This window comes from Arvicanthis niloticus, chromosome 30, assembly GCF_011762505.2.
Source record: "Arvicanthis niloticus isolate mArvNil1 chromosome 30, mArvNil1.pat.X, whole genome shotgun sequence".
Lineage (NCBI taxonomy): Eukaryota > Metazoa > Chordata > Mammalia > Rodentia > Muridae > Arvicanthis > Arvicanthis niloticus.
The window spans coordinates 4450049-4593285 of record NC_133438.1 but is presented as its reverse complement, the minus strand read 5'-3'; the positions used below and the strand labels follow the sequence as shown (position 1 = coordinate 4593285).

The following is a 143237-nucleotide window of genomic DNA, read 5'->3' as shown; positions in this document are numbered from 1 at the left end:
ACACCTGAAAACCAGGATGCTGACCTAAAACCCTATCTCATGAAGATAATAGAGTCCTTTAAGGAGGATATAAAAAACTCACTGAAAGAAATACAGGTAAACAGGCAAAAGCCCTTAAAGAGGAAATAAATCCCTTAAAGAAATACAGGAAAACACAATCACACAGGTGAAGGAATAGAACAAAGTGGTCTAAGACCTAAAAATGGAAGTCAAAACAATAAAGAAAACACAAATAGAGGGAACCCTGGAAATGGAAAACCTTGGAAAGATATCAGGAACTACAGATGCAAGCATATACAACAGAATACAAGAGAGAGAAGAGAGAATCTCAGGTGTAGAAGATATTGACACAACAGTCAAAGAAAATTCAAAACATAAAAAACTCCTAACCCAAAACATCCATGACATCTAGGACACAATGAGAGACCAAACCTGAGAATAATAGGAATAGAAGAGAGTGAGATTCCCAACTCAAAGGACCAGGAAATATCTTCAACAAAATTATAGAAGAAAACTTCCCTAACCTAAAGAAAGAGAAGCCTATAAACATACAAGAAGGCTACAGAACGGCAAATACACTAGACCAGAAAAAAAAATTCTCCTGTCACATAATAATCAAAAAAACCAAATGCATGGAACACAGAAAGAATATTAAAAGATGTAAAGGAAAAAAGTCAAGTAACATACAAAGGCAGACCAATCAGAGTTACACCAGACTTCTTAACAAAGACCCTAAAAACCAGAAAATCTTGGGCAGATGTGATACAGACCCTAAGAGAACAAAAATGCCAGCACAGGCTGATATACCCAGCAAAACTCTCAATTACCACAGATGGAGAAACCAAGATATTCCATGACAAAACCAAATTTAAACAATATCTACCTACCAATCCACTCCTACAGAGGATTCTAGAAAGAAAACTCCAAAACAAGGAGGGTATCTACACAAAAGAATCTCACAACAAAACCAAAAGGAGAGAATCACATGCACATAATGCCACCTACAACAACAAACATAACAGGAACTGACAATCATCTATAATATCTCTCAATATCAATGGACTCAATTTGCCAATAAAAAGACCTAAGCTTAACAGACTGGATATGCAAGGAGGATCCAGCATTTTGATGCATACAAGAAACACACCCCACCTCAGAGTAAAAGGCTGGAAAAAAAGTCTCCCATATAAATTAAATGGTCCCAAGAAACAAGCAAGACTTGCCATTCTATTATCCAATAAAATAGACTTTCAACCAAAAGTTATCAAGCAAGATGAAGGACACTTTATATTCATCAAAGGAAAAATCCAACAAGAGAAAATCTCAATTCTGGATATATATGCCCCCAATGCAAGGGCACCTACATTCAAAAAAAAAAAAAAAAAACTTTACTAAAGCCCAAAACACACATTGAATACCACACAATAACAGTAGGAGATTTCAACCCCCGACTCTCACCACTGGACAGGTCATTGAAACAAAAACTAAACAGAGGCAAAGTGAAACTAATAGAGGTTATAAACCAAATGCATTTAACATATATCTACAGAACATTTCACCCTAAAACAAAAGAATATACTTTCTTCTCAGCACCTCATGGTACCTTCTCCAAAATCAGCAATATAATCAGTCACAAAATAGGCCTCAACAGATACAAGAAGGTTGAAACAATCCCATGCATCCTGCTTTCCTCCCCCCCCCCCCCCCCACAGGGTTTCTCTGTGTAGCCCTGGCTGTCCTGGAACTCTGTAGACCAGGCTGGCCTCGAACTCAGAAATCCGCCTGCCTCTGCCTCCCAAGTGCTGGGATCAAAGGCGTGCACCACCACCGCCCGGCTAAACTTCCCCCCACCCCACCCCCCATGAGACACAGGAGGAGGCGGGCTGGATTCGAACTTGCACAGAGAGAGAGAGAGAGAGAGAGAGAGAGAGAGAGAGAGAGAGAGAGAGAGAGAGAGAGAGAGAGAGAACACACGGACCCGCGCCCTCTGCAGGCAGACGCCTTACGGGCTGCACCACCACCGGTTCCCTGTAATCTTTCTTTATATAAATGATAAATGGAGTGAGAAATAGGAAAACAACACTCTTCACAATAGTCACAAATAATATAAAATATCTTGGGGTAACTCTAACCAAACAAGTGAAAGATCTATGTGATAATAACTTCAAGTCTCTCAAGAAAGAAATCAAAGAAAACCTCAGAAAATGGAGAGATGTCCCATGCTCATGGATTGGCAGAATTAATATAGTAAAAATGGCCATCCTACCAAAAGCAATCTACAGATACAATACAATCCCCATCAAAATTCCAACACAATTCTTCAAAGACATGGAAAGAACAATTTACAATTTCATATGGAAAAAAAAAAACAGAATAGCGAAAACAATTCTTAGCAATAATAGAACTTCTGGGGGAATCATCATCCCTGACCTCAAGATGTACTACAAAGCAACTATGTTTAAAAACACATGATATTGGTACAGAGACAGACGGGTGTTTCAGTGGAATAGAATTGAAGACCCAGAAATAAACCCACACACTTACGGACACTTGATCTTTAACAAAGAAGCCAAAAATATCGGTGGTGGCGCACGCCTTTAATCCCAGCACTTGGGAGGCAGAGGCAGGCGGATTTCTGAGTTCGAGGCCAGCCTGGTCTACAGAGTGAGTTCCAGGACAGCCAGGGCTACACAGAGAAACCCTGTCTCGAAAAACCAAAAAAAAAAAAAAAAAAAAAAAAAAATATATATATATATATATATATATATATATATATATATATATATACACAATAGAAAAGAGAAAGCATCAGAATGGTGCTGGTCTAACTGGAAGTTTTTATGTAGGAAAATCCATACTTGTTACTGTGCACAAAGCTCAAATCCACATGGATCAAGGACTTCCACATAAAGCCAAATATACTGAATCTAACAGAAGAGAAAGTGGGAAAGAGCCTTGAACCCATGGACACCTGGGGGGGGGGGTGCAATTTCCTAAAAAGAACTCCAATGGCTCAAGCTCTAAGATCAAGAATTGATAAATGAGACCTCACGAAACTGAAAAGCTTCTGAAAGGCAAAGGATACTGTCAATAGGACAAATTGGCAACCTATAGTTTGGGGAAAAATCTTTACTAACCCCCCAGCCGATAGAGGGTTAATATTCATAATATATAAAGAACTCAAGAAGTTAACCTCCAAGAAAACCAAACCCAATCAAAAAATGGGATATTGAGCTAAACAGAATAATCTCAACAGAGGAATCTCAAATGGCTGAGAAGCACTTAAAGAAATGTTCAAAGTCTTTAGTGATCAGAGAAATGTAAATCAAAATAACCCTGAGATTCTACCTTACACCAATCAGAACGGCTAAGATCAAAATCTCAGGTGACAGCACATGTTGTCAAGGGTGTGGAGAAAGAGGAACATTCCTCCATTGCTGGTGGGATTGCAAACTGGTACAACCACTCTAGAAATCAATCTGGAGGTTCCTCAGAAAACTGGAAATAGATCTACCTGAAGACTCAGCTGTACCACTCTTAGGCATACCCAAAAGATGCCCTACCACACCACAGGGGCATGTGCTTCACTATGTTCATAGCAGCCTTATCTGTGATAACCAGAAGCTGGAAACAACCCAGATGTCCCACAACAGAAGAACAGATAGAGAAAATGTGGTTCATTCACACAATAGAATACTATTCAGCTATTAAGAATGAGAACATCATGAGTTTTGCAGACAAATGGATTAGAACTAGAAAACATCATCCTGAGTGAGGTAACTCAGATCCAAAAGTACATGCATGGTATGTACTCACTAGTAAGTGGATATTAGCTTAAAAAGTACAGAATACCCAGGATATAATCCACAGACCTCCAGAAGGTTAGCAAGCCAAATGGCCCAAGTGAGCAGACTTCACTCCCACTTGGGAGGGAGAAGAAAGTAACCATAGGAAGCAGAGGGAGGGAAGGACTTAGGTGGGAGAGGAGAGGGGGAGGGGAATAGAGGAACATGATCAGATATTGGAGGGGGAACAGGAGATAAGCCCTGAGAGCCTGCACAATGAATGGAAATATGCAACCTGGGTGGGGGAAGGAAGGGAGGTGGGGAGACCCTCTAGAATGCACCAGAGATCTGGAAGGTGAGAGACTCTCAGGACTCAAAAGGAGGGACCTTGGGTGAAATGTCCAACAGTGGGGAGAGGGAACTTTGTAGAGTTAGCCTCCAATAGAAAGACAGGGCATCAAGAGGGGGGAATGGGTTGCCATCCCACAGTCAAAAACTCTGACCCAGAATTGTTCCTGTCTAAAAGAACTATAGGGACAAAAATGGAGAAGAGCTTGAGGGAAAGGAGGTTTAGTGGCAGGCCCAACTTGGGATCCATCTCAAGAGGAGTCTCCAAGGCCTGACACTATTACTGATGCTATGGTGTGCTTATAGACAGAAGCTTAGCATGGCTTTCCTCTGAGAGACCCAACAAGCATCTGACTGAGACAGAGGCAGATATTTACACCCAACCAATGGACAGAAGCCAGGGACCCCTGTGGTTGAATTAAGTAAAGGCTGGAAGAAGCTGAGGAAAAGGGTGACCCCATAGGAAGACCAGCAGTCTCAACTAACACAGACCCCTGAACACAGAGGACTGACTGCCTGGCCTGGCCTCAGTGAGAGAAGGCACCTAATCCTCGAGAGACTTGAGGCCCCAGGGAATGGGAAGGCCTGGCTGGGGGGAGGGACATCCTCTTGGAGTCATGGGAGCAGAGGAATAGGATGAGAAACTGTGGGAGGTGAGTAATGATTATACTGTAAAAAAATAAAAATTATATGTGTGTGTGCGCGCTGTAAAGATGGCTCAGTGGTTAAGAGCGCTTACTGTTCTTGCAGAGGACCTGGGTTCGGTTCCCATCACCCATGTGGCAACTATCTATGGCTCCAGTTCCACAGGATTTGACACTCTTCTGGACTCCATGGGCACCATGCACACACATGGTACACAGACATACATGCAGGCAGAATACATTCATGCATATAAAATAAAAACAAATAAATTCTTTTTAAAAATAAATAAGAGCCGGGTGTGGTGGACCTTTCCTTTAGTTTCAGCACTCAGAAGGCAGAGGCAGGCTGATCTCTGAGTTCCAGGATAACCTGGTCTACAGAGTGAGTTCTAGGAAGTCAATAGAGAAGCCCTGTCTCAAAAAAACAAACAAAAACAATAAGGTGAATAACAACTAGGAAATCTCTCACACACACACACACACACACACAAATAATATTTCATCTCAGTATTCCAGTGGTGGGCAGATCTCTGAGTTCAAGACCATCCAGGTCTAAGGAGTTAGTTCCAGGACAGCCAGGGCTACACAGAGAAACCCTGTCTTAAATCCCTTCTCGCCCCCCCCCAAAAAAATTTTTTTTAATTTGCTAAATGTCAAATTCTTCCCCAAGACATTTAAAATGATATGTAGCTTAACATAAACTCTTTTTAAAAAAAAATAAATAAGAGCCGGGCATGGTGAACTCAGTGAATATATTTAATGTTGTTTTTGGAAGCCATACATATACAGAATTATGATGGGTCAGCTTGTAGTGAATTTTTTTGAAAATTAAATGCCAACTACTACTTCCTGGCTAAATTTTTAAAATGTAAGGACCCTGAATCTATACTGCACAGGAACACCAGGTGAAAGTTGTGCTAGGTCCCACTACGCTTGCAGGAAAAAGGGTCTTTGGCTAGAAAGATGACTAGAAAGATGGCTCACTGGTTATCAGCACAGAGTCTAGTAGTGGACTAAACTTGATGCTCAGCACCCATAATGGGCCGCTCACAACTGCCTGATGCAACTTCAAGGGATTCCATGCCCTTTCCTGGCATGCATGCTTGTATGCATGCATACACACACACACACACACACACACACACACACACACACGCACGCACGCACGCACGCACGCACGCACGCACGCATGCATGCATGCATACACACATAATTTTAATATTTTAATCTAAAAAACATTAATACAATCTAATTAGAGGGAGGGGCGGGAAGAGAGGATGAGCCTCCCCTGCACAGCTGCAGGACCACAAGGGGCTGGTTGCCAGTGCTGAGTGCAGTAGCTGTTCCCAGTCTACTGGGGAGGGGCTACTCAGAACTTGCAGCCAATGGGCATTAAGCATTTGCTAATCTGAGTCTTCAAAGGCTATCAGCCTGGTGTAAGGCTGAGGCAGAGTTGGCTCTCTTTTTAGTGGTTGCCAATTGCAGGAAGTAGGATCTGCACTTAGCTCCTGGGTAATTTCTTTCTTTTTAAAAAGATTTATGTATTTATTTTATGTATATAAGTCCACTGTAGCTGTCCTCAGACACAGTAGAAGAGTGCATCAGATCTCATTACAGATGGTTGTGAGCCACCATGTGGTTGCTGGGAATTGAACTCAGGACCTCTGGAAGAACAGTCAGTGCTCTTAACCGCTGAGCCATCTTCACCAGCCCCTCCTGGGTAATTTCTGTCTTATTCCCAGCTGGATCTCTTGGTTGCCTTCTCTTCACTAGCTAGGACCTCTTTTTCAGGCCAGTTAATATGCAAGACAGTGCTACCACCACCACTTTCCCTCCCCCATCCTCTCTCTCTTTAGACCAGTGCGAGCTAAGGAGCCAGAGATTCTCATGGAAAAAAAATAGTCACCCCAATTTTCTTTTTTAAAAAAGTTAATCTGGAAAGTATATGTATTTGGGGTCGTTTAGGAAGGTCCCTCGGCCTTCCCAGACTTGGATGTTAGCACTAGACAGGGAGCAGGGAACACAATGATAGAAACCTGGGAGGCACCGATGTCTCGGCCACGTTTTGTGGGAGTGCGGCTATTGCCGAGTTACGTGGGTGGCTCATAAACTACTGTGACTGTGGTCAGTGATGATGCTACAGGAGCTGCAAGATTGTGTGTTGCGGTTGCCAAGTGAAGAAAGGGAGTCGGGGGTCATTTATTTACCTACACAAGCAAGTGGCAAATTGTTTCTACCAGTTTGAAAGAGGGTTAGATTTGAAGCTCAGCGCTCATTTGTGGTTTTTTTGTTTTGTTTTTTTTTGTTTTTTTTTTCCTCTGTGTGCAGGTCCCGTTACGGCACCTTGTGAAGTTCAGGGGATGGCATACAAGCGTTGCTTCTCCCCTCCTATTATGTGGGGGCTCTGGGAATCAAACTTGAGTGCTGAGGCTTAGTGGCAGGTCTCTTTACCCACTAGGCCCTGCAGTCTTCGCTGCTTCTAATAGCGGGAGCAAAGGCTGTCTGTCTGTTGCCTGCCTTCTCTGTTTCTCCTAACTGGACAGCCTTGTCTAGCCTCAATAGAAGATGCATCTAGTCAGTCTACAACTTGCTATGCTAGGGCAGGTTGATATCCATGGGAGGTCTCCCCTTCTCTGGGGAGAAAAGGTCGGAGACACGGGGCTGGGAGGGACTGGGAGAAGAGAAGGGAGAAGAAGCTCTGAACGAGATGTAAAGTAAATACATAATGAAAAAACTCATATACTCGGGGATACTTTATCCACAGATACTTGAGAATGAATGGTGTGGGGAGGGCCAGGAATAATAGTGTAAATATAGGCGAAAGGTAAAAGTGCTGGGAGGGGTGGGGGTTGTTCTTTGCTTTTTTTTTTTTTTTTTTTTAGACACTGCTTCTCAGAAAACAGTCCTCAGCTGTTAGCAGTCATTCACACTTCCCCAACCCTCTCCCACCCCCAGATTTACTAAGTAGCTCTCAGCTGAGTCTGCTCCCTCCTGACTCTTGGCTTTGGGAAGCTGATGCTTCCACTCCAATATATTAAAGAATCGAGAATGTTCTAAAGTGCTTTAGCCCAAAACATACAGTTTTGGGGCCTGAATGAAGGACCAAATTCTATTAAGTGCTTATGTGAGATTAAATGGGATGCTGTAAACACCTCCCCCCCCCAAAAAAAAAAACAAACCATCAAACAGTCTCTTCTCTGGGACACTTTGTTGGTCATTTCATTCTTTAAAAGGGGGGGAAAAAACTTGCCTTCCACAGTGCTAATGTATTTACCCAAGGGCTTTGTCTCTTGGATCTCCAGTTTCTTCAGCCCTTCAGAGAATATGTCTAACTCAAGTCCTGTGAATATAGCGACATTTAGACTTCACAGTCAGAATTTAGTCCTTTCACCCAGTGATTGGGAGATTTGTTTTCCTGTTTAGCTTTTTTGACCCCCATATTTTAAAATTTCTAGAAAATTCTAACCCTTTAAATTGCTATCATCTTTTTTTTTCCCTTTGCTTTCTGTTGGTTTGGTTTTTATTGGTGTTTTGAGGCAGAGGTCTCTAGCCCCAATGGCTTCTGCCTCCCAGGTGGTGAAATTAAAGGCTTGCACCACCATACCCAGCTAGATATTTTTTTTTTTCTTATCACCTTATGGTTAAATTCTTTCTACAGAGAGATGGATAGAAAAAGCTTACTTCTTAGCCTTCCCAGGGAATCGTTAGGTTTCCCCTTTGTCTGGTTCTTGTTTGGTCTCATCTGTTTTTGCTTTTATAGACAAGATATTGTGTGACACTCAGAACTCACCCTAACCCTCTCCCTGGGTAAGGGGCTTACAGGTGAGAGCTATTACCCTCAGCTGACATTAAGTTCTAATTAGCCAATGTCAGTGTTGGATGGTCAAGCCTATCAGTGCTTTGGAATTGCTCCTTCATATAGAAGCATGGCTAAATCGACTTGGTGAAATGCGTAGCATTTACTAAAATAGTTACGATTACCTTTTGGTGTACATCCTACGGTTGGCCCATCTATTTGTCCCCCCAGCCCCCCACTATCAGGTGTTTATCCTGGCCCAGGGGTGCTCCGCTCACCTGCACATAGTTGTGTAGCTTCTGACACCAGAGGCTCCTCTTTCTGTTAATTGCTGTGTGGTGCAGGTTGCAGAGCCTCTTCAGGGTTGAATGAGCTCAGGTGTCACTAATCAGGTCCTAAATAGTGTTTGCTGTTCAGCAAGGCTGTGTGTCATATTTGCATTTACAAGACTTCAATATTCCCCAGCCCCCCTAAGGGAGTGATACTGTTTCCCTTTCCAGGAAGTAGCAGCTCTTCTTCACAGGGGCCACAACTGCCTTGTCTAATGCAGCATCAAAAACACCCTCAGTGTTTTTGATAGGTCAAAAAAGGATCCTTAATAATGATTTCAGTTCAGTTGGAAGCCACAGAGAGTCATTTAAGTGGCTCAATCCTCTGCTTGTTTTAAGAAGCTGAACTGTTGGTCATTTTTATGGATTAGTTTAAAAGTGTGAACATATGCTTCATCCTATGTCTCAAATTGACTAGCTCCAATTCATTGTTTTAAAAAGTTTGGTTTGGCGGTGGTGACGCACGCCTTTAATCCCAGCACTTGGGAGGCAGAGGCAGGCGGATTTCTGAGTTCGAGGCCAGCCTGGTCTACAGAATGAGTTCCAGGACAGCCAGGGCTACACAGAGAAACCCTGTCTCGAAAAACCAAAAACAAACAAACAAACAAAAGTTTGGTTTGGTGTGGAGGGGTGTATTAGGGAGGACGTGAAACATGAGGTGGGGGGCTATGGGGAGTTAAGGGGGTCGGGGTGGGAGGGTGGGGGAGTATGGGGGTGTGGTGTGGGGGTGGTGTGTGTAGACATCTGAGTGACATTGTCCATATGGAGGTCAGAGGACAGCTTTTCCCTCTCCTTCCACCATGTGGGTCATCTGACTTGGTGGCAAGCACAGTTACCTGCTGAGCCACTTGCTGGATTAACATTCCTCAAGCCTCAGGGAAAAGAGGGTAGGGTGGGGAAGGCCCAAAGCAGGAAGACACATTCCTGACTACAAAGAAAGATGCAAGTCATCTGGGTGGTCCCAGGAACTGGCTGACCACAAGATGAATGGTTGGGCGAGGTTACATTCTTACAAAAGATAAGTGTACTTTCTACTGTTTTTATGTTATGTCTCCTTGGTTACCCCTCCCCCCACCCCCCACTTGAGGTCTTCCCTGTGTTCCAGAAAGCTGTAATTTAAGTCTAACTAGATGCTCTGCTAACCTAAATAAGCTTCTGCCTACAGGAACTGCCCCCCACCCCCACTGACTGGTACAGCCTGCTGATGTTCAAAAATTGTAAAGCAACCAATCATGTGTAACCACTCGAAAATTCCTCCCTTTCCCCACCCCATGCTATAAAAAGCCACCCCCCCCCCCCCAGCTTGCTGGTCTTTTCGTCAAATTCTGCTCCTGCGTGGACAAGCAGTTTGACTGTTGGCTATCCAGCTCTCCCTAGTAAACCTCTGCTGATTGCATCCAGGTATGGTGTCTTGTGATTTTGGGGCGGGCGTGATTTCCCAAGACTTGAGTAAAGCTTGGGGGTCTTCACTTTAAAGTTCAGTGACCTTTAATTACTTTATATTTTTAGTATGAAGGAAGTGAATTGGATTCATGTTAGTTGTCTTGTTAGATTGTACTGTTAGATAGAGATGTTTGGCTGGCGATACAGTTCAGAGAGTTTGTCTCCAGCCCGTAGGTAGCTTGTAATCCCAGCATTCAGCAGGAGGATCAGAAGTTCAAATGTAATCTTAGCTCCGTACCAACTTCAAGCCCAGCTTTCAATACATGAGGTCCCGTCTAAAGCAAAAGATTCTGATGTTGTATTTCATCGGAGTTATTTTGGATTTAGATATAGAGGAATTTGTGCATACAAACATTTTAAACTCTGGTGCAGCAGCTCTCAACCTGTGGGCCTGTGGATTGTGACCCCTTTGGAGGTCAGCCCTTCCAAAGGGTCGCCTAAGAAAACACATTGATTTGGAACACATTGGAAAACACATTGATTTGCATTAGGATTCAGAACAGTAGCAAGATTACAGTTGTGAAGTAGCAACAAAAGTTTTCTGGCTGGGGGCCACTACAACATGAGGAGCTGTATTAAAGGGTCTCAGCATTAGGAAGGTTGAAGACCACTGCTTTATTTCATCTGTTGACTTCAACTGGAAAAACCAGCAACTTTTTCTTAGTGATTTTCTTCTTTGAACATTTTACGTATGTCTGCTGTGTGCTTTGGTCGGATTTACCCTCATGACCTCTCTCTGTGTTCCCTCGAGGATCTGCAATCTCTCTCCCTTCCAACCTGATATCCTCTCCTTTGAATAACTAGTTTTTTGATTTTTAAGATAGAGCTGTGTGTCTCTGGTTGTTCTGAAACTAGCTGTGTAGTCCAGCTGGCTTCAAACTCTCAGAGATCCACCTGCCTCTGCCTTCTAAGTGCTGGGATTAAAAGGCGTGCACTACCACACCTGGCCTGTAAGACCCTTGACTCCTGCTACTCAAAAGTGACCCCTGCCCCTCATCTGACCTTGTTTCCCACGCTCTGCTCTTCCTAGACACTGGTGACCCTAGCTGTCTATGTGCAGCATGCACAGGCTCTGATTTAAGTCTCTGGTAGTGTGTGCAGTGTGAGGCTTAGCTTCTGGCTGGAGTGTTTGCTTAGCATGCTCGAGGCCCTGGCTTCTATCTCTAGGGGTTGTGTGTGCACACAACCTGTGTGAGGCCCTGACCTCCATCTCTAGGGATTGTGTGTGCTTAGCTCTGCGTTCAACTCTGTAATGGCATGTTCATGAGGCCCTGGCTTCAATAGCACAATTTTTTTTTTCTTGATGAAGTCATAATCCTTTAAAAAAAAATTGACTCTGTTGGTCTTAAAATATCTCCTGTGTCTTCATTTCAGACACTGAGTAGTTCTAAGGCCCCGAGACTTGTTCTTCATACTCACAAACCTAAGTGCATCATCAGTTGGTTTTTTTTTTTTTTTTTTTCCGAGACAGGGTTTGTCTGTGCAGCCCTGGCTGTCCTGGAACTCACTCTGTATACCAGGTTGGCCTCGAACTCAGAAATCTGCCTGCCTCTGCCTCCCAAGTGCTGGGATTAAAGGCGTGCACCACCACCGCCTTGCCCAGTTTTTATTTTTGAGGCAAGGGGCAAGTATCATTTTTTGAATAGCAGGAGTCCTTCAAGAGTCTCCTGATGAGCCAGTACACACCCTTGGATTGAGAGGCAGAGACAGGCAGCTCTCTTGAGTTTGAGGCCAGCCTGATCTACATGACAAGTCCTAGAGCAACTAAGATTATATATATATAGTGAGACCCTGTCTCAAAATAAATAGTCTGTGCTGACTCTCAGAAGCCCCCTTGTTGGCCACTTATTCACTTAGTGCTTGTGATGGCCTCAGAGAGGTGGGGCTCTGATTTCCAATTCAGAAGAGAAGATGCAGCCTCGGTTACCTGCCCTGTAGAGTTAAGAGTAATGTCCAATGTTGGCAACGCCTTGCCTTACACTTTGTCTTATGACTGCTAAATTGTTCTGCCATCAAGAACATTGAGAAGTCATGAGAGGACATGTAAGACTGTATACGCATAAAGCATACAGAGCTAGAGCTTGGTGATGAACCGAATCTATCCTATGGAGCTGGCGATGCAAACTGGGATTCGCGCATGTTTGTAGCCTGCTTGGGAGGAATTTCCACTCATACACTTAACCTGTTTTAAAGTATCTATCTCTTTGGAGTTTTTAAATTTTTTTCTGAGTATGTGTACATGCCATATTGCATGTATAGAGGTCATAGCAACTTGTGTAGAGTAGATTTCTGTTCTTCACCCCTTACATGGGTTGCAGGGATTAAACTCACGGTCACCAGGCTTCTATGACAAGTGCCTTTACCCTCTGAGCCATCTTGCTGGTCCTATTAGAGTTTTCTTATCAATGTTTAGGTCATTTACTGAATCCATATTTCAGTTTTTTATTTTACGTATTGCATGCTTATGGAGATGAGAGGACAACTTTCAGGAAGCAGTTCTCCTTCTACCATGTAAGTCCCATAGATCAAACATGGGTTGTCAGGTCTGGCAGCAAGCATCATTACCCATGGAACCATCTTGCCAACCTCCAATATTCCTTTTTCTCTCTCCTTCCATCTCTCCCTGCCCTTTCTTTCTCTGTCTGTCTGTCTGTCTGTCTCTCTCTCTCTCTCTCTCTCTCTCTCTCTCTCTCTCTCTCTGTTTGTGTGTGTTTGTGTGTGTGTCACACACACACAACATTACATTCCAACTCCTCTCTGTCCCTTCTCCTTACCCCACAACCTTCTCCATTTCCCTTCAGAAAAGGACAGGCCTCCCAGGGATATCAACCAAACACAGCATATCAAGTTGCAATAACACTAGGCAACTTCTCTCTTATTAAGGATGAGTGGGGTGACTAGTGGGAGGAACAGGGTCCCCAAAGCAGCAAAAGAGTCAATGACAGCCCCCCACTCCATTGTTAGGGGTTCCACAGACACCCCAAGCTGAACAACCACAGCATGTATGCAGAGAACCTAGTGCAGACCCGCAGACCCACGCAGACTCCATGGTTGCTGCTTCAGTTTTTGTAAACCATGCTTAGTTGGTCCTGTGGGTTATGTTCTCCTGGTGTCCTTGATTCCTCCGGCTCCTACAATCCTTTCTCCCCTACTTCTGCAGGATTCCCCACGCTCTGCCTACTGTTTGGCCACGAATCTCTTCATCTGTTCCTATCAGCCACTGGACGGAACCTGACTGATAACAATTAGGGTTCTGTTTACAAGTACAGCAGATTATAAAAACCATTGACTCTTGACTTTTTTTTTTTTTTTTTTTGCTTGTCATGTTCTAGGTCTCAGGCCAGCCCTCCAGGCAGTGTCAGGTATGGTCTCCCTCTGGTAGCATAGGTCTCAAGCTGGATCAGTCAGATCAGTCATTAGTCATTGGGCTGGCCACTGCCCCAATGTCTTCATACCTTTACCACAGTACATCTTGTAGGCAGGACAAATTGTAGGTTGAAGGTTTTGAGGCTGGGTTGGCGTCCCAATATCTCCTCTGGAAGTCTTGACCTGGTTACAGGAGATGGCAGTTCAGGCTCTGTATCCCCCGTTGCTAGGAGTCTTAGCTAATGTCAACCATGTGGATTTCCTAGGAGTTTCCACTGTATTAAGTTCCTACCCTATCCCCATATGCCCCCATAACTCTCCCAGTATTCTCTCCTCCTCACCCCACCCATTCTATTTCCCTTCCCAGGGAGATTCATGAGTTCCCTCTTGAGCCATCCTTGTTACTTAGCTTCTCTGGGTCTGTGGATTGTAGCATGGCTATCCTTACTTTACAGCTAATGTCCACTGATCAGTGAGTACACGCCATGTTTGTCTTTCTGAGTCTAGATTACTGCACTCAGGAAAAAAGTCATTTTTTTCTAGTTCCATCCATTTGCCTACAAATTTCATAATTTTTTAACAGCTGAATAATAACTCACTATAAATCTCTGGCTGGCGGGGAGTTATCTATGTAGACTGGGCTGGACTTGAGTTTCCAGAGATCTGTCTGCCTCTGGTAGGATTAACGTTGTGCACCACCATGCCTGGGATTGACTTACTTTCAATGCCAAAACTTTATTAACTTTCCATAACTGGCACCAAGCAAAACAGATCTACAAACTGTATACTGTGTTGTTAGTGACCACTAGGAACCTTTTCCCTACTTTTTTTTTTTTAGTATAGTGATCCAACCACCAGTGTTCAGAAGGCAACACATTGAATCAGAGCCTGTGCTGGGGGTTGTTTGGGGAAGTGACATCTTTCTGGCTCAAACCTGCAACTGTCTCAGAAGACAGAACATAGTAACCATTTATACACTTATGGTTAGGTAAACAGTTATTCATAGATGCTTGCTAGACTATTGTGACAAAGCATTATTATTACACTGTTATTGAAATATACATATGAATAAGTATTTTGTGCACACACACTGTATGTATATATGACCACACACAGTAACACACTGACTTTATATCAGTGGTTCTTAACCTTCCCAATGCTGGGACTCTAAAAATAATTCCTCATATTACAGTGACTCCCCCAACCATAAAATCATTTTTGTTGCTACTTCATAGCTGTAATTTTGCTACTGTTCTGAATTGTAAATTATCTGATATGAAGGATGTCTGATATATGACCCCTGTGAAAAGGTCGTTTAACCCCAAAAAGGTTGCAACCCACAGGTTGAGAATTACAGCTTTATATAAAGAGAGAAAATGTAATTTTTTTTAAACCGTGCATTAGATTTTTTTTTGAGACTATGTTTAATGAATGAAAAAGGTTATTGTAAATTAAAGTGCAAAAGTGAAGGCTCATTCACAGCATGCTCACCTATCCCCAGCTGGATTCAACCTGCAACCCTATATAAACTGGGTAGGGCATGCACCTCTAATCCTCGAACTTAGGACAGAAGCAGGAGCATCAGTAGTTTGAAAGTAATCCTTGGCTTCACTCAGGCAAGTCCCAGGATTAGGAGAGACCTTGTCTGGTGACAAAAAGCTAGGTGGTGTCTTGTTACTTTTCTATTGCTGTAAAGAGATGCTATGAATAGGGCAACTTATAACAGCATTTAGCTGGGGATTTACTGTAAGCAAATGATCATGATCAAGCCGTGATGATCATGGCAGGAAGCATCACGCTGGACCAGTACCCGACAGCCATCAAATCCAGCCGCACACTACAGAGACCAGGTGTGTGTGGGCTTTTGAAAGCTCCTCCAACAAGGCCTCTGGCCTTCAAAGACACCTATGTGCACAATACACATGTTAAAAAAAAAAATGTATTTTTTTCAAAAACCAGAGAGGTGCCTACAAAGGAAAGAAACCATGGTTGACACCTGTGCACACACACAAACACAAAGAGTTGAAGACAACTCTAACTACACAAGAATCAAGTGAATAACTGCTTATACAGGTCTGAAATTTTGAAGGCATTGAGGTGGACTAATGAAAATGAACCCTTAATGCCTGTGGCCCAACACCTCATTGTGACAGCCACCCTAAGCCACTCAGAAGAACTGGTGTAGAATGCACGTGTTTGGGTCCAAATGGAACATCTTTGCCTGTCTGCTGCTTTCCTGTACTTCTGAAGCAAAGGCCCTGACATCATAGACTACATGGGACACACAAACTGAGCAGAGGCTTGACTTTGTCCTCTATGTAGTATGGACATGAGTGTTCTCATTCCCCAGCTGGGACAATTAGACTGACTTAATATCTCTTCCTCTCTGTTGCAGAAAGCACAATGAGTCCTCCGGAAAAAACGATTCCGAAAGACAAAGGAGAAGAGCAGGAACTGACACCACCAGGTTTGCAGGCGGGATGCGGTTGTAAAGATGGGTACACTCAAAGTCACATGCTGTATAGGTTATCTGAAGAATTAGATCCCTGAATTATGTGTGTGCATGCAAGCTTGGAGTTTGGTTACCAACACCCACGTTAGGTGGCTCAGAGCTACATGTAACTCCAGCTTCAAGAAATCCAACACCTCTGTCCTGTGCTGGCTCATACATACCCACACATAGACATGTAATTAAAAGTTAAAAATAAGTCTATTTTAAAGGTGGATGTTTCTTGAGGAAGGAAATCTAAGATTGACCTCTGGCTCACACAGTAACATGCACACACATACTTGATGTTTATTACATACAACACACATGTATACAAACAACTCTTCTAAATTGGTGAGTAAGAGGTTTGGGAGGGTAATTTTGGTGCCTCAGCCCAAGTTGACAAGTCTCTGTGTCTGCCATTATACTGCTGTCACCATTGGCTTAAATTAAATGCATTGTTTCTTTCAGGGTATATAAGTCTATATTTATCTACAAGACTTGGGGGGAGGGGCATTCTTAGTTCCATTGGTTGTATCATGAATTTTAAAATCACCTTGAAAGTATCTTGGAAATGGTCGGCTAGGCTCCTAATATGGACTGCATTAAATCACATCCCTGTTTGGGTATATAGCTGTTATCAATAAGGTTGAATCTCGAGGCTTGCCTTGCTCTGTAAAGAAATTCTTCCTGCACTAAACCAGAGTTCAATTCCCAGAACCTGTCTAAATATGCCGGGTGGGAGGGGTATGTGACTGTAATACCACCACCAAGGAGGCAGAGGCAGGAAGATTCCTGGTACTTGCTGGCCAGGCTTGTCTACCATGGTGAGATGCAGGGTTAGTGAGACTCTCCAAAACTAAGATTGGAGACCAGAGAGATGACTCAGCAGGTAAGATCACTTAGCCACCCTTCTGGAGAATGCAGGTTCAGTTTTCAGCACCCACATGCCAGCTCTTATCTTTTTGTCTAGTTCCAGGTAATCCAGCCCTCTTGTGGTCTCAGCAGGCCCAGCCTACACAGAGTACAGGGACATGCATACTGGCAAAGCATTTTTAAATAAAGATAAATACATCTTTAAAATTGGGAGACACTGAGAGAGTCATGAAAAGTCAACCTGTGGTCCATACATGTGCACACAAGTGTGCACATGGACCTGCCCCAGTGCATGCACCTACAGAAAGCCCTGACAACCAAGCAGAGGACCATGTTCCTACAGAAAAGAGACTCTAAATGCTGATACTTCCTCAGGAGCCTCTGCCAAATCTATGATGCAATTATAAGTGTCTTGATCTTGCACATGTGGCTGCACCCTCAAGACTTCATGAGCACAACATAAATGTCCAGAAGACAGCAGTTCACAGCTCTCCTTCCCGTATTCTGTTCCTCAAGGGTGGGGTGAGTTCATACACATGGTATCTCTGCTTTGAACAAAAAGCAAAATCATGTTTGGGTTTTTTTTTTCTCCCTTTTCTAGAAGACTTACTAGCTGAGGAACAAGATGCAGTGACAAAGGCAGTTAAACAGGGTGACTGAATTCTTATTTGTGGGCAATCTTATTTGTGTCAGACTAAACAAAAGCAACATAGGAGTGTGGGGTCCTGGTTTCAATAGTGTCTTTGCCTGAAGCTTCCCTGTGAGTCATGGGATGTACATCAGAGACAGAGCCATGTGGCTCAGTGCAATTTCTGTTGGGTCAGTTTATGAAGATTTCAAATAACCCATAAATCCAGCAAACTGGGATCACAAGCCCAAGGTTATTTGATTAGTTCTAAACACAGCTGAGTGTAGTTAACCACACCATTCAAATTTAGAGATGTTATTAGGTTTCAAATTAGCATACCATGTGAATTCCAGTCTTTTTCTTTAGTGGTTGTATTATCATAGATAACAAACAACTTAGTTTCCCTCTAATATTTCCGTACAACTATCTTCACCTCTACTGTGACGTATGGTCAGCCAATGTGTTTGATCCAGGTTGCTTACACGAGCCTGGGAGAAAGCTTATTTACAGAAGCATGGGCACCTTACTAGTGGATACACCACTGAAGAAAGTCTCATTTCCCCAGCAACCATTAACTGCTGATAGGTCCTCAGACAGGGGCAGGTCCTAATGTATTCCAGGCTGGCCTCAAACTCTTTATGTAGTTGAGGATGGTCTTGAACACTTGAATCCTCCTGAGTGATAGAATTGCAGGTGTGTGTGTGTGTGTGTGTGTGTGTGTGTGTGTGTGTGTGTGTGTGTGTAAACAAATCCTGTTTATATGGTGCTAAGGGTTTAACGCCAAGGCAAGTGACTCTATCCACTGATCCACTTCCCCAGACCTACTGTGTCATTGTTCATGTAGTTTCTTCTACTCTGTCATCCTCTCCTACGTCCAGCCTCTGCCCTCCGCCCACCTTCTGCTCTCATGGCACATGTATTGTCACCCCCTTTCCTTCTCTCCTCCTCCAGTATTTAAGATCTCTCTTCCCCTTCCCCAAGGTCTACTTTTAGTGTGTGTGTGTGTAAGTAAACAAAATCTAGGAGAGAACATGCAGTATTTGTCTGAGTCTGGCATATCTTACCTAACAGCAATTTCCCGTTCTGTGTTTTTCGACTGAATAAATAGAATTCCATTAGTAAAGGCAGATGGTAGTGACTCATGCCTTCAATCCTAGCACTCAGGAGGCAGAGGCAGGTTGATCTCTGAGTCTGAGCCCAGCCTGGTCTACAGAGCAACTTCCAGGACAGCCAAAGCTGCACAGAGGAGAAACACCATCTCAGGAAAAAAAATCCTTTGTAAATACCACTATTTTTTTTCATTCCTTGTGTTGCCTTGTAATATTCCATTGGTTTTTTTCCCCCAAAACACTTTATCAGTATTTTATCATGTATTTTATACATGTATACATATATACATACATATATGAACAATAATTAAATAAGATGTATTTAACAGTATTGGGGGTTGGAAAGAGTAGGAGGAAGGAGAGAAAGAAAAAATTATGTAAATACAATGCTCATATATGAAATTCTCAAAAAGGAATCCATTTTTTAAAAAATGTTCAACAGATTAACTTGCATTTTACAATATGAAAATAAATATGACCTATAATTATGTTGAAGGACATTTTAACTCACTACAAACTTTGAAATTTAAAATGAAATCAATAAAAAATTATTTTACCCAACATACTAACAAAAACCACAATAACATTTTATAATTCAAAGTATTTCTGAGAACAAGAAAATGGATTGTCAGAAACTAAGTCAGCAGAGCCAGGGGGACACTGTGTGTTATTTATTTTCTTTTTCTTTTTTTTCTTTTTTGTCTTTTTTTTTATTATCAAATCATAATTTTTACTTTTTAACACAGGGGTTATAAACACAAAAATGCAGGATGTGAGGAAGGGGATGACACAGTGTTTTTCCATAGAGACCCAAGACCTTGTGTTAGCAGGCATGTATGTCAGGCCTATTGCTGATTTTAGGCTTATGGCTGATTTTAGGCCTTCAGTGTATAAGCAGGGCTGCCCCTGACATCTCCTCCCTTCTCCAATTATAGAAGGGCTGTGATGATTCTAATCTTGCCAAGGCAGGGATAGAGGCCTGACCTCCAGTAATTAAAGGGGACCTTGTAATGGCTCCAGTCCTCCTGTAGTGGTCCAGTGAGGCATGAGGCCATACCCGTCCCAATGTCTTTTTCCTGGAGAGGGGATACTTTTGACATCAACCCCTATGCAGTCAGGCTTGTCCCGCAGGAAACCCAGGAACATATTTTTAACTTTTACTTATATTCCCTTGCAGTGCTTAGCCTCGCAGCCTAAGCAAGAATTCAGATCGCTAGACAGAGGGGGTTCTGGGTGGCCCCTCTCTGCTTGGTCTAGGAGCAGAAGTCCCCTCTTTTAGGTTGGGTGGAGATGGGACTTGGGAGCACCCTGGATAGAGTAACATCCTCATCTAGAGTCTTGTGGTCCTCCATAGCTAACTTATGATAATGTATCTGAATAGATTTTGCTATCAGATTATCTATCTGTTGTTTCACAAAGTTAGTCAGCCTATTTGAGGCCCAGGGAACAAAGGAAATAAGCAAAAATAACCCAATTAATGGTCCCAAGATGGAAGGAAGTAGGGTTAACAATCATGGAGAGGTTGAAGACCAATTCTTGTACAAGCTCTCATTTTTCTTTCTCTGTCTTTTCTCAAGACCTTCTCTGTCTGGCCTTTTTCATGCTCTCTCTCTTTTTTTTTTTTTTTTTTTTTTTTGGTTTTTCGAGACAGGGTTTCTCTGTGTAGCCCTGGCTGTCCTGGAACTCACTCTGTAGACCAGGCTGGCCTCGAACTCAGAAATCCGCCTGCCTCTGCCTCCCAAGTGCTGGGATTAAAGGCATGTGCCACCACCGCCCGGCTTTCATGCTCTCTTTAACCATCCCTGTTTTGTCTATGTAAAAGCAGCATTCTTCTTTAAGGGCTGTACACAGTCTTTTCTATTGTAAAAGAGAACATCAAGTCCAATAAAGTCCTTTGCAATTTGGGGGGATTGCATCAGACAGCAAAACGAGGGATTTCTTCAGATTAGTGATGTCAGTCTATAGCTGTTTGACCTCCTTGTCAAAGGCCCATTGGAGGTCTGAGTAGTATAAGTCCAGAAGCCAGCGTCAGGATTAGAACTCCTAACAGCAGACATCACCAGTGATTAATTTTTTATCTGGAAAGGAAAAAAGAAGGGAATTCTCAGGGAAATTTCTCTTCCCTGGATGTCAATTGTTATTCATCTTATTTATAATTGGGACTGGTTTTGTCAGGGTATCTATTTAGTTCATTAATCTTTTGGTGGCTATTTAGCTGTGCCTTCTGTGGTATCAAACATGCATATCAATCCTCGGCCCCATGTAGGAACTGGGTCCTGGCCATTCCATTTAAGAGTAAAAGGGTCCTTCTACATAGTTGTGGTTTAGTTTTTATTGGTCTCAGCGATGCCAGAGGCAATCAGCAGCAGATTTGCCATGAGCTTTCAGTTTTAGAAAGTTAAGAATAAACAAGGCATGCTCTTTCCACCCTCAGATCAAAGGACTATTATAAAACAGCCAACAATTAATCAATCTATATAATATATAAATTAATGAGAGCTTTTTCTACTTTTTGTAAAATTACTCTTGTCAATTAATTGTTGAGAAATTAGGATTTGCATCTCTCTTGAGAATATTAAACAGACATAAATTCTTTTGTGAAGAGCTTAAAATAAGATATTAGCCAATAAGCATTTCCTGGAAACCTTTGAAAATTGTTTGAAATAAGTAAACTATCTTTTTTTTTCCAGACCCATTATCTGGGTTTTTTTTTTTTTTTTTTTTTTTTTTTTTTGGATATTTTACATATTTACCTCTCACTGTTATCTCCACTTCCTTTTTCCCCCCCAAACCCCTTATCCCATACCTCCTCTTCCAATTTTTATGAGGGTGTGCTCCCACCATTCTCCCAATCCCACCTCCCTGCTCTCGAATTCCCCAACACTATGGATCCAATCTTTCGGGGAACATGGCCCTCTGCTTCCACTGTTGCCTAACGAGGCCACTCTCAGTTACCTATACAAGTGGAGTCATGAGTCCCTCCCTTTCTGTTCTCAGACCCTGGGAGCTCTGGTTGAGTATTTTGCCACTCCTTAAAAAAAAAAGCACCCACACTTTAGTCTTCCTTCCTCCTCTTGGGTTTCATGTGGTCTATGCATTGTGTCTTAGGTATTGTGAGCTTTGGGCTAATATCCACTTAATCAGTGATTGTATGCTATGTATGTTCTTTTATGATTGGGTTACCTCACTCAGGATGATATTCTCAAGCTCCATCCATTTGCCTAAGAATTTCATGAACTCATTGTTTTTAATAGCTGAGTAGTGCTCCATCCATTGTGTAAATATACTATATTTTCTGTATCCATTCCTCCAACTTCTGGCTATTATAAATAAGGCTGCTATAAACATAGTGGGGCATGTGTCCCTGTTGTATTTTGAAACATCTTTTAGGTATATGCCCAGGAGTGGTATAGCTGGGTCCTCAGATACTATGTTCCATTTTCTAAGGTACCACCAGACTGCTTTCCATAGGGGTTGTACCAGCTGACAATCCCACCAACAATGGAGGAGTGTTCCTCTTTGTCCACATCTGCTGTCACCTGTGTTTTCGATCTTAGCCATTCTGACTGGTGTGAGGTGGAATCTCAATGTTGTTTCCATTTGCATTTCTCTGATGACTAGGAATGTTTAACACTTCTTTTGGTGCTTCTCAACCACTCGAGATTCCTCAAATGAGAATTTGTTTATATAGTGAATTACATTGATGGACTTCATATATTAAACCAACCCTGCATTCCTGCCTACTTGATCATGATGGATAATTGTTCTGATATGTTCTTAGATTTGGTTTTCGAGAATTTTTTTAGTATTTTTGCATCAATATTCATTTGGGAAATTGGTCTGAAGTTCTCTTTCTTTGTTGAGTCTTTGTGTGGTTTAGGTATGAGCATGATTGTGGCTTCATAGAATGAATTGGGCAGTGTTCCTTGTATTTCTACTTTGTGGAACAGTTTGAAATGAATTGGTATTAGGTCTTACTTGAAGATCTGATAGAATTCTGCACTGAAACCATCTGGTCCCCGACTTTTTTTTGGTGACTAGATTTTTAATGACTGCTTCTATTTCTTTCAGGATTATGGGACTGTTTAGATGGTTTATCTGCTCCTAATTTAACATTGGTAACTGGTATTTGTCTAGAAAATTGTCCATTTCATCCAGATTTTCCAATTTTGTTGAGTATAGGCTTTTGTAGTAGGATCTGATGATTTTTTGGATTTCCTCAGTTTGTGTTATGTCTCCTTTTCAGTTCTGATTTTATTAATTTGGATACTGTCTCTCTGCCCTCTGATTAGTCTGGCTAAGGGTTTATCTATCTTGTTGATTTTCTCAAAGAACCAACTCCTAATTTTATTGATTCTTTGTATAGTTTTTTTTTTGTTACTATTTAGTTGATTTCAGTCCAGAGTTTAATTATTTCTTCCTGTCTACTCTTGGGTGTACTTGCTTCATTTTGTTCTAGAGCTTTCAGGTGTGTTGTCAAACTGCTAGTGTATACCCTCCCCAGTTTCTTTTTGTAAGCACTTAGAGCTATGAGTTTTCCTCTTAGCACCGCTTTCATTGTGTCCCATAGGTTTTGGTATGATGTGTCTTCATTTTCATTAAATTCTAAAAAGTTTTTAATTTCTTTCCTTATTTCTTCCCTGACCACATTATCATTGAGTAGAGTATTGTTCAATTTCCATGTGAGTGTGGGCTTTCCCTTGTCTTCCTGTTTGTGTATCCAGCCCGTTAGTCTATGTCTTTTTATTGGGGAATTGAGCCCATTAATGTTAAGAGATATTAAGGAGAGGAGATTATTGCTTCCTGTTATTTTTGTTAACAGCGGAGGCATTGTTTGTGTGTTTATCTTCTTTTGAGTTTGTTGGAAGAGACTAACTTTCTTGCTCTTTCTGGGGTATAATTGCCCTCCTTGTATTGGAGCTTTCCTGCTATTATTCTTTGTAGTGCTGGGTTTGTGGAAAGATATTGTGTAAATTTGGTTTTGTCATGGAATATCTTGGTTTCTCCATCTATGGTAATTGAGAGTTTTGCTGGGTATAATGTCCTGGGCTGGCATTTATGTTCTCATAGGGTCTGTATGATCTTCTAGCTTTTATAGTCTCTGGTGAGAAGTCTGGTGTAATTCTGATAGGTCTGCCTTTATATGTTACTTGGCCTTTTTCCCTTACTGCTTTTAAAATTCTTTCTTTGTTTTGTGCATTTTGTGTTTTGATTATTATGTGACGGGAGGTATTTCTTTTCTGGTCTAGTCTATTTGGTGTTCTGTAGGCTTCTTGTATGATTATGGGCATCTCATTCTTTAGGTTAGGGAAGTTTTCTTCTATAATTTTGTTGAAGATATTTATTGGCCCTTTAAGATGGGAATCCTCATTTTCTTCTATACCTATTATCCTTAAGTTCTGTCTTCTCATTGTGTCCTGAATTTCCTGGATGTTTTGTGTTAAGAACTTTTTGCATTTTGTGTTTTCTTTGACAGTTGTGTTAATATTTTCTATGGTATCTTCTGCACCTGAGATTCTTTCTTCTATCTCTTGTATTCTGTTGGTGATGCTTGCATCTATGACTCCTGATTTCTTTCCCAGCTTTTCTATATCCCTGATAGTCTCCCTTTGTGATTTCTTAGTTGTCTCTACTTCCATTTTTATGTCCTGGATATTTTTGTTCAATTCCTTCACCTGTTTAGTTGTGTTCTCTTGTAATTCTTTAAGGGATTTTTGTGTTTCCCCTTTAAGGGCTTTCATCTGTTTATCTGTGTTCTCCTCAATTTCTTTGAGGGTGTTATTTATGTCCTTCTTAAAGTTCTCTATCATCGTCATTAGAAGTGATTTTAGATCTGACTCTTGCTTTCTTATGATATGGGTAATTCAGGACTTCCTAATGTGGGAGAACTAGGTTCTGATGAAGCCGAGTACTCTAGGTTGCTGGTACTTGTATTCTTGCGCTTGCCTTTACCCATCTGGATCTCCTTGGTGCTACCTGAGCTGTCTCTGACTGGAGCCTTGTCTTTCCTTTTATCTTGGTTGTGTCAGAATTGTTTGGGATGAGTGTTGCTGCTGGGGTTAGAGCTGAGGTCCAAGCTCTGCTCAGTGTTCAGGCGGAAACAGGAAGGAACCAGTGCTCTGGGCCAGGAGTGAATTCCTGGGTCCCTGTGGGTCTTGGTTACTCCCTGTTTGGGTAGAGTATTGCTGTCTCCTAACCTGAGATACTGCCCAGGTTAGAACTCCTGAGAGCCCTGCCACCTCTGGGTTTTGTGAGGTTGGGTACAGAACTGACTCCTGGGATCTGCTCTATGCTCGGGCCTAGACAGGAAGGAACCGGTACACCCACCCAGGAGTGAATTCCTGGGTCCCAGTGGGTCCCAGTTACTTTCTATTTGGTGTGAGTTTTGCTGCCTCCTTACCTAAGATATACTGCCCAGCTTAGAGCTCTTGAGAGCCCCACTTCCTCTGTGTTCTGTGAGATTGGGTGCAGAGCTATCTCCCGGGATCTGCTGAGTGCTCAGGCCCAGACCGGAAGGTGCCAGTGCTCCTGGCCAGGAGTGAATTCCTGGTTCCCTGTGTGACCCGGTTACTCCCTGTTTGGGGTAAGTGTTGCTGATTCCTTACCTGAGATACTGCCCTGGTTAGAGCTCCTGGTTGCCCCACTTCATCTGGGTTTTGTGAGTTTGGGTGCAGAGCTGCTGCTGGTGGTCTGCTCAGTTCTCGGGCCCAGACCTGAAGTCCTCCATTGTTAATCCCAGCACTCAAGAGGCAAAGGAAAGTGGATCTTTTGTAAGTCCCAGGCCAATCAAGTCTGCATAGTGAAAAATAAGTAAATATATTCCATTGTGGAGCTGGAGAGATGATGGCACAATGGTTAGAGCACTTGCTGCTCTTGCAGAGGTCTGGGGTGCAATTCACAGCACTCTATGGCAGCTTGCAACCATCTGTAACTCCAGTTCCCAGCAATTCGAGGCTACCTCTGACCTTTTCAGACACCAAGCATGCATATGATATACATACATATGTACATACATACATATGTGGAAAACTCTCCTACACATAAACATTTTTAATCTAAAAAAAAAATTCTGCCGGGCAGTGTTGGCACACACCTTTAATCCCAGCACTTGGGAGGCAGAGGCAGGCGGATTTCTGAGTTCCAGGCCAGCCTGGTCTACAGAGTGAGTTCCAGGACAGCCAAGGCTATACAGAGAAACTATGTCAAGAAAAAAAAACAAAAAAAACAAACAAAAAAAAAAAAAAAAAAAAAAAAAAAAAAACCAAACCTAAGTCTGTTAGCATGGCTAATGTTCAATATAAAAACATTGTATTGATCTAGTTCAGCAAGTAGAGATTAAGACCTAGGTGAAGAGCTTGGCATGTATGCATGAGGGCCTGAGTTTAGGACCCCAGAATAACATAAGTCGGGTATGATGGCAATGTGCTTAGTCACAGCAATGGCTTCTAATCACAGATGTGATGGAAAGGTAAATCTCTACAGCCCACTGGCCAAAGATAGCCCAGGCTACTTGGATCTCATGAGAAATGCGTAGCTCAGAAGAAGCTAGACTGAACTATGGATGTATCTGAGTTGGGAGAGTGTCTTCTAACATGCATAAAGCCATGGGGTTCTGCCCTCAGTGCAACCTAAAGCTAAGCATGGCAGTGCATACATGTAATCTCAGGAGCTGGGACATAGGAAGGTCAGAAGTTCAAAGTCATTGTTATCTACACAGCAAAGTTGAAGTCAGCTCGAGTTATGAGACTCTTCTCTCAAAACAGGTAATGAAGTAGCAAGAACGTTGCATATAGCTATCTGACTAAAACCAAGGAGAGAGTATGTGTTAACACATATTTGTATGTGTTCAGCACAACATATTTTGATTCACTATAGATAAAGTAGTGGTCTATTAAAAAGGCAATTGACATATTAATCACCTTAAACTTTCATCATTTCTTTAAGTCCATTCAGATTTCCTCCCATCTATTTTGATATATTTTAAGCCATTGTTAATTATACTCATGGTGCAGATATACATGTCAGTTTTATTAAAAATAAGATTTTGTTCACATTTTGTTTTTCTTCTGTCCTCTTATCTGACTTCATATCATGGATATAACCTGCAAGACTACAAGGCCCACGTGATAGCTAAATTCAACACAAGTGTGGATCTACAGTATGACAGCCCAGAGATGAAAGTATTGTCTGATGCTCTTAAACCAGACCAGAAAACCTTCAGGCCTCACACCATTATCCTACATGGAAGACCAGGAGTTGGGAAGTCAGCTTTGGCCAGAAGTATTGTTCTGGGCTGGGCACAGGGTAAACTCTACCAAGACATGTCCTATGTCATCTTCTTCTCTGTTAGAGAAATAAACTGGACAGAGAAGAGCAGTTTGGCACAGCTGATTGCCAAGGAGTGGCCAGACTCCTGGGCTCCAGTGAAAAAGATCATGTCCCAACCAGAAAGACTCTTGTTTGTCATAGATGGTTTCGACGATATGGACTCCTTCCTCCAAGATGAAGATGATATGACACTCTCCAGAGACTGGAAGGATGAACAGCCCATACCCATCCTGATGTACAGCCTCCTGAGGAAGGCCCTCCTACCCCAGTCCTTTCTCATCATTACCACCAGAGACACAGGCTTAGAAAAGCTCAAGTCAATGGTGGTGTCCCCCCTCTATATAGTGGTTGAAGGACTGTCTGCATCAAAGAGATCTCAGCTGATCCTCGAGAACATCTCTGATGACTACCAGAGAATGCAAGCCTTCCATTCTGTGATAGAAAATCACCAGCTATTTAACCAATGTCAGGCCCCCTCTATGTGCTTACTGGTCTCTGAAGCTCTACAGCTGCAGAAGAAGCTGGGAAAGGAATGCACCCTACCCTGTCAGACTCTCACCGGTTTGTATGCCACCTTGGTGTTCCACCGGCTCACCTTGAGAGGGCCTTCCCAGGGCACACTCAGTCAGGAAGAGCAAATTACTCTAGTGGGTTTGTGCAGGATGGCAGCTGAGGGGGTGTGGACCATGAGGTCAGTGTTCTATGATGATGACCTAAAGAACTACAACCTAAAGGAGTCTGAAATCTCGGCCCTCTTTCACAGGAACATCCTTCTCCAGTTTGGCCACAGCAGTGAGCAGGGTTATATTTTCTTCCACCTCAGCCTGCAGGATTTCTTTGCTGCCTTATATTATGTTTTAGAAGAGCTGGGGGAATGGAATCAGAATTTTTCCTTCATTAAAAACCAACAGAGCATCATGGAGGTGAAGAGAACCAACAACATTCATCTTGGGATGAAGCGTTTCTTATTTGGTCTCATGAACAAGGATATCTTGAAGACTCTGGGGGTTCTGTTTGGATGTCCCGTGAACCCGACTGTTAAGCAAAAGCTCCAACACTGGGTCTCTCTGATAGGTCAGCAGGTCAATGGCACCAGCCCGAAGGACACCCTAGATGCCTTCTACTATCTCTTTGAGTCTCAGGATGAAGAGTTTGTTCACGTAGCTCTCAACAGCTTCCAAGAAGTGTGGCTTCTGATTAACCAGAAGATGGACTTGACCGTATCTTCATACTGTCTCCAGCAGTGTCAGAACTTGAAGGCAATCCGGGTGGATATCAGAGATCTTGCCTCGGAGGATAATACACTCAAGCTATGCCCTCTTGTTGCTCACCAGAAGTAAGTATTGGATGATTTTTATCCAAAGCCAATTAGTAATTTTTGTATGTTAGGTTCCACCACTAAGCTTAAACGTGACTTTGGAAATATCTGGAGTACTACTAGATGATTCGCTTCCTAACGAGACCTGAACTGAGTCTGGTTTGTCATCAACTAGTGGAAAAGCCCTTTTAAAACCTAGTACTATGCTGGGGATATAATATAGCTCAGCCAGTAGAGTGGTTGGTTGCCTAGCATGAGTGAAGCCTGGGGTTCCATCCCAACACTACATAGACTGGGTACATACCTGCAAACCCAGAAACTCCAGGTGGCAGAGGCATCAAGCTAGGTTCCACCACTAAGCCTATTAGAAAAGCCAATATAAATAATAAAATGCAGAAAAAGGAGATTCATTCAATGAAGTCACATTGGAAAGAGGGACAGAGATCAAAGGTCAATAGGTCTATCTTGATTCCCCTCCCCATAGCCTAACTTTTGGATCCTGAAGTGAAGTTAAAATAGAAGTTCAAGGGCATGCATGTCTTTTTTTTTTTTTTTTTTTTGGTTTTTTTGTTTTTTTTTTTTTTTTTTTGGTTTTTCGAGACAGGGTTTCTCTGTGTAGTTCTGGCTGTCCTGGAACTCACTCTGTAGACCAGGCTGGCCTCGAACTCAGAAATCCCGAACTCAGAAATCCACCTGCCTCTGCCTCCCAAGTGCTGGGATTAAAGGCGTGTGACACCACCGCCCGGCCGGGCATGCATGTCTTAAGTAGTTCTGAGCAAAGTGCATGAGTCCTGCCCACCACTGACATACCATCTGGCCTCCAGTCTCTCCAGCAAGGTGGTCTGCTCTGTGTGGAATTGATTTCTGAGAGATAAGTTTCCCTCTGGCTGGCACCAGGCTCCAGCCTTTCCCTTCTTTCTGAGGGAGATTACTGGAGATGTGCAGCAGCTTTGCGGTCCATCATTTCCTAAATCTGATAGCCAGAATGATGGACAGATTAACAGACAAAAGTGTCTAGGCAGGAGAAGGGGGCTCCGTGATTACGAGCATGCACTGCTGTTTGGTTCTCTAGAGTAAAAATAAAATACAATTCAAGCTAAAGAGATGGCTCAGTAGTTAAGAGGCACTTACTGTCCTTCCAGAGGACCTGGATTTGGTTCCTAGTGTCACTTTGGGTGGCTCATAGTTGCCTATAACTCCTGCTCCAGGGAGATCTGACACCCTCCTCTGAGCTCCATGAGCACATGTATAGAGACAAAGAGACATGAAAGACTGCACACACATACAGACACACACATACACAGTTACATAATTTTAAAAATACAATCTTTTTCAGTGCCATACAACACAGCCATACCGTTTCACCATTACAGTGTGCTAGAGGACTGAGGTCTCCTCTAATTGTTCTAGTGTACCCCCAGGGAATATTGAAGTATCAAAAGCGGCTGACTGTAGGAGGATCCTGTAGAGCATGTACCAGGTAGCCTCCACTGAGCTGCCCTGTATTCCCTTACAGTCTAGTCCCCTTCCCGTGGCTGGCCTTGCAGTGGCAGTCACTCACGTTCAGATCTACCTGTTCAATCCTATTTTCTCCCACTTCCCCACCCCCTACTGACACAGGAAACTACATAAGCCCCTCAGAGAGTGTTGGGGAAGCTTCTTCTCTGTGCTCGGCACCCACCCAAACTTGAAGGAGCTGGACTTGGGCAACAGCATCTTGAACAAATGGGCCATGGAGATACTGTGCCTCAAGCTGGGGAATTCATCCTGCAGAATACAGAAGCTGACGTAAGTGCCACCCAGCCTGGGGCAGGCTTTCCCGTGGTTCTCCTATGAACCCTGAGGAGAGATGTATTCTGAGGGGATAGATGCTGTAAAAGATCTCTTGCATGAACCAAGTCCCCGGAAGCATGGGATTGGAGCTGACCAAAAGACCTGATAAAACAAGGTACATAGGTTTGAGGCAGGCTTAATGACTGTGGAATTTGAAGTCTAAGTAAGAACTGGTCAGTAAGGGAGAAGATGAGAGGACGGCTTTGGGGCCATAGAGAAACATGAGGTAATTGGTCGAGGTGTATGATTTATGTCATTCTTTGGTCACACTTTAATAACTCAAACTGTACAAATGTGAGAACAGCTAACGGTTAAAGGCAATAAGGGCAACTAAAAGCAGTCAGTCTGGGAAGAAGCTGATGTAATTCCCTTCAGCACAGCATAGGCTCGGAAACGTGTGTAAAGAGATGCAGCTTTGAGAAGTATCATTGATTAAATGTGATTAATTATTAAATGAACAGTTTAATATGAGTATTCTCTCTGTCTCTCTCTCTCTCCCACCCCACCTCCACTTCTGCAGGTTTAAGAATGCAGAGATAGTGTCTGTCCCGCAATATGTTTGGAAGCTCGTTAGCAATCCGAACATAAAGTCCCTCAATCTAGGTTGCACGCCCATGTCGGATGATGACATGAAGTTAGGCTGTCATGCACTGAGACATCCAAGGTGCTCCCTGGAGACTCTGAGGTGAATTTATGAATTTTTACTTTAAAATTTGGAATAATTTCCAGGAAGTTGGCAAAACTGCAGCAACTTGTGTGTATAGTAAACCTTCTAGAAATCGAATATCAGATATCCTGCAGATTGGATACTTACACTATGATTCATTGATAACAGTAGAAAATTTACAGTTATGAAGTAGCAACAGAATAATTTTATGGTTGCTGATCACCACAACATGAGGAACTGGGTTAAAAGGTTGCAGCATTAGGAAGGTTGAGAACCACCGTCCTGAGTGTTAGAGATGGAGAAGTTCTGGAGGTGGGGCAGTAGTGATTGGCAATGCTATAGTAGGATGGGAGACAGGACTAAGGAATGGGCTACATGCCAGAAAATTGAGAATTTCAAATAGTACATTTTAAAATGTAAATATTGCATCCGTGTTTATAAAAATCCAGGGATTTGTAAACATTAAAAACAGGACCAGTGTGATAGCCTGGGGGGATACAGGAGTTTGCCACCAAGCCTGAAGACCTGAGTTTAATTCCCAGACCCCATATGGTAGAGGGGGTGTGAATTTCCCCCCACAAGTTGTCCTTTGACCTCATGCCCATTATGGCACATGTGAGTGCACACATACACATTAAGAAATATAAAAACTGCCGGGCGGTGGTGGCGCACGCCTTTAATCCCAGCACTTGGGAGGCAGAGGCAGGCGGATTTCTGAGTTCGAGGCCAGCCTGGTCTACAGAGTGAGTTCCAGGACAGCCAGGGCTACACAGAGAAACCCTGCCTCGAAGAAAAAAAATATATAAAAATGATTAAAAACAAGTATATACCTATAACCTAACACTGTGGTAGCTGAGTCGTGGGGGCAGTTTGAAGCCAACCTGCTTTTGTCTAGCAAGATCCTGTCTTCAGAAAAAGTGGTGGGGGTGGTAAGGTGAAGGAAGGTAGAAAAGCCGAGCTGGTAAAGGGCTCATAGAACACACAGTCCCCACAGGTGCACAAGCCCAAGCGGAGTGCTCAACCCTGATAGCCCAGTGCTCCAGAGGTAGAGGCAGGAGGAGTGGATCAGCCTCAGCTATTTAGCAATTTGGAGGCTAACTTGGGCTAAGACAAGGCCTAGTCTCAAAAAGGAGGTCACGGGTAACCTCAGGCATTTTTTTTTTGAATGGTTATATAACTATGGTGAATTTTCTCAATGAGAACTGACACGGGCCATCTTGTGAAGAGTGTTCCGTCAAGGCATACTAAGGAGTTGACACTTTTGGGGGGTTTTTTAATTAGATTTAATTTCGTGTGCACGTGTAGCATGCATGTGGTCAGAGAACAACTCAGGAGCAATGCATTCTGGGTCCTGGTATCACACTCAGGTTTTCGGTGTGGGCAGTGAACACCTTTATCCGTTGAGAATACGCCAGCCTCGTGGTTATTTTTTCATTTAGCAAATATAGATGGCATATTGCATCTATGGGGGTGTGGTGTGCTGGGTGACAGTGTTGACAGGCTACTGTGAGGAAGAGAAAAAGAAGAGAAACTGAGCGGCCTCCTCAGTTCCTAAGGAGCTAAGTGGAGAGAGGGTTACCCAAGAGGGACAAGAAAATAATCTTGTGCTGCCTCTCTCTAGGTTGGATTCCTGTGAGTTAACCCTCACTGGTTATGAGATGATCGCCACACTCCTTCTTTTAACCACCAACCTAAAGTGTCTCAGCCTGGCCAGAAACAAGGTGGGAGAAAATAGTATGATGTGCCTTGGGGACGCCTTGAGGAGCTCAAAGTGTTCCCTGAAGAAGCTGATGTGAGTCTCACGTCTCACTCCATGACTGTTGCATGTGAGATGCCCCCAGAGATGGGTGGGACTGGTGAATGTTCTGGTGTTGGGGCATATGAGAAACCCCATTCATTCAATCATGGCAGCCCTTCTGTTGAAAGGGAGTCTAGTGGGTGTCAGCCAAAGATCTCTGTCCTGACAAAGCTCTTTTAGATGTGAAACCTATATGAGGCAAGTGGGTTAGTTCACACTTGATCCCACAGTTACAGTTACCCACTCATTCAGTGACCAATGACTTCCTTCTTGGTTGGCCAAGCCCAAAGCGGAGCATGTACATGGTTGGCACATAGGTATACACTATAATGCCCAATACGATAGAGTATAGTTGTATATGACAAGCACCCAGGAGGCTAAAGCAAAAGGGTATCAAGTCTAAAGTCAGCCTGGGCTACACAATGAGAACTTGTCTTCTCCCTGTCAGTCTCTCTGTGTCTTCTGTCTTTCTGTCTCTCTGTCTTTCTGTCTATCTATGTCTCTATCTGTCTGTCACTGTCTCTTTGTCTCTTCTGTTTTTCTGATTCTCTCTGTCTGTGTCAGTCTCTCTGTCTGTCTCTCTGTCTGTCTCTCTGTCTCTCCATCTCTTCCCCCTTTTTCTACACTTCTCTCTCTCTTTCTCTCTCTCTCTCTCTCTCTCTCTCTCTCTCTCTCTCTCTCTCTCTCTCTCTCACACACACACACACACACACACACACACACACACACACCAGGAAGAAGTGCTGAGGAGGTGGCTCTGTGGTGAAGAACACCTTCTACAAGCATGAGGAGGACCAGAGTTCAGATCACCAGAGCCCCTGTAAATGCTGAATGGGCTTGGGCTTGGTGGGTTACATCCATCACTAAGGAGGCAGACAGGACCTCCAGAGCAATCTGGTTTGTCAGATTAGACAAAGTGATGAGTCCAGTTAGAGACCTGCCTCGATTAAAAAGACAGAGATCCATCATGGAAGATACCCACTGTCAACCTTGGGCCTCAAGCATGCATGTAGAGACATTTCACCTGCACATACATGTGCAGTCACAGACACACAAATATACATACATGCACATACTACACATGTCAAAAAGAGGAGGGTCTTAAGAGGATCATCTGAATGCCAGGTAACTCTGACCTGGGGAGACAAAGGAACTAACAGAAGAGACAAGTCTAAGGTTGTTTTATAGACATACTTTTATATGGACAGGTGGGGCAGTTGTTACTGGTCCACTTGTCCTGTGTATAGAGAGGAAAGTGAAGAGGTAGCAATTGTAGAAACCACCATTTAAATTGAAAGGAGATTTACCAGCTCTCGTCAGTGCCTGCCCCTTTCCTTCTCAAAACATATCTATGGCCACCGTCTTTAGTCTCACTGGTAAGCAAGGAGGCAGTTTTCGGCTAAGTCACTCATTCATGGATGAACTATTATCAATGGGCATAACAGAAAATCACAGTCACTGCTCAGAGCTGTGTGCTGGCACCTGCCACAGCTCTAGCTCACAAAAGTCACTGAAAACAAGTAGTAAAAACCGCCCTTTAGAGGCCAGAGGCAAAGCTGGAAAGATGGCTCTGACTTAACAGCACTTGCTGCTGAATTTGGTTCAAAGTGCCCATATTAGATGGCTCACCACCACCTGTAATTCCACCTTCAAGGGGCACCAGCGCCCTCCTCTGGCCTCTGCAGGCACTGCACCTGCATATACATACACAGAAATAAAAAATCTTAAAGGTCAGAAACAGAAGAAATGACAATGTCAATGTGGTTGCTGGACATTGGTCCAATCCAGCTGGTTTCTTTATTCACCAGAAGAGATCCGCCATTGGTGATACTGAATGACAGGTACACACAGCAGGCCATCCTAGGAATTCCAGGTTTGTTGGGGTGGTTAGTTTGGCCACAGCCCTATGAGAAAGGGTCTTTAATGCTTTTGTGTTTTCTAGTCAGGCAGCTTTTCCGTTGAATGGCAAAGAGCGAGGTAATCAAATAGATTTCAATTATGTCAAAATATGTAATCAAATAGTTTACATGGTCAGTCTATTGTCACACATAGAGGAGTTCCCTCCCACAGATTCATAGTGACTTTTAGTGAGAGGGACAGAAACAAAGAAAAGAAATCGTAGGCCTGAGATGGCTCAGCTGGTAAAGATGCCTGCTTCTGAGGGAAAGTTTAAATGTTTATTTTTGTGTGTGTATACTGAGATCTACTCTATTTTATGGGTGTCTGCATATCAGTGCAGTACCTGGGAGGACAGAAGAGGGTATCAGATCCCTAGGAGCTGGAGTTCAGGTTGTGAGCGTGAGCCATTCAGTATAGGTTCTGGGGACTGAACTCAGGCCCTTTGGAAGAATGGCAAGTTCCTTAACCATTGAGCCATCCATCCAGACCCCATACATGCACATCCTGTATGTTCAACAAAACACTCACACACAGATGTTCTCCTTTTTTTCACCCATACGCCCACCCACTATCTCCTTTTATTCTCTGGAAACATTCAGTTCTGTTTTCCTGATGTTTATACGTACACAATTGTATGTATCTACATAAAATCATGGACTGGCTGGCAGGATCAGCAACAGGGCTTGGTGATCTTAGCCTAGTTCTTGAACCCACGTAATGAAAAGTGACTTGTTTCAGTCTCTACATGCACATGTGCCCCCATGCATGCATATAATACATATAAGGCTGGAGAGATGGCTCAGCAGGTATGAACAGTTGCTGCTCTTTCAGAGTTTGGAATACCCACATTGGGCATCTCACAATCACCTGTGACTCCAGCTCCATGGGATCTCATGTTCCCTTCTGGCCTTTTTGGGCACCCACGTAACATGCACCTAGATACATACAGACATAGATACACATAAATAAACATTTTTTAAAAATGAAAAATTTTAAGTCTAGGAACCACAAAACGAAACCGGCTTGAGTCACTTCATATGCTTGTCTCTTGTTGTCTCCCTTTCTCTACACATGGCAATTTTATTCTCGTGATGGCTGGAAAAAATATTCCAGTAACTACATACATATTTTTCATATCAATTCTTCTGTTGCTGGACACTCTGAGTGGTTCTATAGTTTAGCTGGAGAGATGGATATATATATATATATATATAATATAGTAGTGCTGTAATAAATGTTGGAATGCCAGTTCGGAGGAGGGAAACTTGAGAATGGACCTCACTGTGTCTGTTGGGGGTGGGGCTCTCCTTGTAGACTGGATGGCTGTGACCTCACACCTGTCAGCTGCCACATTCTGGTCTCAGCCCTTTTCAGCAACCAGAGCTTGACTCACCTGTGCCTATCAAACAACAACCTGGGGACTAAAGAAGTACAACAGCTGTGTGAGGTTGTGAAGACTCCAGGATGTGCTCTCCAGCAGCTGATGTGAGTCTGGTTCCTTTCTGTGGGAGGCTGTCACAGCTCTCAGACTAATAGGGTAGAGTGATGGTACCCATGCGGTATGAACAGCTTCCTCCAGTGTGTTTGATGCTTTTCTATTGCAGTGGTGCAACACCCTGACCCTGACAAAAAGTAACTTAAAGAAGAAAAGAGTTTGTTTTAGCTTGTGGTTCCAGAGAGAGAGAGATTCCACCTCCTGGGGGGGTGGGGGGAGAGAGGAAGGCTTGGCAACAACCAGGAAAAAGAAACCAGTGGAGCAGGAAGCGTCTGAGCACAATTTTAACACATGGAGGAAGCAGAAAGAACAGGGAGTGAGAGGAGGCTGGAACCCCCACAGCCCGCCCCCAGCTGCATGCTTCCTCCAGTCAGGCTCCACCTCCTAATGGTTCCACAATCTCCCTAGAGGGAACCACCAACTAGGAACCAATTGTTCAAACACCTGAGCCTTGGAGACATTTAATAATCATCTCATCACTCCCAGTATGTTTAGGGCTCCGGTTCTTTGACCCTCAATTAGTATGAACCATTTTGTTATTGCTACTTGTATATATGTTTGGAAAATAATTCTAGGCTTTTATTATTTATTATCTAGGCGTGATTATCTATACATGGGGATGCGTTACAAATGCCATAGCACTCACATGTAGATGGGGGTGAAGCAGAAAACTTGGCAGGAATTAGTTCTCTCCTTCCACCATGTGGGTCCCAGGGATCAAACTCAAATCATTTAGGCTTGGCTGCAAGCCCCTTTACCCACTATGCCATTTTACCAGCCGTCAAGATTCTTTCCAAGCACAACCTTTGTTTTTTAGTCTGCTTGTGTATTTATGGGGAGAGATGGTTAAGAGGATGTATACATGTCTGGGTACAGATGTGTGTGCACGTGTACATGGAGGTCGAAGGTTGCTGTTGTCTTCAGTCATTCTGTCTAGAGTCTCGCTTGAACGCAGCTTGCTAACTGCTAGCTAGCTAGCTAGCTCAGTGGATCTATCTCTGCCTCAGAACCACTGAGGTTATAGGAGGGTCACTAAGTCTAACCCACATGTCTATGGACTCCTAGGATGTGAACTCAGGTCCTTGTGTAAACAGATTTACCCAGTCATCTCAAGTTTGATGATGTTTTTTAAAAATACAAGACGGTGTACTTGTAAATCACCTGCGCACACTCTGTCTTCCAAAAACATGGTGAAATGTATGAAATGAAATATATATATGAATATATGAAATGTAGACATTATATTGTTACTGAATGTGGAGCTAAAAAATCTGCTGTACATGTTCATTTTGGGCACAGCATGTTTTTAATGTTTGGTGCGGATATTGTTGAATGTACGGGTGTAGAGCCTGTGCCTGTGGCAGCGTCTGTGCTGAGTCCTGTCCCTGTCTGTCTCCGGGCTTTGCTCTGTCCTTGGAAATCCTTTCTCTCTGTTTCCTTGGAGTGGAAAATTGTTCCTTCAAATATAGTCGAGCTGTATTCCCTAAGTGTCCTCGACTCACCAGTCCAAAGCTGTCACTCCTGGTGACACAGGGTTTTTTCTTCCTGGGGTCTTTGATTGTACTTTGATCAGTCACTCAACCCTCAGACTGTGTTTTTCTATGGAGCAATGCTTTCCTTAACGTCTCCTGTTGATCCAGGGCAACTGAGGCTTCTGCCTGACAGGCATGGTCTAGCACATCACGGGGGCATCCCAGCCTCCTGGTGCTTTGCGATAGTGCATATCACTTTCTAGTCAGGGTGTGCGTGTGTCAGGGAGGGGGTGAACATTCACGTGTGAGTCACCCACCCATCTGTGTGAGTACAGATATGTGCATGCCACACTGAGGACAGCCTCGCCTGTTGAGTTTCACCTTCCACCTTCTGTTAGCCACTGCACATGCAGGACAAGCTCTAGGCTCAAGGGAGAGACTCCGCCTCAACATAATCAGGTGGTGGAGATCTGTCGGAAGACACCAGTAGCCAACATTCCAGCTTCTAGGCATTCCCTTCTGCCATTCGCGGTGCAGGGATTGCAGATGTGTGCTGGACTCTAGGGATCCAGACACAGGTCCTTACAATTGTCTAACAAGCACTCTACCCACTGAACCATCCCTCCAGCCCGAGATTTCTGAGAGCAGGATCTTATGTAACCTCATTCGAGGAACAACTCTCAGTGACCTCCACACACATGCACACATGGATATGTACCTATGAAAAGATTTTTTTTTAGGAGGCTGCAATTGACTTGGGGATAAGACCACAGATACATGGTGTTGGAGGCTCCTAGGAACACCACTCGTGCAGCCCGTAGTGGGAAGGCATTCTCCTTGGCTGCTGTGTGACCCATGTAAATGTTTTAAAAACTAGGTTCTCTTCAACCATAAATCTTATGTCTGACAAAGAATGAGATTCTTGTTAACTCAGATTAACACAACCTGCTTACTCTGGTTGGCGGTGTGGGGTGCTGCTGCTCTTTGTTCATTCCCGATGAACAATTCATCAACAACTGCTTGTGGATAAAACATGTTGTGAGGCAGCTGGTAAAGGAACTCACAGCCAAGCTTGATTCCTGAGTTCAATCCCCAGGCCCCATATGGTTGGAAGGAGAGAGCCGGGTCTCACAAGTTATCCTGTGGTACGTCCTCAATGATGCACACACCATCATTTGAAAACACAGATGGGCCGGGCGGTGGTGGCGCACGCCTCTAATCCCAGCACTTGGGAGGCAGAGGCAGGCTGATTTCTGAGTTCGAGGCCAGCCTGGCCTACAGAGTGAGTTCCAGGACAGCCAGGACCACACAGAGAAACCCTGTCTCAAAAAAAAAAAAAAAAAAAAAAAAAAAAAAACCAACAAACAGATGGTGTGTTCCCCATGTCTGTATAAACCAGGAAGTCCGTTAAAGAATATAAGTTGAGCTGCACTGGGGTGGCCCTTACTTGTAACGACAGTCAGTATTCAGGACATGGAGGTAGGAATTCTAGGCCATCCTCATTGACAAAATGAGTTCTCAGCCAGCCTAGCCTATAGAAGATCCTGTCTCAAAAATATAAAAATAGGGGCTGACGAGATGGCTCAGCGGGTAAAGGTGCTTGCTGCCAAGCTTGACAGTGTGAATTTGATCTCTGTGACCTGCACGATGCACAACTTGAACCAACTATTAGTCTCTGACCTCCCTTCATGCACCATTGCATAAGTGCAGTCCCACACATACATACACAACAAAAGGTAAATTTTTTTTCCATCCTATTAAAAATACAGGAGGAGTGGAGGGTCAGAGGGCATGAACACGCATGTGCCTGTTGCCTGCACAGCATGGACATGGGTGGCAAAGACTGTAGGAGTCAGTTTTCCACCAGAGAATGAACTCAGGCTTGACAGCAAGCACTCTTACCTGCTAAGCCATCTTGCCAGCCTGGTCAGAGTTTTGAGACTCTTCTAGTATGACCTAATCCTAGGAACTATCCCAGTAACTACCAACTTCTTTAATCATCCCCCACTTAAGGCTAATGGCGATGAGTAATATAAATAGGAGCCCCATCCTACAGAAGGGTAAACCGAGGCCAATAGAAGGCTCTTATCCAAGGCCATGGGAAGGAACAATGGTGATTTTTCTCTTCCATGTATCTCCAGACTGAATCACTGCAACATGGTAGACACTGCCTACGGTTTCCTGGCATTGATGCTTTCAAGCTACGGAAACCTGACGCACCTGAGCCTGTCCAAGAACCCCGTAGGAGATAGCGCAATGAAGCTGCTGTGTGAAGCTCTAATGGAGCCGACGTGTCACCTTCAGGAACTTGAGTGAGTAAAGCGTGGGGCGAAGGGTCGTCTCTGCTGCCCGGGTTTCTAGAAAGCAAGAGACGGATGAGGAGATGTGAGAATCAGAAACTAAAGGTCAAGTGCTCCTCTTCCTGGGACTCACACTAGCGAAAGAGTGGAGCTAAGTCCACAGGGTTGAGGGAAGGAAGGAATTGCTATGAACAGGAACCCCAAAAAGTGTTCATGTCTTCAGAGATGATAGTGTGGAACTAAGATCCTTGTGTATATCACTGAGCCTCGCCCCCAGCCCCTCACTGGGAGGTTATAGGCAGGGGCTCTACTACTGAGCCATACTTCCCAGACCCTCACTGGGGGATTCTAATTCTAGGCAGGTGCTCTTCCCCCAACCCTAGGGTTTAGGACCCAAATCTAAATGTAAAGTGGATTTATATTTTGTACATGCCTTAAACGTAGAATGTAAAGGCGGTTTCACACAAAGCTTTAAGTGCAGATTCCTTACAGCTGTGAGCTGTCAATGAGGTCAGATGTGAGACCTTTCCCTTGTGGACATCAGTGTGATGCTAAGTCTCATGTTCAGGGATGTCTGGGTTTCAGAGAATCTTTAAATTATCAAACTCAAGTAAGCAGCCAGGCATGGTGGCGCACACCTTTAATCCCAGCTCTCGGGAGGCAGAGGCAGGAGAGCCTCTGAGTTAGAGGCCAGCATGATCTCTACATAGTTCCATGATAGGCAGGGCTGTATAAATAGAGTCTAACCCCCCACAAAGAAACATAGCCAGCTGTTCTGTGGGGTCATTCCACCCCTATTCACCCCACTCGACCTGAGGCCGATATGCAAGATTCCACCCCTTTGGTAATCCCAGCTTCTGATGGCATTATAAAATGAGTTTCTGTGTTTTCTCTTTGTCCTGGTTTTCTGCCAACTTCCTCAGTCCTTTCCTGTCTCAGCCTGTGGACAACCTTGGCTCCTTCTATAGCCGAGATTCAATTGGTATACAAGTTATTTTTCCAAAGATACCTCTGTTCACCCACTGCATTTTCCTCCTCACTGCCATCTCTCTCCCAGGCTAACATAACACCTACTCTGCGCCATTCATGAGAATAGGTTAGAATGGCCACCTCTTAGGTCTGCAGAGATGGCTTCATGGATACAGAACTTGCTGAGTAAGCATGAAGACCTTTATTCAGAGTCATGGAATCCATGTAAAAGCCTCCAGCACGTGCCTGTAAACAGTAGGGAAGGGAAGGCAAGCAGATCGTAGTGCCTCACTGGCCAGCGAGTATTGTTAAAAATAAAGTGTTTCTGTTGTTTGTACTGATGTCAATCTCTGGCCTGCAAACACATGTGCACAGGTGTGACTACCCCCACACCCATACACGTAAACACCCATGTGTACTCCATGCACAGAATAAAGACCATCTCTGTTTAAATTACATTACTTTTCTTTGGGTCCAGGGTATCAAACTAGAATCAGCAGTATTTATTGGTGGCAAGTACCTCTATCCACTGACCACAAGACATTCTCTTAGAAGGAAATAAAGGCAGATGTTCTGAGTGTTTCTGCATGTTACCCCCACTGTGGTTGTTCCCCACTGGATACATGCATCTCTCTCTGTCTCTTGCAGACTAGTGGACTGCCAGCTCACAGAGAACTGCTGTGAGGACCTGTCCTGCATGGTGACAATCAACAAGCACTTACAAAGCTTGGATCTTGGAAACAACGCCCTGGGTGACGAAGGAGTCATAGCCCTGTGCGACGGACTAAAGCACAGCTCCCTGAGGAGACTTGGGTAACTTCTTGGGATCACCTCTTTGAGGGGAAGAGTTCAATGGAGGTGGGAGGACTTGAACGTGAAACCAGGGTGCTGCTGTCATGTTAATGACTTTATGAAGTCAGACAGTATTTACCTCAGAGTCATGCGTCTGGGTGTCCCGGATCTACCAGTGGAAAGCCTTCAGATAGATGCCCACTGAACTTCTGCCTTGATGCTAGCTAGCCATGGTGCTGGGTGCTAGGTGCATCCCAGCAATGTGGTCCAGCACACTGAATTGAGCAAGAAGGATAAATATAGAGCAATCGGGAACAGTGGTGGTTCTTAAGACTTTAGTCAGCATGTCATCCACCTGGGAACCTGTTAGACCAGAGTCCTACCCACGTAAGGCTTATGAGGGTGTGCTGCCATGCCCAGCTCCAGCTCCACAGTGGCTTGATTGTTTCATTTAAAGTTTATTGTAGAAATGTATATGTGTGTGTGCCTGCATCTCTAGGTGCACCACACACATGCTTGTACCCACAGAGGCCAGGAGAAGGCATCAGATCTCCTGGAGCCAGAGTTATGGGTGACTGTAAGCCACCTGATGTGGATGCTGTGCAAGAGCAGCAAATGCTTTTAACCACTGAGAAATGACCCCAGTGCCTCTTGTTAACGATATTCTCTGGCATGCTGCTCTCAGGATAAAGTCCTATATTTTTATTGCATACATTCATCCTACATAGTTTTGGGTTTCACAGAGACACTTACTTACAAATATATAATGTGCTTTGATCAAATTTCGCTCTCTCTCCTTCCCTCCTCCACCTCTCTCTCATACACACACACTCACAGCCCTCTGATCCTCCCCCCAACGCCGCTCCCCTTCCCAACCCTTAGTTTGCTTCCATTCCCCTAGAATCAGCCTCACATCTACTTTGGTGGCGTATATTTATGTATCTGTGTACGTCACATCTACATCTGACTTTATGTATCTATCTACTTACAATTTGGGCTCCACGAACAAGAGAACAATGCCATATTTGCCTTTCCACATCTGACCGACTTCACTTACTATACTAACCTCCAGTTTTATCCATTTTCCTAAAACCCTAACCCTTTAAAGTTTCCAGCTTCATCTCACGTATCATAGTCTGACTAAGCTCTGACCCCCGACGTCAGAGTATCCATGCAACTACGAGTGCCCCCGATGAGAGCAGTATCCATGCAACTTTGTAGGAGCCAGGAGCATCTCCTTGCAGATGCCCACTCTTTTGAGTCTTTGATGCAGTGTCACTTATTAATCAGCAAGTTATTTCTGTAATTCTTGTCAGGTTCCCTATTTCAGTATGGCTGACTCTTTTACAAAGACACTTTGAGGTACCCAGTGGCGATCAGAGCCAGAACCAGAACTTACAAATGAGCATGTTCAGGCTCTCCCCAAGAGCAGTTAAACCAAGGTCTGCATGGAGCCCCTTTCTCCTTTTTTAAGCATTGGGCCGGCCGAGTGGAGGGTGCGTCATTGATGGGTTCCGGCCGAGAGGAGGGTCCATCATTGATGGGTTCCGGCCGAGTGGAGGGTCATTGATGGGTTCCTTCTCCGTCTTCCGGTAGGTTGGGGGCCTGTGAGTTGACTTCCAACTGCTGTGACGCATTGTCATTGGTCATCATTTACAACTCGAACCTGAAGAGCCTAAACCTGGTAATGAATGACTTCAGTACAGCGGGGATGTTGAAGCTGTGCAGTGCATTCCAGTGTTCTGCCGCCAGCCTGGCGGTAATTGGGTAAGTTCCGAATCGTCTCCTGAGACATAAAACCTGACTTTCTGACAAGCTAATTGGAGAGGAAAAGCAACTGAAAGTAGTTGAGACCACGGCTTGGAAACTAGCTTTATCTAGTGCAGGGGCTCTCTGTCTTCCTAGTGCTGGGGCCCTAGTGCTGCGGCGACCCCTCCGACCGTAAAAATATTTTTGTTGCTACTTCATAACTAATTTTGCTACTATTACGATATGTGACACCCCTCCCCCCCAAGGATAGGCTCTGGATCCACAGGTTGATAACCACTGACAGAAAGTTCCAGAACAGCGGCCCTGTCGCAAAAAAAAAAAAAAAAAAAAAAAAAAAAAAAATTGTACATTCATGTTTTAAGTGACAGTTTCCAAGAAAGGGAGTTTGACGAGTGATCCTACATGAATAAGACACAGGGACTTTGTTAAGTGAAGTCAGTCACAAAAGACAAATACTGTGTGGCTATTTGTATGAGATTCCTAGACAGTAGACTCATCAAGACAGAAAGGCTGGAGGTTGCTAAAGGATACAACAATGAAGGTTAGAGGCTTAACTCTGGGAAAGAGCCCTTTCTTAGCATATGTAAAGTCCTGAGTTCCATCCATAGCACTGCCAAAATAATTTTAAAAGGAAATTTACTTAGAGTTGACGTTTAGCGTCTCCAGGCTTCTCAGTTTGGGATGATGGGGAGAGTTCTGAAGATGGATGGTGGCAGTGGTTGCACTACATGTGTGTAATGCCACTTATACATCCAGCAATGGTTAAGATTCTGCTAAGTGTGGTGACTTCCACTATAACTGTAGTCTTTGTGAGGCTTGAGACAAGAAGGTGGCCACAAATCTGGAGCCATCTTTGACTACGTAGTGAGTTCTAGACAGCATAGGCCTCAGAACCCATCTCAATCAAAAATTGACAAGTTTGTCATGCTATGTTAAATATTGAACATAGCCACTGATCAGTCGCTGTGTTCTGATAACTAGTGTCCCCACTATGGTGGGTCAAAATAGGGCTGGAAAAACGGCTAGATACTTGAAAGCATTTGCTGCTCTTGCAAGGGAACTCAGTTCCCAGAACATACCTGGTGGCTCACAACAGCATTCCAAGTTTTGGTGTTCTAATACCATCTCCTGGCCTCTATGGGCACTTCAAGTGCATAGTAGACAAAGACATGTGTAGACACATACACATATATTTAAAAATGCTAACATTTATTTATGTGCACATGTACAGTCAGAACAACTTGCAAAAGTCAGTTTGCTCTTTCCATCATGTTGACTCTGGGGATAAAACTCGGGTTGTCAGGCTTGGCCATCTCACATGCCCATGTATACTTACAACCCAAGCAAGCAATTTTGCTGAAGCACTGAGTAAGGTGGTGCGTGCCTGTAGTCCTGGCTCTAAGGAAGCAGAGGCAGGAGGATTGCTGCAAATTTGAGGCCAGGCATACCTAGTACATTCTGGGCCAGACAGCCCTGTATAACAAGACTGTCTCCAAAAATAAAAACAAAGAATTTGGCTGAAGACAGGGGCTGGCAGCCCAAGTGAGGCTGCTGGTAAAATGACTCTGGTGAGTAAGTTCTCCAGTAATAGCCACGATTTATCCAAAGTGCAATATTTAGCACATGGATATAAGTGTGAAAGGCCCAGGAGTGGCTTATAGGGATGGAGGGTCTTTGAAGACAGGCAGGAGGGAATAGGGAGTTGGGAATTCTGGCTGAGTGAGGTCGGCAATCTTTACATAAATATGTTACAAGGTGCATGCCACAAACAAGTCCAAAAGGCAGAGTGTTGTTTAAAGGAGCCAGCTGTAGTGATGAGCCACAGGCTCAGTGGTGAGGATGGGCTTAGCAATCGCTACAGTCTGGGAGATAGGCTCCTTCTATAAAGTGCTTCCCACACAAGCCTAAGGACCTGAGTACTGGTCTCTAGAACCCATATAAAAGACAAATATGGTGGTACGCACACACCTGTAGTCCTAGCACTAGGGAGGCAGAGACCAGAAGATGCTGGAGTTTGTTGGTTAGCCAGCCTGCCTAGCCTATCGGCAAGCTCTGGATTTGGTGAGTTTATCTCAAAGTGAAGAGAAAGAAAGACAACCAGTGCTGACCTCTGTTTTCCACCTGCTTGCTCATGCTTTTGCTCTCTTTCCCTCTTCTTCCCTCTCCCTTTTTTTTCTCTCCCCCTCTTTCTCTCTCCCTCTCTCCCTTCCCTCTCGCTCCCTTCTCTCTCTTCCTCTTCCCTCCTCTCATCCTCTCTCCCTTTCTCTTTCCCTCTCCCCCTTCCCTCTCCCTCCCTTCTCATCCTCTCTCTCCCCTTCTCTCTTTCCCTTCCCCCTTTCTCCCCCCTCCATTTTTCTCTCTCCCTCTCTTTCTCTCCACTCCTCTTCCTCTCTCCTCTCCCTCTCCTTTTGCTCTCTCCCTCTGTCCCCTTTCTCTCTCGCTTTCTCCTCCTTTCTGTCCCTCTCCTCTCCCTTCCCCCCTCCCCCCCTGTACCCCCACACATGTGCTCCCTTGCTTTCCCCTTCTCTCTTACCCCTTCCTCTCACTCTGGGCCCCCTGCCTCCTCTTTCACCTGGAACACATCCATACACTCACACCCAGACCTGGGTTTTACCAACTGATCTGTCACAAGCAAAATGGGATTTCTCTGCAGCTATTTAAATATTTGCATACCCTTTTCCTCAACTGGAATGATGGGTGGGACTTCGCATTGCCCTCACCCATCACTGTGCCTCAAATCTGGACAAGGCCCAGCACAGAGTAGATCCCTGTGCATTTAGGACTTATTTTTACATATGTGGATTCACGTGTGTATGAATGCATGTTCATATGAGGCTCACATGCATATGTGTGCCTGTAAATGTGAAGGCCAAAGGGTTAGCCTGAGAGGTCTCAGAATAGCTATCCATCTTGGACTTTGCATGGTGAATTTGGTTTTTTGGGGGTTTTTTTGTTTGTTTGTTTGTTTGTTTGTTTGTTTTGTTTGAGGCAGGATCTCACTGTAGTCCTGGCTGTCCTGGCATCAGGCTGGCCTCAGACTCACAGACATCTACCCTGAGGGATTAAAGCTGTGTGCAACCATGCCTGCCCCACCTTGGGTTGTTTTGTTTTTCTATTTTAGATATTTCTTTTTATTTTATGTATGTGGATGTTTGCCTGAATGCATGTCTCTCCTACTTGTATACACTGCCCATGGAGGCCAGCAAATCTGGAACTGGAATTACAGATGGTTATGAGCTGCTATGTAGGTGCTGGGAATCGAACCCAGATCCTCCAGAAGGGCACCCAGTTCTCTGACCTCTGACTTGTGCTGTCTCTGCAGCCTGAAAGCCTGGCTTCTCAGTGTGGGTTAAGAGCAGCAGCTCATGCTGCATGGCAACTACTTCATTAATTGAGCTTTATCTCCCCAGGCTTTTTATTTTGTTAAATAATATGCTTACTCCTTGAAATTTTTATACATCCATGTGCTGTCTTTTGATGATATCCACCAGCCACTACTTCCTCCAGATCTTCCCATGACACTCCAATATGTCTCTCTCCCAACTTTATTTTTTTAATTAATTTAATAACCCACTGCCTCCAACTGTTGAAGTTCAGAGGCACATGGGTGTGGTGTCATCCACTGGAGTATGAATGAGCAACTTACCAAGTCCCCAAAGAAATTAAAGTGATTCTTCCTCTTCCATTAGGGATGGGGTCTTAGAAGCCCCTCCCCTGCCCTTTTAATCTACAGGGGGTAGAGGGTTGTACTACTCTCATTGAGAGTTCTCAGAAGCCGGACGGTGGTGGCAGGCAGTGGTGGCGCATGCCTTTAATCCCAGCACTTGGGAGGCAGAGGCAGGCAGATTTCTGAGTTCGAGGACAACCTGGTCTACAGAGTGAGTTCCAGGACAGCCAGGACTACACAGAGAAACCCTGTCTCGAAAAACAGAGAGAGAGAGAGAGAAAGAGAGAGAGAGTGAGTGAGTTAGTTCTCAGAAAGGATTGTAGTCCCCTGATCTGGCTTCCAGGACATAGCCAGGTCCTATGCATGACATCCCTTTCTTCCCAGCCTCTGGAAGCAGCAGTACTATGCCGAGGTGAGAAAACAGCTGGAGGAACTGCAGTCTATCAAGCCCTACGTGGTGATTCATGGTGACTGGTATTCTATTGATGAAGATGACCGTAACTGGTGGAAAAACTGAGGACACGAGTCCCCTCTCCTTCAGTATCTCTGAAATGTTTGTCTTGCCTCAGAGGATGTATCGAGAATGAAATAAACACAGAGCATTTAGAAAAGCATCAGGTGAGCGTGTCAATCAGTGGAGGTATGGTGTAAGGACAGAGATGAGGGTGGTCTCAGTTGGTTGGTAAAGGGCTTATCATACAAGCATGAGGGTCTGAGTTCGATGCACACAACCCATGTAAAAAGCCAGGGGATGGGGGCATATGCTTGTAATCCCATTCCTGGGAGATGGAGAAAGAAAATATTCCCACAGAATCAGCTGATGGGAGAAACAGTTTCATGTGCATATTCACACACAAGCCATGGGGATTCACATACATTTACACACATATTCAGAAATATGCACACACACACCTAGATACCACACATGAAAATGAACTCTTCATCCCTCTAGACCATTTCCTTGCTGTGCTCCTGTGCTGCGTGCATACACTCTATATAGCCACAGACCTTCACCTGAGATGAGCTTCTGCCCATCTTACAGATAAGAATTTCAAGGCACGGGGTGCCTGAGCATTCCCATGGAGTAGGTGGGAGGGTCATCACCCAAAGCCAGGAAATCTACTCCAGATGCCACTGTCAGGCCTGGAGCACCAGGGAGGCATTTGGCCACTTCTGTGTGCCCTGGACAGTTTTGGTTTTGTTTGTAGCCTCATAATGCAAAGAGCATTTCTGAAGCCTGAGGATGTTCTAGGCTTGTCCCTTGTGAAAGCATGAGGGTTTCCATGTGTCGAGGCACACACCACGTTCCAGGACAGCAGAGCCTACATGAGACCTTGTTTTGAAAAGAAGAAAGCTTAAAGTCAGGTGATTGGCCTGACCCCCCTACCAATTCTTCTAATGAAAATGAAAAGCTTATTTCTGGGAGCGGAGGCAAGATAGCTCAGTGCGTACAGGCACTTGTCACTGAGACTGACAGCCTAACTCTGATCCCTAAGACATGAGGGAAAGGGAGAACTGAGTCCCCAAGTTCTCCTCTGGCCGCTACACATGCGCCGTGGCTGCCCTTCTCCCATTCAGGAGTATGCAGCTGTTCTGTGAAGATATCACTAGCACTGTCCCTACTCATGCAGCTGTTCTGTGATATCACTACCACTGTCCCTACTCAGGACTGCTTTGCAAGAACACCTCATCCTAGGAGAGTTAACGTTATGTAGCACCAAGACGTTTGGCCAATATGACATGATCTGTGAGGAGAATGTCGGGGGTGGGAGGGGCCCCAGTAGTCCTCCAAAGGCTAGGGAAGTGTCAATCTTTCAAGAACACTGTTGACCACCCTAATCATTGGACATAGATAAATGGGTGCAGAGCCGCCAGGAATGCTTGGCTTGACTGTTGATGCTTATCAGCCCGGGGGGAAGGGGGTGGCAGCATAGTCTTTGTAATCTCAGCATACAGGTGGGAAGGCGGGAGAATCAGATCAAGGTCAGACTCCGCTATTTAACGTTCAAGACCAGCCTGGGATACATGAGACATGATTTAAAAAAAAAAAAAAAAAAAAACTGGTAATGATCAATCCATATGATCCCCTCAGCTGTATACTACATGGACAACTGGATGCCCTGCACCATCTTGGCCTTACAGCTCATTCCAACTGCAAGGGAAGATGCAAAAATAACCTTCCAGGGCTAGAAAAGATGGCTCAGTGGTTAAGAGCACTGGCTGCTCTTCCAGTGGACCTGAGTTTGATTCCCAATTGTGAGTAGTGATGTACAATTATCTATAGCCCCTGTTCTAGGGGATCTGCTGATCTTTTCTGGCCTCTAAGAGCACCAGGCATGCATGGGGTGCACAGACATAAATAGTAAATGTAAATGAGCCTTTGTCTCATATGCACAAGAAAAGGCTGTGTAAAATAAATCTGACAGCCAAGGGCTCCAGAATTCGAGCTACTTCCCCCACTGTCTGTGGAGACTAAAAGAGGGGTCCAACAGGAGACACCAAAAGGCCTGTTTTGGGGTTCCTGCTAAGACCTGAAACTGGAAACCTCCCTCACAAGGGCTTCCCCTCAAGATTGCCAAGAACAAACTCTTAAATGTTTGCGGTTCTCAGACAGCTGATAGTTGTACTCAGACTAACCCCCTAAATGTTGACTTCCTGGTTTTTTAACATTCGTTCTTTGCAATGGGAGAGCCATAGACGACAGGACACATTCCCCTTAGTGAATATGGTAACGGTACATTTGCCAGGGTGTAAGGCGAGGTGCCAATCCTTTGTAATTTTTAAGGGCTCTAGTTTCTATGTCTGAGTCAGTGGACATGAATATCCTTACAGAAGTGTTACTTATCTCTGCCATCATTGCTACATCTTGCAGATTGGTGATGTGGGTCTGTGCAGATTCCCTTTAATCCTCTATGCTCTTGAGCACTTGGTGTTCCCTCGGTGCACACCAGGTGGCAGTAGAGCACCATGTCTTAGGAGCTGGAGGAGTGGAAGAAGAAGTTTCCTTTCATTTGTTCCTGGTCATTGGCCATTTGTTACCTGACACCAGGACTGTCTACTTGCATGCTAGGAGGCTTCCTGTGCACTGTGAAATGCAGGAAAGCATGCCTGGCTTCAGGGTGCCACATGGCAGCAACCAGAAATGTCACTAGGCATTCCCAGGCCACAACGTCCCTGGCCTGGGCCTGAGTCCCACTGACTTACATTGTTCTTGGAAATATTAGTGTAACATCCAATGGCTTTCCCTTTATTCTTGCAAAATTACTGAGTCAGACACAGTGTTGTGAGGTATCTGCTAATTTCTAAGTCTGTCATGGGGAAGTAACAGGCCTTTGGGATTGTCCCATGCAAGGCTGATCCATGTTTTGAGATGTCTCAAGTGATGAACAAGATGCAGCCAGGACTTTTTTCAACCATTTTTGGTTTTTGCTTTGTTTTTGGCCTTTGATTGCAGGGGATGGGGTACACGTGTGAAAATTTGCCAGGACTTGACAGATAGTAGTTGTGATACACGCCTTTAATCCCAGCACTTGGTATGTAGGTCTCTGATTCCAGGCCAGTCTGGTCTACAAAGTGAGTTCTAGGATAGCCAGGGCTACACAGGGAAATCCTGTTTTGAAAATCCAAGGGTTGGGGGGAGACTAATATTGTACATGAGTCTCTCTATCCACCATGCAGGTCCTTGAGATAGAACTTGGACTGTCAAGTTTGGAGAGAAGCACTTTAGGTTCTTAAGGTCCTTAAGTCCCTGGATCCACTTTCTATATCTCTTAAGGGAAGTGACACCTTCAGTGTTCCAAGCACATAGCTGGTAGACATTAAGCCTTCCCCTCCTAGAATCAAACAAAATCCACCATAGCAATGCCTTCAGTGGAGAAGGTGGAGGGTGGGAGTGAGTAGCCACCATGTGTACTGCCAAAGGTCACTGTAAAGTAGTTTTATCTCTCAGGAGTAAAACAGCTGTATCTGTCAGAATCAAGGAAACACACACACTTGCATGCATGCATGCACATACTCCTTCCATGGGCATGAGTTCCTGCAGTGCCATTGGTAAGCAGCAGGGAGTCAAACTGTGCATCCACCAAACAGTAACTGAACCCCTTAAATCCACACACACACAGATGTTTGGCTGCTATTAAACGGATGGGAGCAGAGCCTGTGGCTTAGTTGGTAGAATACATGCCTAGCATGTGTAACGCTCTGGATCTTATCCCAACACCACTTAAAGCCCAGCATAGTGGCAAATTCTTGTGATTCCAGCACTCAGGAGAAAGGTGGATGATCAGAAGTTCAAGGTTACCCTCAGCTATACATCAAGTTTGAGGTCAGGTTGGAAAGGGGAAGGGGAAAGAAGGGGGAGAGGGAGAAAGAGGGGGGAAAGAGTGGGAGAGAAGTTAAGAGATGTGTACTGGGCCCTCTAGACAATCAGATAAACGCAGTTGAGGAGGAACATAGATGATGATAAAGAGAAGGTGAAGGGAGACTGAGGCTGTGGCTCAGTGGCAGAGTGCTTGCCTCAGGTGCAGAAGTCCTGGGTTGGAGACAACAAAGTGGGGTAAATTGGAGATAGACAGTTCGTCTATGGATGCCAGGTGACATGGTAACAGATGGTGGGTGCTAGATGACGGGTATGTAAGCGAAGGACCGGACATAGGGCATGCTCATACTGGAAGAGTAACTTTATCACTGTGTGTAAGCATGCAGGTGTGGGCATAGTCACGAGTATGCACACGTGCAGGTCAGAGGACTCCTTTTAGGAGGCAGTTCTCTCCTTCCACCATGTGAATTCCAGGGAGTAAACTCGAGTTGTCAGACTCCCATGGCAAGGACTCTCGCCCACTGAGTTAACGTGCTGGTACAGAGAAGGCAGTGCTTTAAACCTGCTAGTGTTTCATTTTCCCATATGCAGAAACCAGATGTGTTTCTGCGAGTGTATGGCATGAAAGCAGAAGGGAACTGTAGAAGCATAGGAACTAAGGAGAGGTTGGTAGAGGAATGGGAAGGACAAACATGAACAAAGTATGAATGTCTGTCATAGGGGAACATTCGTGTGTGTGTGTGTGTGTGTGTGTGTGTGTGTGTGTGTGTGTGTGCCTTCAGAAACTATATAAGGCATCATACGCTGGAGTTGGAGTTACAAGCAATTCATGTGGGTGCTGGGAACTGAACCCAGGTTCTTTGCAAGAGCAGGATGTGCTTTTAACCACAGAACCATCTCTCCAGTCCCAGAAAAAGTTTTTAGCATATGCAGTCTGAGGACTGAGAAGGGAGGCAGGAGGATCAGATTTAGGACCTCTTCAACCACAGCAGGTTTTAGGTCATCCTGCACTACGTGACACCATGTCTCAAAAACTACGTATTTTAATTCTGTGTGCTAACTTTACAAAAATTAAGCCTTGTTTTTTGTTGTTGTTGTTGTTTTTGTTTTGTTTTGTCGAGACAGGGTTTCTCTGTATAGCCCTGGCTGTCCTGGAACTCACTCTGTAGACCAAGCTGGCCTCGAACTCAGAAATCCGCCTGCCTCTGCCTCCCAAGTGCTGGGATTAAAGGCGTGCGCCACCACCGCCCGGCAAGCCAGGTAAATCTTATTAGAACCTAAATCTAGAACTGGGAATGTAGGTCAGTTGTTAGAGTGCTTGCCTTGGGTCAGAGGCGTTGGGTCTGATCCTCAGCATCACAGAAAGCATGTGCATTGGGTCACACCTGTAATCCAAGCACTTGAGAGGCTGAGGCAGAAGCGTCAGAAGTTCAAGATCACCCCCAGACACCAGAGTTGAGCCCAGTCTGGGCTATACAAAATGCTATTTGAAAAAGGAAAAAGGAAAGAACTCAAAATTTAACAGCTAAGAATGCTTGTGATCCTATACCTTGAGAGGGAGAAGCTGGAAGGAGTTTAAGACAGCCTCAGCTATAAGAACCTGTTCATCAAAACAAAAAGCTGGGCAGTGGTGGCGCACACTTTTAATCCTTTTAAACTACAGAGTGAGTTCCAGGACAGCCAGGGCTACACAGAGAAACCCTGTCTCAAACAAACAAAAAACACCTGTGGCCAAACACCAATTCTTCACCTAAATTTTCCCCAGCACAGCTCTCATCAGCCCCAAAATTCTAACAATGAAAACAGTCTATGAGTTGATGAAGTGGCTTAGAAGGGAAAGACATCTGCCTCCAAGACTGTTGACCGGAGGTTGATCCCAGAATCCACATGGTAAAAGTAGAGAATTCCTGCAGGTTGCCCTATGACTACCACATGCAAATTCATGCACATATCAATGAATCAACGTTGTTTTTCTAAGCCAACTCTGGGCTGTTTTCAACGTAGTATAGTATATGGACTTGGAGTCTAGTGGCTAATAGCTGCTATTCCCCTACTGAGAGAACCTGACCTGCTTCCTTAGCTGGAAATGCAGCACTGTTCCTCCGAGTAGGGCATGGGTGGGTAAGAGACTAGGATGCCTATAGACGGAGTGGGAGAGGGGCTCCACTGGAGGAGACCTAGGCTCTCTGTCCATGGTGCTGACAGGCAGGGCTAAGGCATCATACGGTGGCAGGATTTAGCACACCAGGGCCAAGATGGTCTAGGAATGAATGGAAGGTTTCATGACCAAACAAGTTCAGAAGACATTGGCTACTGTATCTTGGCTGTTCCTGTTCTTCCTCCTCCCACTGTCCACTTCATCACTGGACAGCATCATCTCACCCTATTCAGCCTGCTCTATGGAGAATAGGTCTGCGTAACTAGCTGGGAACAGGCTTGGGCAGGGAAGGTGTATGCCATTTTCAAGTCTTCCAAAAGGCACAAGGAGGGGAGAGGGGAGAGTTGGCATCATGAAACATGTCAGGCACTGTTCTATATATTAAAAGACTTGCATCTGGCACGTCCCCAAGTCACTTGAGCTGGGGACTGTGCACCCAAGAAACTACACCTAACGCTGGAGGTCTGATCCTGAAGCTGCAAGGCTTCTGGGGGATGCACTGGACTGGCACTGAGCAGCACTTGAAACAAAGCATGCCATGGTAACTGCTAACATCCTGTCCTCATTTGGGTACTGGACCCAGAAACAGTCTACCCCAAGCTCCTCCTCTTTGATCCCCTTCACTGAACAGTAGCAGCCATCAAGATACAGCCTGCTCTGCAGAGAATGCTGATATAGGGCTGACAAGCAATTTCTATGCTATTTCTATGTCCTCCATAAGCCATCCCTTCCCCAGCCGGAACAAACTACCTTTTCAACAGTGGCCTTGTACCAGGTCAGCAAGGGGCTCCTTGGCAAGCTCGTCTCTTCTGGAACTGGTGTGGGACACTCTGAACCCAACATGGTCACCCCTCATCTGGCGCTTGTCACTTGTTCGGCTCCACTTAACCTCTCTCCCTTTTCCATCCCAAACTCAAGAAACAGGCAGTTCTGGGACAATTGAATAATGCCATTTATTGCCCCCATATCCCTTCTTCCACCGCCAGGACAGGGAGCACACAGGGCCCCATCCTCTCACTAAGACCGTGCTGGGAACGGGAGGCTACTTCACGCCTCTGCTACTGCAAATCCAGGAAGGAGAGGAACGACTTGGGCTAGAAAATTAATAAGGACCCATGGGGCAGAAAAATAATGGATGGGAGGGGTCAATAGTATGATTAAAAGAAAATTCTAGAAGGGAAGGAAGACCCTCTCGATGCATAAGGCCAGGATTCCCTCCATTCCTTACGACACCCCGCGGCCCAACACATAGTGGGAGTGGTCTTTCCCTTGAGGGTCTAATGCCAGTTGATCCTCTCAGTCTCTGGCTCCCAGATTGGGAACTTACAAAGGGCCAGTCCGCCAGGCAGTAGGGCGGGTCAGCAGAGAGGCTGGGGGCAGTCCTGAGAACCCGACAGCTGCAGGTCCCCTCACACCCAGAACAGCACGGAGTAAGGAAGGAGAGAGACAAGGCCGCTGCTCCTTTCGGTCTGGTTCTCTCTGGGCCTCCCTCGTGGTCTTGCTCACTGGTACTCCCCACCGAGCCCGAGGAGCCCTGTCCACCCCCCGGGCGTCCCCGTCCCTACCGGGCCTCCCCGCCCCGACACTCCACACACCGCGCACCAGCCGACTGGTCCTCGCCATCGTCCTCTCCGCCCGCCCGATAGAAACTCTGTCCGCAGCTGCTGCAGACCAAAGGTGCCCCAACTGCATGAATCTTCTTGTGTCTCCGCAGCGCGGCACCCTGCACGAAGCCCTCACCACACTCCACGCAGATGTGTGCAGGCTCCTCACCACCCGCTACCCCAAGCCCGTCCCCGTGCTGAGCGCGCTGGTGGGCAAGCAGCCCGGCCGCGTGCCCAAAGCCCTTCCCGCACTCCATGCACACATACGGCTTGGGCGCCGGCGCCCTGCGCGACCGTGTCCCCGTTGCCCGCGTCCCCACCCCGGCCAGAGCCGCGGCCGCTGCAGCACCATCCCCCGGCGGGCCCACCACTATGATGCCCTCGCCATCGCCCACTGGGATGGCGATTTCGCCGTCCGCTGCTGTGGCCTCCTCGGGTGCCTTGGCGCGCCGCACGCTGGCCGCCAGCACCTTGGCCGCCACTCCTGGCCCTGACAGCTCTGGGTGCAACCGCAGGTGGCGTGCCAGGCTCTTGGGCTGGCTGAAGCCACGGCCACAACGCGGACACACAAAGGGCTTTAGACCACTGTGGGAGCGCCGGTGCTTGGCCAGGCTCTTGCTCTGCGTGAAGCTGCGGCCGCAGTCGGGACAAGTATAAGGCTTCTCGCCTGTGTGGATGCGCTGGTGCTGCATAAGGTTGGAGCTCCAGCTAAAGCGCTTGCCGCATTCTGAGCAGGCGTACGGCTTCTCGCCTGTGTGGATGCGCCGGTGCTGCACCAGGTGCGAGCTCTGGGAGAAGGTCTTGCCGCAGTCGGTACAGGCGTTCGGCCGCTCGCCTGTGTGCGTGCGTTGGTGCCGCGTCAGCTTCGACCAGTGGCTGAAGCTTTTGCCACACTCAGTGCAGATGTAGGGTGCAGGCGGCCGCGGCCGGGGTGGGGGCCCGGGAGGAGGTGCAGACTGGGGTGGGGACAGCTTGGTCGGGGGCCAGCTGGGGACGTCATCGTCATCCATGATGAGGATGTCCACTGCAAAGCAAGAGGGAAGGAGGCAAGTCAGAGGTGGCAGACCCACAGGAATCATCCATGTGCAGGCTGCCATTCCAGCTTAGTGGGTGGCCCAGGGCAGCTCATCCTTTCCGGGTTCCTCCAACCCAGGGAATGCTGGATTGTACCAATGCATATCCCGTACACCTTATCCCATGGGACACCCATGGATACACTCGAGGCATTTCAAGTATTTTTGTGTTCATAACCCATCTCTCTAATACTTGTTCTCCTTCCGAGTGGATGTTCTCTCTGCCAGCCTTTCTCTGGACCTGCAAACCAGTGCCTAAGGCTACCAGGCCCTCATAAAAGTCTACCGCTGTAAAGGGCCAAGGACAGGGGTGCGAGAAGCACAGCACAAGTGGCACCTGAAACCCAAAGAGGATGGGAGGGCCAGGCCTGCAGGCTAGGAAGTAATGGTGTCACATTTGGACAATTGTGACTGCAGGGTGGGAAACAGAAAAAACAAAAAAAAAAAGTTGGACAAAGGGTGAAATACTAGCTTGAAAGGAATGCTACCCCCCTCTATCTGGGCATGCATGGCCCACCCACATAGTTATTAGCCTCTATTGCAAATTAAGTTGGATTGCCCCCCCACACACACCATGAACTACTAGAGTATAGGAGCCTTGATCTGGACAACTGACGACAGCACCCACCTCTCAGGGTAGCCCAGGGTAGCCCAGCCTCCTACATGTGCCTCCTGTCCAAAGCCAACTAACTCCTCCTGCTCTTGAGGCCTGGACGGACTTTGCCTGACACTTGCTCCCCAGGGACCTGCCCTCCCCTCAAACCCCCTCTGCCTCCCCATCTCCCAGCAGAACCAAGGCCCACAGTCATATGCCAGGGCCTCACAAGGTATACCATGCCAACCAACCCAGATGGCACTCTGGAGTTTCTCTTCTTAGGCTCTCACCACCCCCTGGAAGCTCTCTTCCTCTTTCATCAGCTTCAAGTGCTCAAATGCTGCCTCTGAGGTAATCTGGCAAATGAGTGATTGTAGCCCACTCTGAGGCTGTGTCAAACCCACATCTGGTAGGTGCTGTGCAACCTGCTTCTTTATGATGGGATGCTAGGGAGGGGGAACTTGGCGATGGGGACACACAACAATCAAAGCCAGCTTTGTGAGACAAATGATGTGAATAGCCCACAGCTCCCCTTCTCAAGTCACTTTTCTCCCTGTCAGGACTGGATGACTGAACTTAAGGTCCCTTCTACACACACACACACACACACACACACACACACACACACAAAAGAAAGAACCTAAGTTATCAACCTAAGGAGGCCAGCCTAAAGCCAAATAGATAATGGCAATACACATGAAAACAAGGTAAGAAAACAAGAGTCCCTTTAGTAAGTATATACCTCATATGCCCCATAGCTCCACTACAAAATGTGGCCTGCAGACAACCACGGCTGCGCCTCATTGGGAGGTGGGGGAGTTGTAGGAAATTCCAAAGAAGGCTTACGTCAAAGGTCAAGGTGGGAACTCTCGAAGCAGCCTGGAGCTCCTATCAGGTGCTGGCTTTCGGGGGCTAGATCAAAAATAAACTCACCAGAGGATAAGATCACAGACCGTTGACAACTAACTGGAGGGCTAAAGCTGAAGTGACTGGGACTTTGAAACCGGCCCCACTAGTAAGGAGGAAACAGGTGAGTGTACAATGTTGCTATGCCCTTCCTTGATATCCTGAGTTCTAGGCCACATACAGCAACTCTTAGCTGACTGCAGGTTTACAACTACAAAGATTAAATATTCCCTCCTTTGTTGGTCCTAGTGTGAAGAGCTGTTTCCACCTAATGTCACACCATCCTATCCCGGGAGAGGACCGGTGAGGGTTCAACACTCAGAACAAGGCCCTGCTGAGCCCTGGGCCGTACTCTTTCCTCCTGTCTCCCAAGCTCTATTGAAAAGAAACTTATAAGTGTAGCTTTCCCTCTCCCTTCTTCTGAATACCCTGACCCTTGTCAGTCTCTCTCCTCCTCTAAGCCCAACCAACTGTCTTCAAATCCTCTTTGGTATCTGAAAATTCTTGACTCAAAACCAAAGTCCTTGTGGGGCTTTTGTGCCCTGGCTACACTTCTTTCCTCAGAAGAAATATTCTAGGTTCCAGGTACTAGGTACATGGTGATGGAACCAGAAAGCAAAGATTTGCAGTGGCCAACTAGATCTACCGACCATCAGTGGCCACTGAGCCAGCACCTCTGCAGCAGTTCCAATCTTAGCGTAGCCGGGGACTCTCCCAGAGAAGGCCTAGCACCTTCATGTTTCCACTTGAACCCCCAATTTCAGATGTACTGTCACAGGCCCAGCCAGGAAGCTCCCATGCTCAAGGCTGAGACTGTGTGCACTGCTGCACTGTTAATCACAACTGCCAAGAAAGGGGGCCAGCCTAGAAGCCCTTCCCCAAAAGAATGAATAAAGAAAACGTCTTACATACATACAATGCAGTTTTATTCAGAGGTAAAGAATGAAATCTTCAGAAAAACAGCTGAAATTATAATGTATGGGGTTGGGGGGGTGGGGAATGGAGCTCACTTGCTGTGAAAGCAAAAGGTCCCCAAGTTCAAATCCCCAACACCCATGTAAAAGCCATGGCAGTGCAGGCCTGAAACTCCAATGCTGCCTGGTGGGTAGAGAGAAGAAATGGATTCTAAGAGCTCCCTGGCAAGGCAACCTGACTGATACATGGAGCTTCAGTTTCTGTGAGACCTTGTCTCAAACTACTAGGTAAATTCAATATAAGAATCTACATCTTCAGGCATTAGTACACACACACACACACACACACACACACACACACACACACACACACACACGTTGGAGAGGAAAGTAGAAAGGAGACGGGATAGGACCAGACACCAGAGGGAGAAGAAGAAAGCAGGAGGACTATCTAAGGGGGGAAAGGGACCAGTCCCAGGGTGGTGGAGGAAGTGGGTACAAACATAATACAGTGATGTGTATGTGCTACAGTGTCACGGGGGCCTGGGAGACAGCTGAGCAGGTAAATGTGCCTGCCCTAAGTCTGACAATCTGAAACTCGGTCACAATACACACATGGTAGAAGACCAACACTTTCAAGCTTCGCTCTGGCTTCCATGTGCAGGTGGCATGCTTGCCCTACACCCTCCCATGTCCACACAGACAGAATAGAACTGAAAACATTTTAAAGCTTAGAAATTCAGAGTGCCAGTGTACTGCATGAATCTTTGAACAGTATTTGCTGTCAAGACAACAAGAAGTCTGAAAGCTCAGTACAAAGACCTGCAGGGGCAGGAGGAGCATGCTGTGTTAAGTGACAATCTAGGGAAGAGCTGCCTAAGAACTGGAGAAGGCTGGTGAGGCGCAAGGAGAGCTTTGGTCAGGCACATGCCTTCCTTTGTCTAGTTATTCTGTTTAGTGTGCCTGTTGTGTAAATAAGCAGATGTTAAGTGACTGGGGAGCTAATTACTTAAAAGGTGGAGTTCCTTTTTAGCTGATGCCTGGAAGCTCAAGTGGGCCAGCAAGTTCTAAAGACCAATGGAGTTTGGAAGTGGTACTGTGGGCATTTAGCTGTGGGGACTGCAGGGTCAACTTAGGAGGTCAGATTCTCTTGGTCACACTGTCTCAGAAAAGACAGAGCTGACAACATTTTTTACCTCAGTATGGTCTTCAGAGATGGCTCAGTCAGTGGTCAAGGGCACTTGTTACCCTTGCAGGACTCAGGTTTGATTTCCAGCACTCACATGGTAGCTCATAACCGTAAGTAACTCCTGTTCCAGGAGCTCTGATGCCCTCTTCTGACCTCCGCAGGCACCAGGGAAACATATGGTACATATACATGCACACAGGCAAAACATTATACACAAAATTTCAAACCACTAGCATCAGAGATAAGTCTCTGCCAGCTACACAGTGTATCTGTTGGGCAGTGGACCATGCTACAAAACTTAGTGAGGTCCAGTGGGTTCAGAAACCCCAGAACCTCATACCTGAGGACATTACGTGTTTCACCTACTCCCAACCAGATTCCTGGCCTGGGACAGGTGACCACAACTCCCCAAGTAAAGAACATGACCGCTGGTCACGTAACACAGAAAACAAAGTTCCCCATGCTAATGAGGCATCTAGATGGGCCCTGAGAGTTTAGCCAATAAGCTTCCCTTCCAGGACATTCCTTCCTGCAAAAGATATTTAATCTCTGCTCCACCCTGAGGAAGTTGTATACACCTATTCTCCATGATGAACAATCAATAAACAGTTTAGAATCAAGGACTGTCTCTCTCATCAAGAACCATTGTGAGGGCCGTGGAGAAAGCCTTCATCCTACAGAGTCCCACCGCCTGTGTCTCCTGCAGAAGGCCTGTCTAGGCTCCTGGACATTCGCTGCTAAGCAAAGACAGAGTTCCCCCCACCCTGCCCAGCCCCCAGCACTGGCCTCCCAAGGGCCCCTCCATTCTGCACTCCACCCAGTTTCCAGTGGCAACTGGACACCCGGGAGTTAGGGAACCCCAGCTTCAGCCTCAGCCTGCATCATTTCTCACTTGGGCTGAGGTACCCATCTTTGGCTGCACTTTCCCACCCAAGCAGTGCATCAGCGTATCCCCGCATACCCAGCACCTGATGTTGGTGCAGGGTAAAATGCAGCCTAGCATTCTGTGTTTTGTCTGCCGGAGTGGAGTGCACATACCCCAGCAGTGAGACGGAACACGGACCAGTGGACTGGCAGTCCACCCTTTGTAACCCAGGCACTTGCCAGAGACAGTCTTGAGATGCTGTCCTGTCCTTTCTCAGAAAGGTTTCTGGTTATCACCTTGGGACAACACTCAGATCAGACTACCTGGACACAGAAGGGGCAGTTATTTTGGTTTGTGGGATAGCAGTTGTAATGATTTCAAGACACCACATCAGGGTCAAGCTCTCTTGGTACTTGTGTCACTTCCGGAGGTTGTAGGAAGAGCATCTGCACCCAGTATTCAAGTGTAGGTTGGTTCTCTGTTCTTCACCAAATGAATCTCTTCCTTCCTAATATCATACGAAACTCAAACTACAGGTTGGTCCTGGTGACACAGACCTGCAATCTTAGCTACATGGGAGGCTAAGGCATGTTTGAAAACTCAAGGCCTGCTTGGGCTAGGAGCTCAAAGCCAACTTAGCAAGACCCTGTCTCAAAATAAAAAGAAACAGGAGTGGGAATGTAGCCCTGTGGTAGGGCCCTTATCCGGAATATCTATCCAAGACTCCAGGTTGGATCCTCAGTACCACAGCCAAAACAAATGTATTAAATTCACTTTGGCTAAAACTGCCCAACTCTATTGAGTGGGTACCTCCTCCAAGCTTCTTGTCTTCCCTGGACTCTGGTGCCCTCAACAATGTCCCATTTATCTTATATGCTTCTTGTCCTAGACCCTCCAAGGACAGCTTGCCAAAGCAGTCCTCAGGGAGCAAAATCAGGAAGCGCCTGTTTTGTGTCTTGATTTCAAATAAAAATCTACACTGGTGATTGCCCTATGAATCCTCAGAAATCAAAGGTTTTATTTAAGGTATTTAGTCCCCTCCTCTTCTCCATGGAGATGCTGCCTACTGTCACCCGTCACTGTGAGTGACAACAGGATTGACCCATGCTGTCTTCTGGGGACAGCTACACTAAGTGCCGTTGTCTTCACAGGCAGGTGTCTGGGCAGCCAGCTAGCCCTTCGCTCCAATGACGCCCATGCTCACTGGTCACCTTTATCCGTCTCTCCCTGGTCTCTGGGGTTGTCCAAAGCTCAATCAGCATTAGATTTTCAGGAAAAGACAAACAGGCGAGGGACTTCACTGGCTCTTGCTCTTTGTCAACACCCTTCAGATTCTTGGCTCACCCCTCTCACCCTGCATACTGTCATGGTTTGACTTTTGCTGGGCTTAAGTGTTGCTGACAGGAAGTCAAACAGCTGCCTTTACTTTTCCTTATAAGTATTTCTTCCAGGAAGCTGGGTTTTGGTTTTATAGCAGGTGGGATTAAACACAGGGCCCTAGGCAAGCTACACAAGTGTGCAGCCACTGAACCATAGCCCAGTCCCCAGTTCTTTATTGTTACTCTCAATGTTTGTGACTTGCTCCTCAACAGCTCTATTGCAGGGCAGATCTCAGTTTTAGGATGGATTTGCATGTGCGTGTGTCTATGTAAACGCATGCCACAAGTGTATGGGCAACCAAGAGGCCAGTGAGGGCACTAGACTCCTTGGAGCTGGAGTTACAAGTAGTTGTGAGCTGCCAGACATGAGTGCCAAGAATGAAACCTGGGTCCTCGGCAAGAGCAGCAAGCACTCTAACCACTGAGCCATCCTTCCAGCCCAGATTTACCATGTACTCTATTTCTTCGCTTTGGATGTGTCAGGAACTCAATCTAATGTATATCATACTTTCTCTGCCTAAATCCAATATTCTTTACTCCATTTGCATCTTTTAAATTTTTTATTTTTGCTGGGTGGTGGTGGTACATATGTTTAATCTCAGCACTCAGAGGCAGGTGGATCTGAGTTCAAGGCCAGCCTGGTCTACAGAGCAAGTTCCAAGACAGCCAGGACTACACAGAAAAACCCTGTCTCAAAAAGCAAAAACTTAAACAAAAATAAGTAAAAAAAAAAATCATTTTCATCTTACAATTATCCCACTTTCACATTTTTAAAATAAAATTTACTTGTATGTATTGGGGGGGCTGGGTACAGATGCCCAGAGCCCAATATCAGACTCTCTGGAGCTGGAGTCACAGGTGGTTCCTCTGGAAGATCAGTTGTTCATGCTCTTAGCACCCCCACCGTTAGTATTTGGGGAACAATGTGCTTATTCACTTGGCTTCCCTTCAGTCTTTTCATTCTGAGATGGCTGAGTGTTGATCCTAATCTTTGCTGGGTTTGCTCCATTAAAGAGTTCTATGAGCACGGTTTTTCTGCATGCCATGTTCTCTCTCAGCACATCTAAGCCATCCAGACCTCTGGGAGGAGGAAGTATTCCTGGTCACCTGTCTGTAAAGAGGCTGTCCTGCTTTCTTTCTAGTGTACAGGCAGGTGTCCTGGCCTGTAAGACAATAGGATGGACTTGGCTGTTTCATACTGCAGTCACACCAGTGGCCATCTGCCATCCTATTACCATCAGACATTCTCTACCTCCCTCCCTGTTATTTTAGCACAACAACAGCCAGGAGACTAGGACAGTCGGTGTGGGGCAATGGACCATAGCAGGAAACTTTGTAAGGTCTAATGGGTTCAGAAACCCCCGGCACCCAGCTGAGCACATTAGGTGTTTCACCTACTCCACGATGAATAATCAATAAACAGTTTACAATCAAGGACTGTTTCTCTCATCAAGAACCATCGTGGGGGCTATGGGGAAGCCTTCGTCCTAAGTCTCCTGCAGAAGGCCCCTCAGCACTCCCAGACACTCGAGCTAAGCCAGTGTTGTCATCCCCCACCCCCTAGTCCCCGGCTCCTCCTTGCAGTCCTGGGGGGATGGGGGGGGGGGACTTCGTTCTGACTCCATGAGGTTCCCAGTTGGGAGTTTGGAAACCCCTGCCTTGTTTCTCATCAGGACTGGGGCCCCCATCTTAGGCTGTGTTCTCTCACCCCTGAGCGGTGCATCAGTGCTTCCCACAAGCCAACACCTGATGGCAGTAGGGGAAAATGCAGCATAGCCTCTGGGTTTGTCTGCCCGAGTAGAGGTCACACACCCTGGCGGCGAGACAGAAGTGGAACCTCAAGTCCATGTACTTCAAGTTGTCAGGATTGTGCCAAATTTTTATTGCAACCCCACACGGATGGGTATGTGGCAGTGTAAAGGTGGAGGTGACAACAACCTTGGGCCAGGACAGCAAAGTCTAAGGAACACTGAAGCAATGTGATGTAAGCACCAATTTATTAACATAGAGGAAGCCAATGCTGTCTGCTCCAGGTGTCAGACACACAGCTTGGCCCACTGTGCCTTCTCATGAGCTTTCTTGTCATCAGCCTGGAATCATCAGGCAGAGGGAGAAGGAGGGTGTTGGTGGGCCAGAATGGGTCTTACCCAACGAACCTGGGCTCCATGTAACCCACAGGTGAGTTTTTCAACCCAATAATGCTTTATTAAACAAACAGAACACATGTTGCCAACACTTAAAAGTGAATAATTTCATATTTAGCCCATCCCACCTTCCCAAATCTAACCATGTGACCTCAGATTCCCCTTCCCAGTTCTTCCCTCGTTCGTTAAAACTTCCAGACCCTGGGTTTGGAGGCCCACCCATGTGAAGAACAACCACTTAGCAGACTATTGGAACCAGAGCGGGATATGGGGCACAAAATGGGTGCTCAACAACAGCTAGCTGCAGATATGAGACAAAAGGTGGCTCCAAGGATCTGGGTGGTCTACTAAGAGGACCCTTAGGGACCTGAACACCAGCCTCTCATTCTAAGATAGGAGTGTGGGGCTCTTAGAGGGCAAGGGGCAGGAGTCCAGGCACCCCAGAGTCACAAAGCATGGTTCCCTGGCCTGGTGGGAAAGCAGTGGGGTTGGTTGAGGGACCACCGAGGCCACCTCACCTGGGTTCTCATGACTGGCCATCTGCTGGTCTTCAGAATCCAGTGGCCCCGGAGACCAAGCTTCTTCCCGAAGCTCCATGTCTGGGTCCCTGTTGGAAAGATACAAAACAGGAGGACAGAGATTACAGGTGTTGAACAGAGCAAAGGATTTTCCAAAGCAGGCAGTCACCAAGCAAACAGGAGCCTGCACCAAAACAGTAGTGTCTCAAGCTGTGGCACCCCTGACTCAAGATAAAGAGTTCAGCCTCCATTAGCTACCCAGGCCACAGCCACCCTCCCAGACCCCTGCCCAGCTCCCTCCAGCTGGAAACAGGCAGAACAACTGCATGATTCAGTTTCCTCGTGGACAATGTGGGGGAGAGAGGTGTATGGGGTTTTAACACAACCATGCAGATCTGACACTTGCTGAAGAGGCCCATATGCCTTTACAGCTACAACCCAGTTAAAGGACTCCTTCAAACGAGGATGCTCAAGCACAACCGGGAGAGCAGTGTCAGAAAACTGTCTATTTCTACATCAGAATATGAGCAACAGAAAGAAATGTCAAGGGCCACAAATAGTGCAGCACATCTTTAAACCCCAGCACTTGGGAAGCAGGGCAAGCTGATCTCTTTGAGTTCGAAGCAAGCCTGGTCTACAGAGTAAGTCCAGGACAGCCAAGGGCTACACAGAGAAATCCTGCTTCGAACCCCCTAAACTCCCTCCAAAAACAGAATTTCAGACACAGAAAGCCTATACCTCCTGTATCAAACATTATGGACTGACTAGCTGCCTAAATTTATACCCCAAGCTAACTGCAGGCAGCAGGGCTGAACAAGCCTGACCTACAAGGCAATAGTAACTAACACACAGGTCTTTTAGACCATCCAGTGGAAAGCCTGGGCCAGGTCCAGCCCTCAGGAACTCCCTAAACCACAAGTTCCCTACCAGTCCAGCCACCTGGGCCCTCTCAGCTGTGTTCCTCCTGGCTCCTGAGAGCCTTTAAGCACATGATGACAGCTGTCCCTGCCAGACTATGTTTGAGGTGAGAGTCACCTCCTCAAAAGGCCTGTCTACCCACCCTTTACCCTCCTCAATTCTAGTGCCCCTTCATGTTGTACCAAGTTAGTCTGTCCTCAGACATCTATTCCTAGGCCAGCACTACCCATGGGACCTCCAGCGCCCACAGCAGCAGCAGGCAGCGCAAGTGCTCCAGAGAACAACGGTATGAATGAAAACACAGGTGAATGAAACTGGGCCAAGGAGAAGCTTAAAAGACAAAACTCGATGAATCCCAGTACTCAGTCCTGCCCCAGGAAGGAGAACCACACAAAAAGAACAAACAGACCCAACTGGACTCCAGTTGCTGCAGACAGGCCTGAACAGTTCTGTGAATGTGCACAAGGTGGTTTATTTGGCCCAAGAGCTGCATGCAAAGGCTTATGAAACTGACACATGATGACCTCTCCAGCTACCGGGAGAGAAAGCAGCAAGGTTTAAAGGGGGAAAACTAGGAGGCTGGACAAACGTCAGCAAACCACAGGAGCCTATTCTACAACGGCCACATGAATGTGTGGAAGTCGGGGCAGGGGATGTCTGGATAAGGCAGCCATGGGTCATGAGGGTATGACACCAATAGGGTCCTTCTGCGCATAGAAGCTGAGTCCAGATCTCTTCCATTCTATTCGTTTTCCTCGTCTGACAGCCTTAGGACTAAACAACAGAATAGGCAGAACCCCGTCAGAACACACCATCACACAAGGAAAGATTTCCACTCGAGGTCTGTGGAGACAGGAATGACTCCCTTTTCTTCCTGAAAGTCACAGCATAGCTTCCTCTTGAAACATGGCCTCCCTGATCTAGGGGAGTAAACTATCTTATCAGAGACAAGAGCCAAGGACATACACAACCCTCCCCACCCACACTCCACAATAAAATTCTACCCACCAGCACAGAACAAACGCCAGGCCCAATCACCCATGAGGCCTTGCTTTCACACGATACACACACATGTAAGGAGGCACCTGAACTCTCTTCTAGTCCATCTGCTTTATGTCAGCTTCTTTCTCAGGCACGGCAGTGAACTCTAGGAAGGAGAAAGTTCTGTCTCCCCTACACAAGACCCAGCACTGCCAGGCCCCCTGGCGGCACACCATGAACACCAAAACTCCAAAGGAAGCTAGATGGAGTGGTGCACACCTATGAATACCATCACCTGAAAAGTAGAGGCAGGAGGATTAGAATTTCCAGGCACACCTCAGCTACATAATGCATCCCAAACTACTGGGTTACATGAGATCTTGTCTTTAAAGTGAAACAAACAAGAGAACTCCACAAGTTGCAAGTACACTGGGACAATGTCAGATGGCACTGCCATGCTGGAAAACAGCCCATTTCCCAAGCAGTAAGCAGTTATCAAGTTATAGTCCCAGTCTTGGCATACACCCAGAGAAAACACCCATCTGCACAGCATCATGAGTGGACAGGCATGCAGTGCTGTGTGTGGCAGCTAAAAAGCAGACACCAAATGCTAGACAAAGAGACAAGGACTAAGCCTATTGCATGGACCTAACGGTCATTAAGTCCAGGGCAACACGGTCGCAAGAAATGCCGAAGGCCACCAAGGCAGGAGTCACGTGGTGTATGGCTCCCTACGCATAAACTGCCTAACACCACAGAGCCCAGCGTCACCAGGAATAGGTTTCTGTGTATGAACTGACCAAGATCACTAAGCTGAGGATCAAATAAACCCAGTCACGTGGTATAAGATCCAGTGAGAGTGAAGTACTCAAGGTCACTAAGACCAGGGTCACATGGTGTGGGAGTCCATGGGCATGGACTCTCTAGACAAGTCTGCAGACAAGAAGCAGACTAGACGGGCGGTGGTGGCGCACGCCTTTAATCCCAGCACTTGGGAGGCAGAGGCAGGCGGATTTCTGAGTTCGAGGCCAGCCTGGTCTACAGAGTGAGTTCCAGGACAGCCAGGGCTGCACAGAGAAACCCTGTCTCGAAAAAACCAAAAAGAAGCAGACTAGTGAGTGGCTGCAGTGCGAGGACAGAAGTGACAGTGACCATGAAGAGGTGTGGGCTTCCTCACAGGTAATGGAAATACTCAGGACTAGACAGTGGAGACCACCATGCAACTCTGAATACATTAATATATCACCCAACTGTGTGCTTGCTTTATAGCAACACATTTTCAGGCGTGGCAGTGGTGGCGCACGCCTTTAATCCCAGCACTAGGGAGGCAGAGGCAGGCAAATCTGAGTTCAAGGCCAGACTGGTCTATGGAGTGGGTTCCAGGGCAGCCCAGACTGTTACACAGAGAAACCCTGTCTCAGGAAGAAAAAAAACAGTGATGATGATGATGATGACGACGACGACGATAAAAACAAAACAAAACACCAGCACATTTTCAGCACATAAATACCTTTAATAGAAAGTAAACTTTTTAAGAAATACCTAAAAGAGGTAAGGGGGCAGACCTGAGCTGCAGGTACTGCCAGGAGTCAAAGAGGTGGAATAGAGGGTCGGCCTCTGAAAGGTGGTTGCTAAGTGTGTATTGTGTTCTCACTTAAACAAGCTTAAGCGGCTGGGAATTCCCAGCTCCATCCAGCTTCCTGCAGGAAGGAGGGCTGGCTATAGGTAGGAGGTAGGGAAGCCTGCCTGTGTTCTACTCACTCTCCCCTGCAGAATGTCTTCAGAAAGGACGGCCTCTTTCCGCAAACCAGGACGCATTACTATACTGACCAGGCAGTGAAGCAACCCCTAAGGAAACTGATGGCCCCCAAGAGAGCTGGCAGGGTTACAGGCAAGGATGCAGAGCCTAACCTGTGCCAGTTGGACTGGTTTCCTTGCCTGGCCAAATTCTTCCTACTGACACCATGATATCTCCCTTCAAATGGTCACATTTCAAATGTTCTGAGTCACTATATGGATGACAGTTTAGGTTTGCAGTATCTGGCCAATTATAGGAAAAGTTTAGTTGTCTTCTGATGTCAATGAGCAAGAAATGCAAAAATAAGGGCAGCTTTCAAAGGCAAGGACTGCGGGAGTCATGAGGAAAATCCACGGGTTGGGAGCACAGGCAACAGGAGGCAGCCTAGCGTTTCTACAGGCCATGTGCGGCTGCTGTTGACAATTGTGTAAGTTCCTCAGAACCAACAAAGCACAAGAGTCCACACCACCAGTAGGTCCAGGATATAGGAAGAGTCGACTCCTATCCCGTGGGTAAAATACCATATAAAATGTCCTGGAAGAGGCTGGGAAGATGGAAAACAGCCTGAAAAAGCCTGTCACACAGCAGAAAGACTGAAGTCCAGTCTCCAGCACCCATGTAAAAGCTGGATATGGCACAACACCCATACTCCATTGCTGGGGAGTGGAGACACAGGATTTCCTGAGACTTGCTGGCCAGGCAGTCTAGCAAAATGGGGAGCTTCAAGTACAGTCAACGACAGTTTTAAAATGAAGAAAATAACCGGGAAAGACTTGCCATCAATGTCTGTTCTCCACAAGCACACACAAAGTGCCCTGAAAATGTTAACTTCAGAAAGAGAAGGCATTCTATTCCTCCTGCCTTGTTGCATAACCTTTTGCTTTGCCCCAGGTCCCTGCAGGCAAACTGACAAAGAGGTACAGCAGCCACACAACACAGGAACAGGGTTTATCTGTGGGGTAGAGGCAGATCTTCACCAAGCCTCAAAGGTGCTCCTTATGTCTGTCTCCTCTAGGTAGTAGAGCTGTAGGACTGTCTAAGTGGCTGCCGAGAGCAGGACAGAGTGCTCTACAGGAGCTGACAACGCCTCGCCTGGCCGACTTAAGCAGACAAGCTGAGAGCAGGCCTGATAGCAGACAGAGGCACACACCTCTCTTCACCTGGAAAATCCCAGCCTGGAAGCTCAACCCATGTTACCACAGCTGCACACTGTGACCCTGAGCAGGTAAAAGCTCTTAGGGCCTCAGCTGTACCCTTATCCGACAGATGTTTCATAGCGCTGTGTGAAGCCTCCAGGGGAAGCAAGCTCATGGGGACGAATCAGGGATTCGTATTCCTGCAAAGGATTCAAAAAGGACACCCGGTCCTCCCATGTATTCATACACCCATTCTTAAACTACTTGCTCTCTTGTTCAAGTTCTTGAGGTGTGGGGCCCATCCAAGATCTCACAGCATGGGGAACAAATGTTGTATCTGCAGGGGAGGCACAGAGGAACCAGGGGAATCTCAGGAACCACAACCCAGCTCCATAGTCTCATGGCAGCTCCACAGAGAAGGGCTCCAACCTGAGCACAAGAAAACTCCAAGATGTGCAAGTATGTTCAGTGGCAGAGCTCATGCCTGGCATGTGACAGAGGCCCTAGGTTTGATCCTCTAGGTTCAGTCTCCAGAATCTCTGCAGAAAAAAAACAGTCCAGGCAACATGATGGTAAGCACCTTCTAAACAGGAGTCCTGGAGGTGCATCCCACTCTCTCCTCCTCCTTCTGAACGGGAGCCCTGGAGGTGCATCCCACTCTCTCCTTTCCTCCTCCTCTCCCTTCTCAGCCAACACTTCCAGCCTCTACAGATGCTCACCCTGCTCTGACCTCCACCTTGCAGAGGCAGAAGAAAGGGCACTCTCCCTCAGCCCCCACCCCTCCCAGCAGGGCCCTTAAGCAATCCAATTAGCACATGGATCTGACAGCTATTAAGCCCAGACAAATTATTGTTATTGTTGTTATTAGGTCCCACCCCCCCACCCCCCGATGCCTGCCCACCAATTATCCCCTTGCTTTCTTCTGCTGCCAATTTTGCCTCCTCTTGCCCCTGCCTGCTGGGCCTGGGTGCAGCAGCAGCCCCTCCTGCCCCTCATCCTCTCACACTCACTTGCTTCTGCCTTCTAGCCTGGGATGCCTCACTCCTCTCCTCGCACAGGCAGGCAGGAGTGGTGACATCCCAGTGCATCTCCTTCCTTACCAACCAGTCATCTCCAGGCTGCGTGTTCTCTACTGGTTCTCATTAATAAACACCCTCTCTGACTTTACTGTCACCAAGAGCCCCCATCTACTGAGTCTCAAGCAACCTCTACCACACCCACAGCCATGGTTCACCAGCAAGAACTCATCTCCCCCTTTCTCAAAGGCCCCAAACAAGCCATCGCCTCCTCTGTTCTCTTTCCTCCCTCCATCTGCCCACCCGGGACCTGCTTCTGGGTGCCTCCCCTCGGTGGCATCCCAGTTCTGGATCTAGACTAAGCCTCTCAAGACCCCTCTCTCCACTTCATGACCTTAATCTTTGTTTAAAAAAAAAAAAAAATTTACTCAGTTCAAATAACGCAAATAAAAAACTGGGCAAACAAGCTGAGGCCGATGGCTGAGTGTCTGTGCAAGCATGAGGACCATATTCAGAGCTGTAACCCCAGGGGCAGGAGAAACAGCCAGGCCTGTTTGGGGAGGGGAGCTTGCAAGGCCAACTAAATAATCTACCCAAAAGGGCGACCTCCAGGTTCAATAAGAGCCCCGTCTCAAAACACAGGGTAAAGGGGCTGGAGAGATGCTCAGTGAAAAAAGACCTGGGTTTGGTTCTCAGCACCCACAAGGCAGTTCACAGCGGCCTCAACTCCAGTTCCAGACAGAGGAGCCAGTGTTTTCTCCTGGCCTCAAATACTTGCATATACACGGCACACATAAACAAATACATACTGTACACGTTAAGTAGATGAGTAAATAAATCTTTAAAACAGAGAAGTGACTGAAGTCAACTTCCACATGTGCTCACACTAATAAGCATCTACATGCATGAGCAGAAACACAAACCCCAACCCGGACAAAAGATCTGAAGATCCTTTTCTTCAGAGATATCCAGATGGCCAGTGAGCACATGCAATGATGCTGCCACAGGTAAATTCAAGCAGAAACAGAGAGGCTCCACTCTATACCACACCCCCAGCGTCATGAAAGTGCTGGTGAGGATGGCAAGAAAGTAAGCCTCTGGCTTGGCTGCAGAGAGGGCAAAGTGTTGCACCTGCTTCGGAAAACATCTGGCAGTCCCTGCAGGTTAGGCAAACAATCAGCCATCAACACAGCCATTTACTCTATAGTGGAAGGAAAACTCCTGCCACATGGAACTCTAGATGTGAATGTTCAGAGAAGCCATAAACCCAAAACCCCAAAAGAGCCAACACAAATGGCCAACATGTGAAGCACAGCACACGACCACAAAACACAGAGAACAAAGTTGAGCCTCCAAGGCTTTCTGCTTGGAAAGCAAGCCAAATTCAGGAAACATATACTGCTTAACTCTACGTAAGACACCTAAAAGAAGCAAACCCACAGAGCAACCTGTCCATTGAGACCTCCTTTGGGGTCACATGTCAGATATCCTGCACATCAGATATTTACCTAACAACTAATAAACAGTAGCAAAATTAGTTATAAAGTAGCCACAAAAATAATTTTATGGTTGGGGGGGGGGGTCACCATAACATGAGGAACTGTATTAAAGGGTTGCAGCATTAGAAGGTTGAGAACCACTGCCATAGAGAAAATACAATGGCTCCCAAGGCTGGGGCAGGTGGAAATTTTATAAAAGCTCTTGTGATGAACACAAAATGCAGTGGACACAGTAAAAACCAGCAAATTGTGCTTTTAGTGGGTAAATTGTATATTATGAAAGGGATTCCCTTAATTCAGTAAAACTGCCATGGGCAAGAAACACTATCATGCCTAAACAAGCCCCATCACACACCCCACTAGCCATAAAACCAAAATTCACAGCAGATCTCAAAGGACCCCAGCCTGGCCTATGCTTTGCATACTCCCAGCTTCCAGACCCCAATCTCACTGTATAGCCCCATCCCCCTGGAGAATCCTGCTGGATTCTCTAGCTGCTGCTCCTCCTCCCCTCTCAAGGGCTGACTCAAGTATTTCCCCCTCCTCTGTCCAGGACCCACCTCCTATCTATCACATGCCAGCGTTGGTACCATCTCTATCATCTTTCTATTTCCTTCTGGGATCCCTGAGGGTAAACATTAAGGGTACTTATCATTCCAGATGTTACATAGCTGGCCATTAGCTGGCCTCTCAGCCTACTGTCCTGCCGTCCCTCACTAGGGTGCTCCTTTTGAGCAACCACTCTGCTTTCCCTAGCAGATCCCTTCTGCCTTGTCTGTAGGCGGCCTCTCCCCTCACTCTAGGCCCTTCAACTCCCTCTTTAATCAAGTCCTACATCCAGCACCAGACCAAAGCTGAGTCTTCATCTCCTCAGTCCTCAGGCAAGACCTCACCATCCAGCAGATGCACCCCAGAGTTTGCCATCACTGGGCTCTTAAGATTTGTTCCACAAGGGTGAGCTTGTAGAGACTGCTCCATCTCATCCAGTTTTCGTAGTCACACTTTGAGAACACCATCTGCACCTATCTATATCTGAGGCTGTATTTAGACATGGCATGGAGCCAATTCCTGATCCTCCTGTGTTTTGGCGGATGAGATTGCTGACTCCTAACTGGTCTAGTACACCCACTTCCTGTGGACTCCAGTCCCTTCAGGAGAGCATGGTCACTGTCAACCAAGAGTAGCAAGGCCTGTTTGGCAAGGAAATGAAGTAAATATGGTCAGGACAGAGAAAAGCCTTGGCTCCACCTACCCCAGGAGAGCCTTCTAGATTCCTAAGTCACTGTAAAGCTGTGGCACAGCTGGCACTCAGCTAGAGCAGTCCCTGGGGAGCACCTTGCTCCTTCCTGGCCAGCCACAGCCAGGAAGCAGAAGTCAAGTCAAACTGGCTGGATCTGAGCACAAGCTCTCAGCCTCAAACGTGTCTGCAGATCTTCAGATTCACTCCTGAGCACGAGAATTCTTAACAAGTGGAAAGTAACTGAAAACTGACAAAAGCAAAATCCTCTTCAAGAGCACACTGCATGCCGGATGATTACAATGTCCATAAGGACTTACTGATAACAGGAAGCTACCAGGATGAGAGGAGAATGGGATACCAACAGTATCCAACCCCGAGCCTGGATTGGTGGAAGGGGCATAAGGGAACGGTGCCTCCTGATCAACCTGTCTGTGAACCTAAAACCCTCTAAAAACACTACATTTGCATGACAGGGCCACAGCAGACCCACCCTCTGGGCTGGGCTGTTTTCTAGGTGTAGATACCACCTGGCCTTGTACCTCTCTAGATCTGCTGAGGTAACACATCCACGTGCCCAGTATCTAAAGTTCCTCCCTTGGGAAGCCTTCCCAACTCCTCCCTTCCCTCTGCTGCAACTGTCTTCCTTAGCCAACAGTAGAGATCACATTCACCAAGCACAGATTAAACCCCAAGCTGTGGGGTACACGGTGCTATAAGCGCATAAGCTTAGATCCTGAGCCCCTGAACCACCAGGGAGAGAGGCTAGAGGACAATCCCTACAGGCAAGCTGCCAGGGTAAGAATCTACCCCACTGATGACCAACCATGTGACCTAGCCAAGGTGCCTCATCTCTCCCATGCCAGTAGTAAATCCTGAAACATGCCCAGTATTGAACAAGAAACCTGCAGGCAGGCACCTTCTACCAACAGACAACTCGAGGAAGCATTTCTTGCACACTAGCACTGCTACACCTGTTTCAGAGATGAGAAAGCCAAGGAAGGGCTAGACAGCTGACTGGCTAATACAAGGTCATAGAGCCACAGAGCAAACACCGAGTCAAACCTGGGTAGGCCTGACTTCCTCTCGGGACACTGGCATTGCTTCCAGTTAACATCTGCTTTTGTTGCCTGAGTCCTAAACTCCTATGGGTTTCCCTCCTCCAAACATCTCAAGGAATGTCCAGCAGATTGAGTCCTCAAAGGAGGGCAGGAACTATACTCAGCCCTGACCAGCTGATCTTGCAAACAAACCCACACCTATGCGCTAAGCAGCCTTGCCCTTAGCTTTCAGGCTGAGATTTTATCTGATGTGTATCTAGTACCTAGCATTATCCCCGGTAAGGCAGGCACTCCCCACCAGGCACAGGAGAGAAGCCACTGTTCTGGGAGCCCAAAGGGAGAGGACAAGGCAGAGACAGAATAGAAGCACAGTGGCAACAAGGGTCACCCAGCCCACTTGGATGGTCTCTCTACAGCTCTCTGCACTCCACCTCAAGGTCATGACAGCTCAGCTTCCACTCACCCTGCTGGCTAGTGAGGCCTCCACTAGAGTTGGCACAGATGTCAGCTCTCACTACCCACTACAGTCACCAATGCTGGTCACCTCTGCTTATCCTACTGCAATCATCCTACCATAGGCCTTTTATAACTTGGCCAGGTCTCAAAAGTCTAGTAGCCAGCAGCCCTGCATCCAGTCTCCTAGCATCTTACCCACAGAATAAGGAACCAGAAACCCAACCCAATGACTGGCACTTAAGAATAGGGCTGTAACTCCAGATCCAGTCATGCCCTAAAGAACTATTCCAACAGAAGGAATGCCACTACAATCATGAATCTACACACACTGTATTCTGAAGCCACTTTAGGACAAGGACACACAAGCACCAGCAAGCATCAGTCCTATCTTGTCAAAACTAAGGTGACCACTTCTGTGCCAGGGTCTCAAGAGAACTCAGCATCAGATGCCTGCCAATCTCTCAGAGCAAGTCATCCAGTGTTCAGTCTCTCCTAAATATGGAGGCCCAACACCTGGCACATCCCTGGCTAGTCAGAGGATGACAATATGGTTTTGGAAAACCTGTGAAGTGTGTCTGGGCACCCACAAGAGCTATGGGTGCCCATTAGTGACTACATAGTTATTGATGGCCTTGAGCTATGCATCCTGCCATCTCCCATAAGTCCCAGGGTCCCCTTATCCAAGACTCAGCAATGTGACCACAGCACCCATGCTCTGTAGGCCCCAAAACTCTCATGGACATATCTCCCTACTGTCCTGAGCTACTGCAAAAAAAGAACTACAAGATCCTTGTCAAGTTGCCCAGTGTCACCCACCAGCAGGCCTGGCCTATGAAAATGTTGAGAACAGCCCTCCAACCCACATCCCCACCAGTGCAATTCAATGTCCTGGGATTAGCCGAGTTTGTAGTCTTGATGGACTGGGCATATTCAGGGAACTGTAACAATGTAACAATTAAGTCGACTGTGGCGGAAACAGCCTGGGAAAGGGGAAGTGACACATCCAAGGTCACAGAACTGTAAAAGAGCCAAGACTGGGAATCAGGAGCTGGCTACGGAGACTTTTTGAACTTTTGCCTGAAAGCAAAGTATGAAAACCCTTGCTCTGGGTGTATCATTGTTAACACCTCCGTTGTGTCCTCCTGGGGAATGGCATGAAATTTCTTATCTATGGCTGCAGAAGTTAGGAAGCTGAAGCAAGGAACTGAGCTGAGCTTGTGGGGAATATTACCAGTGGCTGCAAACCATTCTTGAATTTCACCATGGGCCAAGTCTGAGGATACACCCTTCCCATCCCATCCTCAGCTCAGATGGAGGATATATGAGATAAGCCGCGTCAGAATCTTATGTGAAGGTTCTCTGGGCCATGGCAGCACAGCACTCAGTGACTCCAGAGAAACAGGAAGAGGAGGTTGGCTGCATTGACCCAAGAGACTTAAAGCCCACTTGTGCTTTCCCCAGAGCAGAGGCCAGATCTCAGATAGAACCTCAACAATGCCCAACATGGAGCCTGAACTATGGGGCTGGGGGAACCCACCACGTCGCTGCCTTTTTATTAACACCCTGAGCAACTCTCTAGAGCTGCAGTGGGTCAGATCTCAGCTTCTGCTCTCCATCCCTACTTGTTCATTTCCCTATCCTGGTGTTAAGACAGGTGTCAGTTCACTCTCCACTCACTTCTTCGCCTGTGGATCACTTTTCCGACTGACCTTTTGCAAGTGCTGGGGCACTCATGCCCGAGATTTGGGGGTCACCCTGTGACCTACTCTTGTGCAGACTGGGGGTGGAGCCCGGGGGGGGGGGGGCTGTTGAGGGGCGGGGCCCAGCGTTGGACCCAGCCCTGAGCCCGCCCTGGGGAGGAAGGCAACAGTCCAGGCGGCCCAATAGGACCCACACAGTGCTGACCTTGGCCTGGTGCTTCCCCTCCCAGGACGTGTTTCCTGCCGCCGGTCAGCACGCGCGGGGGAAATAGATGAATGGGCCTCCCGCCACCTGCATCCCGTAATTACCCGGTGGATCAAAGGCCAGCAGCGCATAGCGCCCGAGGCAGCAACGGGCCAGATGACTTGATTTGGGGAAGGAGAGGACAAGGGAGAGCTAGGGCCTAGACTGACCATGGGCCGCCGTTTCCGGTCAGCCCAATCCAGGCGGCCGGGTCCCTCCCCCCATCAAACCTCGCCCCACCCCCCAACAAGTCCCCTGCACTTCCGGCCATGAACGGCTGCAAGTACAGTCCAGGAGACCCGGACTCCACAGCTCGGGTAACCCAGGAGCCTGCCGGCCCCGCACAGCCGCCGGAGTAGCGCACGCGCATTGCCCCAGGCAGCGGCGCCAACCTCTCCCGCGCGCACGCGAACTCCCCGGCCGCGCGCCCGCTCACGCCCACCCCCCCCACCGCCCTAACCCGACGCGCACGCGCACTAGTCCGCTCTGCCGCGCTCGCCCTCCCGCCTCCCCACCCACCCCCGTCCGCAAGCCCGGCTTCCCGACGCGCTCTCATCCCAGCCACTCGGCGCACGCCCCCCTGAGCCCGCGGCCGCCCTCACCTCCTCGGCCCCGGGGCCGTCACACCGCACTCGTTCTCTCGCCTGCCTCGCGGATGGTGGCAGCGGCGGCAGCGGCGACTCAGACCCTGGGGTCAGGGGGACGGGCGCCCAGGCCGGAAGTGACCTTCCCGGCCGCTTCCGCTCGCGCCTCTCCCTCTCCTCCCCCTCCCAGGCGGCCACCGCTACCTCGCCGCTCTAGGCAGAGGAGCTCCGGGACCCCTGACCGCCACCCCCTCCGGCTCTATGGTACGGAGGGGCGCCTCAGGAAGCCACTTCCGGAATTATCTAGGACACAGGTCCTCCGTCCTGCTCTATGGCTCCTCGCTCCGAGGGGCTCGGGCCCCGCCCCCTCCCAGGACAGAAGGCCCGGCTCGACCCGTTAGGCGCACACTTCCGGGTGTCGGGGCGGCCCCCAACCTAGCCTCTCCGCTCGCGCCTGCGCGGTGAGATGCCCGCGGCGACGCTCCCACCACTCCAGTCCTCCTGTCGTCTCTATCATCGTAACCCCTTCCGTCCCGGGGCGCTTCCAGGGCAACGCTGGTCTCTAGAAAAACCTCGGTTCCCAAGATCTGGGGTTTTCCCCAAAATGCAACCTTCTCCGCCGCTTCCGCTCGTGCCTTTGGTGCGGGTTGCATTTTGGGACGACCTCATCTTGAGGTCGGCCTCAGTTTTGCAGAGAACCAGAGGTCACATTTCATTACCTTATTAAGTGACATAGCAAGAATGACCTCCTCGGACTTTCAGAGTCAGCCTCCAAATTAAGTATTTCTCTATGACTTATTACTGCCTCCTAGAAGAAAGGTCCATCACAGTTCAGAGGATGCTGATGATGAAGAACGGGAATGAAAGGACCCTCTACAGCTCTCTGCTTCCAAGGCGCTATTTATAACTTGAAAGTCAATGTCAGCTTCTCCGAGACAAATGGTATCGTCATCATGTAACTACTTTTACAAAAGCAGACGTCAGGTGCTGCTGTTACTTGGACTAAGTGAGGGATGGACTTTTTAAACAGACTCCTGCAACCAGAGAAAATCCTGTATAGCCTAAAGAAGCAAATCCAGAGGCAAAAAGATACATGACACCTGAAGACAAGCTAAGAAAATGGAAAGCATAACCAGACCCTTAGCAAGATGCTCCAGAAACACCAGCCAGTCTTTGCTGCGGGGCTGTTAGGATGTATAGAGAGGTAGAAAATTCAAGAGGAGGCCTATGCTGAGCCTCCTCTTGAAAATGTAATGGAAAATGTCCAAACTGCCTGTAATTCATGTTCAAGCGCTGGACTTCCGTGGTTAGATTAAAGATAAACCAGCCAGGACCTTTCAACGGGTGATAAAGATCACAGGCTGCTTGTAACTGATCAAAAGGTTAAAGGCGAACCCCCGGCAGGGGCATTAAAACGGTCCCAAAGCTGCGGAGTAAACAGAGAACAGTAAAAAATAATTAACTATTCCTTCCTGGCTCAAAGCTAACAAAACTAAAAGGCAGACTGACAGCAGTAAACACAGTTAAGTTAGTTATTGTCCCATCCTGAGTCCTGGACCACACAAAGGAATTCTTAGAATGTTAACCAAGTAGTGTGAAGATTAAATATTTCCTCCATGATGAGCCTCAAAATGTCGGGGGATTCGCACTCACCTAGTACCCATGATACCCTGAGGGGGACAGCTTTGTGCCGCTTTCAGTAACAACTACAAGGAACGAAACTCTGGGAACCCCAAGCTTTCTCTTGTCTCTCCAAACTTTATCTTTAAAAAAAAAACTAGTAAATATGCAATTCTGTTTTGCCCCTCCCATCTCCTTTCCCACTACGACTCCACCCTGATGCTCAGGGTGTACTCTTTCCCTAACTCCAGCCAGCTATCCTCAAGTCACTTTTTGTATCTGATTTGTGTGGAATTCTTTTTTCCATTTCTGGGACATGCACTAACTCTGCGCGCGCACGCACACACACACACACACACACACAAACACACAGTCAGAGAACAACTATCAGGAGTTGGTTGGTTCTCTTCTATTATGTAAGTCCTGGGAGTCTAACCCAGGTTGTCAAGCTTGGCAGCAAGTACACTCTACTACCTGAGCCATTTTCCTGGCCATCGCTATTGAATCTTGTAACTCTCTGAGTTCCATATGAACTTTATGAGCTTGCTGACTCTTCCCAGTTTCAATTTAAAGCAAAGTTAAACAATATTACCCACCCAGCCAATCCTAGGCTATTTCTGTAAAAAGTTACTTCTCTTTGCTGCAGCAGAATACCTGACCAGAGCCACTTAAGGGAAAAAGGGGGTTACTCGAACTCACAGTTTGAAGATTCCCGTCCATCGTGGCATTGCAACCACAGTCAGGAAACTAACAGGGGTGGACACTGGTGCTCGGCTCCCCAGAAACCCCAGCCCATGGAACAGCACCACCGATAGGTAATGAGGGTCTTCACATCTCAGTTAACCTAATCTAGATACTCTCCCACAGTGTGCCGGGAGGCACATCCATCTAGATCCTCTCAAATTGGACATCAATCTTTTTTTTACATTTTTAAATTTTATTTTAATTTATGGATATGAATGTATGCCAATGTATGCACGTGAATGCAGGTGGGGTATGTATTAGATTCCTTTGGAGCTAGAGTTATAGGTGCTTTTAAGGTGCCCAACATAGATGCTAGGATCCAAACTCAGGCCCCCTGCAAGAGGAGCAGGCACTCTTAACTGCTGAGCCATCTCTCCAGTTTGGTAATTGATCCTAACCATAACAGTTTCCCACACATAGCTCAGTGACTGCTAAGGCTGGCTCTTCTTCTCCATGAAACTATGTCAAAGTATTCCCTGGTGTCTCTTCACACCCAAGGATCACACTTCTTCTCTAGGCATCTAAGTGTGGCCCTGTGTTTAGTTCTGACCAATAAGATAGAGCAGAAATGTCATAGGCTACTTCCAAGCCAATGAGCTTAGGATCAAATATGCCTGCCTGGCCAGAAAAAAAACAGTAAAGCCAGAGAAAGCCTGAGTTTGTGAATGAATAGAGACAAGCCTCCAGCCCCAACCTGAGATAGTTACATGATCAAGAAATAAACATCTTGGTGTTGGAGGGATGGCTCTGAGTGCTTGCTACGCTGGGCAGTGGTGGCACATTCCTTTAATCCCAGCACTTGGGAGGCAGAGGCAGGTGGATTTCTGAGTTCGAGTCCAGCCTGGTCTACAGAGTGAGTTCCAGGACAGCCAGGGCTATACAGAGAAACCCTGTCTCGAAACCCCCCCCCCCAAAAAGAGTGCTTGCTACTCTTCTAGAGTCCCCAGATTTGGTTCCTTAGTACCACATAGTGGAGCTCTCAACCACCTGTAGCTCCAGCTCCAGATCAAACCGCCCCTTCTGGCATGAACCTACACGTACAGACACACAGATATACACATAATTAAAAACCAAATCTTTGAAATAATATAAAGCCATGAGACTGAGTAAGAGCTCAGATGAGGGGAAAGAGTTTAAGTAGAAAAAGAACAGCAAACTGGTGGGCATGGAATTATCATCTGACACAAACTGGCCAATCAGTGGCCTTCCCTGGCATTCTCTGGAACTGTGGTGAGAGTCTGGGTCCTGAGGTGGCAGGGCTTGACAAGCTCTGTAGCTGGGAACAAACAGCCTTGTCTCTCAGTTTGTGGGATGAGCCTGTCTGTAGAAGAAACATATGAGGTCGTGCAGAGAAGAAACAGATGTTTCTCGACAGCCATCCAGGCTCCCTGGCATTCCTGTTGGCTTGTTTTAACTCTTCTTCCCTGAGCCATGTCTCCAGACTCCCATGAAAATTCCTTTAGCTACTTTCACCTGCCTGAGTTTCTATCACCAAACCTCTCAAACCTGGTTCAGTGTTAAATGACAGGCAGTTTACCTCAGCCTCCAGAGTCACTATGCTCACAGAAATTTTTAGGTACAGATTTCTGAGGGGCAGCCCCCACCCTAGAGCCCTTCACAAACCTTCATCCTTCAGGGGATGCCCTCTCCCATAGAGTGATGGGAACAGCTGGCAGTAGCAGAGGGGATGCAGCTGTTGAGGTACAATCCCCTTACGGGTGCCCTGGTCACACAAGCACACACGCGCACACACACACACACACATTCATCCTTTGCAAACTATCATTATTCAAATTAGCAAATGTTTTTTGAGTTTTCATCGGGAGATGCAAATATTTTGTCTTTTTAATCTTTCCTTCACTTCCTATGAGGGAGTGTGGCCCTTATCTCAAGGGGAGTGGGGCGTCTCAGGCATGCAGTATTGGCATCATTCAAAAGCCTGTGAGAAATGTAGACTCCCAGATTTCTTTTTAGACTGACAAGGTCAGATCTGTAATTTTTAAAAGATGTCTATTTACGTGTATGTGTGAGTACCTGCTGGCATTCTGAGTGAATACTATGTACATGCCCACAGGTGCATGAAGAGGACATTAGATCCCTTAGAGTAAGAGCTAAGTGGTGCTTGCAAGCCTCCTAACATGGTGCTGGAAACTGAATGTGGGTCCCCTGGAAAAGCAGCAAATGCTCTTAACTTCGGAGCCTTCTCTTCAGCCCCCGGAATCTGCATTTTAACGCTGACCCTGAGGGATCCTCCCGCCCCGAATACTGGAACATAGTACAAGATCTTGTTCAGGTTCAACGTGAATAATAAGAAAGACTGGGTGAGACTACATCACCATACCCTCCACTCTCTCTTCTCTGAAAATTGCATTGGTGACTCAAAAGATGGCTCACTGAGTAAAGGTGCCCAACACCAAGCTGGATGACCTGAGTTCAATCTCCAGGACCCAAATGGTAAAAGGAGAGAGCCGATTCCCACAAATTGCCCTCTGATATACGTACCTGGTGGTATACATGTCCCTCACCTAAAAAATAAATATTCAAATGTAAATAAATAGATAAAAGATTGTATTGGGGACTGGCAAAATAACTCAGTGGGTACAGGAATTTGCTACCAATCCTGACAACCTGAGTATCGCCCTTAGATCGCCCAGATATAGAACCCAAGAACCCTTGCGGATTCGTCTACACTTCTTCCTTGGGTTCAAGCCTTGTTAACTAAAGAGCTTATTCCCCCCCCCCATAAGGAAAAGCCGGTGAACCGTGAACCGTGCTTTGGCAATGATAAAATGTCCAGACAAAGGTCATGAGATATAAAGAAACAAACTGGAAAAACTGGTAAACTTTCTCTTTCTGGGAACTGAGTATTTTTGGAATCTAGGAAGAATTCATTTGTAGATTCTAAATGGTTCTGGAAAATACTTCCATCCCTTTCTCTTCTTTCGGTGGCCCGTTTATTTTTCAAAAGCGTGTGTTCTGGACCATGCTATGTCATCCAATATAAAATGTTCCTGCTGTGGCTTCAACCTCATATTGTACCTGAATGTTTGCAGCTGGTGAGGTGGTGCAGATCTTTATAAAAGTGAAGCAGTTGGGGCTTTATTCTCAGAACCTTCTAGATGTGAAGGTGGTTGGGAGAGGAGGGGCAGAGACAGGGAGAGCCACCATTGAGTCCTTCAGGATGATGCAAGACTGGAGGCACAGGAGGCCCATGTCCAGTATCTCTGCCATGCAGAAAAGCCACTTGAAGGGCTTGAGAATGTCCCGTTGCTCAGTTGAAGAAACACCTGCCTGGTGTGCACAGAGTCCTGGGTTAGACCCCTGGCACTTCATGCACCAGGCATAGTGCATGCGTGCAGGTGATCCCAGAGCTCTGGAGGTGGAGGGAGGAGGATTAGAAATTCAAGGACATCCTTGTCTACATACTGAATCCAAGAACACATGTTTCATAGGCCTGGGAGATAATTAATGTTTGGTTAGAGCTCTTTTCTAAGAAATAAAATTGACAGAGTATTTATTTTTGCTTGTTAAGGTTTTTGTTTTGTTTTCAAATGCTTTTGTTGTTGTTTGTATGTATGTATATGAGTATTGGCCTGAATGTATATACATATGTATACTTTGTACATGCCAATTGACTGAAGAGGCCAGGAGAGGGTGTTAGAGCCCTTGGAACTGGAGTTACAGGTGGCTGTGAGCAACCACATGGGTGCTGAGAACTGAACCTAGGTCCTCTGCAAGAGCAGCCAGGGCTCTTAATGCTGAGCCATCGCTCCAGCCTCAGTTTTTTGTTTTTGTTTTGTATTTTGAAACAAGGTGTTAGGAGCCCAAGTTGAAGATGACCTTGAAGTACTAATCCTCCTGTCTCTGCTTCCTCAGTGCTAGGATTATACATGTGTCACCTCAACCAGTTTATGTTATGATGGAGGTTCAGGGTACTGCATGCCAGGTGCTATAGTTACAGCACAACACTCAGAAGGGAGATAGAGACAGAGGACCAGGTCAAGGTTGGGGCTGGAGAGATTCAGGCTCAGCAGTCAGGAGTGTAAACTGCCCTTCCAGAGGACTTGAGTTCCTGAGCAGGCACTGGGGGGAAGTCACAGTAACCTTTAAGTCCCACTCCAGGAATCTGAAACGTTCCCCACAGGCTCATGTCTTGCATGCTTCTTCCCCAGCTGCTCATACTGGGGAAGCAGGAGCTCATGTTAGGTCTTGTTCTGCCTTGTAGAAGTAGGCCAGTTAGAATGGGGGCCTTCTCTCTGTGTGTCTCTGTGTCTCTCTCTGTCTCTGTCTCTATCTCTCTGTGTGTCTTTCTCTCTCTGCTTCCGATCTACCATGATGTGAACATCCTCGACCACACACTCTGCCATGATGGACTGAAACCATGAACCAAAACATATCTTTACTCCCCTATGTGGTTCACATCAGATATTTTGGTCACAGCATCGTGAAGGTAACTGATCTACTGGTAAGGGTGAGCAAACCACTCTCCTGTCCTACGCATGAGCACCCTCTTTGTGTGTGTGTGTGTGAGAGAGAGAGAGAGAGAGAGAGAGAGACAGAGACAGAGACAGAGACAGAGACAGAGAGACAGAGAGTGTGTTCATGTGTAGGAGTACATTTATGGAGGCCAGAGGTCCACTTCAATTGTTCTTCAGGCGTCTGTGTTTGTGTGGGTACATGCACATAAAGAGAGTCATCCAAGAAGAAGGTGTCAGATTCCCTGGATCTGGAGTTACAGTTGGTTGTGAGTCCTCTGATGTGGATGCTGGGAACTGAAGTCCGGTGCTCTGCAAGATCAACAGGCACTTTTAACCCCTGAGCTGCACCCTACCTTAGTTTTAAAAGATGTTTTGTATTGTATTGTATTGTATTGTATTTGTGTGTGCATATGTCTGTTTGTGTCTATGTGTCTGTATTTGTGCAGGTGCCCAAAGAAGCCAGAAGGTTGTGTCAGATCTTTTGTGGCTGAAGTTACAGTGTTTGTGAGCTGTCAGATGTGGATGTCAGGATCCAAATTCTGGTCCCTGACAAAGCTGTAAGTGTTCTTAACCACTGAGCCACCTCTGCCAGCACAATCTTGTTTGTTTGTCTATCTGTCTGTCTGGTTGTTTTTGTTTTTTTTTTTTACATTAGCCCCAGCTGGCCTGGAACTCACCATGTAGACCAAGCTGCCCTTGAACTCACAGAGATCCACCTGCCACTGGCTCACACACTGGGATTGCAGACTTTCACCACCACCACACCCAGTTCATATGGTGCTGCAGATTGAACGCAGGGTTTTGTACATGCTAGCTGAACACTCTACCAACTGAGCTACACCCAAGCCCCTCATTTAACTGTCCTTTCTCAAAAGTCTGTAGCTCAAAAGATAACACACACTCAAATCTCTCTTGTAAGCGCTCACTCAGGCTGAGGCGCTGACTGACAGAACCAGCCCTTGCTCACATTGTTCTTTCCCTGCCCCCTTTCCTCCCAAACTCACCTGCTCAGCTCATCCATCATCCATTTGTCCAATAAACATAATCTGAGCCTCCGGGTGCCAGGGGCCAGAGACCCAGAGATGAACCAAACCACATCCCTGCCCCGAAGGATCTTGCTGCTTCAAAGCACCATGCGAAGAGAAAATGGTAATTATTCTTTTGAATAGTAATTATAGTGGTGCTACAAAGAAGTTGAGGAGGTTTAAGAAGGTATGGCCCGTGTTTTCTGCCAAAGGAATTCTCACCCTGGGGCCCAGAGAAGTCAGAAAGGAGAGTCTTTACTCCTTTGAAGGGAAGCCCCCTCACCACCACCACCCCCCAAAAAAAGCTAGGATCAGGAGACCAAAGGCATCAACAGTGGTGTCCCTGATGGAGTCACTTGCCAGGACTGTGCAGGGCAGTGATGTGTACATTACATTGGTAAATTGTCATGTGCTGTTTGAGTTCACTGAGAGGCTGTCCCAGGAAAATGGGGCTCCCCTCTCCCCATTTCAGACCCCTGTATGCTTGTCTCCAAGAGTCCTCCAAAGTCTGAGGACAAGCTAGGTCTGTGATAAGGAGGGAACACTGTGTTCTGGAGAACAGCTAGAAGACGATACTGTTGTTTATCTCACAGTATAAACCTGTCTGCTGCAGTGGGAAAGAGAAGCCTGAAGGGGAGATTTAAGGGTGGGAAGGAAGCCATGGACGGGAAGCTCAGGCAGGGACAAAAAGCTCCTCCATGTCCTAAAGAGATGAGATCAGGGGTTAAATCAATGTAACTTAAAAAAAAGAAAAAAGAAAAAAAAGAAAAATTTAGCCGGCAGTGGTGGCGCACGCCTTTAATCCTAGCACTTGGGAGGCAGAGGCAGGTGGATTTCTGAGTTCCAGGCCAGCCTGGTCTACAGAAAAAAAAAAAAAAAAAAAAAAAAGAACCACTCCCCTCACAACACACACCAGTTGTGTTGTCTAGGCTGAGAGGTTTTTAAACTTGTAACAAAGGACTGATGCCAAGGGCCAGCCTCAGCTTGGAAAAGGATTCCTGAGAGAAGGAGTGTATGGAAGGAGTGAAACAACTCCAAGTCCAAGCTGACAGCCTATGTTCTGCTCAAGATGGCTTTCCTCTCTCTCTTTCCTTTCTCTCTGTCTGTCTCTGTCTGTCCTGTCTGTCTCCGGCCCCCCCCCCCCCACCCTTTCTCTCTCATCAGCTGTCTCTAGGATGTCCACACAGCTCTCTGCTCAAGACAGCTATTTTGCAATTCTAAAAACTTCTCTTTTATTTTATGTATCAATTCCGTCATTACCCCAGGTTTTGTTGGCATTTTGTCTAGGCTTCACCCCACAGTTACCTAGCAACAGCCAGGTGTGCCTAACTCAGTATAAAGGGACTGCTTGCCCCCTCCTCTCTTACTCCTCCTGCTCCCCCCTCTCTCCACATGCTCATGGCCAGCCTCTACTCCTCTGCTCTCTCTCTCTCTCTCTCTCTCTCTCTCTCTGTCTCTACTATCCTCTCAACTCCCCTCCCCATGCCCTAAATAAACTGTTCTATACTATACCATTGTGTGGCTGGTCCCTCAGGGGGAAGGGATGCCGCAGCTTGGGCCTGCAGAGACACCCCCTTCCCCGACACCTGATTACACATCCACCAAACATGTTCCCTCTCTCCTTATTTTTATGAAATTCAACAGGTACCCTTTGATTATACCATGAATCAGCATCCCATGACCCCAGCCCCTCAATTCTTAAAAAGAGACAGCAAGCAGAAGCACAGACAATAAGATAGTTGGGTGGAACCCCACCCTAAATTGCCATTCCTACCACACCTGGACCTGGACCCAAACTCCCTCTCTCCCAGGCTAACCTTGAACTCAGGAATCTACCTGCCTTTGTAAGCATAAGCAACAACAACCTTAGCTGGGTGGGAACTTCGCTTTCTATCACCTCCCCCCTGCATCTCTGCATCTGCTTCCTTTCTGACAGACTGGCTCTGTGCAGCTGCCTCTGTTCCTTCAGATCTGTGAAGCTCCTTATACAGTTCATAATGCATCCTTACATTTTGCATCGTTGAGAAGTTTTGTAATTTTAGAACTTATGTTTTCTGCATTCTTTCCCACAGTCTGAAGGGATGTCCGGAAGGCTCTACCGTTTTGCCGACATAGACACACTCTCAGCCTCCCAGACTCAGGTTGTCTCTGATTATCATGGAGTCATTAACCTTGGCAGACAGAACTTTCCTCGAAAGAGGAACGTGAAAACTATTATATAAACACGCCCACAGCAGCCGTCAACACTCGTGGAGGCCCACGCCCAGTTGGCTGTGTTCCAGGGGTAGGAACCATGTCATCCTATCTCTTACACGGCCATTCGGGACTCAGGAGACTGAAGGGAAGTTTTATCCATTGCAAGGAAGCCTCGTGTAAGCTTCAGAGCCCAGGAGTTGTTAGCTAGTTAATGGTTCTTAGTCATTACAGGCTCTGTCAGGAACTGGTGTATGTTCTTGTGTTGGTCACCCTGTAGCTGAATAACTTCCTCTTCCCTGGATGTTCACTCCCGGTACCACTGCCGGCCATGATTTTCTTTTCACCGCAATCAGTGATCTCTTGGACAGTGGTAAGTGTCTTCCTGGCGAACGTTCTGCTGTTGAACTATTACATGGCTATACAGACTCCTCAGTAGCAGCTGAAAGCAGGTCACCATCTTCAATTGCATCAGCAAAGGGGAAGAAAAGGTAGAGATTCTAGGTAACAGACATATGTCGTGACCCCTTAACTTCAGTGGAAAGATCCTGTGGAAGGTAGGCGGTTGTTGGAGAAGTCTGGGGTAGGGACAACATAGTGTCTGTCAGGAAGCAAGGGAACTAGGGGAGTGGGCAGCTGAGTCCTCAGCTGTGGCTTAGTTACATGAACAGGGTCCCTTCTCCTTCTCTCCCTCCTCCTCCTCCCCTTAAATATTGGGAATGGAACACAAATGTGCTGTCTGTTAGGTAGAGGTCCCTCCACTGAGCCATGTCCCTAGCCCTTACTGGGAGATTCTAGGCAGGTGCTCTACCCCTGAGCCAACCCCTCTCTGGTACATGCCAGGCAAACATTCTACCTCTTACCCTCTTTTACTTTGTGTTGTGTAGTGTGTGTGTGTGTGTGTGTGTGTGTGTGTGTGTGCATGTTTATGAGTGCATGTGTGTCACGTTCAGAGATAGGTGTCAGGTATCTTACAACAACTTCTGTCCACCTTATTTGTTTTAAAGGTTTGTTTTTACCTTTAACTCCATGTCTGGGATATTCATCTGTGCATGTGAGTTTCAGGTACCTGAGGTCAGAGGTCAAAGGTGTCAGATCCCCCGGAGTTGTAGTTTCAGATGGTTGTGAGCTACCTGAAATGGATGCTGAGACTTGGATTCGGTCTTCCGCAAGAACTGTGTGTGCTCTAACTGCTGAGCCATCTCTCCAGTTCCAGTCACCTTATTTTTTGAGGCAGGCTCTCTCACTAAACCTAGAGCTCTTTGATTCAGCTGCGCTGGCAGGGCAGAGAGGCCTGGGATACAACTGCCTTTGTCTCCCTAGCTCTGGGGTTACGGATTGTGCTTCACTGTGGCCAGCTTTCATGTGAATACTGGGGACCCCCAGCTTACATCCTCATGCGCTTCACTGACAGAGCCATTGTAACTTAGTTCCAGCAATCTTTTTACATCTTACATTTGATCTCAGCCAAAAGGCCAAAGAGCAATCTTTTTCACTTTTTATTCTGGGACAAGGTCTCAGTAACTTACCCAGGCTGGTCTTGAATTCACTGTGTAACTCAGGTTGATCATGACGTTTTCATCCTCCTGCCTCAACTTCCCGAGTAACCACGATGTCAGGCCTGGACCACCAGCCTGGCTTCTTTATTAGTCTCCATTCTAGTTGTCTGAGGACTATAATTATCTACATCTCAGATAAGATGATGGTATAGGTGCCATCTGGGAGGCTCACTGGGGAAGGATGCTGTGGTGGTTTGAATATGCCTGGTCCAGGGAGCAACACTATTAGGAGAGGTGGGGTGGCCTTGTTAGACGAAGTGTGTCACTGTGGGGGTGGATTTGAGACCCTCCTCCTAGCTGCCTGTGAGGCGGTCTGCTCCTGGCTTCCTTGTGATGAAGCTGTAGAGCTCTCAGCTCCTCCTCCAGCAACAAGTCTGCCTGGACACTGCCATGCTTCCTACATCATGATAACGGACTGAACCTCTGAACCTGTAAGCCAACTCCAATCAAATGTTGTCGTTTATAAGAATTACCTTGGTCACAGTGTTTCTTCACAGCAATGGAAATCCTAACCAAGACAGGTGCTTTCTGCTAGGGTTGACTATCTAGGTTCCAGCCCCAAGACTCACATGGCAGAAGGCAAGAATGTTCAAGATCAACCTGGGCTACCCGAAGTGTTTCAGGCCAACCTGGGCTACACCTGTGACCCTGTTTTTTTTGTTTTTTTGTTTTGTTATTTTTGTTGTTGTTGTTGTTGTTTTTTAATCTCCTTGAAGTAAATTGCTGCATGAACCACCAGAGTTTCTGAGTCAGTGGGTTTGAGAACAGGGCTGAATTCTGCATGTCTGATAAACTCCCAGATGACGTTCTGCTGCACTCTTAGAGTACACAGGCAATTCTCTTAGAGAAGCCCACACTTGCCCTTTTGCATCTTACTTTCTTCTGAGCCACACTTTTTGAATATTTGTTTTTCTCTTAACTGATATGCTGAAGCCTATATATTTTTAAAAACAGTTTAATTTTTATTTCATGTGCACAGGTGTGAGGGTGTCAGATCCTCTGGAACTGGAGTTACAGACAGTTGTGAGCTGCCATGTGGTTGCTGGGAAATGAACCCTGGGGCCTCTGGAAGAGCAGCCAGTGCTCTTAACCACTGAGCCATCTCTCCAGCCCCATCCTTAAACCTATATGAAAATATCCTTACTAAAACCCTACTCTGAAGAGGGGTGTGGAGAATGTGAATCTATGCAGTGAGGGAGTGGAAGAGAGCTGCTGAGCTGCAGGCCTGTGTGAACCTTGTACCCCGCCTGGCCTGCAGGGACCTGGCCCAGTGGGGGTGGGGGTGGAGGCTGGAGGCTCCTCCTAGTCTATTTGCTCCTTCCCGTGCCCTGGCCCAGGCCTGCAGTTTCTGAGGACTGCCTGCTTCTGCTGATGTGAACAAAGACACTGTATTTATAACAGGAACTTGGATTTCAGAGAGTCAGACATGTGGATGACCTCACAGGAGAAACTCAAAAGTGTATACTGGAAGGTTTTAAACGAGAGATAAAATTCTTCCTGTGTCTAAAGAAACCCTCTCATGCATGGAGAAGCAAAATGGTCCATATTCATACAACGGAATCTTATTTAGTTCTGTTCTTTGCAGTGCTGGGAACAAATTCAGGGCCTTAAACATGTTAGGCAAGCTTTTTAATACTAAGCCATGTCCCCAGGCTTTGTTGATGTTATTTTAAGTTTGTCGGCTGGAGATATGGTTCAGCAGTTAAGAGTGCTTACTGCTGTTATGGACAACACCCCCTCCCATATTCACATAAATTCATTTTTAAACAAATTATACACACACACACACACACACACACACACACACACACACACACACACACACGGACATGCCTGTAGGCCAGAGGATAACTTGTGTAAGTCAGTTCTTTTCTTCTTCTTCTTCTTCTTCTTTTTTTTTAATATTTTATTTATTTATTTTATTTATATGAGTACACTGCAGCCGTCTTCAGACACACCAGAAGAGGGCATCAGACCCCATTACAGATGGTTGTGAGCCACCATGTGGTTGCTGGGAATTGAACTTGGAACCTTTGGAAGAGCAGTCAGTGTCCTTAACCACTGAGCTATGTCTCCAGCCCCAGTTCTTTTCTTCTACCATAAGAATCAAAGCTGGTCATGCTTGGCAGCAAGCACTTTTACCAGCTGAGCCATCTCACTGTTTTTTGAGAAAGAGTCTCAAGCTGGCTTCAAACCACTGTACAGTCAAGGGGAAGATCTCCACCTCCTGACCTTCCCGTGTCCACCTCTCAAGTGCTGAGATTACAATGTTCAGTTTTACAAAGGAAGGAAATTGGGCCTTGAGATGGCTCAGGGGGTAAAGGCACCTGCGGTCAAGCCTAGTATCCTGCTTTCAGTCTCCAGTCTCTGCTTGGGGAAAGAGAACCGACTCCTGAAAGTTGTCCTCTGTCCTCCACATAACAAACTGACACTCAAACACCACCTTCCCCCCCCCCCCCCAAGTTACAATAAATAAATGTAGTAAAACAACAACAACAAACAATGTAGATAAACATGAAAATAAAACTGGGCATGGTAGTTCACACTTCAAATTCTGGCATTCTGGAGGCGGAGGCGGAGGCAGAGGGTCATCCTTAGCTACACGGTGAGTTTGAGACTAACCTGGGCTACAAGAGACTCTGTCTCAAAATAAGTTTAAAAGTGTATGTGAAACAAATCCAACTAGAATGTGAAAAGCACCACGTAGGATAGGAATGTGGTATTACAGGCTCTAGAAATAGAAAAGCAACTTGTATGGTTGGCACACTTACCAAGATGAGGGACAAAGGGGGCAGAGAGGTGGGACAGGGTTAAGTTTAACTGCTGTAGGGTTAAGATCAGTCTCTAAGTTGTAAACTAGCTAGTGAATAGAAACTAGCACAATGGTATTGTCCACCCACGAATTTGGTAAGGACAATAGCAACTTCTGCTTCACATGCGCTCCTTCGTCTGCCAATGTCACCTTTTTTCGAAGTCCAGTGAGGAGGGGAGAGTCTCCTCTGGTCCACTAGCTTGTAAGAGCCAACAGAAACCACATCTCATAACCTTCTTGGTGTGTGCGTGCATGCGTGGGTGCTTGGAGTGGGAAGTGGGGATAGGGTTGGAGAGATGGCAAAGAGGTTAATAACGAAGCACAAGCTATTCTAAAAGACCTGGATTCAACTTCTAGCACCCACAAGATGGCTCACAACCGTCTGTAATACAGTTCTAAGGGAGTCCCACGCCGTCTTCTGGCCTCCGTGGGTACTGCGACCACATGGTGCACCGATTCAGCAAAACACCCATAGCCATCACAAAGAGCAAACCCAAAACCTTCTTGCCTTTTCTGAGGTAGGAAAACGGAGGCTTTAGTGTCCGAAGGGACTATACAAGCGCCATTTGACAGGTAATATTTTCCTCCCTATTCACAAGAGGGGAAACTGAGGCTAGAGAGTGGACAGTACGGAACGAGCGAACTAATACTCAGAGATCGGTTTTCGCTGACCAGCCTCAACCTTCCTTTAACCTAGTACTGGAGAGGAGGGCGACTATTGTCAAGGAGACGGATCGCCCACTGCTGATTTGAGAACTCGGGCATAGCCTCCACGACCTCCTCCGCCGGCGTTTAAAGGTCCCGGAGGCCGGTCTCTCAAGTGTGCAGCCTTCACCGGTTTCCACGACAACGAAACCACGGATTCCTCCTGTCCCTCCCCGACACGTCTGCGTAAGCCTGCGATCCGCCGGCGGGGCGTCTTGTGAGGGACAGTAGAGGGAAGAAATAGCACGTGGAATCTGGGACATGTAGTCCAAAATCAGAAGCGCTCTGTTTGCGCCAGTGTGAGCCAATAAGAAGCTGGTTTTCCTTCTCTACACTTTAAGAAACGTAGTTTTCGGGTTGGCAGGGATGATTAGCTTGGGAAGCACGAGCGTACGAGAGTCATCGCAGTAAGGCTAATGGAAAGCCGCTTTGCCGCGATGCTTCTTGGGAGATGTAGTTTCCAGCTGGGAGAGGGGGGAGGTGTTGGGTAGAATTAGCGATTCCCACTGTAGGGAGGGGACGTGGGGGCGGGGAGGTACGGGTGAATTTGGCGCAAAGCCTGCTGGGGCATGGAGTCCTGATGAGCTTTGTGCGCATGTGCGGGAAGGTGAGGGTGTTTGGGGGGCCTCGCCCAGGAGAGTGAGGTGAGCTGGAGGGAAAAGGTGGGACTGGGGAGTCCGGTGAACGGGCGGGCCACGGGGAGGGGTACCCAGGTCTGGAGGAGGGAGAGGAAGGGGGAGGGATGGGCGGCTTGGGGGAGGGGATGGTAAGGAGGCGGGAGTGGGGGGGCTGGGGGCGGGCTGGGGAGCCGGAGGGACGCGAGATGCAGACGCGGGAGAGTTGGAGGCCTGGGGAGGCTGGGTAGCCGGAGGGGGCTGGGATGTTCGAGGTGGAGCCCTGGGATGGTTGGAAAGTGCGAGTGGAGTGGAAGTTGGACCCCACTGAGAAAGCCTGGGTCGCCGGGACCTCCAACCTCTTGGAAAAGGCTTGCGGGAAGGGGTCTTCTATTCAGGGGCTCGCCATAGCAGCGTAGACCGGTGCAAGGTGGCTAGTCCCGTGTGCTGTTCTCAAGTTCACGTGCACTTCTGTCGAGTTGAGGTTCGGGAGAAGTATTTATTAAAAGCGTATCCGCCTCATTAGCTTGTCGCGAGAGAAATTCGTTAATGTGCAGAAGGGGCTTGGAGGCAGATATTTACAGGATAAGAGGGACTTAATCTCTTGGTTCTGATCCTCCGGGCTCAGCCTCTCACGTGCTCAGATTACAAGTGTTGGCCTAGTTTTTTTGTTTTGTTCAGGTTTTTTTGTTGTTGTTGATGATGCTGTTTTAGATAGCGTCTCCTGTAGCCCAGGCTGGCCTTAATTACACTCACTGAGAACCATGCCAAGGCTTAAACCTGAGAAAGTAATTGAATAAAAAAAATTTACCACAATACTCATCTTCATTCCTTTTTATATGCTATTTTAATACTTGTTCTAATTTATATTTTAGTCTTGGGCATTTGTTTCACGTAAACGATTCACAAGGAGTTTGAGGGTAAACTTGTGTTAGTAATAATACAATAAGTGGAGTTTGTTTATTGTCAAGTGCTGTTCTGGGTACTTTTTTTTTTAAAATGATTTTATTTTAACGTGCATCCTTGTTTTGCCTGCATGTGTGTTGGTTGAATCCTCTGGTTCTGGAGTTTCAGTTGTGAACTGCCATGTGGGTGCTGGGAATTGAACCCAGGTCCTCTGGAAAAGCAGCAGCTAGTACTCTTATCTGCTGAGCCACCTCTCCAGCCGCGTTCCGGGGACTTTTGTGCTCTTTACTTGTACTTGACTTTCCAGCCTCGTTTGTTGTTCCCATTTTACAGCCAAGGAAATGGAGATTAGTGTTTGAAAGGAGCAGTTGTTCTTTGATCAAGGTCACATTGCTGGTAGGCATCTGGAATTTGTTCTAATTCCTAAGCCCTTGTCCTCCGAGTAAATATTTGGTGGGTTGTATAGCTGAGGGCACAGAGTGCCCAATGCAGATTCCTGGCCCTTTGAAGGACTGTTGATGGAGTTAGAGAGAATGAACATCTGGGTAAAAGTATAAGGAAGAGAGGTAGAAGAAGGGGGCACTGAAAGTTACGCATTTAATAGAATAAAAGTAAAGAGAAAATAAACCAAAAACAGATGCTGGGGAGATGGCTCTGTGGTCTAAAGTACAAGCAGAGGACCATCCTTATTCAGGTAAAGGTTGAGCACAAGGGCATCTCAGTGTGTGTTCACTGGCTTCTCATCCCAGCTGAAACAGCAGGCCTCAGGTTCAGTAATGTAAAGACACCCTAACCTCAACCTCAGGCCTCCACAGGCACTATGCATGGAGTGTGCTTGAGTACCCACCCCTCCAAAAATCAACAGCTTGGAGAAGTAGAAAAGCAGAAAAAAACAGAGATTATTGAAGTGTGACACAGAATTCTCCTCCCATGGTAGCTTGGACCTCAGGCAAGAAATCAACTGTCCATCCTTTGGGGCCAAGCAAGGAGGAAATTGTTAACTTTTGTAGCATTTAGTTTAACTGGTTTGTCAGCTAAGAGTACTCTCTGTGGCCTGGAACTAGGGATGTGTAGCATAGAAAGACTAACTAGTCAGTACCTAGTTACTAAGTAGTCAGTGTTAGTAACTTTTTAGCCAGTGCCCTAAATGACTGTTAGTTTTGTAGGCCGGGTGTGGGGAAGGAATAGCTAACTGTTTCTCTCACCAGCCCCTGCTTTTCCGGCCAGCTACTTTCAAGCCCCTGCCACCACTTCAGTCTCAGCCCTGCAGTAGGTTACAAGCAGCTTAGGATCTTCACCACCCATTTCCGGGCCAGTGCTGAGTTATTTTTGATCTGGCCCCTGAAGGCCAGTGCCTGAACATGAACTTTCAGAGGTTTTTCCATCTTAACCTTTGACAATAGGCATCCTTTTGAATTCTGTACAGGGACTCACCTGCAAGGCCCAGTGTGAAAGTCTAGGGTGAGGCTTCTGAGGGATACGAAATACATATCGCACTGTTACTTCCATTCTCTTACCTCATCTACAGGTGTGTCTTCTCCTTCCATATGGCTCTAGGCTGGCCACTTCAGGTCATAAAACTGAATTTTCTCTTTATTGCAGGAATTGGGTCTTGCCTCAAAGGAATGCCCCCTTTCACTTGATCCAGACATGAAAGACATCTGCTGTGGACTTTGACAAGGGGGAGTGGTGGTGGTGGGGTTATTGACTGCTCAGACCATTTATGATTGGAAACTAATACGTTGATAGGCTTGTGTCTCCCAGGGCTCCTGGGGGGAAAAGGGCTGGGGGAACCCATTCCCATTCCTCCTGCCTAGCGTTCACACCACAGTGGTGATCAACCCAGGTTAGTTATTTGTTGTTCCTTTCCATCATCTAAGAAAGGAATTTGTTTGGGGGAAGTCGATATGTAGTTTATGGCAAGTTTTACCTTCAGATAGTAAAGCCACAGAACAGTAGGTTCTAATGACACCTCACAGACAAGCTTGCCAAGGGGCTGGCGACATGGCTCAGATGTGAAGAGCACTTGCTGCTCTTCTAGATGGCAGGGTACCTTTTCTTTTTAAAATATATCCTTTATTTTTATTTTACGTGCATTGGTGTTTTGCCGGCATGCATGTCTTCATGAAGTTGTCAGAAATCCTGGAACTGGAGTTACAGGTAGGTGTGAGGAGCCACGTGGGTTCTGGAAATTGGACCCAGGTTCTGTGAGAGAGCAGCCAGTGCTCTTAATAGCTGACCCGTCTCTCCAGCCCTGATAACTAGTCCCATCACCCATATACCCACATAGCGGCAAAAAATAGTCTATAACTCCAGTTTAAAAAAAAAAGGATAAGCATGCTGAGAAAGGCTTGCTTTTCTTTTTTAAAATTTCATTTATTTTGTGTGTTTATATGTGGTGAGGAGGAGCTGACATGAACATGCCATGGTGCATATATGTGTGTGTGTCTCATATACACATTATATACATATTTATATGGGACAAAGGACAGCTTGAACGAGTCAGTTCTTTGCTGTCACAGTGGGGGTTCTGGGACTCAAACTCAGGTCCTTAGGCATGGAGGAGGTAAGTGCCTTTATCCACTGAGCCGTCTCGCTGGCTCCTGGTCTTTGTAGGAGTCCCTTCTTTACAAAGTCAGGTGCTGGGCTCTGCTTTTTGGAGTGATTTGAGCTGCCAGATCATCAACACTAATGTGAAGTAGTGGTGTTTTATTTTTCCTTTAATTACTTCTTTACTGCGTTTTGTCTCTTGGTCCTCTAGCTGTGTTCAATTAGTTTAGCTCTCAGCAACTTTATTAAAACTTAAAAGCCCGGCAGTGGTGGCTCAGGTCTTTAATCCCAGCACTTGGGAGCTGGAGGCAAGCAGGTCTCTTAAACTCAAGGACGTTCTGGTCTACAGAACGAGTTCTAGGTCAGCCAGGGCTACTCAAAGAAACCCTGTCTCAACCCCCACCCCTAAATTAAGATATAATTTTAATTATAATATAAACATGGAATTTATAGTTATATATAAATATAATTTAATTTTAATATAAATATCCCTCTGCTACTCCAATCCCCCACACTGCCTCCCAAACTGGTGAGCTCCTTTTCTTTGAAAAAAGTAACTATACACACACGTGATACGTAAGTACAATATACTCAGTCCATTGAGTGTTGCTTGGATGTATATGATTTCAGGGCTGGCTGTTTGGTATTGAAAGTCAATTAGGCCGGGCGGTGGTGGTGGCACACGCCTTTCATCCCAGCACTTGGGAGGCAGAGGCAGGCGGATTTCTGAGTTCGAGGTCTGAGTTCGAGGCCAGCCTGGTCTACAGAGTGAGTTCCAGGACAGCCAGGGCTATACAGAAAATCAATCTCTCTCTCTCTCTCTCTCTCTCTCTCTCTCTCTCTCTCTCTCTCTCTCTCTCTCACACACACACACACACACACACACACACACACACACAAGCCCACAAGCCAACTAGGGAACTCATCCCTGAGAGAGGCTAATATTCTCATTCTCTCCCTCCCCGCCCCCCCTCTCTCCAGTCATTACTTGCCTAGGGGTAGGATTTCTTCTCAGTGTATCTATTGATTTTTGTCACCGTTCAGGCCTTGTTTTGGCAGCTGTGCTGTTGGGGTACTGTGGGTGTAGGTTCCCTGTTAGACTTCCTAATTCTCTGGCTCTTGCAGTCTTTCTGCCGCTTTTTCTGCAGTGTTTCCTGAGCCTTGGGTGCAAGAGTTGTGTTGTAAACGTATCTTTAGGGGCTGAATTCCCCACTGTCCATTGATCTCTCTATTATGATAGTTGTGCTTTTCTGTCTTTGCTGATCCAGCAAACTGGAGGTGGTAAGTTCTCCGCTAAGATCCATAGCCCTGGGTAGTTCCGCTAGGTTTCTAGTGCCAGAGGTAGGATGTAGCCTTTTAATGGACAGGAAGCCCATGGAGCTGCAATGTAAAGACTCCAGAAGAGATTGGAAGAGATAGAAGCCAAGCCAGTGCCAGGCTGTAGAGAGCTCGTGCATAACGTGGAGGGCACAAGACAGTAAACCAATGTTTTGCATCCTGATCCCAAGTTATGGTGAAGATGGGGTAGATGTCTTCCCGCGTGTTAGTTAGCAAGCTCAGAGTGCCACATCTGTAGGAGGTTCTTTGCTTTGACTTAAGAAACCATGGACTTCTAACCTTAGACATAGCGTTACCATGGAAATGATACTCCTGTGTTAGTGTTTTTGACAGGACCCCATGAGTCTTCAGCTCTCTGAGGATGGTGGTTCCAGGCCAGTATTTCTCATTCTTGGTGCAGCTGATGCACGCACGTTGCCTGGTGACACCATATGGAGAATGTCCCAGAGTGTTCAGTTGTGTCTTTAGCCTGAACCCTTCAGCCATGAGCACCTTTGTTTACTCTACCTCCTGCCTGACAATCAGAATGTCTTTCCATCTATCCCCTGGGAGTCAAGCCACCTTCCAGGTTTAGAGCCATATCCTCATCCACCATCTGTCTTGAGGAACTGGGGAAGAGGAAGGGCAGCTGGCTTTCCTGTGGCTTGGAGGGTTTGCGAGGGAAACACAGACAGATAGGTTCTGGGGAGCACTTGGCAGTTGGCCACATTTGCCAGCTCTCAAACATAATTTGGTAGTTGCTACCGCAGAGCTTGTGTCTGCCCTCCTCCCCCACCCTGACTTCACTGACTGTAACCCTAGCCCCCAAAGTGTCTGTAAGAGAACATTATAGGGTCATGGAGTAGAGCCCTCACTCTTAGGATTAGTGCCCTCTTAAAAAAAAAAAAAAAAGAGAAGAGCTGGCATAGTAATACATACCTATGATCTTAGCATTTGAAAGGTGGGAGCAGGAAGGTCAGAAGTTCAAGGTTATCCCAGGAAGCTTAGTGAGTGAGAGACCAGCCTGGGCCATTTGAAAAGAAAGTCAGATACTGGGTGGAATCCTTCAGTAATTGTAAGTGTTCCTGCTGGGATAGAAGAGCATCCTGGGACTGGGAAATCCAGAAACCACACAGCTCTAGAGAAGGTATCTCAGTGGAAATGCATCCTGGGACTCGAATGCCCAGTGACCACACTATGCGGGGAGAAGGTATCCCAGTGGGAGGGCATCCTGAGACACTGGAGCCCAGGAACCACAGCTCTGAGAGGAAGCCTCCTCAGGAGGCGTCCCCAGGTGAGCTCAGGCGCCTCAGTCCCACTCCACTTCTCTGCTTCTTCCCTTTAGTAATCAGGTAGTAAGCAGTCAGGACAGGTGGTACCCACATCTACAGGCCAGGCACCACTGAGAGTCCTTCCTGTGGTCACTTTAAAGTCTTTTAAGAGGTCTTTAAAATTTGTGTGTGTGTGTTTCTGAGTATGTGTGACACATTTGAGTGTCCCAAGAGGCCAGAAGACAGTCAGATTCCCCTAGAATTGGAGCAATAGCCAGTTGTAAGGACCCAGTCTGGGTCCTGGGAACAGGTCCTATGGAAGAGCAGTGAGTGCTCCTAACAGCTAAGCAGCTCTCAAGCCCCTCCCCCTATTTAAATATTTTTATTCGCATACATTAATTATGACACACATAACCCTCTTGTCCTCTTGTCACTCCCCTGGTGCCCTTCCTCTTCTCAGTTTGTCTCTCTTTTGTGCCCCCACCCCACCCAGCCCTATGAGTTAATGAGGTTTTTACCTGAGCATGGGTGAGGGGTTATTTATATGAGTGTAGACTGGAGAAATGTTAACTGCCTGTGGACCTTAGAGCCCTCCCCGGTAGCAACTGTTAACTGGTTCCTCCTGGTGTCTCAGGGTCTCTTGACCCTCTGACCTCTGAGCGAATGTTGATAGGCCAGATTTGAGGGTAATTGTAGCTGCTGAGAGTTCAGGAGTGGGCCGGGCAGTCCCAGCACTTGGGAGGCAGAGGCAGGCGGATTTCTGAGTTCGAGGCCAGCCTGGTCTACAGAGTGAGTTCCAGGACAGCCAGGACTACACAGAGAAACCCTGTCTCAAAAAACAAAAACAAAAAAACAAAAAAAAGAGAGAGAGAGTGAGTGAGTTAGTTCAGGAGTGCAACTGGCAGGTGTTCTGCAACACTCCATCTCTCTCTGTTACATTCTTTCTTCCCTCTCCAATTCACTCTACTCTGAGCCTTGGACGGAGTGATACAGATGTCCCACTTAGGCCTAACACTCAAACACCACTTGTCCTCAGCACTTTGACTAGCTATGAGTGTCTGTAGTAATGGCTCACTACAAAAAAAAAGAAGCTCTGACCAAAGCTGACAGCAGAACCAAGCTGTATGGACATAAGCGTAAATATTTAGGAGGCAGTGTGACGGGCACATGATGCCTGTGCACAACAGCAGCAGCATCCTCACGAGGGCCTGTGACATTTCCAGCCATAGGCTTTTGATTAGATTTATTATAGTAATGGGTAGGAATTCCCTCTTGAGGAGTGGGCCTCAAAGCCAATCAGAAACCGTGGGTTACCCCTGAAACTGTCACACTGCGGTTGCACCAGTGGGTGCATCTTAGGGCTAATTGTTAATGTGGCATTTTCTTTTTTTTTTTTTTTTTTGGGGGGGGGGGGTTTCGAGACAGGGTTTCTCTGTATAGCCCTGGCTGTCCTGGAACTCACTCTGTAGACCAGGCTGACCTCGAACTCAGAAATCCACCTGCCTCTGCCTCCCAAGTGCTGGGATTAAAGGCATGCGCCACCACCGCCCGGCTAATGTGGCATTTTCTTGTGTCTCTTAGTTTAATAGCCACAAGGAAACTAGGAAGAAGGAGAGTCTGCCTGGCCAAGGTGGCACTAGGGAGGGACAAGGCCAAGATTTAAGTGTGGTCTGCTATAAGAGAGGGAGGTTTTTTATTTCTTTTATTTGAATTTTAATAAAGTTTCTCTTTTTTTTCCTGTTTTTTCTTTTATTGAAAATAGATTTTTTTCCATGCAATATATTTTGATTATGGTTTCCCTTCTATAAGTGTTACAGCTCTGAGGGGAAATGTTTTCCCAATGCAAGTGTTGCAGCTCAAGCTAAAGATATCCTGGAAGTCGGAAGCCAAGGAATACCACAGAGTTACACCGCATAACAATCCTCACACAAGAGATTTATTGGGAGAGACACAGGGTGGCTGAGGCTGCCTCTGCTTGGACTGGCCAGAAACAGCAAAGAGCTGAGTAGGAGGCAGATTTTATATCCTGTTTGTTGTGGGTACAGAGCTTTCTGGTGTGGGGATTGATGGGATTTCAGGGTGGGCTCTGGGATTAGTGGAGTTCCAGAACCCCAAAGTGAGTTTGGGCTTTTTACTGTACACCTTTTCCGAGCTCCTCCCAGGTTCTCCCCAAATCCCCACCCAAGGCCAGGCTCTTTCTGTCTCCTTAGAAAACAAACAGGCATCTGAAGAATAGTAGTAAGATGAAACAAAAATAAATCAGGACAGGACAAAACAAACACAGACAAAGAACCAAAAAACAAGCACAAGAAACAGATACAAAAGACTCTCATAAAAAACTATGCAAAGGACCTATAAGGTTAAAAAAATAAAAAATAAATAAAATAAAAATAAAATTTAAAGATGTCCTGATTAATATGAGACAGCCTTCAAAATCCCAGTGAGTTTGTTTTCTGTTGCTGGATATGGAGCCTGCCCTTAAGATTGGTTTGTATACCCAGAGGGTCTGTTGGAGAAAACTCATTTTTAATTTCCAAGTGGTTATCATTTGGAGATAGCCTCTGGGTTAGGAATGGAGGCATGTGTCCACTCTCAGTTCAGGGACCCCATCTGGGGCAGACCCATGCAGGCCCCGTACATCCTGCCACAGTCTCTGAGTTCATGTCTGTCCTGTTATACATGGAAGGCACTGTTTCCTTGGTGGCTTCCATCCCCTTCTGCCTCTTATAGTCACTCCATCACCTCTTCTACAAAATTCCCTGAGCCCTGAGGGGAGGGATTTGATGGAGACATCCTGCCTAGCTAGGACTAACTGTTCCATGGCTTCTCACCCTGCCCCTGGTCTCTGTGTTTATTCCCCTTTACTTCAGGAGTAAGCTTCTATGATGGCTGAGCAAAGCACTGCTCTGTGGCTGTAACAGAATGCTATTAAGAGTTATTTTATTGCTGGGTTCTTTTAGCAGAACAGTAGTATTTGGTTTTCCCCTAGGTCCCTGGGATCTAGTTTCAGCTTCTTGGTCACCTGAGCAGCGTCAGGAATAGATTTCATCTCATAGAATAGACCTTAAATCCTGTCAGATTGTGGTAGGTTATTTTTGTGTCACTATTGCAACCATGCATCTTGCAGATGGAAGGGTTTGCAGCTGGGTTGTCTACCCTTCTCCTTTGGCATTGTGCAGTTATCTCCCAGTGCCATGAACACCAGTCCCAGGGGTAAAGGCTCTGGGTAGGCACCGGCTCACCCTCTCTGTCGGTGTTCAGGGAGTTCTGTAGGTGTTAGACTTGGGCAGTAGGGCTTGAGACTATCAGTTTGTGAGAGCAACAGATAACCTTGGCAATAGCCTAGGTTGTTTGGGGGTTCCCATAGGGCCCCTTTGGCCAACAACTTGATTAGATGTAAGCCATTCCTGGTACTGAAGCTTTGTTTAGTGAGGAGAGAGATCCAGTTGAGGCTCTGGCCCCATTACTCAGTGATCTCATTTAGCTCTCTCTCTTTCTCTCTCTCTCTCTCTCTCTCTCTCTCTCTCTCTCTCTCTCTCTCTCTCACACACACACACGCTTCTACTTTATTAGGTTTCTATATAACCCATAGAACAGGTAATTCTAATCACCCTTTCTTAAGCACTGGGATCAAAGGATCCCAGGAGCCTTTGCCAATGGTCCGTCATCTCTTTGGTCAGAGAGGCAAGCAGGTATGCTTTCATTTTGCAGAATAGGAAGTCAAAGCCCAAAAGACTGCTACGATCCGGACGAGCCAGTAATGGTCAATATCCATTTGACTTCAGGCGAGTTCCCTTGCCCACATAGGGGGCCATAGTCAGGACTGCTGAGCCGGACTCTCCCTTTGTTGACTGTTCCTCTTTACAGGTGCTGGTAACTCAAACCTAGGCGGCCCCATGGAGGCCCCGGCGCCCCAGCCAGTGAAGCAGGAGAACCTGGCCGTTGAGGCCCTGACGCTCGACTCCCCGTGGCACCGCTTCCGCCACTTCCACCTGGGCGATGCAGCAGGGCCACGTGAGGCCCTGGGGCTGCTCCGCGCCCTGTGCCGGGACTGGCTCCAACCGGAAGTGCACACGAAGGAGCAGATGCTGGAGCTGCTGGTGCTGGAGCAGTTCCTGAGCGCCCTCCCTGCAGACACCCAGGCGTGGGTGTGCAGCCGCCGGCCCCAGAGTGGAGAGGAGGCTGTGGCGCTGTTGGAGGAGCTCTGGGTGAGCAGGAGGCCGTGGTGGCTGTGGTGTGGGAGGGGCTACTATGGACTATGCTTCTCAGCTTGTGGCCGCACATCACACATATGCAAAAGCACCCTGAAAATGGAGGTGGGGGTCTATGGCTGGTGCTGGGGTGACAGTTGCTCGTCCAAAGATGCAAAGGTGCCTCTCCAGTGTCATTTGTGTCAGCAGTTCCCAGTTCCTCCCTCAAGCAAGAAATAGTTGGCTGGAAAGTCTAGCTGAAGCCTGCTTGGCCCGGGTTCCCATTAATGTAGAGAAAGGACATCAGCTAACGGAAGTCTCAGGGGACAGCACAGGTTGTCCTCTACTGATGATGTTGAGTAGAGGGCCGGCTGGAGAGTGGGGAGCAACAAGCAGGGAGCCCTTAGTCCAGTTCAGTAGTGCATACCTATAAAAGAGGCTGAGGCAGAAGGATCATGGAGAGTTTAAGACCAGCCTGTAACTAAACAAGAACCTTCTCTTTAAAAAGAAACAAACCCGAAAACAGAAAATAGAAGCAGGGAGTGCTGCCATTGAGGACACCTAAGGCTTGTTATACAGAGTTTTTACCAGGCCTCAAGCTTTGCAACATGGCAGATTGCCCATGTGGCTGCCTGCTAATACTGCATGCTTCAAACTCCCACCTTAGACCATGCTTCTTTTGTCTGGTCCGGGTCCAAGCAGAGGCCCCCTCTTTCCAGGTGTGACATTTGAAGGCTCATATATGACTTTCCAGAAGCCAACAGCCAGCTCTCTGTTGGGTAATTATTTTTTTTCTTCTGATATTGTGTGGTGTTAGTGGGTGGGGTCATGCATACACCAGCTTGCGTGTGGGGAAGTCAGAGGGCAACTGCAGGAGTTGGGTCTCCTTCTACCATCTGGGATTCAGTATATCAGGCTTGGCAACAAGCACCTTTACCTGCTAAGCCATCTCCCTGGCCCACACTCTCTGTTTCTTTTAAAAAGAAAAATCCCTTTGAAGATATATGTGGTGATATACACCTATAATCTCATTAGTGGGAATTAAGTTAGGAGGACTTTAAATTTGAGGCCAGCCTGGTCTACAGAGTAAGACCATGTCTGAAAATACCAACCATAAAAAAAATCTATTTTAATGGCTAAGTGGTAGGGCCCTTATGATTCAGAGAATCTCCGAGCATGGATGTCCTTGGGCTTTCTGGGTCTAATGACTCTGCTCATTGCCTCCGGCCTTTGGGGTTTGGAGGGTATAGGGAAATTCCTTCTTTTTTTTTTTTTTTTCCCCCAAGACAGGGTTTCTCTGTGTAGCCCTGGCTGTCCTGGACTCACTGTGTAGACCAGGCTGGCCTCGAACTCAGAAATCCACCTGCCTCTGCCTCCCAAGTGCTGGGATTAAAGGCATGCACCACCACTGCCCGGCTGGGGAATTTCCTTCTAGAGATGGTCTTGATGCCTGTATTACCTGTCATTGCTATGATAAAATACCCTACCAAAAGCAACTTAACGAAGAAAGCTTCTTTGGGCTTACAGTTCCAGGGTACATTAGGAGCTAGGAGCAGCTAGAGAATGCAGAGAGCAGTGAACACTGCTGCCCAACTCTTTATTAATTTTATTGTTTGTTTTTCAAGAAATGATTTGTGTAACCCTGGTTGTCCTGGAACTCACTCTGTGGAACAAGCTGGCCTCAAACTCAGAGATCTGTCTGCCTCTGCCTTTTAAGTGCCGGGATTAAATGTGTGTGCTACTACACCTGGTTCTCAGCTTGTTGCTAGATTCAGTCAGAGAAGCTACCAGTGGAATGGCCACACAGTCTTGCCCCACAGAAGCACAGGGGCTCTTTCTTAGATGATACTGGTCCTGCTGAGGTGCCAGTATAAACCACCATAGCGCATGTGTCTCTCTCCGGTGATGTGTGTGGTCCAAGCTGTATTGTAGACTCAGCCCTACTCAGTCAGGAGCTTTGTCCTGTTTATTTCATGTGTCCCCAGTTGGAACTGTCATTAGTGGGTGCTATATAAATGCTTGTTTGGCAGTAATAAGGAACACGGCCCGGCCTTGACGTTTCACACCAGAATGCCCAAGTGTATTTTGCTTGCTCACTTCTCTTGAGAGAGAACGTGGCCTTTATGAGATAGAATGACTTGCCTGTGGTAATCCAGCCTCTGGTCTCAGTATACAAATAGCCACAGGACTGTTTGAGACCCTGGGGGCAGGATGTCTGCCAGCCCAAGAAGCCTACAGAAATGCTGGTGGCTGGACTAGGAAACTGGGGAGAGTCAGCTCTGGCCTGTGCCTGTGGTTACTACCACAGGAAACGCCAAACCAGTTTGTTTCAGAATTGAGGGAAGTCTCAGAACCCCAGAGGCAGCTGGGAACATGGAAACTTAGCACAAAGTACTGAGTGTATGATGTGTGACAAGGGGAAAAACTAGTAAAAAGAGAAGTGATCCAAGGCATGCTGACCGTTAGAGCCCTCAGCCTTTGAGAAGCGTCAGAGCAACCACAAGCCTCTGTAGCACGTTGCCTGGGAACAAAAGGAGAAACAGCAGATACAGATACCAGGAGCAAGAACTGAAGCAGCATGGGCAGTGAGCATCCATAGAGCTACCAAAGCTGGAGCAGCTTGCACATGTTTGAAACCTAGAGGGAATGGACTCTTGGGGGATGAAACTCAAATTGCCAGTGTTGTCTCATAAAGAAGCAATAGATCTGAACTGGAGAGATGGCTCAGCAGTGAAGAGCACTGACTGCTTTCCAGAGCTCCTTAGTTCAGTTCCTAGCAACCACATGGTGACTCACAACCATCTATAAAAGGATCCAGTGCCCTCTTCTGGTGTGTCCAAAGACAGCTACAGTGTACTCACATACATTAAATAGATAAATAAATAAATGAATGTAAATCTGGACCCTGAAAACCAGAGTACTCACATACAGTAAACAAACAAAATCTGAATCCTGGAAATCAGGGCAGAAGGATCAGAACAGTGACCGAAGACCTTATACAAAAAAGGCACCAGGTCCTGGCAGTTTTATGTGTTGAAGTGCTGCCAAATCTCTAAGGAATGGATCATTCTTAAACATTTTATAAACTGCTAAGATTATGAAGGGGGGTAGCACCCAGCTCATCTTGCTAGGTTGCCAACCCTCTGCTACTATCACCCTACAGTCCAACCAAGCCGTTTCAAACACAACCTGAAAGGGCAAGCCAAGGACTATCTCAAGGAAAGTAGATCCAAGAATCTCAAGTAGAATATTGTCTGCTCAAATCCAGCCAAGGATTTATAAGCTGGTGTGTTGTAGCCATCGAGCTTTACACAGAAGCAAAGACTGTTCTATCAGGAAATTTACCAGTGAAGTACAACTCTGCAACAGAACCTGTCATTCAAGGCTGAGCCCAGCTGAGTGATGGGGTACATCAGTATACAAGCATTACAGGGTAGGACTTGGTACATGCCTGTAATTCCAGCAGAGGTAGAGGCTGGCCTCGTAGTGAGTTCAAAAGATGGCTCTCAGTCTGTAAAGCTAGAAGCTGCCTGAGCAACGAACTGATGTAGTCCACCAACATCAAGTGACTACTTAGGCTGTTCGTCTTTCTCCCACACAGGCAGAGCAGGTGCCTACAGGAGCCACACTGCTGGGAATGCTTATGAGTCACCCGTGCTTTTCCCGTGTGCTCTAGGTCACCCTCCAGCCAGTGGTCCAGAGCATAAGACAGGAGGTGAGGAGAGGGGCCTAGTGTATGTAGCTCCCGCAGCTCTCCTTTCCTAGCACTGGAGGAAATTCTGAGCAATACTTCTTGGGAGTGTGAGCTTAGGAATCTACTATGTGTCCTGGTTCTTAACTTCATGCTTTTCTGAGTTAAAAGTTGCTTAAAGTTTGCATTTTACCTAGCCACCAGCAGCTCAAGTAAGATTCAAAACAAATGAATGGCTTACCTGTTGCTGTGGGCCAGAGGGTGAGAGTGACTTGGGGGGATGGATCTGTCTCAGGGCCTCTTAAGAGGCCACAGGGTATTGGCCATGGCTGCCACCACTTGAACACTGACCTGAGGCTGGAACCCCATTTCCAAGGAACTTGCTTGTACTGGTTGACAGGAGACCGAATTTGAGCAGCCTCCAATATGGTACCCCGCTTCCCTTGGAACATGCAGCGAGGCAGCTCAGTGGATAAAGGTTCTTGTCACTAAGCCTGATGAGGAACTGAACTTCACATGGTGGAAGGAGAAAGCCAACTTTCAGAAGTCATTCTCTTGATGTTCACATGTACAACTTGACTTCCCATCCCTGTCTCTCTCTCTCACACACACACACACACACACACACACACACACACACACACACACACTCTAAAGGTGGAGAGAAGGCGCTTCAGGTAAGCTCTTGCTGTTCCTGCAGAGGACTGGAGTTTGGTTTCCAAAACCCATGGCAGGTGGCTCACAACTTCCTGTAACTTCAGCTCCAGAGGATCGGATACCCTCCTCTGGTCTCCACATACATGTATGCCTATACACCAACTCCCAAAACCACAGAAATGAATCTTCCAAAAAACAAAAACAGAACAAAACAGGCAGTAGTGTTGCATACCTTCAATCCTAGCACTCAGGAGGCAGAGGCTGGCAGATCTCTAATTCAAGGCCAGCCAGGACCACAGAGTTCCAGGACAACCAGGGATACACAGAGAAAAACAAAACAATTAAACAGGCAACAGGATTTTTTCAGAACTGTGTGGAGGGAGGAAGGCAAATACAAGCTATTATAATTTCTCAATTTGGCATCTGCTATCTCATTTCAGGGCCCAGCAGCCTCCCCAGATCGGTCGTCAGCAATGAGGGCACCTCGGGATATGACAGAAGGCCCGGGGGTCAGTGTTGGAAAGGAAGAAAGTGGGGTAATTCCCTTAGGTGAGCAGCCAGCCCCTTTCCCCACTTCATTCTTGATGAAGAAAGAAGTCCGTGTCTCCCAGGCTAAGTCAGGGACTGACCTGGCAATATTAACTTAGTGAATGCTATAGGGACAGCCAGCTCACACATGTCCCTGCCCTTGGGGAGTCAGCCCATGGAAGGTGTGTTCAGACGTTTACTGTCTGCCAGGTGGTGCTCTGCCAGCCTATGGAAACTCCATAGCATACCTAAAGCGATGTGATCTTTGGAGCTAAGGTCTACGTGTGCAGCCCAGGCCGATAGAGTTCCCTGCTTTAGTCTTCCTGAGTGCCGAGATTTGAGGCATGCAGCTGTGCCCAGATCTGGCTGTAGTGCATTTGGGTGCAGGGTTCTAAAAGGACTCACCCAAGGGTGGATGCTGCTAAATCATGATTGGGCCCAGGCAGCCTGCCTTGGGGCCTCTGCACCCCAACGTGCTCTTCCTATCCCAGGTGCTATGGTGGTGTTCTGTGTTATGTACCCAGCCCTGAGCTGGGCATGGAGTCTGTTTCATCACGTCAGGGTGAGGGGACTCCTTATATCTCTAGATGGTCGGGCAGACACCAGATATCCAGGAAGAAACCATATAGTAGCTGAGGGTGGGAATAGGGCAGCAATGGGGGCATTTCAGACGCCACAGGATGCCAAGTTCATGGTGTAAAACTGTGGGAACAAAGGTTGTAGATTTTCCCAGGGATCCACAGAGCAGACGGGAAACCTAGACAGAGGGGTCACATGGTTCATCTATCCCGTAGTTTCCCTGCTTCTGTCCATTAGCTTGTTCCATTCGGATACCCTCAACTTCTTATAGTGAATGCAGTCAGCCCACCCATCGTGTCCCTCTGTAATGTCCCTCTCTCCCCACTACCTGGTTCCTCCATCCATCACCTTTGTTCTTACATCAGTACGTACCCTCATCCTTGTGTCCATCGGTCCACTGCCCCAGTACTCCTTCCGCTGCCTTCCCACTTGCTTTCTGACTCATTACTCCCTACTCCCTGTCCAGTCAGCTCCACATTGGTATTTATTAGGCTGTGTGAGGCTCCTTGTTAGGAGGCACAGAGATGGGAAACCTGCCCTCCGGACCACCCCCACCCTCGTCTCAAAGTGTGCTGCCCACCAGCCATGCCTCAGCCCTGACTGCAGTGTACCTTTTCCTCTCAGGAACCGGGGCCTCCTCCGGGACAGAGGTACCTGCAACGGGGAGCAGCGGGGCCATGCGCCCGTACAAGCAGGAGCCAGGCAGCCCACCACCAGCCCCACTGGCACCCGTCCTCCCTGCCTTCCTGGCGGCCCCAGGCACCGTGTCGTGCCCGGAGTGCGGCAAGTCTCCCTTGAAGCCGGCGCATCTGCTCCGCCACCGGCAAAGCCACTCCGGCGAGAAGCCGCACGCGTGCCCCGAATGCGGCAAGGCGTTCCGGCGCAAGGAGCATCTGCGGCGTCACCGCGGCACGCACCCTGGCAGCCCGGGGCCTGCATTGCGCCCCCTGCCGGCGCGCGAGAAGCCGCACGCGTGCTGCGAGTGTGGCAAGACCTTCTACTGGCGTGAGCACCTGGTGCGACACCGCAAGACACACTCTGGCGCGCGGCCTTTCGCCTGCTGGGAGTGTGGCAAGGGCTTTGGGAGGCGTGAGCATGTGCTCCGTCACCAGCGTATCCATGGCCGGGCGGCTGCGGTAGCGCAAGGGACTTCAGCTCCAGGTCCAGAGGGTGGTGGTGCCTTTCCGCCCTGGGCTCTGGGCTAGCTGTGGTTCCAAACACCTGCTGTAGGGCATCATCCCCTTTGAGTCCTCCCAACCCCATTGCCTCTTCCCTTTCAGGCCCCACATCTACTTCCTCCCTTCTGGAATTCTCAGCTTTCACACACCCCTGCGAAATACCCTTCTCTCCCTCCCTCATTCCATCCCCTTTTCACTGGAGGAGAGACTTCTCTCCTGGGAAAAGGGGCCTAGGGAAGGAGCAGAGTCCCTACTCCTCCCGCCTCCCAAGGAAGGTGATCTTAATATTGAACCCCAGGACAGAGTCCGAGCCAATGGAGGCCCAGACCCAGATCTGGTTCTCTCCATAGCCCAAAGGAATGAGGTGGGGAGAGGTGCCCGAGAAAGCTTGTCACAGATGGCAGGTCACCAGCATCTGAGAGAGTAATAAAGTGACTGACTCAGCATGTACAGGAGTCTGTGACTCCGGTCATGTGAGAGCTGAGCATCTGAGGCACAGGGGACTTGGGGGCTCTACCTCACACATTGCAGGAAGAGAGAGAAGGTCTGACACCAGATACACTCCCATCCAGGTTGTCCTAGCTGTATAGCTTCAGGTAGGTGGGCCCCCTCCCTTTTCTGGGCAGTAGTTCCAGTTTCATAAGTCATGGTGCTTGTAATGTTGCCCACCACCATTGCTGAGTTAATAGGTGATTCCCGGCCACTCCTAGATAACCAAGTGCTAGCCAGCAGGTCTGGGAAGCATATTTTACTGAGAAGACTCCATTCTAGACTTGGGAAGGCAAGAGTTGCCCCTTGACCTCAGTTCTTAACAGTGGCAGTCCGGGAATTTAGACCTAACTTGTCTTTAGGAAGCATTTCTTTGGGTATATAGTCTGCCCCAATCTGCTGTGGAGCAGGCTCTTTGGCTGGATCAGTCCCTGGCCTGGCCCTGCTGGGTTCTCTGGGTACCTGCTTTGAGTCCCTGGTCTCGGCTTCCTCACCAGAACTCTATATAATGGCTGCACAAAGTGGAGGGAGGTAGAGGGATCCCAGTGCTCGTTCTGTTTCTTGTATTAAGATGGAAATTTGCTGAATCAATCCAAGCTGACCTTGAGCTCGCTGTGTAACCAAAGGTGATTGCAGATTTCGGATTCTCCCGTCTCCATCGCCCCACTTTGAGGATTATTAAGTGCTGCACTATGTCAACTGGCATTTTAAAAGGCATATGTCACCATGCCCAAGTTTCATTCTGGTTTCGTTTTGTGGGATTCTTACGTTTGAGACAGGGATGTTATGTAGCCCTGTCTTAAAACTTGCTATGTAGATCAGGCTGCCCTCAAACTCAAGAGATCTGCCTACCTCTGCCTTCTGAGTGCTGGGAATAAGGGTGTGGGCCGCCATACCAGGTCCTTATTCTTAATATATACGTGGGGCCTTCCTGGAGTACATACCCAGAGAAATGGTTGAAGCTGGATACAACTAAACTTTTAGGAAAAGAATGTAACTGTGTGAATAAGTAGCAGAATGGCTGGGGGTGGGGCTCTGGCAGAAATGGAGGTTCACTAGGAAATCCAGCTATGAGGGTTATATGAGAAATTGCTTTGAAGCAGTGATGCCCTCTGGTGGTGAGGGGTGAGGGCTGTTTCTAGAACTAAGAAGAAAGCATTGTCTCTGGGAGTTTTTCTACCTCCCAGGTAGGAAAAAGCAAGTGGACAGCCCTTTCTGTAAAGAGAATTTTTCTTTTTCTTTTTCTTTTTCTTTTCTTCTTCTTTTGTTTGGTTTTGGTTTTCCCAGACAGGGTTTCAGTCCTGGCTGGCCTAGACCTCACTACGACTACGCTGTAGACCAGGCTGGCTTCGAACTCAGAAACCCGCCTGCCTCTGCCTCCCAAGTGCTGGGATTAAAGGCGTGGGCCACCACTGCCCGGCTCCAAAGAGAATTTTCGTAAGCATTTCAGGGAGCTGGATAAGCACACGAACTCATCCTTCATACCTTCAGTAGTCTTGACTGTGGCTCTCCAGCCCTCAGCCCTCACCAGTCACGCTGCTGCCACCCACGACTGCCGGTTCTTGTGGCAGACAAGTAGGAAAGTTATCTAATTGGATTTTCCAAGATTTTACAGCTACTCTGTTTGACAGACAAAGGTATGGATGCAAATACCACCAGCTACCTTTGACAAAGCTGCCAAGCCTCAATGTCCAACCAAAATGGCTAATGAGCGAACCCTGGTTCTGAAAACCACACCAAGACAGCGATGCAAAGTGTACACATGGCTCAGGGTCCACACCCATGCAGTATCATTCATGGCAGCATGTGATGTGGAGATGTCAGTCTTGCTGTGCAATGGGACAGACTGGAGAAGTCACATCAGCTGCAGACTTTCAAGTTACTGGGAGGAACATGGAGCGATGGGAAGGTGGGTGTTGTGAAGACACAGGGTGTCTCATTTGACAATAGCAGGAAGCACACAGTGAAAACTGCTTGGCTAAGATAAATCAGTGGGTAAGAGCACTTGCTCTGTAAACACAGGACCTGAATTCAATTCATCAGCATCTATAACATTGCACTGGCATAAAAGCAGAATCATTGTACTGAAACAGAATCGAGAACCCACACTCCTATAGCCACTGGTATTTAACCCAGAGGCCAAGGATACACTCTGGAGAAAAGACAGCATCTTTGACAGATGGTGCTGGTCACACTGGATAGTCACGTGTAGAATGAACATAGATCCATATCTATCACCCTGCATAAAAATTCACCTCCAGATGGGCCAAGGACATCAACATAAGACGAGATACCTTGAATCTGCTAGAGGAAAAGATAGGAAATAGGCTTGCACTCGTCCCCGAAAGGGACTTTCTGAACAGAGCACTGATCGCATAGGCACTAAGACCAACAATAAATGGGACCCCCTGAAGCTGAAGAGCTCGCACAGCAAAGGACACCATCGTTCAGGCGAAATGACAGAGCGAGAAAAGAGGTCTTTACCAGCTATCTAGCGGAGAGTCTGCACCCAGAATATATAAAGAACTAAGAAAACGAAGCATCGTGAAAGCAAGCCAATTTTAAGTGAGGCGTGGAAATATGCAGAGTTCTCCAAAGGTTAAACATCTGTAAAATGTTCAGCATCTTTGCCCATCAGTGAAGATGCAAGTTAAAATGACTGAGATTATTTTGGCTATGACTTAAAGATTGAAAAAAAAAAAAAAAAAAAGCTGGGCAGTGGTGGTGCACACTTTTAATCCCAGCATCCAGGAAGCAGAGGCAGGCAGATCTCTGTGAGTTTGAGGCCTACCTGGTCTACAGAGTGAGTCCCAGAGCAGCCAGGACTACAAAGAGAAACCATGTCTGGAAAAACCCAAAATAAATAAATAGATGACAAGTGTTGGTGTTGGGGAAGGTGACCATATACTCCCTGCTGGTGGAAGTACAGACTAGTGCAAGCTCTGTGGAAGTCAGCCTGGAGGGTTCTAAAACCAACAGAAACTAAAACCAGCTGCACCACTTGTGGGCACATACCCAAAAGACTATACCATCTTACTATAGAGATGCTTGCTTGCTTGTGTTCATTGCTGCTCTGTTTATAGCCAGAAGGTGTAAACTGCCTAGATATCTGTGATGGTTTGTATATGCTTGGCCCAGGGAGTGGCACTATTAGGAGGTGTAGCCTTGTTGGGGTAAGTATGTCACTGTGGGCATGGGCTTAATACCCTTATCCTAGCTGCTTGGAAGTCAGTATTTTCCTAATAGCCTCCAGATGAAGATGTATAACTCTCAGCTTCTCCTGTACCATACCTGACTGGACACTGCCATGCTCCCACCGTGATAATGGACTGAACCTCTGAACCTGTAAGCCAGCCCCAATTAAATGTTGTCCTTATAAGAGTTGCCTTGGTCATGGTGTCTGTTCACACAGTAAAACCCTAACTAAGACAATGTTCATCAACCAGTGATGTCCATTAAACGATGAAAATATACATGTACACAATGGGGCTATTCAACTCTTAAGGACACACAATTGAAATTCACAGGTAAACGAATGGAGCTGGAATCAGTCATTCCGGGGGAGGTAACTCAAACCCAGAAAGGCAGACATCACACTTTCTCTCATTTGTGGATGTTAGCTTTATGTTTTTACATTTGTTTTTTTCTTTCTTCTTTTTTAAAAATTTAATTTATTTTATATATATGATGAGTACACTGTTGCCGTCATCAGACACACCAGAAGAGGGCATCAGACCCCACTACAGATGGTAGTGAGCCACCATGTGGTTGCTGGGAATTGAACTCAGGACCTCTGGAAGAGCAGCCAATGTTCTTAACCTCTGAGCCATCTCTTCAGCCCATGTCTTCACATTTGTATGTCTCATTTGGAATACCCATGAGCTCAGGAAAGTAGTAAGGGGTGGGCTGGGGTAGGGGCCTTCAAGGGAGGGGAGATAGAAAGTGGTAATGTAAACACTTCTTTTTAGAAGTAGAGACCAAGCCCAAGTTGACTTTATCAGTAAATCACGGGAATGTGTAACTTGAAGAGCAGATAGAGGGACTGTGAAATGAAACTCAGCTAGGCAGGCACCCCAGGGGCCTGCTATCTGCACACAGTACAGATGCTGGTACAGCCATGGCCTGGTTCTGTCTGAGTTTGGCTCCCCCTCCTGGTGACAAAGAGAGATAGCAGCTCCCATGGCTAGCACATTCTTTAAGCAAGATGAAGAGACAGGTGAGAGTGGCTATGGAGAGTGGAGAACACTGGGAAGAAATGTGGAAATGAGGCCACTGGAGAACTGGCTCAGGGCCTGAGAGTGCCTACTGCTCTTGCAGAGGACCCAAATTCAGTTTCCGGCACCCATATCTGATGGCTCACCACTGCCTGTAACTCTAGCTCCGGGGAATCTGGCACCCCTTTCTGGCTTCTGCAGGCGCCTGCATACAAACGGACACATATGCATAAGACACATATACACATAAACAAAACGAAAATAAAATATTTTGGGTGAGAGAGACAATGACTAATGGGGACGTCTTTGGGCCTCCCTTCTCTTGACTGTTCCCCTCCTCCCCCCCCACCCCCGCCCCTCCCTGTGGTCTCTAGGTAACCTCCTCTAGGTGTCCCGATGACATCACCTCCCATCTTCCCTTCTCTTTCCCAGAAAAGCCATTTATACTTTCTCGTCATTTTGTTCTTCCTGAGAGTCTTTCTCCTCCTCCCCCATATCTGAGGTCACACAAAAGAAACTGCAGCCCGACAGCTCTCATCCGTGCCTGTCCTTGACTCTCATTCTCCAGCCGGAACAAGAAGGAACAGGGACTGGTTCCAGAAGGAGCACTTTAGGTGTGGGGGGCGGAAGGGTGGCTGATGTGAAGGCAGAAGACAGAGAGACAAAAGTGACAAGAGTGAGTCAGTGGGACTCAGGAGGGAAAGGTGGCCCTTTGGCAGAGAGGAAGAGATGGAATTCCGAGAGAATCCAGACTTTCTTACCATCTCTCTGGGAGCAACTGGCAGTGTTATACCCTCCACCCCCAATTTCCTCTTGAAATTGGCTGCTGTCCAGGGCAAAGAGGGAGAGAAATGAAGAGACAGATAATAACGAAAGCAAGGAGAGAGCTGAAGCACACACAGCGGCCCCATAAGTTGCTCACCCTCCAGCTGTTTATTGAGATATCCAGGCGCTATCTGTTCTAAGAAATTATTGGCCAGTGAGATAGTTCAGTGGGGGAGGGTGCTCGCCATCAAGGCAGAAGACCTGACTTTAATACTCGGGACTCATATGATGGGACAAAACTCCTACAAGTTGTCCTCTGACCTCCACACATGTGTTATAGCATATGGCTACCACACATAAATAAGTGATGAAATTTTAGTGTATGTATGTGTTTGTGTGTGTGCATGGGTGAATGTACCTGTATGCACACACAAAGGCCACATGAGGGCGCTGTGTGTCCGTTTTTTTCACCACCTATGCTTTTGAGGCAACATCTCTCCCAGAACCTAGGACTCAGGTTTTCTTTGTTAGGCTGGAAGCCAGAAAGTCCTGGTGACCTACCTGTTTCTGTCCCAAATTGAGTCTGGAAATATAGGAGGATATAGGATATCTGGCTTGTAAATATGGGTCCTGAGATCCAAATTCCTCAGGCCTTGTGATTGTGCAGCACATTTTCATATCTGAGCCATCCCTCCAGCCACTTATTTTGTTCTGTGGTTGGTTGAGTCAGGGGCTCACTAAACTCCAGACTGGCCTGGAGCTCATATCCTTCAGCCTCAGCCCCCAAAATGCTGGGATTACAAGTGTGCGTGAACCTTCCAGGCTGAGAGGTGGTGGTGCATGCCTTTAATCCAGGCACTCAGAAGGCAGAAGTGGGAGGATCTCTGTGAGTTCAAGGCCAGCCTGGTCTATAAAAGGAGTTTCAGGAAAGCAAGCACTGCATAGAGAAACCCTGTCTTGGAAAACAAATAACAAGAATGACAACAACAACAACAACAACAACAACAACAACAACAAACCTATGATCTTTCAAGCTAAGTAAGCTCCAGGAGCCATTTTAGAATGAGGTTCATGGAGAAAGGAAACACTGAGAAACACAGACAGACAGACACACACACACACACACACACACACACAAAGAGGAAAGGACCTTTATTACACATGCAACAGAAAACTCAGGTCAAACTAGGTAGTAGCTATTATAAAACTTGGAGATGCAGGAGAATCAAGAGTTCAAGGTCATCCTCTGCTAAAACTGGAGTTGAGGCCAGCCTACACTACGGAAACCCTGTGTCAAAACATCAACAACAACGAAACACAAGGGGGTCTGAGATGGCTCATTAGTAAAGGTACTTGGTGGCAAACTTGAGTTCCGTTCCTGGGACCCACATGGTTGAAGGAGGAAACCAGTACTCACAAGTTGTTCTCTGAACACACACACACACACACAGGATAAAAACAAAACAAAAAACCATGATTCAGAGACAGCATAAAGAAGCATGAGGCACCTTTGTCTGACCTTGCAGACCAGTTAAAGGACTCTGAAGTGGATGAGTTGCCCTCTCTGCCTCCATCCTCACTAACCCGCCCACCCTTGCTCTCTCCCTAACCTCCTCATTCTCCTCAGAAGCCTAAAAGCCAGGACCTCTGCTGCTCAGAGCTGCTAAGCCAGCGGCTGCCTGCTCCGCACAGGTTAGAGCCTGGGCTGGAGGGAGGCAAGGCTGGGAGATGTGAGGGCTGTAATGGTAATGGCATCTTGGAGGCTGGCAGGGGCATGAGAGGATGGGACATAGGAGATGGGGCATCAGAGACGGGTCAGTGGGAAGGTGTGCACAGAGAACCAGAGAGGAGGGAGGGCAGGTATGGTCAAATGTGATGTGTGTGACAGTGGGTCTGAGAAACACTAGTAAAGGGTGGGTTGAGGAATCTTTTGCTTGTTTTCTTGATTTGTTCCCCTTTTTATTACATCATTTACTTATTTGGGGGATATGTGTGTGCTTGCATATCCCACAGCATGCCTGTGGAGTTCAGAGGACAACTTGTAGGAATCAGTTCCCTCCCTATACCTCTCTGTATTCCTATAGCTCCTAGGAATCGAACTCAGGTCCATTAGGTTTGGCAGCAAGCACCTTTACCTGCTCAGATGACCTCTGTTTTTGAGGCAGGATCTCATGTAGTCTAGGATGGCATCAAACTTGCTGTATAGACCTTGAATTTCTAATCCTCCTGCCTCTACCTCTGGTCCTCTACCTCTGGAGTGTTGGGATTATGGGTGTACACCACCACACCTATCTCTCTCTCTCTCTCTCTCTCTCTCTCTCTCTCTCTCTCTCTCTAAAGATTTGTTTATTTTATGTATATGAGCACACTGTCCTTGACACACCAGAAGAGGACATCAGATCCAATTACAGATGGTTGTGAGCCACCACGTGGTTACTGGGAATTGAACTCAGGACCTCTGGAAGAACAGTCAGTGCTCTTAACCTCTGAGCCATCTCTCCAGTCCCCATACCTGACTCTTTTTTTTTTTTTTTTTTTTTTTTTTTGTGGTCTTTCGAGACAGGGTTTCTCTGTATAGCCCTGGCTGTCCTGGAACTCACTCTGTAGACCAGGCTGGCCTTGAACTCAGAAATCCACCTGCCTCTGCCTCCCAAGTGCTGGGATTAAAGGCGTGCGCCACCACTTCCCGGCTATACCTGACTCTTAAGACCATTATTCTCTTCTTTTCTGGTCTCAATAGTCTATCAGTCAACTGTCTATACCACAATTGCAAACCCATAGGTTCAAATAATCAAAAATTAAAAACAACCAGAGAAGGCTAGTTGGATGGCCGAGCTGGTGAGAGTGGCTGGAGCCAACCCTGATGACCTGGAAATTGATGCCTAGGAGGGGGAGGGGGAGAACTGACTCCTTAAAGTTGTCCTCTCACCTCTAAACATGCACTGACATTTTTCTTATGTTTTCTTAAAGACACAGTGCTGTGTTATTTACAGAGGATTTTTCTTTTCCCTGCACTAGGCAACACGGCCTCAAGGCAGTCTTAAGTATACAGGAGGGGGCTGGCGAGGTGGCTTGCTGGTTAAGTGCAATGGCTGTTCTTGCAGAAGACCTGGGCTCAGTTTCCAGCACCCACATCAAGCTGCTCACAGTCGATTGTAATTTCAGTTCTAGGGTCTCTGACCCCTGTCCCCAGGGCAGAGGTGCGGAGGTTCTATGCAAGTATTGTGTGTTTCATACAAGGGTCTGGAAGAACGGAAGATGTGGGTATCTGTGGGGAAGGGTCCCATGGGTCCTGAAGACAGTCATACATACTTATACATTTTCTCTCAACAAACTCTCTTGTTTCCTTCCTTCTCCCTTACTGCTTCCCTACTGATTTTTGAGCACTGCCTGTGTAGAGGTCAGAGGGCAAGCTGAGGTGTTGATACTCACCCTTTGCCTTGTTGGGAGCAGGGTCTCTTGTTTACAGCTATGGAGCTGTGAACACCAGGGGAGCTGGCTGAGAGCCTCAGTGTACTTTCCTGACTTTACCCTTTGTCCATTTCAGCGCAGGACAACCAGGATTACATATGCACATTCCTGCAACTGGTTGCTACATGAGTTCTGGGATTTGAACTCCTGGCCTCAAGCTTGCCAGGTGTTGTTTATCTACTAAATCATCTCCCCATTGTATATGTGTTTTTGTGTTTTCTGTCTGTCTCTCTTCTCCCTCCCCCCTCTCTCCCTTCATCACTCGGGGTCTTTCACTTGTCTCTTTAAGATTTATTTTATTTATCTTATGTGCATGTGTGTCATGCCATGTATGTCCCAATGCCTGCCAAGGACAGAAGGTACAGGATTCCCTAGAACTGGAGTCAGAAGAGTTGTGAGCCACCTGGTATAGGTACTGAGACAGAACCCAGGTCTTTCACAATAGTAGCAAGTTTTTTTGTTTGTTTGTTTTTGTTTTTTTTGAGATGGGGTTTCTTTAGGTAGCTCTGGCTATCTTGGAATCTACTCCATAGACCAGGCTGTCTTCAAACTCAGAGATCCGCCTGCCTCTGCCTTTGCCTCCTGAGTGCTGGGATTAAAGGTGTGTGCCACCACTGCCTCTGGTATCAAGTGTTCTTAAACACTGGGCCATCTCTTCAGTCTCATCTTTTTCTCTATTTATTTGTGTGTGTGTGTGTGTGTGTGTGTGTGTGTGTGTGTGTGTGTGTGTGAGATACCAGAAGAGAGTTTCAGATTCCCTGAAGTTGAAGTTATAGGCAATTGTAAGCTTCAATGTGCATGCTGAGAACCAAACTTATGTCCTCTGGAAGAGCAAGAGGCACTTTTAACTGCTAAACCATCTCTCCAGGTTCTGTCTGTCTGTCTGTCTGTCTGTCTTTCTCTTGCTTTCATTTTTCATTCATTTTAAGACAGTGTCATATATCCCAGGCTGGCTTCAAATCCAAGGATGACCTTGCATTTTTGGCCCTCCAACTTGCACCTCTGTAGTGCTTGAATGTTATATGAGCAGCCTGGTCCTTGCTTGTAGCCGCCCGTGGCCACAAGTCAACTGGGTCCACCTGAAAGGGGGGCTGGGAATGAAAGGGGAAGGAGGGCGAGAAGAGATGAGGCCAAGACAAAGTTCTCTGATCAAGGCCCAAAGCTTTAATGTTCGGCTCTCAATTTAAAGGGGAAGACCCAACCCACAACCCCTCCTGGTTCCAGATGGGTGGGATAGTCCATAGTCCATTCCAGGTCATGACCGGAGATGTCTCAAGGCAAGCCCAGGGGCAGTTCTGCTTCTGTGTTCCGGGCAGCCAAGGTGGGTAACTCCACCTAGATCCCGTCACTTGACCTTGTTGTGGTAACCAAGGTCTCTTTAGGCTTGCTCATGGTGGGGGGGAAGGTACACTTGCTTTATTTAAACACGTATTTCAAAATGAGGCTCACAACAACAACAACAAAAATTTAAAAAACCTTAGACCAGATGTGGCATGTACCTATAATCCCAATACTTCAGAGCGGAGAGAGGAAGATCAGAGTTTGAAGTAAGAGTGAGTTTAAAAGTGATACCTTTGTAGGTTTATCCTGTAGCACGAGCCTGCCATTCCAGTCATTAAAAATGTTGAGGTGGGGGGATCAAAAATTCCACGCCAGCTTGGGCTACAGAATGAATTCAAGGCCACCCTGAGAAAATCAGTCAGATTCTGTTTCAAAATAAAACAAATTAAACTAGGGAGATAGATAGTTCAATAATAAATCAAATGCCCCAGGAGCTTGGGGTGTGGCTCAGTGGTAGAGTCCCTGCCTAGAGTCCCTCAGTGAGGAGCTGGGGTGTAGCTCAGTGGTACAATCCTTGTGTATGAGAAGCCCTAAATTCAGTTTCCGTTTACCCACCACACATAAACGACAGAGAGACAAGAGATGCCAAAAGAAACAGATAACAGATCAAAATATGTTCATTTTAGGTTTTTTTTTTCTGTGTCATATTTAAAATAAAAAGACTTTACCGACTGTTGGTCCATAGTGATGATGTCATAATATAGCATACGGCCCATCTCATCCGGCTGTAGACACTGTGTACGCGTGCGTGGGCGCGTGCGTGCGTGCGTGCATGCGCGCGCGTGTGTAGATCAATTCCACTCAGTAAAGTGCTTGTTTGGCTTTTTTTTTTTTTTTTTTTTTTGGTTTTTTGAGACAGGGTTTCTCTGTGTAGCCCCTGCTGTCCTGGAACTCACTCTGTAGACCAGGCTGGCCTCGAACTCAGAAATCCTCCTGCCTCTGCCTCTGCCTCCCAAGTGCTGGGATTAAAGGCGTGCTCAGTAAAGTTCTTTAAACATCAGAGCGGCACACATCCCTGCTCTGGAGCCTAACTCTCGATCTCTTTGTAGCATTCCTTAGCTGTATGCTCTGCTCTTCCAGGATGGCCCGCTCCATGCATCTGGTCCTCTCCCTCACCACCTTGCTGAGCCTGGCAGATAGACTGGAATCTGCACCTACTCACAGGGCAACAGCTTTCTCCATTACTTCCCCCTGGGGAGAGGTTTTAAATCTTTTTCTGCTCTGATCCAGGGGAACGTTAGGGGGACAGCCTAATGTTGTGAAACTGAGAAGAATGATAGGAACTGAACTCGTCAACGTGACTCTAGAAGTGGAGTCGAGCACAAGAGAAAAAAAAATACAGGATTGGAATTTAGTTTATTCAGCCGGATGTGATGGCACCTATCAATTATCCCAGCACTCAAGAAGCAGGGACAGAAAGGCTCTGTGTTCAAGGAGAAAAAGGAGTGATGGACTTAGCTCAGTTGATGGAGCACTCGCCGGCATGCAAGAAGCCCTGGTTTCCATATCCACAGGGTGTGGTAGTGTAGGCCTCCAATCCCAGCATTCTCAAAGCAGAACAGAGGGATCAGGAGTGGAAGAACAACTTCCTCTAGTAGTAGTATTATTGGGGCTAGCCTGGGCAACATGAGACCCTGTCTGAAGGAAAAAATAAAATAAAGAAGAGGGCTGACGAGATGGGCTCAGTGGATTAAAAAAAAAAAACAACAAACAAACAAAACAAATAAACAAACAAACAAAACCACTCGTGGCATAAGCCTGATGACTTGAGTTTGATCAGGAGAGGACTGACCTCTGAGAATGGTGGCCTGACCTCCAGGAGCATACTATGGTGTGCATGTGAACACACACACACACACACACACACACACACACGAAGAAATGAAAAAGAAAAAAAAGCCAGCATGGTGGGTGATGTATGCCTGAAATCCCAGATCCTAGGGCAAGATTCCTATTAGATTGAGGGCAGCCAACTCTCCAAATCCAGTCTCAAACACAAGGAACAAAGATAGACCAGGTGTGGTGGCCCTTGCCTTTAATCTCAGTACCAAGGAGGCGAGGGTAGGCTGAGCCCTGAGAATTTGATATAAACAGTGGAGAGTCAGGCCTGGCATGCTTGGATGGTTTTTTGGTTTTGGTTTGTTTTTGAGACAAGATTGCCATTGGAGAACTGGGCAGCAGTGGTAGAGGCCTTTAAATCCCAGCACTCTAGAGACAGAGGCAGGAGGAGCTCTATGAGTCCCAGGCCAGTCTGGTTTACATAGAAAGTTCCAGGACGGCCAAGGCTACATAGAAAGATCCTGTCTCAAAACAAAACTTAAAGATCTTTCTCCCAGGCTGACCACCACTTCTCCCTGTGCCTTAAAATGATCAAGACCCGAAACTTTTCATTTTACCTCAGGAATGCTGGGGTTCCAGGGGTGTACTATCACACCCAGTTTTATGTAGTGCTGGAACTCAAACACAGGGCTTCATGAATGTTGGGAAGGCAGTCTACAGACTTAGTGACATCCCTAGGCCATACCTCCAAGCTCTTGGTAAAGTTATATCTCAGTGTAAGGTTAATGGGTTGAGCTACTACTATCGGGCTGAACTCCTTTAGGTGGATCAACTAGAACCATGTCACATGACCTAAAGACAACATCTGAATATGCAGTTACTGCCCGTAAAGACCATTCAAGTACTCTAAGCTTGTAAATAACTAGGAGAATAAACTTAACATTTTCACAGAGCCAAGGGTGGTGATTTCCGGGCTTCGGAGGCAGACACAGGAGAGATGAGAAGGAAGTTCAAGGTCATCCTGGACTATATCGCAAGTTCAAATCCCGTCTTGACCTTTGGCTAAGATCAAGTGTAGCAAATTCAAGATCAGCCTGGGCTGGGGCTGGGTGAGAACCTTGTTACACTGTGTCTGTCGTGGGCCACCAGGAAGGAAAGAGAGTACACCAGTGGGCTCTTCAAACTGAAAAATCTTTTATTATTCACACCACATAATTGATTTTTTTATTATTCACACCGAGTGATCAAAGTTACTGATCTATGAGAGCTGTCAAACTAGGACTCAGGAGGCTTGTTTCTTCTGACAGCCTGAGTAGGGGCCGAAACAGGGTTAATAGGCATAAAAACCACAAGTATCTGGGCCAAGTTACAGTTACAATTCTCACCGATCAGAACTTGGGACTTTTCCCAACGTTCTATTATTGTCAACTGACACTGAATGTAAGTGGTTTTGTCCAACTGATCAAATTCGTTTGTTCTTTCTATTGTTAGGAACAGGCCTTATGTTTTGGGGAACTACTGTTGCTTAGAGAGGGGGCTGGTTAGCGTAGGTGAAATGGGGTCTGAAGTTAAAATGGTCGTACTCAAGACAAGTTTCTTTACCTGTTCCCAACACCTTGTCTCGAATAATTGAAGACAAAAGAATAGTAATAACAACAAAATATCCTCAGATATACATAGTCACACAAAGGATAAGCATGGGAGGTAATGCATTTGTCAGTAAAGTCCCACGAATTGCATTTTACAATGCATTGGACTGTCCACCATAAATACTTCAATTTTCATTTGTCAGTTAAAAAGATGCTAAGAGCGGAACCAGAGAGATTTCTCAGTGGTTAAGAATGATATCTCTTTCCCAAAAAATCAGAGTTCAGCTCCCAGGAACCCATGTCAGGTGCTTTACAAGTAGGAAAATACATCCTCTTTTAAAATGCTAAACAAAACCAAAAAGGTAAGAGGTCAGTATTTGGTTTCCTGAGATTTAAAGGCTGACTGACCTTCATAGTAGCTGGGTCCTTTGCAACACATCTCTCTCCGTTCCCCTTCTCCCTCTGTCCCTTCCTTTCCCCCCCTCCCCCCAGAGAGGGCAATGGTTCTCAGCATGTGGGTCACCCACATATCCGCATAGCAGATATTTATATTATTATTCATAACAGTAACAAATTATAATTATGGAGTAGCAAGGAGAAAATTTTTATGGTCGTGGGTCACCACAACATAAACAGCTGTATTAAAGGGTCACAGTGTTATGAAGGTTGAGAACCATTGAACCATAGGGTCTCATGTTGGCAGGCTGGCCTCAAATTAAGTATCGGAGGATAAACTCTTTTTATTTGTTTGTTTAAATAGGGTATCTATCTATCTATCTATCTATCTATCTATCTATCTATCTATCTATGTATCTATCTATGTATCTACCTACCTATCTATCTATCTATCTATCTATCTATGTATCTATCTATGTATCTACCTATCTATCTATCATCTATCTATCTACCTATCTATCATCTATCTATCTATCTATCTATCTATCTATCTATCTATCTATGTATGTATCTATCTATCTATCTATCTATCTATCTATCTATCTATCTATCTATGTATGTATCTATCTATCTATCTATCTATCTATCTATCTATGTATCTATCTATGTATGTATCTATGTATCTATGTATCTATCTATGTATCTATCTATGTATCTATCTATGTATCTATCTATGTATCTATCTATCTATCTATGGCTGTCCCAGAACTTGATATCTAGACCAGGCTGGCCTTGAATTCAGAGATCCATCTGCCTTTGCCTCCTGAGTTAATCTACTTGTAAACATATCTTTGGGATCCTGGTCTTCCTGCCTTCACCTCCTCAGTACTTTATTACAGGATTTCAGATGTTTTATTCAGTGCTGGGGACTGAACCCAGGGACTCATGTTTGCTAGGCAGGCGCTCTACTAACTGAGACGCAGCCTTGGTTACCATTTATTTAGTTTTTATTCTGAGGTAGCATTTCACTGTGTTGTCCAGGCTGGGCCAGAAAGGAAGGTCTTGAACTTAGAATTCTCCTTTCTCAAACCTCCTTGGGAAGAGCTGAGAAAATAGGCCTGGACCACCACGTCTGGTTCTCGCCATCCTTTACAGATTATACTAGTGCACTGTTAACTCCCAAGCACCGTGATGTGATGTGCCATTGTTCTCAGAACACATCAGTCTCCAGTCACAGAAACTTTAGTGGTTTTTTTGTTTGTTTGTTTTGTTTTGTTTTGTTTGAGACAAGGTTTCTCTGTGTAGTCTTGGCTTTCCAGAATTGACTCTGTAGACCAGACTGGCCTTGAACTAAGAGACAGCCACCTGTTATAGGCATGTGCCACCACTATCTGGCTTCACAGAAACCTTACACAAAGTGTGTAGGGAGCTGTGGAGTAAATTTAAGATACCTTAAGACTAAGTTCCCAGCACAAAGGAGATTTATTTGCCCAGAGGAACAGAAGGCAAAGATAAGAGATAAAGACAGGAGACAGAGGGCAAGGGAGAAGGGGAAGGGAACAGGGAGGGGGGAGAACAGTAAAGGGAGATTGGTAAGGGGTATTTGTCCCAAGGGACAAAGGACTGACTCTGCATGGAGAGGAGACAGATGTGGCCCCACACGTAAATGGCAGTTTATAAAGGTAAAATGGGAAACCCTATGTTTAGGGAGAGATGTTTCATTGTGATTGGACATGTTAATTGGGTGAGCCAAGGGGGGCTTATGCTTGCTGCACTTTAATGCCTTGATAGCTGGACCTTGGTAGTTGGCCTCAGGAGGAGGGATTGGCCAGATAAGGGAATAGGCCTTGGGGGCTAGCTTTAGGAATGTAGTCTGAGGGTTTTTGCAAGGCAGAGGGAGACAGGGAGAAAGAGAAAGGTAAGGCCTGCCAGAACCAGGTTTTCCATGCTCAGGTTGGACTGGCTAGAGTCCCCTCATGGTAGAGTCAACATTGTGGTGTGTTCACCAGGGAAGTCTTTATCAGCCAGCTGGTGATTCCACTGAATGTCCAGGATCCCAGTGTAGCCCCGAGCCTTTCTCAGGGTGAGCTTTTAAGCACTTAACAAAAACAGTCAGCTAGAAGCAGAACTACAGAAACTTAAAAAAAAAAAAAAAAAAAAAAGTAAGGTTAGTACATTTATAGACATTCCCAGAACTTTGATGGATTAGGTCTTGGTTTTAGCAGGTGGTACTGTGAACATGATGAGTTTATGGCTAGAATAGTACTTTCATAATAGAGTACATTGTGTTAAGGTGTGTGTGTGGGGGGGATTACTAAGGGCCAGTTACAGTCAACTCCCAATATCCTTCCTCAGCATCTGTTCCTGAAGCAAGGCTTTTCAAATCTCCCTTTCCATTCCAACCTGTCATATTTTAAATATCGTGTTTCTTACACTATGTCTGTCTGTCTGTCTGTCTGTCTGTCTGTCTGTCTCTGTCTGCCTGTCGTGTGTGTGTGTGTGTGTGTGTGTGTGTGTGTGTGTGTGTGTGTTATACAGAGAGAGTTTGGAGGTCATAAGATAACCTGCAGGAGTCACTTCTCTCTTTCTACCATGTGGGACCTGGAGACCAAAGTCATTCTTGGTACAAAAGTGCCGTAACCATTGAGCGAGTGATCTTGCCTGGGTCCTCCACTTTCTGGATTGTAGGAAGTCCTACTTGCACGGGGCTGAAACAGGGACTAAGCAAAGCTCCGTTGTGTCATTGGCTAGTAGTATTGAGGTGGCATGGTGAACTGCATCACCCCAGACTTGAGGGATCTTGGCAATTTGCTGTCTGAGTCCTCACTTCTGCATCTCTTCCAGGGACGAGGAGGCTGGACCCTTAATAGTGCTGGTTACCTCCTGGGTCCTGGAAAGTGCTTTTTCTTCATGTCTCATGCCCCCACTGGTGCCTACCTGAGGCTAGTGGCTTTGTGTCCCTGCAAAGACACTAGATTAGTTGTGTTTGCATCACTGTGACTGAAATACCTGATGAGGGTAGAAAGATTCATTTGGCTCTTGATTTCAGAGGGTTTCCCTCCATCACAGTAAGCAAGACTTGGATAGCAGGGTTGGATCATGGATGAGGGAGAGTGTGGAAGAAGCCAGGGGTCATTGTGTAGCCAAAACTATGAGTCGGACCACAACCTTCAAAGGCTCACCCCTAGAGACCGATTTTCTTCAGTTAGGCTCCACCTCCTAAACGTTCCACAACCTTTTAGAAATCCCAGGGGAATGAACAAGTATTCAAAACACAAGGCCGTGGGAGATGGCTCAGGTTCAAACCATAGCATCCATATCTACATGGGTCTGAAGGGTGAGTCCAGGTGGCAGGCTAGGTACAGAGCCTGTTGAGGGTTCAAATTTCAGCTCTGCCACTTGCTTGACATGCAGGATGAATCTCACCGTGCCTCCATTGCTGGCTATGAAATGGGGAGGACACTGGTGGCCCCCACGTTCATGAGAGTTGATGAGGCTTACTTACTAACTTACTTAGGTAAGTTAGCTGTCGCTCATTTGGCAGCGTTCCCGCCTAGCACACTGGAAACCTTGGGTTGGAGGCCCACAACAGTGCAGACTGAGGTCTATCCCAGACCTGTGATCTCAGCACTTGAGAGGTAGAGGCGAGTGGATCAGGACATCAAGGTCATCATGAGCTTCTTAGGGAATCTGAGGCTAGCCTGTGGTACCTGAGACCCTGCCTCAGAAATAAAATAAAATTAGAAAAGAGGTCCAGCAAGATTGCTCAGTGGTTAAAGGCACTTGCAGTCTGGTGGTGCAGACCTCATGACCTGAGTTTGATCCTAAAACCTACAGAAAGGGAGAGGGAAGTGACTGATCAGAGGACTCAGTATATGGGTGAAGGTATTTCCCTCCAATCGCTGACTTGGGTTTCAGCCCCCAGTATCCACAGGGTGCAAGGAGGGAAGCAGTTGCTACAGGATGTCTTCTGTCTTCCACAAGGTGACTTGCCATGAATGCACCTGTACATATGTTGTGCGCACCTCTTTTGTGTCCCCTTCGCCCTCAAAAAAGGACACGGAGACAGTAATCGGGTATCACTACAGACGAGGCTTTACTTCTTGTAACAGCAGAAGCGGAAAAGGCCCCAAGCCCGGGAAAGGCACTGTTATATATACCCTAGAGTGGCGTGTTCACTTCTGATTGGCTGTTCACTCATCACCCCATATTACGCCCCGGGATGGGCAGTGACTTTTGCACCTGCGCAGTCAGTTGTTTACAAGTGGGAGGACAGGATGCCCGCGCCATCTTGAAATGGCGAATCACTGCGGCTCCCAACATACATATAAATACATAATAAATAAATGCCCCAATAAATGTAATATTTAACCAATGAATTAAGCAGCCTTGGCTCACAGTGGGTACCATACTCTCTGCCCACGGTGGTTACCATGATTTGCATGGCAGTCTTTCTTGGTTTGCTTCCAACCCTGCCTCTCCACTTCTTGGAATGATTTTTCTTAGCAGCAGAATCTGTACTTAGCCACATTCTGTTCAGTCCCCACCCCATCCACCACACACCATCCTCCCAACTATGCCTGAGGGAGGCTAGGCTCAGTTTGCTAGAATTAAAATTGGGCCAGGTGTGCTGGGGTTCCTTAAATCCTTGCACTCAGGAGACAGAGGCAAGTAGATCTCTGTGAGTTCAAGGCCAGTCTGGACTACCATAGTGAGATCCAGGAGAGCCAGGGCTGCATATTAAGAATTTGTTCCAAATGTAAAGGAGATGAGCAGAGGTCCTGTGTTCAGGTTTATAAACCATTCTCTGCAGGTAGTCACACTCCTGACATCATGGATGATCTTGGCCTGTAAAATCATTAACCAAACTGCTTCACTATTCCTATCCCAAGCCTCCAGTGCTTTTATTATGCGATGAGAATCTTTGTTTCTCTCAGGCTTCATTCTCTCAGGGATTTATGCATCCTCATGGTGGAAGCCTACAAGATGGCTAAGTGGGTAAGGGGCCTTGTTGGCAAGTCTAAGGACCCAAGTTCAATCCCTAGAAGGAGCAAACTGACCCCCCATCAGTTGTCCTCTGACTTTCATTCATGTCCCACAGCATGTGCACTGCCTCCACCTCTCCCTCTCTCTGTCTCTGTCTTCTGAAAGCCAGACTTAACATTTTAAGTTTTAGTCACTGTGCCTAATAGATCCATGAAACAAAAATGCCTCTCAGTTGTAAGCCCCTTGTCCAAGGACAGATACTTTCTGGAATGCTAGAGGCTATTGTTTATGGGAGATGACAAGCCATATGTTTTCTCTCCACTAAACAAATTTGTTTGACCCAATTGCATGGGATGTACCTGATCACATATAAGTGAAAGATACATAGTTAGGAAATGCATTAGGATGTATGCTGGCCCCTGATCAGACCCAATGGGAAATACAGTGGTCTTATGGGGTTGCCTTTTAAAGCCTCTGAAAATTCAACTTGTGGCCATCTTCTGAGAACACAGGAAAAGCCCTTCCTACAGTGCATCATCCTGGCCAGTATTCAATTAAAGCTGGCTTCAATTGTGGCTCAAAATTGTGGTTGTGGTTTTATTCTCCCAAGGGTGGAGGATTCTAAGATTCTCTCTCTCTCTCTCTCTCTCTCTCTCTCTCTCTCTCTCTCTCTCCTTCTCTCACATACAAACAGACACACATATGAAAACACACACACACGTACATGCATGAACATTCACAAATGATAAATAAATAAACATGTGATAATAATAATAATAATAATAAATTGACCTAGGTTAGGCCTGGGAAGTGTGTTCCGTGCAAGCATTAAGACACAAGTTCAGAACCTACATCAGGAAATTGGCAGGGCAGTATATGTCCGTAATCTCAGTCCTGAGTGTGCTGGTTTTTTAGCCAAGCATGAAGGTCCTTGTGCCCATGTCTTTTCTGAGAAATCAGAAATGTTAATTCTGTAATGGGAAAGAAACTGCTGTTTTCCCAACCAGACTGCTGAGAATTGCAAGTGATTGATATCCTGGTGATCCCGGCTAACAAGTTCCTAAAACTAAGACTGCAGGTGGCTAGTGACCTAATTGACCCTTTCAGCCAGGGGCTCCCCAAGCTCCCACACCCAGGAGCAGAGTTGGCTTATAGCCTGAATGACCTCTACACTAGCTGTATAACCAAGACCAGGCCAGGTCCTTTCCTAGGCTCTTAAACTAGGACAGGTGACCTATGTCTAGAACCCATTTTCTCGTAAGAAATGACAGGGACCCTGAGTGGGATTTCTATGTAATTATGTTTCCTGTTCAGTGGGAATTATATTATACCAGAAAATATCCTGCCCTCACTAGTTCACCAACTAATATTGGGTTTAAATATGTTGGGAATAAACCACCTGCCATCAGACTCCTTACAAGATTTGCTCCGGTTTGAAGAAGCCAATCTGAACCAAGCTCTCATTCTCATCCCTTCTCAGTTCTCCTCTCTGCTGATACCTTCAGAGACCCCCTCAGCTAGCCAGCCTGTCTAGACAAATACATGATCTCCAGGTTTAGTATTCAAATCCTGTCTCTAAAACCTAAGGCAGAGAACAGTGGAGGAAAAAACCTGATGTTGACTTTCGGTTTTGACAAACACAGCAGCACATGCTCATTTCCAAAGCCCTAAACAATCCGACACACAGTAGGACTACAGCTCTATTAAGAGGGAGTCTCTGAAGCTGGCTAGGAAAGGGTCAGGCATTACTGCCTTTCCTGTGAATTCAGTGCAGGACTTGACCTGAGCTGCCTTCTCATTATCACATGCAGGAGGCAGCGCTGAACAGACACAGATTCCAGGTTGGCTTCCACCCTGGGTTTTATTGACACTTGAGCTGGTACTTCTTGGCTGTTGGGGCCAATCTAAGGTGGGCATTGTAGCATACCTGGTTGCTGGCCTGTTAAAAGGATATTACAGAGGATTCAGTACACTCTGTGTACCACTCTCTCCAGGACTTCAACATCCTGGAAGTAGCAGGTCCCTGCTTTTCTAAATACTTAGAAATACTTATTTCCAGGATTGGAGAGATGGTCCAGAGGACCCAGGGTTGGTTCCTGCATCTTCACGATGCCTCACAAACATCTATAACTCTCAATTCTACTTACAGTTATTTGGGCAAAAAAACCTCATATATTTGAAATAAAAACAAACCTTTAAATGAATGTATTTAAGGGCCTCTGAATGGCCCAGGGTACAAAGGAGCTTGCTGAAAACTGGATCATCTTTCTCAGAGCCATGTCGTGCACTTGAATACCTGCTCGTATCCCACAATGCACACACACAAAGAAACAAAGTATGATGAACACATAAAAGACACATTCATTCCAAAATAAAACGCTTTAAGACATACAGAAAAACAAAGCCATACTAAACAAACAGAAACAAAAAAATAAAGACAAAGCTGGACAGTGGTGCACACACCTTTAATCCCAGCATTCCAGAGGCAGAGGTAGGCAGCCGTTCTCTGAGTTCAAGACCAGCCTGGATAACGGGGTTCCTGGACAGCAAGGGCCCCACACAGAAACACCGTTTCCAAAAACCAAACCAACCAAACAAACTCAAGCCCAAAACAAAAACCAATAACACAAAACCAATAAAGGCAAGAGTCTAATTGTTCAATGCTGTGAAAAGAGACACCATGACCAAGACAACTCTTACAGAAAAAAACCATTTACCTGGGAGTTTGCTCAAACTTTCAGAAATTGACTCCATAATCATGGTAGGGTGCATGCAGACCTAGTCCATAACCAGAAAACTAGACATGCCTACTCATTTATTTTATTATTATTTTTCACTCTTTATTATTTCTGGGAGCAGGGTCTGTTTCTGTAGCCCTGACTGTCCTGCTACTTGCTCTGTAGACCAGGATGTTGTGAGACTCACAGACATCTGCCTACCTCTGCCTCTTGAGAGATGGGATTAAAGAAGTGCCCCACCAAAGCCCAGCTAAATTATCTTTTAAACATATTTTTCATTAATTCTTTTTTTTTTTTTTAATTTCATACATGTACAGAACACATCTTTGTCACCCTAACAGGTCCCAGAGATGGAACTCTGTAGGGATATTCCTGGGAAATGCTTTATCTCTGAGACACACCTCAGTGTCATCCCAAGGCCTCATTTATTCATTTAGAAAGGGTCTGAGGTAGCCCAGGCCAGCCCCAACCATCCTAGGTAGCTAAAAATGACCTTAAACTTCTGACCCTCCTACCTGGGATTACAGGTGTGTGTGTGTCACCACACCCGGTTTTATGCTATGCGTTTAAAAACAGAGCCTCTCAGCTCCTTGCATGCTAAGTCATACACCCTGACATCTGAACTGTATCCCCAGCCGAGGCAGACAAAAGTAATTTGGTTACTTATTCATTTTTTAAAGGTATGAGAAGAATCTCTGAATTTCCTTAGCTGGCCTTACACTCACTCAGAAGCCCAGGCAAACCTTCAATTGACAATCCTTGGGGCTCAGCCTCCCCAGTCGCTGGTATCATGACCACACCTGGTAATTTAATAAATTTATCCCCTCCCTCTGGCAGTCCCTTCATAAGCCTTCATAAGTCTATCGTCCTGGTTTCTTTCTTTCTGTTTTTTTTTTGTTTGTTTGTTTTTTGTTTTTTTTTTTTTTGGTTTTTTTCGAGACAGTCTCTGTGTAGTCCTGGTTGTCCTGGAACTCACTCTGTAGACCAGGCTGGCCTGGAACTCAGAAATCCGCCTGCCTCTGCCTCCCAAGTGCTGGGATTAAAGGCGTGCGCCACCACTGCCCCGGCATCGTCCTGGTTTCTAATATGAAATCTAAAATGGCGTCTAAAGGCTTGGTGCTTTTTTTTTTTTTTTTTTTTGTTTGTTTGTTTGTTTGTTTGATGCAGTCTCCGAGCCAACCAGTAACCGGAAGACGACGGGTCTGATCCTCCCTATATAAGCTATGGCGCTGTGGCTCCCAGCACTTCACAGAGAACCAGCACTTGGCAGAGAGATCTGGGAAGAAGGGGCTGCTGACTGGAAGACAGGACAAGCAAGGTAAGTTAACCAGGGAGGAAGGCAGAGTAGTAGCAAAGCTGTGCGGACACAAAGGAGGCTCCCTCAAGAGTTAACTGGCACACGGAACCTTTAGGTAGGCAGTATGGACCTGAGGTCGGAGGATGCTGAGTTTCAGCCAGAGGAAGCAGCATGTTGAGGTGCATTTTCAACAAACAGAATGAACTCCCAGGTCCCTAGAACTCCTACTGTTCCGTTTTGGTGAACATCTTTTTTCCTTGGTGCTCAGCTCCTGGTGATAACCATGTTGCTGTTTCAGACTCCAAGAGCAGATTACATTTTGCTCAGATCTCTAGCTGGACGCTGGGTTGCGGGGTCACGTGGTTGCATGTTTGCATTTTCGTGTTTATTTTATTTTCCTCACGAGATAGTCTAGCTCTAGAATCCACGCTGTCCTGGAACTCCATCTTCCTGCCTTAGCTTCGAGAGCTGGAAGCAGAAGCGGGAATCCCCAGGCATTATTTTTAATTAACATAGTTCTAGCAAGCCTTGGGCATGAAGAACACTGGAGTCCATTGTGGAGAGGCTTACCTGGAATCGCAGCTTTCAGAAGGTAGATGAAGCAGAGGATTGCTATAAAGTTTATGCTAAAACCCGACAAGGGATGAGTTTTAAGCCAGCCTGCTCTATCCAACACAACCTTATCTCAAAACAAAACAAACAACAACAACAACAAAAAACCCAAAAAACAAACAACAAAACAAAACAAAACAAAAACAAAAAACCAAAAACTTGAAATCATTTTGGAACAAGTTCAAATCAGTGATGACACTAGTTCTTGGTTAAAATCTAATTTCTAGCTGTGTGTTGGTGGCACTCTTACAACCTTTTCCTTGCACTAAGGAGGAGAGATAAGTGGATCACTGAGCTCAAAGGAAGCCTGATCACAGAGGGAATTCCAGGACAGTCAGAGCTACAGAGTAAAAAAGAAACACTAATTCCCGAAACATTTAAATATATTAGTTTTTAAACACCTTGTGTGTGGGTAGAGAATGATGTGGATTGAGTTTTATTTTATGATTTTTTGGGGGCTTTTTCATTTATTTTTGAGGAGGAGGGATATAACAGATTGAAGGCAAGTACCTTATCACTGCAATACATCTCCAACCTTGCAATCTCTCTCCCCCTCTCTCTGTCTCTTTCACTCTGTCTCTGTCTCTCTCTCTCCCTTTCTCTCCGCCTCTAGAGAACTGAAATTCTAGGCACACAGCATTATGTCTTCAATTAGCTGCAGTTTTATTTTATTGTCTTAATTATTAACATAAAAAGGAGAGGCCAGGCACTTGGCAAACAGACAGGAAAATCTGAGTTAGAGACTAGCCAAACTACACAGAAACACTGTCTAAAGTTTGTTTCTCTGTAGAGATAGCTCAGCAGTTAAGAACACTGGCTGCTCCTCCAGGGAACTCAGACTCAGTTTGTAGCATCCACAAGAGGCTCACAATTGCCTACAACTCTCAGGGTCTCCAAGGCCCTGGGTACTAGGCACAGAGACAAGCATGCATTTTAAACAGATAAAATTTAAGGATGCACATAAAATGTTCACACATATTATTTAAAGTTATTATTGTTGTTTTGCCAGGCACAGTTGCACATACCTTTAGTCTCAGCTCTTAGAAGTTAAAGGCATGCAGATCTCTGATTTCAAGGCCAGCCTGGTCTGTACAGAGACCATGACCTCATCTTTCACAGTGATCCTGGCACAAGAGGTGTGAGCCACCCCTGTAGTTTTTAGTTTCTTGGTTTGTTTTAGAGTGTCTTATCATTGTAATTTCATTTATACAGCTGGTACTTTGAGTTGTAATTATTTTGTAATGAAGTATAAATGTCTTCTATTAACATTTAATGTTAAATTTACAAACAACTACCAAGTTTTAAGCTATAAATATAAAAAGTAATTTAGATCTAATTTATATAATAAACTTTTTTTTTTTTTTTTTTTTTTTTTTTTTTTTTGGATTTTTCAAGACAGGGTTTCTCTGTGTAGTCCTGGCTGTCCTGGAACTCACTTTGTAGACCAGGCTGGCCTCGAACTCAGAAATCCGCCTGCCTCTGCCTCCCAAGTGCTGGGATTAAAGGCGTGCACCACCACCGCCCGGCAATAAACTTTTTTCCATGAAAACTTTTCCTTTATTTGTTTTGTTAAGACAGGATTCTCTGTGTAGCTCTGGCTACCTTGGAACTCATTCCCTGTAGACCAGGCTGGCCTGAACAAACAGGTTATCTATCTGCCTCTGCCTCACAAGCATCCCAGATTAATGGTGTGTGCCACCACACCCAGCAGCAATTTTGTGTGTTCCTAACAGTGTGAATGTCCACAACTGTTTGCGGGAGGTTATGTTATGAGACATGATGAAATCTAGAAGGCAACAGAATAAAAGGAATCTACTTCCTTCTTGCCCTCCCAGGTGTCTGAATCAACATCAAGCCTATCTCTGTGGCAAAAACGGGTAGGCTGGTTCACACAGGAGTCACTTCAAACTTTTCCCAAACCAAGGGAAATATTCACCCCTTGATATGTCTATGAATGGGCCATCAGATAGCCTTGTCAGATCAGGGCAGCCACTATCACTAATGTCCCAGGTAAAACATGGAGAAAAGGAAAACTACAATCCTGATTTTTGGCACATAAAGTTCCGAGATTACGAACCACTGGAAGGGTCCGACCGGATCCAGGACCTGCGGAGGATCTCTGACTTATGTTATCAGTGGCTCAGGCCGGACCTGAACAGCAAGGAGGAGATCCTGGATCAGCTGGTGTTGGAGCAGTTCCTAATCTGCATGCCACTAGAGGTTCAGGCCTTAGTGAAGGAGAGTGGAGTGAAGAACTGCAAAGACCTGGAAAAGATGCTGAGGGAAGGGAAATCCCACAAGTGGGTAAGCAGAGGCTCAGCTGTGCGCTCTGGGAAAGACAGCTGTGAGGGCTTGGTGGCTTGGGAGCAGAACCTGCAGACAATCTTGCCCTTAGTTTTTGGCTCTGAAGTGGAGAGTTTTGCTTCCCAAGAGATAAATGACAACTTCTGGGGACTTTTTTTTTTTTTTTTTTTTTTTTTGGCCTCGTTTGGTGAAAGTTACACATAAACCCTTTTTTAGAAGCCAAGGGAGTGTACAGAAATAGTGCAAGCTAACAGACCAATGACCAGCTCATTCAATCAGGGTACATAAACAATGTTTTATTTACTAATTTGTTGTTTATTTTACACGCTTTTATTCATTCATGTGTTTTCCCTGCATGTCTGTGTGAGTACCAGCTGAACTGCAACTGGAATTACAGTTTTCAGCTGCCATGTCGGTGCGGGGAATTGAACCCGGGTGCTCTGGAAAAGCAGCCTGAGCTCTCAGTCTCTGAGCTAACTCTCAAGTCCCTTTGCTGTTGTGGTTGTTGTGCTGTTGTTTAATCTGTATGTTTCCTATGCACTCATGATGCCCTGGGAGGCCAGAGGAGGGCATCAGGTCCCCTTGGAACTGGAGTTACAGTTATGAGCCACAGTGTTGGTGCAGGTCTGTGACCTTGAAGAGTCAGTGAACAAAGAGCGGTCAGTGCTCATAATCACTGAGCCGTCTTCCCAACTTTGCTGCTCCAGACTCCTTGTCTATTGAGACAGGGTCTAATGTAGCTGGTCCCCAAGTCAGTGTGTAGCTGAGTGTGACTTTGTGGACCAATCGATGCTCAGAAAGACAGATTTGCAAATATGCCAAGCTGGGCTGCTAAGTCAGAACAGAAGCAAGAGTGCTTGCTGGGAGAACTCTATCCAGGCTCTTACTCAGGATCTGATCCCAATTCCCTCTCTCCCCACAGTCCATAATCTACTCCCACGGACAGGCATACCTCCTTCGGGATCCCAGTGTTGGGAAGGATGAAGCCCCAGAGGAGAAATGGGATCACATGAATTCGTCCCATGAGCACCTATCAAATAGGACTCCACAGAGGCCAGGCCAGCCTGGAGCAGCAGAGCCCAGAGCTGCAGAACCTCTCAGAAAGGGAAGAGCCATCCACCAACCAGGTGAGTGCATGTCATTGTCTCTGAGGGTGATTTGGGAGAAGGAGCTAGAAGACAGGAGTTGTGAGAGATTTGCTAATGGCTGGGGTAGGACACACTGACCATCCATGGATATATCTCAGGCATATTGTTGTACAGAATGAAGACCTGTCTACCTGCCGACTCATTAAAGCTCAGCATTAAGAGCAGGTGTGGCAGTGCAAGCATCTAGTCTCAGCTCTGAGGTAGAATGTGTGGGACAAGTGTCTTCTGAGTTCAAGGCCAGCTAGGGCTACACAGTGAGACTCTTTCTCAACAATAACCGTGAGGCCAGCATCAACATACTCAGATAAAGCATGGCGCTATCTTGTATTCAAAGCCATTTGGACAGTAAGGTATCAGGTTTGAGGCCATTCTGGGCTACATAGAGTTCAGAGACAGCCTGGGCAACTCATCAAGACCCCATTTCAAACAATTAAAAAAAAAATGCCAAAGGTCCAGGAGGGTGGCCAGAGGTAGACCAGGCATGCCTAGAATTCACCCGCGGGGAGGCAGATATGAATCTCAGTAAGAGAGTGGTTGCCTGCACAAAGCTCTAGTACCACAGACCAGTGAACAAGCAAAGAAAAAAAGCTAGTAGAATACTGTATCTGATTGGGTGTGAGGAATGAAGACTTGGTGAGTGGAAGGAAGTTGGTTCATTCTCCAGCAGTCTTTCAGGGCCGGAAGCCAGTAGGAAAGTTTACTTTTCTTTTTCTTAACCTCTCCACATCCATACCTTTACCTCAGCCCCTGTTTGATGACTAACCTCCCTGCCCCTGAATCCAGTTTGTGCTACCTATACAGCCTGGGTGTGAGGCCGTTTTTCTGGATTGAGACAGACCTACCTGTGATCACAGAAACCAAATCCCCACCCCACCCCACCCCCGCCCCCCAAAGCCATCCAGTGTCCATAAGCTCCTCCTTTAGGGGCGGGGACTCCTGTGCTCCTCCTACTCCTCGCTGGAATGGTGATTGGCTGGATGCTGTAAAGGTCACTTAGCTGCTTTAAGTTCATGAGTTCAGAAGTCCTGCCCTGTCCTGTCATCCTGTCCTTAAGATTTTGCTTTATTTCTGTCACCAGCTCTTCCACGCACCGCCCCCTCCTCTGGACCTTTCACCCCACCTATCCCCTCACCCCTTTCCTCTCTGCCCACACTTTATGTCTGCCTCATAGAATCTTTTTGCTTTGTTTTTCCAGACAGGGTTTCTCTGTAGCACTGGCTGTCCTGGAACTTGCTCTGTAGACTACCAGGTTGGCCTTTAACTCAACATCTGCCTTCCTCTGCCTGCTGACTGCCAGGATTAAAGGCATGGGACACTACAACTGGCTAAGAGTTTTTATTCACAGTGTTTATCACTGCCATTTCAAAGTCCACGATATGTACCAGAAGAGAACTTCTCCACATCAGAATCAATCAATTTGCTATTATATTGTCATGTTATATGTGTGGTTATTTTTCTTGCGTGTGTATCTGTAAGCCTTCAGGGGTGAGAGGAGAGTGTTAGACCCTTGGAACTGGACTTACAGGTGGCTCTGGGTGCAAACCCATGCCCTCCACAAGAGCTGTCAGTGATCTTAGTCTCGGAGTCATATCATCTCTATTCCCATTAACCCTAAATCTTAGTATCACCAAGAATGAGAGGCATTCTGCTTGTAGAGTCAAGGGCAGGACAGAATGTTTTTAGAAAATTAAAATAACAACCAATGTGAGATTTAGAGGTATGATAGTTATACATAAATGACAGGTGTGTATTCAGAGCCTACCTTATGTATTGTATTGAAGCATCACCTGTCAATCAATAAACCCTATGGACTCTAGAAAAGGGTAGAATTGAAGGTTGGACACTCAGGATGCAGAAGGAATTCTGGGATAGAGGCTGGTGTGAGAGAGTTTCTCAGGGACATGTGAGAGAGGCTTGGTACCTGAGCACAGGTAATCAGCCCCATGGCAGAATGGAGATGAAAATACTTAAGGATTTAAGTCATGATTTAGTCAGAGAATAATCTAGCTCTGTGCCCAAAGTATTTGATTGAGAGCATGGAGCTGGGGGGAAGAAGCAGCACAGGACTTCTACAGATGAACAAATAAGAGAAAAATATTCTTTCATGTGGGATATGAAGGTGGGCTCTAGAGGTATGAATATTCCCACAACAGTGAAACAGAGTTAGTGCACCAGATCGAGACAGATTACTAACCTCCATCTCTCCATTGAACAAACAGACACCCATATTTAATTGTTCTGAATTGTCCTTGTCAAGGAAGAGGACATTTTGTTGGGAGTAATTCTGACAGGAGACAGACAGCCTACCTGAGACCTGAGCAGAGCCTGGGGGATGACTCAGTTCCTGACTGGAAAGTGGTGGAGACATCTGCCTTTGTTTGTCAGGACACTCATTCCACACTGGGTCCTGGTGAGTGCAAGGAGGGAACTTACTGGGAACTTATTACCCTGTCCAGCACTCTTGGGGAGTTGGTGGGTGTTCCCAACCAACAGAAGAGTTCAGTTTGGACAAGTCTGGTATGGTTGGAATGGACTTTTTAAAATTCTTTTTTTTTGCATACACTGTTTTTTCATTAATTTATTTATTGAACTTACATCCTAATTGCATCCCCTTCCTCCCCGATTTTTTACTCATCCTTATCATCCTCATCTCTGAGAAGGGGGAGGTCTGGGTAAGGTGGAGCATCTTTTTATGTCCAGGAATGATATAGCTGTTCCTTGAGGTAGATCTAGTCCCAAATTGACAAATTGATTTCCAAAGTGGTTGTACAAATTTGCAATCTCATCAGTAATGGAGGAGTGTTCCCCTTGCTCCACATCCTCACCAGCATACACTGTTGCTGGACTTTTCTTTATCTTAGCCATTCTGATCATTGTAATGTGGAATCTCAGGGTCGTTTTGATTTGCATTTCTTCGATGACAAAGGATGTTGAACATTTCTAGTGTTTCTAGGCCATTAGAGATTCCTCTTAGAATTGTTTAGTTCTGTACTCTTAATTCTCTCTCTCTCTCTCTCTCTCTCTCTCTCTCTCTTTCTCTCTCTCTTTCTCTTTTTTGAAGATTTATTTTCTGGATATGTGTCCACTGTAGCTGTCTTCACACACCAGAATAAGGCATCAGATCCCACTGCAGATAAGGTTGTGAGCCACCATGTGGTGTCTGGGAATTGAACTCAGGACCTGTGGAGGAGCACTCAGTGCTCTTAACTGCTGAGCCTTCTCTCCAGCCCATGTCCTCCATTTTTAATTGGCTTATTTGCTTTGTTTGTGTGTTTGTACTGAGGCATTCGAGAGTATTCTCCACTCTCTTATTTAGTGTATCTAGCTTGTTGTTAACATCCTTGATCTACTTGGACTTGAGTTTCGTGCAGGATGATAGATAATAACATGAGTATTTGCATTCTTACACACGCAGACATCCAGTTAGACCAGCACCATTTGTTGAATATGATTTTTTCCCTTGCTTGCTTTTTTGCTGTCTTTCTTTCTTGCTTTCTGTCTGGCTGTCTGGCTGTTTGTCTGACAGTCTTGCTTACTTTTTTCCATTGTATGGTTTTGGCTTCTTTGTCAAAAATCAAGTATCCATAAGTGTGAGGCTTATTTCTGGGTCTTCAATAGTGTTCCACTGATCAGCCTGTTCTCATGCCAATATCATGTAGTTTTTATTACGTTTGCTCTGCAGTACGGTTGAGGCCGGGGATAGTGATACCTCCAAAAGCTCCTTTATTGTACAGGATTCTTTTCAGCCATTCTGGGTTTTTTAGTATTCCGTGTGAAGTTGAGAATTCTTCTCTCAAGTTTTCTAAGAGTATTATATTGGAATTTTGATGGGCATTGTATTGAATCTGTAGATTGTGTTTTGTAAGATGATCAATTTGTCCAATGTTAATCCTACCTATCCATGTGCACAGGAGATCTTTCCATATTTTTTATCTGAAGTTCTTATCACTCGGTACTTTCACCTGCTTGGTTAGACTAACACTAATGTATTTTGTTATTTGTAACTATTTTGAAGGGTGTTTCCCTGACTTTTTGCTCAGGACATTTATCATTCTTTGATGATGGTCTTTATCAGTAGTACTTGTTCTCTGGTAGACTTTTGGGGTTGCTTATGTATACTATAAGATCATCCTGGAATAGCAATGCTTTGACATCTTCCTTTACAATTTGTATCCACTTGACCTCATTTAGCTGTCTTATTGCTCTGGCTAGAACTTCAGGTAATGCATTGAGGAGATAGGGAGAGAGTGGAGAGCCTTGTCCTGTCACTGACTTCAGTGGAGTTGCCCTATGTTCCTCTCCATTTAATTTGTTGTTGGCTATTGCCTTGCTCTATACTGTGTTTTTGTTGTGTTAAATGTTTAGGTATGTCTTGTATCTCTGATATATCCAAGATGTTTAACATGAAGGGGTGTTGGATTTTATCAAAAGCTTTTTCAGCATCTAATGAGATGATTATGTGGTTTTTCTGTCAGGTTGTTTATATAGTGAGTCACGTTTGTGTGTGTGTGTGTGTGTGTACTGAACCACCCCTGAAACTCAGCTTGCCAGATGAGCCCCAGGTAGACCTGACTGGCATGGGATTGGTAGTGGTTGTGTGTTTTTCCTGGTGACCCGAACCCTGCCTCCAGTGGGAGGGGTTCTGCCAGCACAGCAAACCCAGATCCAGACAATAGAAGCCAGGTGACCATGCACATGTCGCCTCTACTGGCTGTGCTTCTGGTGGACTCACTGGCAAGGGATTGGTGGGACAGGTTTCAAGCTGTTTTTTTTCTGGGGCCCCTGAGGCCATCTACAGGGAAACAAGACACTCTTGGGGTCCCACAAGGATCCTCGAATTGCAGAGGTATGCTAGATCCAGACAATGGAAGTCAGCATACTGTGTACATCTCACCTCTGCCTGCTGTGCCTCAGGTGGACCAACCTGGCAAGCAAAATGGTTTTTAAGTACTACATGTCTCAGTGGGGAAAGTGGGCAGAATCAACCCTAAATTATCCTCTAACATTCACATTCTTACACTAGCACATAATCAAATACATGTAATACTTTTTTTAGACACCGTCTAATAGTTTAAATGTTGTGTGTGGAATCTCTTCCAGCTGGTTCTCTCAAGAGTAAAGGGTGTCATGCTGCCCCAAGAAGACACCGTTGAGGATGCTGTGCCATCATGGACCCATGTTCTGGAAAGAGATTTAGACTTGAATAAGGATCTTCAGAGTCTCCGTAGTTTCAACTTACCCACTTCCCAAGGAGTGGCCTTCTGTATGGGCAATACAGAAGATGAACTAGAGCCTGCTAACCCAAAGCCTGTAGAACATGTTAACAGTCTTGCTGGCCAGGCTCAGTTTCAGTGTACTGAAAGCAAGAAGAGGTTTCTTTACAGGTCTCAGTTTGACCTCCACTAGAGGTCACACACAGGAGTGAGACCCTTCAAGTGCAATTTGTGCAACAAGGCCTTTGTCCAGTCTTCAGATCTGAGAGTCCACCAGTGTGTCCACACTGGGGAGTGTACTCTCCCCTCCATGAGCAGGACTGAGAGACCTTGGTTGCCACAGCAAGGTCAAGTGACAGGATCTAGGTGGAGTTACCCACCTTGGCTGCCCGGAACACAGCAGAACTGCCCCTGGGCTTGCCTTGAGACATCTCCGGCCGTGACCTGGAATGGACTATGGATTATCCCACCCATCTGAAACCAGGAGGGGTTGTGGGTTGGGTCTTCCCCTTTAAATTGAGAGCTGAACATTAAAGCTTGGGGCCTTGATCAGAGAACTTTGTCTTGGCCTCATCTCTTCTCGCCCTCCTTCCCCCTTCATTCCCAGCCCCCCTTTCAGGTGAATCCAGTTGACTTGTGGCCGCGGGCGGCTACACCTCCGCCATATAGTTATCAGTCACAAGAAAAATTGTAGCGGGCGGCTACAGGGGAGAAGCCTTACACTTGTACAGTCTGTGGAAAGAAGTTTGCCCACTCTTCCACCCTGCAGGGCCACAGATGGGTTCACAGGAATGAGAGCCTTATATGTGTAAGACTTGTGGGGAACACTTTGGCCACAAAAGCAACCTCACTGTCCATTTCCGCA

At 46.5% G+C, this 143237-nt stretch overlaps 3 protein-coding genes and 1 pseudogene across 7 annotated transcripts; 3 read left to right on the top strand and 1 right to left on the bottom strand.

Moving 5' to 3' along the window:
* The first annotated feature begins 26815 nt into the window (after positions 1-26815).
* On the top strand, positions 26816-47637 carry LOC143440579 (NACHT, LRR and PYD domains-containing protein 5-like). The gene is made up of 9 exons (XM_076927399.1): positions 26816-28476; positions 30079-30246; positions 30812-30976; positions 32580-32750; positions 35970-36140; positions 39764-39934; positions 41540-41704; positions 43280-43450; positions 47505-47637. Exons 1-9 carry the CDS (start codon positions 26816-26818, stop codon positions 47635-47637), a joined length of 2976 nt encoding a protein of 991 aa, XP_076783514.1.
* A 6893-nt stretch (positions 47638-54530) lies between these two features.
* On the bottom strand, positions 54531-77833 carry Znf787 (zinc finger protein 787). 3 transcript variants are annotated; one of them, XM_076927586.1, is made up of 3 exons: positions 77432-77833; positions 64784-64872; positions 54531-56224 (listed from the first exon to the last, which is right to left on the bottom strand). In XM_076927586.1, the coding sequence occupies exons 2-3, from the start codon at positions 64860-64862 to the stop codon at positions 55158-55160; spliced, it is 1146 nt and encodes a 381-aa protein (XP_076783701.1). In that variant the 5' UTR covers positions 64863-64872; positions 77432-77833; the 3' UTR covers positions 54531-55157. The 3 variants fall into 3 exon arrangements, with proteins under 3 accessions (XP_076783701.1, XP_076783702.1, XP_076783700.1); XM_076927587.1 differs by lacking the exon at positions 77432-77833 and adding an exon at positions 76895-77030; XM_076927585.1 differs by lacking the exon at positions 77432-77833 and adding an exon at positions 76791-76832.
* A 14677-nt stretch (positions 77834-92510) lies between these two features.
* On the top strand, positions 92511-113900 carry Znf444 (zinc finger protein 444). 3 transcript variants are annotated; one of them, XM_076927590.1, is made up of 4 exons: positions 92511-92735; positions 103075-103415; positions 108186-108294; positions 109477-113900. In XM_076927590.1, exons 2-4 carry the CDS (start codon positions 103104-103106, stop codon positions 110055-110057), a joined length of 1002 nt encoding a protein of 333 aa, XP_076783705.1. In that variant the 5' UTR covers positions 92511-92735; positions 103075-103103; the 3' UTR covers positions 110058-113900. The 3 variants fall into 3 exon arrangements, with proteins under 3 accessions (XP_076783705.1, XP_076783704.1, XP_076783703.1); XM_076927589.1 differs by lacking the exon at positions 92511-92735 and adding an exon at positions 93044-93193; XM_076927588.1 differs by lacking the exon at positions 92511-92735 and adding an exon at positions 102920-102992.
* Positions 113901-135651: 21751 nt separating this feature from the next.
* LOC143440578 (zinc finger and SCAN domain-containing protein 5C-like) overlaps positions 135652-143237 on the top strand; it is a 7696-nt pseudogene continuing 110 nt past the window's right edge.

Excerpts from the sequence above, each read along its gene's own strand:
- LOC143440579 (XM_076927399.1), top strand. The coding sequence starts at position 26,816 with ATGGTGCAGATATACATGTCAGTTTTATTAAAAATAAGATTTTGTTCA. Across the intron at positions 30,977-32,579 it reads TGCTCCCTGGAGACTCTGAG|GTTGGATTCCTGTGAGTTAA; the intron begins GTGAATTTATGA and ends GCCTCTCTCTAG. Across the intron at positions 32,751-35,969 it reads TGTTCCCTGAAGAAGCTGAT|ACTGGATGGCTGTGACCTCA; the intron begins GTGAGTCTCACG and ends CTCTCCTTGTAG.
- Znf787 (XM_076927586.1), bottom strand. The coding sequence starts at position 64,862 with ATGGAGCTTCGGGAAGAAGCTTGGTCTCCGGGGCCACTGGATTCTGAA. Across the intron at positions 56,225-64,783 it reads GGCCAGTCATGAGAACCCAG|TGGACATCCTCATCATGGAT; the intron begins GTGAGGTGGCCT and ends CTTGCTTTGCAG.
- Znf444 (XM_076927588.1), top strand. The coding sequence starts at position 102,968 with ATGGTCAATATCCATTTGACTTCAG. Across the intron at positions 102,993-103,074 it reads CAATATCCATTTGACTTCAG|GTGCTGGTAACTCAAACCTA; the intron begins GCGAGTTCCCTT and ends TCCTCTTTACAG. Across the intron at positions 108,295-109,476 it reads AAGTGGGGTAATTCCCTTAG|GAACCGGGGCCTCCTCCGGG; the intron begins GTGAGCAGCCAG and ends TTTTCCTCTCAG.